The 144,179-nt window shown below is 40.0% G+C and overlaps 1 protein-coding gene and 1 long non-coding RNA gene across 4 annotated transcripts; both read right to left on the minus strand.

Annotated features, from left to right (window-relative positions):
- Positions 1-15,485: 15,485 nt before the first annotated feature.
- SEC61G (SEC61 translocon subunit gamma) lies at positions 15,486-21,794 on the minus strand. The gene is made up of 4 exons (XM_047850602.1): positions 21,715-21,794; positions 19,985-20,083; positions 18,378-18,480; positions 15,486-15,657 (listed from the first exon to the last, which is right to left on the minus strand). Exons 2-4 carry the CDS (start codon positions 20,076-20,078, stop codon positions 15,648-15,650), a joined length of 207 nt encoding a protein of 68 aa, XP_047706558.1. The 5' UTR covers positions 20,079-20,083; positions 21,715-21,794; the 3' UTR covers positions 15,486-15,647.
- A 12,466-nt stretch (positions 21,795-34,260) lies between these two features.
- Positions 34,261-62,141, minus strand: LOC125161027 (uncharacterized). 3 transcript variants are annotated; one of them, XR_007150447.1, is made up of 5 exons: positions 61,889-62,141; positions 57,395-57,457; positions 53,501-53,565; positions 50,995-51,062; positions 34,261-34,318 (listed from the first exon to the last, which is right to left on the minus strand). It is a non-coding gene; the product is annotated as an uncharacterized LOC125161027 (long non-coding RNA). The 3 variants fall into 3 exon arrangements; XR_007150448.1 differs by having other exon boundaries at positions 50,995-51,207; XR_007150446.1 differs by lacking the exon at positions 34,261-34,318 and adding an exon at positions 50,261-50,732 and having other exon boundaries at positions 50,995-51,207.
- Between the last annotated feature and the right edge of the window lie 82,038 nt (positions 62,142-144,179).

Here is a 144,179-nt window from a genome sequence, read left to right on the forward strand (position 1 = left end):
CTTTCAACCTCACAGCATCAATCAGTACCACCCACTGCCCTTCTTAACAGTGTCATCTACAAACTGTTGAGTCAGTCCTCTCTCCCACCCCATTCTGGGAAGACTCTCATTCCTAGCTTGCTGTCACTCTCCATCCCTACTTCTGTTATAATTCTTGGTGATCTTAAAATCCACAAAGGTAATCTTCTCAATACTTTTACTTTCCAGTTTCTTGACGTCTTTACCTCCAAGGATCTGGATTTTCATTCTATCATAGTTGCTGATGATTCCCATGGTCCTTCCAAGTGTTATAAGTAGTCATTACCAGCAACTACAACTTCTCCGTCATTTGAATCCTAGAACTGTCCTTCAACCACAAAGTCCTGTCTTTCTAGCTCACTCCCTGTAGTACCTTCAGCCCATTGGAACGCACAAGCCATTATCACTCACGCAGCTCGTCTTCTAATTCTTACCCAGTTTAAATACCATGACACATCATTATATCACTCTCTGACATGTACCCTCAACCCACTTAACTATTTTTTTCCTTCATTTCTTCACTCGGAAAAATTTCCGTTCTATACCCATATACTTTTTCCTTTTATTAGCAAAAACAAGCCATTCCCACTGCTGGGGGAGTAGATCTGTCTCCTCTCACTCCTGCATTATAAATTTTTCCTTTCTCCCCTGGGCCATTCCTATCTCTATAAAAATACATTGCTATTTCTCTCATCTTAAAAAGAAACCGTCTTTTGACCCCACCACCCCTTTCAACTAGCACCCTTTACAGAAACCTCAAAAGAGTTGTCTGTAGTTCTTTGCTCATATCCCTAGCTCCTCATAGTCTTTGGAACCCACTCTAGTCGGGCCTTTGCCCCAACATTCTACTACTCTCATCAAGGTCACAAATACTTTTTACGTTGCTCAGTAGTCTCTCTCTAGGTAAGCTCTCTCCATCAGTACAAATACTCTCTACATTGTTAACTCTCAATCTTCAGCTTACATAAACTCTCAGCAGCATCTGATTCAGTGAGTCACTTACTCCTGGGAAGCATTTCCTTACATAGCTTCCACGACACCACAATCCCCAGGTTTCTTCCTATCTCACTGGCTTCTCTTTTTCTGTCTTCTTAACATTGCACTTCCCAGGACTTATATCACTGGATTTATTTCTTTTCTTGCTACGCACACCCCTTAGATGGTCTAATCTCATCTCAAGGCTTAAAACATATCTCTACCCTGATGCTTCCCAAGTTTATATATCTAGCCTGAGCATCTCCTGGAAACACCAGCTTGCCTTCTCAACATTTGACTATTTAATAGGTTGCTCAAACTAACATGCCCCAAATCAAAGTCCTGATTATCTAAAAATCCACTCCTATCCAAATCACCCCCATTTTATTAATTGCAACCTTATCAGGACTGTATTTGTCTGTGAGTGATTCTTCAGTTTGTATGTAATTGTTCACAAGGGAGAAACATTTTTATGTGTATTCGCTCATCAGGTTTTTGGGGATTGAAATATAAAGTAAAATAGATTTCTTTTTTAAGTTAACAGGGCATGACTTTCACTTGGAATTAATTCCTGATACATAGAGGAAAGGTCTTGGGTAGATATTGCATTGGGGATTGCCATAAAAAAAGGAGCTGGGTTTCAAAGATTTTTATTGACCTCCACTGCCCTGTACATGGTTGCCTGGGCCGAGCATTTAATTGTCAGCATGATGACCACAGCTATAATTGCAGGAGAAATATTTATATTTAGGTGTGGCTGCCCATGTTACTGAATAGTTACATGAGAGTCATACCTACCGAGTCACACGTTTCATCCACTCCAGAGGTCATGATACAACAATCTGGTGATCTCCAGGTGGGAGCTCAGGCCTTCAGCTAGAAAGATGAGCTGTGTAGACTGAGCAGTGCTTCTCAATCTTTACCAAACTTAATACCATTTATGAGCATCGTTAAAAGGTGTAGAATCCCAGGCCCACCATCTATAGATTCTGATTTGGTAGGTAAAGTGGAGCCCCAGGACCCACATGGTTTACAAATACCTGGATGAGTCTTAGGTTCTACCAAGTTTGGAAAGCAATGGTATTTTTTTAATTTTTTTGTTTTAATCTTTTATTTTTCGGGGGCGGGGGGGGAGGAACAGAGAGAGAGGGAGACACAGAATCAGAAGCAGGCTCCAGGCTCCAAACTGTCAGCACAGAGCCCAACGCGGGGCTCAAACTCATGGACCGCAAGATCATGACCTGAGTGGAGGCCAGACGCCTAACTGACTGAGCCACCCAGGTGCCCCATGGAAAGCATAGGTATTTAAAGATGAGCCTGGGTAATCCTGTAAGAACCCAGCAGTATTAATAACAACAATAAACAAACACAAAAGGTACAAATGTTAAATGAATTGTTGAGGTACACGTTTTCCACTCCCCATCCAAAAGTTCACTTTATGACACTTTGCTTTTATGAAAGATGTACTTTAGTACTTTTTTCACTTAAAAAAAAAAAAAAAAAGAAAAAGAAATCTGAATAGGATTTTAACTTTTATGAAATGATCACTGCTATTTTGCTTTGCTCTACTTCAACTTATGGAAGTAGACTATGCGTAAGAATCCAGGTAGTGGGGGAAACCTGTCCTCAGAGATGTTACTGTTATGAATGTCTTCACCCAAAGATACCATAAAATAAATGAAAATCCCTGCCACAGACAGAAGATATGCATGACAGAGCACCGGCGAACGCAGAGCAGGAAGTCTCCTACCAGAACTGATGGGAGTAGGAGCGCGGACCATCACTCCACAGGTATTTGTGGAGCACGGACAGTACTTTTTACTCTAAGTATTCAACCAAAAGGAATGCTTGCACAAATACACCAGAAGACACGCATAAGCATGTTCTTAGCAGTGTGATTCATCACAGAAAAGAAAAACAAATGAGAAAACTAGAAACACTTCAAATGTCTGTCAACAGTAAAATGAGTACATACACTGTGGAATAATTTTACAATGGAATGGCACACACCAGTGAGAATAAATGGACTATGGCTATTAGAGCTATGTATCAATATGCATGAATCTCAAAAACAGCATTCTGAGTGAAGACAAGTCATAGAAGAATAAAGGCAGTATGGTTCCATTAATACGAAGCTCCCACACTGTCAAGCTGAAAATATATTGTTTATGCGCTCATACCTATAGTATACAACCCAAAAAATGAGAGAAAATCCAGGATAGTTATCTCTTCTATGTGGAAGAAAAAGAGAGAAATACAATTGTGGAGGGCACAGGACACTTCTGGTTCGATTTAATTTTTTCAATTGGGTAGTGAATACACAAGTATTTGTTTTATTATTCTTTTACACTGTTTAGTCACATGGTGTATAATATTTGAATATAAAACTAACATCAATTTAAAATAGAATGGCTATTTACTGAATACTTTCTTCCAAACATGTAGATTCAAAATAATAAACAATATTTATAACAACCTCATATGGCATTTCTTCCTTATTTTACTGATAAGGAAACAACCACAAATTTGCCTGAGTCCCTACGGTTACTAAAAACCAGAGCCTGGATTTGAACCAGTCTAACTCTGAAGTCTTCTGCTTTCCTGCATCTCATATTAATAATGTTAGTTACTGGGGCACCTGGGTGGCTCAGTTAAGCATCCAACTCTTGATTTTGGCTCAGGTCATGATCTCATGGTTCATTGGGCTCTGTGCTTACAGCATGGAGCCTGCTTGGGATTCTCTCTCTTCCTCTCTCTCAGCCCCTTCCCCACTCATGCCCTCACTCTCTCAAAGTAAATAAACTTTAAAAAGAAAAAGAAAAGTAAATGTTAGTCACTATTGTGCCTGGAACTCTTCCAAGCACTTTACATGCAATATTCACAACTTTAGAGATGAGGGAATCGAGGCATGGTGAGAGGATTGATTTATCCAAAATAATACAACTGGTAAGTGGTGAGGCTGCCTCCCCTGTGCCCTACTGCCTGCCAATGCTAACCCCCTCAGCCCCTCCGTAATCCACTTCCTAGTCCTCTCCTTTCCTTCCAAAAGTGTTCTTAATTCAGGATAATCTCATCACTTTTTTAGAACACTAGACTGCAAACTCTTTTCCTTGCTTTCAGTTTTTCTCACGATTATTACTGCAATCAATACATCCTCTGGAGTGCTCTTACTATGGTCTTCCTAAAATAAAATTTGAACTAGTCCCAGCACCAGGTTCATTGACCTCATATGGATATTTCGTACTATAAATACAAAGAAATACTGAATAATATATAAGAAAAACAAATTTAATAAGCACACAAAACGAAGAATGGTGTTGGGAATTAAGAGTCCTCATCCCCTTTCTCACTATACGTAGAGAACATGGCAGACAAGCGTTTATTTCCCAGACAAAAGAATAATAAAATAATGTTACTCCAAATATTAATTAGCCCCAGAAAAACGTTTCCCACCTTGGTGCGTAGACGTCCCCAACCATAATAGTCAGCTACTTGCAAATCACTCGAAAGTAAATTTTGTTAGTTTACAAGCCCCAAAGATATGTGAGTAAGGATCTAGTCAAGAAAAGAGAATATACTCCATGCAGCACAGAGAAAAAATTTAATATTGGGAGCTAGATTCACAGTCATTAAAAAAGTTAAAAAGCAAAGGTGGTGGTGGGAAAACCCCCAAATTAGCAAAATCATGAAATCATGACCATCCTTAGATCCAGAGGAATGATGGGAAAAGGTGGTGCTCCCTGAAGCTTGGTACCAAGGCCTTGGCATGAGAAGAGTTCAGGAGCCTAAAACAGAAGAGATATGCAACCACCAGAGGAAGTGTTACCCAGAAATTAGAGAAAAGGAGAAATGTTTGGGTTCTTCCTCCTCTAGCCAGTGCCTCCCCAGAGCTGAAGCCAGTTTCTAAGAGTTTGGAAATCTAGTTTGAAGGGGTCAGCCACTAGAACAGAGAGGGGGAAAGATAAGGAATGAACCTAAGAGTAAACAGGTAATTGATTAGCCCATAGAACTTTCAATCCTATTTTTGTGCCTCATTCTTAACTATGAACAAAAAAAATTATACAGAAGGAAAGATAATGTAAGAATGGGAAACAAAAATGTTTTAAGCATGAGAGACAAAAAAGCCATTATCTTCTCAAAGAGATTTGAGATGTAATTGCATTCATGAATCAATAGTATGAAACTATTAAAAAATCCAAACCAAAAACAGAGCTCATAGAAATTAAAAATCATTGTTAAAATAAAAAATTAAAGTTGGAAGATGAAACTCTCCCAGAAAATAGAACCCCAAGGTAAGAAATTGAAAAATACGTGGAGAATTGAGAAAGTACATTAGAGTAACTAGAGTTCTAGAAAAAGAAAGGAGAGAAAGGAAATAGAGGAAAGAATATTTGGAAAGATAATTTTCTAGAACTGAAGAATATAAGCCTCCAGATTTAAAAGGCCCAGTAAATGCTCAGCACAAGAAATAAATCACATCTAGGCAATTCTTCATGAAGTTTATCAAGGTAAAGAAAAGACCCTAAAAGCTTTAATAATAATAACAGTCATAATTATTATAACAAAAGTCATTAACAAAGAATGAGAATCACACTGGAAATATATTTATCAGCAGCACTATGTTATCAAAGGCAATTAATTATAAAGATCTTCAAAGTTCTGAGGAAAAATGTTTAAGCTGTTTAGAACCAAGTTTTTCATATGCAATAAAACTATCAATGAAGTGTGAGATTAGACAAAAGATATTTGGATCTCGTACACATTTTACTTAGGAAGTTATTGATGATAAATTACAGCAAAACAAAAGAACAAATCAAGAAAGTGAAAGATTTAGAATCTGGGAAACATTATGCCAGGATGTTGCTGTGCATCAGGTCAAGAAAATAATTCCTCTGGACAGGAGAGGACAGAGGGCTCTAGAGGGAGGTGAAAGGCATGAGGGAAAGAGAAAATTCCATACGTTTGATACTCCTTGAGACACAGGGATTAAGGCAGGCAATGTTAAGGAAACTAGAAATAAAAACATAAACACACAAAATACGTAAAGCTGATCAAAAAAGAAACGTAACCATAATACGTTACTTGGCTGGGAAGTTAGCAATATTTATTTTGTCATAACAATGTAAACATCATTTATTAATTTTTTAACTTTTAAAGTTTATTTATTGGGGGTGTGGGGAGTGAGAGCAGGGGAGGGGCAGGGAGAGAGGGAGAGAGAGAGAATCCCAAGCAGGCTCCACGTTGTCAGCACAGCGCCCGACATGGGGCTCAAACTCATGAATGCTTAACTGAAGGAACCACCCAGGTGCCTGTATTAATTTTTTAACTTTTAGAACCAACCTATTTGCCAAGCAAACAATGACAAGAGTAAAGGGTATCACGTCTGAAAACGTAAAAGTTCAAATGGCAAGAGCCAAGAGGTGATGGAAAGAAGCAGCCAAATAAAAAGAAAAAACAAGCCCACAAATAACCTCATTGTCAAGGTAGGGAGTTAAAAAGAGACTGCCCGCAGTTGTCAGAACAAGAAATAGAGGTGGAAATATACTATTTAAAGACACAAAGGTAGTCAGGGCAGTTAAAGATAGCAATTTATACTCGGAAGATGGAGAAGAGAAAGCAGCAGGCATGTAATAAGCTAACACATCATCTGTCCTAACAGAAAATCAACAGTATATCTAAGTAGGTGAAGCTGGAAAGAATTCGTATGATTTTGAGATTAAGGTAATTCCCAGAAGAAACAGCTAAAATAAAAGTTAGGCTTCTAGACAGTGGGACTGGCAAGTCAAAGGGTTGAAGCCAAAGGTTGATGTTATTATTTACAAGCCTCTGTACAATTTGACTAAAAACCTTGCTCCCTATTAGTTTGATAAAATGTGTGTATGTGAGAGGTGCAAAGGTTTGTAGCCATAGAATATAGCCGGTATGAGTTTTAGACCACAAGGCTGGGATAAGAGAAATTCACATTTTCTTCTTTGACTAATAAAAATTCAACTGTTCCAGGGTGCCTGGGTGGTTTAGTCGGTTAAGTGTCTGACTCTTGATTTCGGCTCAGATCATGATCTCATGGTTCATGGGACTGAGCCCCAAGCTGGGCTCCATGCTGACAGCATGGAGCCTGCTTGGGATTCTCTCTCTCTCCCTCTCTGTCCCTCCCCAACTCATACAGACATGCTCGTGTCCATGCTCTCACTCAAAATAAACTTTAAAAAATAAAAAGTTAAACTGTTCCAAAGCCCATCCTGTAAGTTGTCAGAAATTTAACCTCAGCCCTTTTCAAAGATTCCCCCACCAGGCCCTGGGTCATGCAAAGGCCCTGAAGGTGTACATAGTCTTGAACATTCAAAGAACCTCAGGTCTCCAGTCCGTGCTAGTTGTCAATGATGTGTTCTTTAACCCCTCAGTCCTCTAGAGACAGGAAGCAGTAACCCTCTCTCCCCTCTACCTCATAAGTACAAGTCTTTTTTAAAAAAATAAACAATTAATAGAAAATAAAAAATGCACAGGGTGAGGCTAAGTATTGTTACCTGAAACTTTTGCTTTACGCATATTGTACATGGACTCCAGTGTATTTTTTTTGACCCTAAACATTACCTCTGACTGACATTTTTTCTAAATATCTTCGCTATAGAACATTCAGATATTCAGTCTAGTTTGCAAGTATATAGTTTTACAACTGCTGACTCTCACAATGGCTTAGTCTAGGTCAGGTCATGTCAACATTAAGACCCATAATGTTGGCAGACAGCATTTAGAAAGGGTAGCAGAGCTTCACAGTCTTAACAGCCCTATTTGTGCAGCAACTAATTTGGACAATCCAGGTCAGGTAAAGGAAACAACTGAATACAACACTAAAAAAGAAATACTTAGCAAGTGATGAGTTTTTGGTATTTATTACTTTTGTCTTTAATATAATTTTAAAAGGACAAGTCTGACGAAATGAATGATACACCAGTGGAAAACTGAATCAGTGGACGCATACTGATAATAGATTAGTAAGTTAAATAAGTGAGTACTTACATATGTACAATATACGTAGAGAAAGAAAGCCTACAGTAGAATTCTGAAAGCTGATCAAAAATATGATGAGAGAACTGGAGGGTCCTCATTTGTAAAAGGAGGATACATTTGAGGATCCTGCATGCTTCTTCAAATTCTAACATTGTTTTCCCAAGTTTAGGTGCTCAAGTTTGCCTGTAAACACTCTTATATTAAACACATTATTACTGAACAATAATATAGTAGGCAAAGACTAATGTGTAGTAAATGCTAGGAAGAGTAAACATGTATTTCTCTAAATATACAGTTTATAAATACACTTATACATATACACACACATTCACACACTACACATTCATATATATACTCTTGAGTCTCCCCCACTTTTTTTTTCCATTAAGGTCCCTGTGGTATAAAAAAATAAAAAAAAAAAAGTATGTTTAGTCTTTGTCCCTGGTTCCTGGCACAGAGCTCCTAACACTCTTGGAATTTCCTGTGATAGGGGCATCGTTCTTACTCATAAGGAGGCTCTTTTGATCACACTTGAGTTTATGCGAATGCGGTGACTCTTGGCAAGCGTCCAGGTGGCTTCAAGATGGAGGCTGGTGACTAAAAGCCAAGCAGAATTAGAAGGTTCCTCTGGGACAGAAGAGAGGCTGGAAATTGAATCCAATCGCCACAGCTAATGATTTAATCAACAATACCTACATAATGAAGTCTCAATAAAAACCCCTGCATGATGGGGTTCAGAGAGCATTCCTGTGGGTGACTACATCAATGTGTTAGAAGAGTGGCACACCCAGAGAGGACACGGACGGTCTGCATCCGCCTCCCCACTCACACCTTGCCTTATACATCCCTTCCATATGGCTGTTTCTGCATTATATCTTTCATAATAAAGATGTTGGTAAACCACTCTCCAGAGTTGTGAGTCATTCTAGTGAATTATCACATCTGAGGGGGGCAGATGATGAGAACCCCCACATTTGTAGTCAGCTGGGCAGTAATGTGGGTTTTCTGGGGACCTCACTCGCAACTTGCATCTGAAGTGAGGGCAGTCTTGTGGGACTGAGTCCTTTACTTGTGGGATCTGAGCCTAACCCCAGGTAGACAGTGTCAGAATTGAAATGCAAAGTTGGGACACTCAGTGTCATAGAATTAGAGAATTGGTGTCAAAAAATGACACGTACTTGGTGATCAGAAAAAAAACCCCTGCAGACCCAATGAGTGCCCTTGAACTGAAGGCCAGCTTTGGTGGGGTATGGACATTTTTAGATACCTCAGAGTCCTCTCTGAGGAAACCAGATCACAGAAAAGCACTTTAGAAATTATCTTCCCCAGTTTCTTCAGAGACTAAACAGGTAAAGTGCACAATTTTTATTTTATTATTATTTTTAAGTAATGTCTACACCCAACAGGGAGCTCAAACTCACGACCCTGAGATCAAGGGTCTCATGCTCTGGTGAATGAGCCAGCCAGGCGCCCCAAAGTGCACCATTTTTAAATGTCTTGAGATAGCTCCTTCACAACTGACTACAGTGGCTAACCATGCCATTGTCTACTATCAGCACTGCTTGTACTTTTTCTACCCTAGGGTGCCTAGAGAAGGGGTCAGAACAAATCATTACCAATAGGACTTTTTGCACCCTATTTACACAGCCAGAGTTGAGGTTAAACACTTTCTTCTTGCTTAAGGAAGCACACTTTCTCACGAGTACCCAGCCAAGTTCTTAGCATATAGTAGGGAATCAGTTCACTGAATTCAACTAAAGTTCCCCCCAAGCCTTTGTACTTTGGGTTAGGGAACAGAGGATGTGAGACATTCTTTTAACATGACTCTGAGCAAGCTGTTGGGACAAGACACATGGCTGTATGAAGAGAATCAGAACTCCAGCCTGTACCAACTGGAGGAAGGCCAGCTAAATACAGCTTCAGGGAACCCTGCCTCTGGGGAGATGGAAGGATCAGAGAAAAAACAAGATTTAACGTTAAAATACCTATGTTCTGGGCACCGTTCCCACTTCACTCACATGTAGTACTTTCTTACTTAAAGTAACTCAACACTGAAAGCTGGGCATTAGCATCCCCATTTTTAAGATCAGGAGACTGCAGTTCAAAAGGGTTAAGGAAACTTTACCTAAGGTGACATGTTACATACCACTCTCCCTACATACTGCTGGTGCAACGAACTACTCTTCTTCCCTGAGGGGACAATGATCTTGCTTTGTTACTGGTTCAGTTTATTGTGACAAGTGTCTTGGTTCTACCCTCTTGACCGTCCCCAAACACACAGAAATGACACAATCTCTTTCACATCTATACAGTTTAACTTTCAAAGCCCTTTCACATCTATAAGGGGTAACAGTCTTCTTACGATGGGGAGGGGCAGGGCCTTTTCTGGCCATTACACTTAGAATACCAGAAGAGCTGAAAGAACTGGCTGGTTTTTCTGGTCCTCCCATCTAGATTTTTGTTTGGTTTGGTTCACAAGGCCTCGAAAATATTCTAGAAAAGAGAGTGCTACCCTGGTCAGTTTTACACCCATTTGCTTTCTTTCAAGGCTGGCTAGTCCTCTGTCAAGACTAGAGGTGGCCTCCAGTGTGTTATTGTGGCCTTTAAAGCAGCAGAAAGTACCTTATAAATTGTACTGATGCTGACAAAATGTAATCACATCTGAAAAAAACATAAATTGCATTGCCATATGGAGATACAAGAGAGATTCCTAAATCATTGATGGAGAAGGAAATGATTTTCCATATAGGCCATTGGCAGAGAGGGGAAAGAAGGCACGGCAGGTTAAAAGCCCAGAATGACTACTGTTCCAAGCTGAAAAGCTAAGAAGTGCGCAGATCAAGACCACGATGCAGGCATATAAAGAACACTAATGTGTGTGTGTATTCCGAAATCAAAAACCAATACACGGACATACACATATGTGTGTATTAATTTTGATACTGGGCTACTCTGACCAGAGGAGTTGAGGATTTGCTTTGTGCCCTCTACTAGGCCAGTGATGGAAACGATCCTGTTCTATGTTGCCCTTACAAACAAGAAATTATTAAACCAGCAATGTATACAACACTTCCGTTTCCTTCATGTAACGAGGAGAGTGGCTACTGTAGGCAGGTACTTGGGATTTGGTAATAAACTAGTCAGACAAAATGTCTCCTTCCTGGAACTATTTTAGTGGGGCAGACAGTAAAGAAAAATAGCCAGGTGTGATGGTGTGGTGGCAGTGGAGGGGTGAGGAGTAAGCTGTGGATATGTTTTTGGAGAATACAATATCTACGTTACTTGCCACAGGGCTATTATGAAGATCAACTAAGAAGGAGTAGTTTGAAAACTGTAAGGCCTTATATAAGTATCATCAATCCTACAAAGCTATGTTTCAACCTCCACTAGTGAGTCAACATTTGTGATACTATTCCTTTAGAAATTCAACAAGGGTTTGGTAGGAGGAGAATGCAAATACATTTTTATTAATTTGTAATTAGTGAAGCGACCAATGTCCTTTTGCGATGAACTTTACTAAGTCATGGTATCAAGACATTCTCAGAACCTTCTCAAAAGCCCACAAACAATGCTATAATCAATGTTGACTAAGACAAACAAAAACAACAAGGTCGATTAGGGGCTGGAAGATCATGTGGGAGACAAGCGAACACATGACTGTAAGCATGGCTATGGAATGCGCAAGGGTTGAGGTAGAATGAGCCTCAGAAAATGCGACAACAAAAAGCCTCAGAAAATCGGAAGCATCAGGAAATCTACCCAGAAGAGACTGTCTCTAGCACACAAAATTATGACCAGAGTGTACCATCAGAGGTAGAATTCAGCTCTAATGCTTTCTGGCATAAGGCGCTCCTTCAAACACAAAGCACAGTGATGCCTCCAGCACTCAGGCTAAATCAAATACCACTCTTTCCAAGTAGAACCTTCCTAACAAAATGAGACAAATGGCCCAAGAAGGAAAGATTCTGGAGTAAAACACTCCTTTCCAGCAGTAACAAAGCAACTGGAAAAGGAACCATGCTTTATTTGCTACCCTTCCATCAAGGCTCTGCCATGCTGTCTGGACTATTTATTTCTGTCTCCTCCTTGATGTGTATTTTCCTGTTGACTTTTTGTGGTTAGTCTAGTGGACCAGGTGGCTGAGCACTTGCTTTAAGGCATAGGGGTTCATGAGAATTGCAGAACAACTACAAAAGGGACATTCTTATATTTTGCTATAAGTATTTAAACAACACAAAACCATTAAAAATTCTGGGGGATGGCTGGCTGGCTGGCTGAGTCAGTAGAGCATGTGACCCGATCTCAGAGTCGTAAGCTCAAGCCCCACGTTGGTGTAAAGATTACTTAAAAATAAAATCTCTAGGGGCACCTGGGTGGCTCAGTCAGTTGAGCGCCCGACTTCGGCTCAGGTCATGATCTCATGGTTCGTGAGGCCGAGCCCTGCGTCGGGCTGTGTGCTGACAGCTCGGAGCCTGGAGCCTTCTTTGGATTCTGTGTCTCCCTCTCTCTCTGCCCCTCCCTCACTTGCACTCGGTCTCTCTCTTAAAAATAAATAAATAGGGGCACCTGGGTGGCGCAGTCGGTTAAGCGTCCGACTTCAGCCAGGTCATGATCTCAAGGTCCGTGAGTTCGAGCCCCGCGTCAGGCTCTGGGCTGATGGCTCAGAGCCTGGAGCCTGTTTCCGATTCTGTGTCTCCCTCTCTCTCTGCCCCTCCCCTGTTCATGCTCTGTCTCTCTCTGTCCCAAAAATAAATAAATGTTGAAAAAAAAAAATTTTTTTTAATTAAAATTAAAAAAATAATAATAAATAAATAAATAAAAATAAAATCTTTAAAAAAAAGAAAAATATTAGGAATCTTATTTTATTTTTTTAAATGTTTATTTTTGAGAGAGAGAGTGCAAGTGGGGGAGGTGCAAAGGGGGGGTAGACAGAGGATCTGAAGGGGGGCTTTGCACTGACAGCAGACAGCCCAGCGTGGGGCTCAAACTCACAAACCATGAGATAATGACCTGAGCCAAAGTTGAATCCTCAACTGACTGAGACACCCAGGTACCCAAAAACCACTAAGAACTGTAGAAAACTTGACAAAGTGTGGTCCATGTACCAGCAGCCATCAGCACGGAGACAGAAATGCAAATTCTCAGGCTGAGCCAGACCTACTGAATCAATCTCTAAGGGGAGGACCCAAGGGAACATAATTTTTGTATTTTTTTTTAAATGTTTATTTAGTTTTTAAAGAGAGACAGAGTGTGAGCAGGGGAGGGGCAGAAAGAGAGGGAGTCACAGAATCCGAAATAGGCTCCAGACTCTGAGCTGTCAGCAGAGCCAAATGTGGGGCTAGAATTCAAGAACCATGAGATCATGACCTGAGCAGAAGTCGGATGCTTAACCAACTGAGCCACCCTTTAAAACACAAATGTACCAGCTCTTAGATATACTTACATGGTGAGTAAGAAAAATCTATTTATTTTTCCTATATAAGATTCATTGTTGAGTATGGTTATTCTGTTCTTTCACATTACTGGTCAGCTTTCATTTTACATGTATAAACGTATGTATGTAGTACATTACCTATCCATGTGTCAAGAACCAGCAAGTCAGCAAAATAAAAAGTGAACAGCCAAAATACACACTATAAATAGGGATTCATAATTATATCAAGAATGAATATACTAAGGTCCAGAATTATCTTATCCTAGAAGAAAATATACACATTTGCCAGAAGCAAAGAAAGTCTACGCTTTAGAATTTGTCCATACTTTATATGTATTATGTGCACATGTACATGTATGTGTACAAATATATGCAGGTTTATGTATACATATATACACATATGCATGTGCATATATACATGTATATATGTGCATGTACATACACACACACACACACACACACACACACACACACACAGACTTTTGGTCTTTAAGGAGCGAAGTTATCTGTAAAATGTGGCTATATGGACTCCCGAAGATTATAGATGGCCAAGGCTGTATTTTTATTTCCTTGAGGACAATTCATTCAAAACTGAAATACTTATTGGCATTTCAAATACAGGCAGAAAATATGTTACCATCACTATGAAAAACCTTACTCTCTGCACCATGGATTCCAAAAATGAGGAATATTGCCCAACCTTACCAGTTAGACCCCTGCCTACCTTATTCAAGAAGAATCAGAGGACATGGGATGCTTGGGTGGCTCTGTCGGTTAGGCGCCTGACTCTTGGTTTGGGCTCGGGTCATGATCTCATGGTTTCATGAGTTCAAGCCTTGCTTCAGGCTCTGTGCTGACAGCACTGAGCCTGCTTGGGATTCTCTCTCTCTCTCTCTCTCTCTCTCTCTCTCTCTCTCTCTCTGTCCTTCCCCCATTCGTGCTAGCTCTTGAAATAAACAAACTTAAAAAAAAAAGAAACAAAAGAAGAATCAGAGGACATTTATCAAATATGTGCTGCTAATCAATTAAAAATTTTTAGTTCAGGTATAATTAACATAGTTATGTTTCAGATATACGATATAATGATTCAACAATTCTATACATTTCTCAGTGCTACTAACCAATTTATTAAGAACATATAGAACTTGGGAAATAAAATTCAGTAACTAAACACTGAATGAACAGATTAATAAAACTTCTTCTAAAGCGGGCCCCACTTCAGGCTCCATGCTGACAGCACCGAACCGGCTTGGGATTCTTCTCTCCTCTCTCAAAATAATCTTAAAAAGCAAACAAACATACAAACAAACCTTTTTTAAAAGGGGAATAAACTATCTCACTAGCTTATTACTATTGTGTTTTAAAGGGGAAAGAAAATAGGGCCACTTTTTATCTTACATTCAATTATCAGTGAATTCTTCACAAAACTCAGAACTCCAATGTTTATGACAGTGTGACCAGTTTGTCTGAAGAGGGCCTCTCACACTGAAGTTTCCACCATTATTTTCAGGAAAATATTCCAAGTAGCACCTACACTTCTATTGCTCTACCTGCTTATATTCTGAGTGCTTAAGGACAAAACTCCTACCCTATCCTCGAATTCTTTCACTACCTTTACCATCCTTTACTTTGTTTCTTCTTCCATGATAGGAAAATGTTTATCTGAGAGAGGTGCATTCAGAAATTATGGTACATCACTTTAATTTCTCCTATAAGTCAAAACATGAAGGATGGAAGGAAGGAAAGTAAGAAGGGAGGGAGGGAAAAGAATCCATTATTTCCGGGGCGCCTGGGTGGCTCAGTCGGTTGAGCGTCCGGCTCTTGACACCAGCTCAGGTCATGATCCCAGAGTTGTGGGATCAACCCCCACCTCAGGCTCTGGGAGGACAATATGGAGCCTGATTGGGATTCTCTCTCTCCCTACCTCTCTGCCCCTCCACTGTTTGTGCTTTCTCCTAAAAATAAATAAACTTTAGGAAAAAAAAAAAAAAGAACCCATTATCTCCTATCAAATTTGATAAATATCTATGATGGAAAAAAGGTAAGCCTGTTTTTATTTTGAAATTGTTTTAATTTACAAATACAAAACATCTTGGAAGGCAAAAAAAGAAAGAAAAACACAAAACATATAGACAGATTTTTACTCCATGAGCTTCTCAAATCCTCACTTATTCACCAATCCCCAAGATGAAGAACTCTTCTAAAAAGGTATTCAGCCACCACTGTAAAAGAAAGAAAAATGGTCCATTTAAGTGTATAGAACATTTTAATAACAATAATTATTTGAAATGCAATGTGCTACAATTTTATGGAACTAAAACCAGTTATATGAGAACCCAAAGATAGCACAAAGGAGAAGAAACTGTACTTTAAAATCTTGTAACTAAAAAAGGTCCTTAGAGATGATGTGGCGTTTGAACAGGTTTGTATTAAAAACTCAGAATCCTCTTTTGGGGACAAGTGTTTAACAGTCTGGCATAAAGTCTTTCTGAACAAGATGAAAAATATGAATTACATAACAGGATGGTTAGCTGGTTAGTTTTTCAATTTGATACACAATCAGTTGAAAATAAAGAATGCAAACTAGTTCAACAGTTTCCAACTACTGTATCTTCACACAATCACTAAAAAACAGGGGTTTAATCATAATGAAAACAAAAATCACCTTTTCTACAGAACTTCTAAGTTTCAAAAGCATAAACATTAAAACTGCATGCTAAGATGCACACTTTAGTATTGTTTACTCATTTTTTTGTTTTTTTAAGTAGGCTCCACACTCTATGTGGGGCGTGAACTCATGACCCTGAGATCATGAGTGGCATGCTCTACTGATAAGCCAGTCAGGCGTCCCTAGTATTGTTTAGTAATGTTAAAAAAGGAAAAATAATTGCACTACTCGAAAGAAATATTCTTCAATATTACTTTAATGCCAAGTATTTTTAGTGTTTGTTATTAAACTGTATTGCTGTAACTAAACTATCCATGACTACATAACTCCTTTAAATTATAATACTATGGCTATTACTTGTGACTGCTTTAATTTTATAGAAGAGGACATACATTTATCATAAGGGAAAACAAGTGATAATTTAGCCTAATGAAAGAGGAGCTTGTGGTTGTATTTCACTTGCCATCACCCCAAAATAATTAAAACAGTGACTTATGTTCTTTTCAAGCAGGAAAAAAAGATCTTTGGGTTTTACAGATGTTGAAGAATGTCATGAGAAGAATAAGTTTTGATAGCATTTCTCACAGAATGCTTTATTTGGCCTTCATTTTAATGTAAAAACTCTCTAAAGGTAGATTTCTAACTCCTTCAACTTTGAAACAATTTTGTCACCAGATGACAAGTTTTCTAAGTAACCAGCTGCTGAACCATCTCTGATTGGTAAGATTGATAAAAGATATTGTGTATTTGCCATGGAAAGAATTAAGTGAAAGTGAATTTTTAATACTTGTTTCAAAACCCTGTTAGAACAACCTGACTAAACTCCATCCGAAAAGGGTGCACTAAGGCTGCCCTGTCCTAAACAGAGTGCCTTGTCCTTAGGCTACAACTTAGACAAGGAAATAAAAGCTGTCGTAATACAAAACTAGGATAAATAGGGGCGCCTGGGTGGCTCAGTCAGTTGAGCGCCGACTTCGGCTCAGGTCACAATCTCGCGGTCCGTGAGTTCGAGCCCCGCATCGGGCCCCTGTGCTGACAGCTCAGAGCCCGGAGCCTGTTTCAGATTCTGTGTTTCCCTCTCTCTGACCCTCCCCCGTTCATGCTCTGTCTCTCTCTGTCTCAAAAATAAATAAACGTTAAAAAAAAAAAAAAAAAAAAAACTAGGATAAATAACAATGTTGGACAGATTAAAAATTCAAAAGTCTTCCCTAAGGGCATCCAGGAAAAAGGAATTTAACAAGGAAAATGTTCCATTTTTAGGCTAAAAATAAACCACCCCAACTGTTTAAACCCAGGATAAAGGAAATTTATTGTAGCAGTTAATTGTGAGAAACCTGTCTCAGGATTTTAGCCGTCAGCAAGAAGACATATGTACAGGCATTCAATTCTAAACGCTGGATTTTAAGAGAATGGATGAAATGCAAACTGGAGCATAAAGTGAGGAACAGGACTCAAAATAGGGAACGTTCAACAGAGCCAGCATGAGAGAGGGCTCTCAACAATAGAAATAGAGGCTCCTGAGCCAGTCGGCCTGCGTATGGTACACTGCTCTACCGGTTACCGGCCAAGCAGCCTGAGGAAGTACCTACTCTCCGTGCCACAGTCTCTTCATCCATAAAATGAAAAGAACAGTACTAACCTCACAGAAGTGTCATGAGGATTAAAGGAGTTAACTAAAGCAGTCACAACTTCCATTTCATTGTCTTACCCCAACTGTTTTTTAGGGTTTTACATGACTTAAGCCATTAATCTTTACCATAACCCAAATAAAAGCTATTAGCCTTATGGAATAAAATGGGCACAGAGAAGCTGAGTAAACTGCCTAAGGTCATGACAGCTAATAAGTAACAAAAGAGAGGATTTGAACCTAAAAGATCAGTCTAGAGTCTGAATTCTATCACTGTAGTGACTTTCACAGGGGGAGCATTTCCTCTGTACTTTAAAAACCAACAACTTAATACACAGCATAAAGAAGACTTAAATTTGAATACTGGTTCTGTCACTTGCTTGGTCACAAACTGTTTTTAACTCACTTTCGTGACCCTTTAAAATTGTATTTATAAAAGAAAATTGTACCTATCTCAGAGTTGCTAATAAAGACCGTATAACATATAAAATCACTCTGAATTATCAGGTACTCAATAAATAGCAACAGACTCTAGCAGCATTAAAAAGTCAAAGCACATATCTGTGTATTAATAACATCGCAGGCTGTCAACTCAAATGATTTCAGTTTTTATTCTATACTAGATACTATTTCAAAAGTTTACTTACACAATGATGTTATTAATAGGGATATGGATCAATTTCACAAAAAAGCCAATGAATCCCATTATAGCAAATCCTATTGCTGTTGCCATGGCAATCTTCTGGAATTCTGGATTTAAAAACACAAAATTTAGATAATTTTTTACATTGACATTGCAAATATAGGAGAAAAAATTAGCAGCAATATAAATAAACTTACTGGTGTACATTTCTCCAGAGAGTGAACATATCATTTTAAGTTAAACAAAACATGACATTATTAATAAATATTTGCTTGACAAATTTTTTAATTTTCTTCTTTGATATTTAAGGACACATAGAAATAAAGTGTATGCCCATGCTAGTGATTCCATCAACAATCAGCAAAATAGTCTAACTTCTTATCAAATGACCAGAATATCAAAAAAAAAAAAAAAAGAAAAGAAAAGAAAGAAAAAGAAAAAAGAAACACGGATAACAGAAATATACAGCATCCATCTCAAAATTTGTTACACTGTTAAAAGGATTAATTATAGGAGTGCCTGGGTGGCTCAGTCGATTAAGCCTCCAACTTCAGCTCAGGTCACGATCTCACAGTTCATGGTTTCGAGCCCCGCATCAGGCTCTGTGCTTGACAGCTCAGAGCCTGGAGTCTGCTTCAGATTCTGTGTCTCCCCTCTCTCTCTGCCCCTCCCCTGCGCAAGCGCTCTCTCTCTAATTTAAAAAAAGTATTAATTATAAAAACATAAAACATGATTTTTAATGAACAATAGAGCTGTTGCCTTTGATATCATAATGAAGCCAGGAATAAGGCTTGAGAAATCAAGCTGGGCTGGGCACAATCTGAAAACAGGTTTCAGACCATGGTAATGTTCCATTTAATGTTATTTCCTCAGGGAAGCCCCCATGCCCTCCTGACTTGGTTAGTCCTACTATTATGTGCTGTCCATACTTCTATTTGTCTTTCATGGTAATTACCGCAGAAGTAATTAGAGTTATAATTGCCATTATTGGTTCATGACTATATTCCCTGAAAGATTCTACACTACACAAGAACATGGAGAGGTCTGTATTACATATGTGTATATATTTATTACACTACATATATATTATATTCTGTTATATTCCCAGGTGTTAACTCGGGAAACACTCAAATGAATAAAGGTACACCATTTCTGGTGCACCTTTTTACAGATGAATCATGATAAACGAAGTTTAACTTAGTAGATCGATAACAACTATACTGTTGATTTCATGTTAAGGTTTTGTTTTGGGGGGAGGAAATGGGGGCAGCAACAGAGAAGGGAGGACTCCAAAACATCTTTTGGAGTGGAAATGTGGAAGACACACCTAAAACTCTAAAGTCATTAAATACCACTAAGGCAAACCTAACATGAAACACAAGGCTGTGATAAATTATCTTTCACCATTTGAAAATACATAAAACGGAAAAATCTGTAAAGTGTAAAAAAGTGTACAAAATTTAGAAAATGGCAGTATTAAAATACAATAAAGCAAAATGAATCGCTAAAAATGTTGACAAAATAATGCAACAGCTATTAAGCAGAAAGATACCAAAGAAAAGATTTAGCAATGTAAAGATTTAATCTTTTCTCCCATTTTAAAGCTATTACCTTTTCTATCAGGTTTAGTGCACCTTTTGACCAGCCGAATTGAGTCCTTCACAAACTGCCGACTCGGCTCAACAAACTGCATTACCTGATCCATGATGCCTATTTAAAAAAAACAAAAAAGTAAGATGCTCACTGGTATTGGTTATCATCAAATCAGCACTTCCTCAGTTATATCAAAATATAAAGGAAACTAGTCATGAATTCATGTCTGATACGAGTCAATTCCATCTCATAAAACAAAACAAAACAATAAAGACTCCAAGACAAAACGGATATTATTTTTTCGTTAACTCCGGCATCAGATCAAAGGCTATAAAACAAGCACAGGTCTCACCTCCAGGATTATCACTGACACAGGACACATGCTCCTAACATGACAAGTTAAGCACTTAAAACACATGCATTCCTTTCCCACTCTGCAGTCTTCTCATTGTTCCTGCTACGGAACCAACAATTTGGGGATCCAACAAGTATTTTCCATATTTTATTTTAAACTCTCAGAAACCAGTGTCAAGTGTAGTGAAGGCCAACTGTGACGCTGCAAGAATCTAGCCTAGGGGCAACGTGGACTTCAATCTGATTGTTCTAAACCACAGCCACGTAACACTTTCAGAAAAGAGTATTTTTGTGTGGAACAGATCTATCAAATCTTCAAAACCACAAAGATTGACTAAACCAAGATCCAGACTCTCAGAAGCTATTACCTGAACTCCAGACCTTTAGGTAGGACACACCTTTTAAGAAAACAGCGCTATATACTTCATCAGCTAGATTCTTCTGAGGAATCTACTGCCCAATAGAAATGTCACCCGATCTTAGCTTTGAGAGCTTACTACTTGCATTTTACCCTACCTCCAGCCCTTTGAACAGTGGTCAGGCACATGATACTCAATAAATTTTTGTTACATCAAGGAATGAGTACCATTGGAAGAGCAGGTGGTGGTTCAAATCCCTGTCTAGGAAATACAACCTTCCTAAGCTCCAGTTTCCTCACCCGGAGCGGGCAGCTGGAATAAAATTCTATAAACATTCTAGGCCAAGTACATTGGGTCCCTCCAAAAACACAGCAATGCCTGTTTCCTTAGTACTTCACTTAACTTTCTTCTTCAAATCCAGCGGGCTTAAACTTTATAGATGTCGTGATGAAAGCTAAAAACTTTTCTCCATGAAAAAAAAAAAAAAGGCACAATGCGTAAAACACTGTTCACTTTCAGGGGAAGGGATCCAGTAACTTGCTATGATCTCTCGATCTAGAATCTAGGCCAACCCTCTCACTTTATCCTATAGACGTGGTGGCAGGGCCAGGGCTAAATAGAACTCTTCCAAGGCAGGACACTACACACAAACTCCCAAAGCCTAAGGGAACTCCAGCGGCAGGCCATCATCTCTGACCAGAGCACAGAAGACACCGGCAGCCCCCTAACAGAGTAAAACCTGCACACCGAGGTGGCCCAGGACGAGCAGCCAGAAAGCCGAAGCCTGGGCCAGGACTTTAGGCGCTGAAGGAGCAAGGGCTGTCCAAAGCCACACTCCTTCGGGACCTCGGGAGGCCGCGGCCCCGGGCCTTTACTTCCACAGCAGGCCGTGCGAGGAGGTTCGTGGGCAGCCGGGGGCGCCAGACCGCCCAGAACGGAGAGCCTCCCGGAGAGGGCCGCCGGCTGGCCCACGCCCGTCGCCTCCGCTAGTCACAAAGGATTCATCCCCAAGCCCACCAAGAGATAGATGCTCACCTGCCCGGCAAACTCTCAGACGCCAGCGACACGTAGCACAAAAGCGGACTGACCAAGGACGGCCGGAACCGGAAACCGAGTCTCTGGCCTATGGCCCGCCCACTCCCCCGTTCATTGGTCCTTTACGCAGAAACATCAGTGCGCAGGCGCAGCTCGCCAGGCAGTTTGGACACGCATCCCGGAAGAGGTGCGCTGCGGGGGTAGCTGACGTGAGCGGTTTGGGAGTTTGGCTTTCTTTTCTGCAGTTTGAGTGTGGCGTCTGCCGGGTTTTTCCCTGGCTAACTTCCCTGTTCCCCCAGCAGGCCTATCTCACCCTATTCGCGTTCACAGCAAGAGGCCCCTTCGGCCTTGCGCGGTACCTGTTCTATTACACACGAACTGGGTAAATCTGCTAAATGGATTCCATTTGAGGGGATGATTTCTTTTTTTTTTTTTTCTTTTAATTTTTTTTAACATTTATTTATTTTTGAGACAGAGAGAGACAGAACATGAACGGGGGGGGGGGGGGGGGGGGGAGGGTCAGAGAGAGAGGGAGACACAGAATCCGAAACAGGCTCCAGGCTCTGAGCGCTCAGCACGGAACCTGACGCGGGGCTTGAACTCACGGATGGGACCGCGAGATCATGACCTGAGCCGAAGTCGGACGCTCAACCGACTGAGCCACCCAGGCGCCCCGAGGGGATGATTTCTGATAGAAGTTTCTGTTTTCTGCAGTTCATCTTGGTCGTGTATCTCCTGACTGTCCATACTTTCTGGATGCATTTAATTTTATTGGTCAAAATGAAGCTTATAAACAAAACAATCATATGACCGACCTAGCTCGAAATGGTCTCCAACCCCCAAAGCTGGCTTTCCTCTGGTTATCAGCCTTGGGACTATATCTAGAATTGAATCCATCATTAGGTGTACTCTAGGTTTGATTTGGTTTGGAGAAGTGGTTATAATGTATGTATGGTATCTGACTAGGCTTTTCTGAAAATACTATGAACTCAGATATTTGGTGGTAACAGATGAGCTTGTCAACTTGTGATTTTGTATTTAGAATGAATCATTATTTGGACAGTTATTTGAGCACCTATAAACAATTATTGAGTACTGTGTAATTACTGTGGTCTAGTTAAGGGAATATACAGTGCAAGGAGAAAGACAAGGTATAAGTTAGTATAAATGCTATAAAACAAATAAAGGCGGGGCGATGTTGTAAAGAGAAAAACAGAAAAGATGGTAGGATAAAGACAGAATTCCCTTAGATGGCCACTGTAAGGATACTAAGGAGATGATACATGGGCTGAAATCTTAAGGATGAAGAATTATTCAGACACACCCAGGTCTGTTCAGAATTTAAAAATGACTGTTAGGCTAAGGCAAAGTATCCATATGAACTTTGTCACATGTATGAACCACCTGTAATGCAGTGTATGGAGAAGGTTTTAAATACTTAGGCTTATGACCTGTAACCCATTGAATCAGTATCTGGAGGTTTAGGGATTAAAAATCTGTATTTAAGGGGCATTGGGTGACTCGGTTGGTTAAGTGTCCGACTTCCACTCAGGTCATGATCTCAAGGTTCGTGAGTTCGAGCCACCCCTCAGGCTCTGTGCTGACGGCTCAGAGCCTGGAGCCTTCTTTGGATTCTGTGTCTCCCTCTCTCTGCCCTGCCCCCACTCATGCTCTTTCTCAAAAATAAATAAACATTAAAAAAATTTTTTAATCTATATTTAAAAGAAAAATTATTAGGAGATTTTAGGTACTGAAGTTTCTAGCACTGATAATTTTAGCACCCCTCTGAATTCAATATTCTGTCAGCTGCTCCTGAGTTATAATTATTTCTCAGGCACCAAGGTACCCTTACCCTGCTCCACTGTTAGGATAAGAGAGCTAAGAGGTGGCACAGACCTCGGGGCTCTGAAAACTGTCTTACTCTGCTTCACTTCCAACACATCCTGTAGTCAAATGTCCTATGAAACAAGTATCAACAGACTCCAGTATTTTGCTTTGACATGGGACAAAAATCATAATCATGTATCATCATATTTGGAAAACGTAGGATCTTACCTAGAAGGAAAGTGCCACCCATCACCCGAACAAATGTATATAACAGACCACTGAGCATTGTGGACCACCACATTGAACCATTCGGTTTTTGATATCTACGTGAGTATTATATTTGTATAGCCACACATAAGCAATTAGAGTTTCTCCTTGAATCCAGAACTTATGGACATAGATTTTGGAAGTGCCAAATGTCATACAGTGACAATAGAGCCATGGAAAGTGGTAAACAGAACTCTACTATTGCAATATTCTTACATTTCTCATGAAGTGGTATAGTACTGTGTCAAGAATGAAACCACTAGGGGCGCCTGGGTGGCTCAGTCCATTAAAATGCCAGCTCTTGATTTTGGCTCAAGTCTTAATCTCACAGTTGTCAGATCCATCCCAGAGTCACACCCTGCCTCCACTGCGCTGGACAGAGCCTGCCTAAGAATCTCTCGCTCTCTCTCTTCCCCTTCCCTGCCCTCTCTCTCTCTCAAAATCTCTCTCTCAAAAAACAAACAAACAAACAAACAAACAAAACAAAAAACTGCAACCACTTTAAATAACTGTAAAGTGAGAAAATAAGAGAAAGACAAATATCATGTGACTTGACTCATGTGGAATTTAAGATACAAAACAGATGAACATAAGGGAAGGAAGCAAAAATAATATAAAAACAGGAAGGGGACAAAACGTAAGAGACTTAAGTATAGAGAACAAACAGGATTGCTAGAGGGGTTATGGGTGGGAGCATGGGCTAAATGGGTCAAGGGCATTAAGGAAGACGCTTGCTGGCATAAGCATTGGAGGTTATACATAGGGGATGAATCACTGGAATCTACTCTTGAAATCATTATTGCACTATCTGCTAACTAACTTGGATGTAAATTTAAAAAATTAAAAGAACACAATTTGCCCAAAAGGAGGCAGGAAAAGGTGAACAGGGAACAACAAAAAAGCAAAACAGTCAAAAAAAACAAAACAGAAGAACTAAATATAAGCACATTTATAATTGTATTACATCTAAATGTAATTTCTAGGTTTAAAAATTCCCCTTAAAAAAAAAGTCAAAGTGGGTTTAAAACCCAAAGATTTGGCTGTTATGCTGATTGCATGGATGCACTTTAAATATAAAGGCATAAGTTGCGAGTAAATAGAAGTTGAAAACAATAAAACAATATCGGAATTTGTTACTGGGGTTATTGAGAGCAGATAATATTAGATAATGTAGATTTTAACAACAGGAATTACTGGAGATAAAAAGTAACATTTTGTAATGATTAAAGGTCATTTCATCAGGAAGTTATATTTGTCATAAATTTGTGTGCCCTTAATAACTGAGCTTCAAATGTCATGAAACAAAAAGTAACAAAAAGACAAATCTACAAACAAGTAAGAGATTTTCACAATCTTCTTTCAGCACTTCATGGAATTAGGCAAAAAAGAACAATCAGTGAAGAAATTGAAGATCTGACATTATCAACCACCATGACCTAACTATGAATGGGGCAGTACCCACCCCCCTCCAAAGCTGCAGGTACATTCTCTCCAAGTGCACACGGTACTTCCATATAGAACATATGGGACGGTAAAAGAAGTCTTAAATATAAAAAATATTCGAATCATACATGGGTTTTCTCTGACCACTGTGGAATTAAGTCTGTAACAACCAGATAGCCAGATAAGTCCAAGTACTGAGAAATAGCGTTCTTCTAAATAAATCATGGGTCAAAGAAGAAATCACCAGGGAAATTTGAACATAGCTTGAACTGAATGTTAATGAGAATGTGGTATATGAAATCTCAAGATGCTACTACACAACCACAAGAATGGTTAAAAAGGTTGATAACATCAAATTTGGGCATAAACAGAAATCAATCAGAATTCTTTGTTGGTAGGAGCGTAAAATGATACAATCTTTTTGGAAAACTTTTGGCAGTTTGTTATATAACTAAGCATATGCCACCCTCTTATTTCATAATTCCAATTTTAGGTATTTACTGAAGACATATGAAAATATATTCACCTAAAGACTTGTATAAGAATATAGCAGGTTTATTTGTAATCAGAAGAACTAAAGTGATTCATGGGTCCATCAAAAGGAGAATAGATAGGATATATGGAAGTGTTGAATTACTATATTGTACACCTGAAACTAATATAACACTATGTTAACTAACTGGAATTAAAATAAAAACTTAAAAAGGGGGAGGAGTGGATAAACAAAATGGTGTAATTCCACAATTAAATACTACTACACAATTGAGAGAGAAAAAAAATATATATGCAATAATATTGATGAATATTATGAACATTATGGTGAGTGAAAGAAACCTGTGAGAAAGAGTGCATATTTTGCAATTCTATTGTTAAGTTCTAGGGGGTAGATTTAGTGTATGGTGAAAACTGGGAGAAGGATGAGGAAACTCAGGTGAGAGTATGAAACTTGACCAAGGGTTAGAGTTACACGGGTGTGTTAGTTCAGACTGCATAACAAAATACCACAGACTGGATGGCTTAAACAATACACATCATTTTTCACAGTTCTAGAGGATAGAAACCCCAGATCAGGGCACCAGCACAGTCAGGCTCTTGGTAGAGGGCCTCTTCCTTGTTTGCAGAGGGCTGTCTTTTTCTATCCTCATTTGGCCGGAAGAGTGCTAGTCCTTCCCCTTATATGAGTACTAATTCCATCATTAGGCTCTACCCTCATTACCTTATTACCTCCCAAAGGCCCCACCTCCATCATAGTAGTATGTTTGGGGGTAACACAAACGTTCAGGCCAAGGTAACAGGTGTATGCACTTCTCACAGTTCATCAAATAGCACTCTTAAGGTCTGTGCATTCTACTTTATATAAAATTTGCCTCAAAAAAATAAGGCCCTATAAACAAATATTAAACCCTAGTTAAATGATATAACCACTGACAGGAGTGAAGTATACAATTATCTGCAACTTACTTAGGTAAATGGTGCATTTACAGTTTGATGGAGTAATGGATAGGTAGGGTATAAAGCAAATACAGTAACGTGTTAATTGTGGACTCTTAGTTGTAGTTGTGTGGGTATTCACTGAACAATTTTTACACAGGAAATTTTTTGTAACATGGGGGAAAGTATACACAGATCACTAAAGTTTTTAAATTTTTGTTCTGACAAATAATGATAAATATAAATTGAAAGTATATGTGGTAGAAATTTTAAATTGTCCTTTAATTTAAAGATATCAGTGAAATATTAATGGTGTTATTTGAGATAAGCTGAATTAATGCTCCATTTAGATTCCTGACTCTCTGCCTAAAGCAAGAAAAAGTTAAAAACCCTATAGAAAGGATTTTTTAAAACACCAGACTTAAGTAATAAAGCCTCTGGTTAGGTTAACGAATATTTTTTACCCAGCGTTTTAGTCTTTTGTTCCTTAAAGTAGGAAAATATAACCTTTAATTGAAAATGGGATGTATGATATTTTTTTTACATGTATTTTACTCCCAAGCAAGATCTCTTTATTTGAAGGCGAGTTTTAAAAAAAAAAAAAATTTTTTTAACGTTTATTTATCACTGAGAGAGAGAGAGAGACAGAGCATGAGCATGGGAGGGGCAGAGAGAGGGGGAGACACAGAATCTGAAAGAGGCTCCAGGCTCTGAGCTGTCAGCACAGAGCCTGACTTGGTGGCTCAAACTAACAAACCCAGGAGGATCATGACCTGAACACAGACGCTTAACCAACTGAGCCACCCAAGCGCCCCTGTAGGAGAGTTTAAAATTACATCTCTACATCTTCCTTTTATAGACTTTCAAAATGGGTGTTGAAAACATATCACTAGAGTTCTCCTTGCAGTAATTTAAGAAGTTTTATTTTTTGTTAGCAAAATAATATTGTGTTATGTGATAGGATATATAAATTATGTCTATGTTTAGGAAAAAGCTAATATAGATTTGCTAATGTTCAAATTGTGTTACCGTTGACGGTTCTTACTAGTTTAAATAATCAAACTTTTAAGTTTTGTTTTTTTAAGGTACTAAGATATTTCATAAAGGGATAGTAAAATTCTACTGTATCCTGGGTTTTAGGGACCTTCCCACCTACCAGCAATTCTCTGGGAGGCTATGCTTCACTTTACAAGTAGTGGGAAGAAACCCCTGCTGGTTTGGCCCCGCCCACAGAAACAAGTGTAGTCAGAGCTCACCATCTAGTGCTGGTGTCACAGCAGCCATCCTTGACTTGTGGCGGCTCTGGCGTTCTCTTCCTTGTCCCCTTGCTTCAACTAGGCTTATGTATTTTTGTTCCCTTACCTGTAATTCCTCTGTAACATCCTGCCCCACCTTATTCTCCCAACTCTCCATTTCCTTTTACTAGACTTCCTTCAAATCCCTCTTTGTGGGAATTTATGTTTTATTTCTTCTCTAAGACAAATAGTTTTATACAGTCAGCACCACACAACTAAAATGGCTAGAAGATCGGGAGCAGGATCTGTGAAGAACTAAGGACCCCATAGCACCCATCTTTTTGTTGTGTTTTGGCTTGTCTAAGTATCAGAAACTAGGAAGAACTGCATTTTTTTAAAAGAAGCTGATGGTCAGAAAGTATAATAGATGTACCCTTGGGAGTGATACAGAATCATGAAAGTGTGAGTAGAGCTCCAGAAAAAAATTAAAGATTGGACGTAGAAACAAAGAGTCGTTGGGGCAAAAATATTTTGGAGATAAATATGATCAGGTCAAATATGGTTGGTTTTGTTTTTGTTTTTTTCTTGAGAGAGAGAGAGATAGCACAAGTAGGATAGAGGCAGAGGGAGAGGGAGAGAGAATCTTAAGCTCCATGCTCAGCCCAATGCAGGTTTCAGTCCCACAACCCTGGGATCATAACCTGAGCTGAAATCATGAGTCGGACACTCAACCAACTGAGTCACCCAGCACTCCTAGGCCAAATACACTTTTTTAAGTACTTTAAAGAAATTATTCTGTTTTATTTCTCCATAAACACAAGAACTAGAATAGGGCAATGAAAATGACTTGAGAGATTTAGATGGCACATACTTAATTTTATCAGCGACCCTACACTGTCACTTCTAATAAACAATTCTTGTTAGTTCTCTGCAGCATTTGATGCCATCAACTACTTGCTCTTGAAACTCTCTGCTACCTTTACTTTTAAAAACAAAAACAAAAAAATAAAAAATAAAAAAAAGTAAAAAACAAAAACAACAAAAAAGCACTTTTCTGACCATTTCTGAGTCTCCTTATGAGACTGTTTCCTGCACTGGTCCTGTATGTTCAGGGTAGGCTAACTGTTCTAACACACAACCCAACATCTGCTCTAACACCGTGTTTATTTCTTGCCCAGAACCAGTCTAAAGTGGACTTGAGGTAGGGGTGGGGTCTGTTTTACGTAGTCATTTAGCATCTCAGGCTCCTTCCATTGTACAGTTCTGCCAATTTCTAGGGCCTTGGAGTCTTCTGATGCCTCCTCTGCATCCAGCCAGAAGATGAAGGAAAGAAAGAATGTAGAGGATTGTGTGAGACTTTAGAGTCCTGAAAACAGCATTCATCACTTTCCCCTAACTCCCTTTGACCACAACTCACCTGTAAGGTGTCACTGAACTGTAGAAGTCATAGGAAGTGTAGTTTCATTGTGTGCCAGAGGGCGAAGGAGACATCAATACAACCGAACAATTAGCCGGTCTTTACCATTTTCTTAGATATTTGTGTTCCTAAGTGTTCCATTCTCAAACTATTCTTACAGTTTAGACTCTTCAGTTGATTCTTGAGGTTTTGACTACTATGAATAGATTATTGACAAGTTTATATTTCTGACAAGGTCTTGTTAAATGAAAAAAAAAGAAAATGTCTACAGTATGTTACAACTTATCTAAGAAATTTTAATAGTATTGCACACACACACACATATACATTAATGAAAGGATGAAATTTTAAGATTATATGGCTACCTGTAATGTGGAGAGAATATGGATAGAAGTGAAAACTTTGTATATACCTCATTGAGTAGATTTAATTTTGGAGCTGTGAATATTTTATTTGATTACTTTTGAACTCTTAATCTTTTAAGAGCAAACTTTTGCAATACAGAGTAACTGTTCTAAATTAGTTTAGAACAGCAATCTGTGTGGTATAAGGATAAAATGAAAAGCATAAGAATTTAAGGAATTTTTAGTAATATTTTGGGTAGGACTGTTGGTATTGTTTTTGAGACTGTTATGTGTGATTATGGGATAAAGTAAGTATGTTGGCATCATTGAAAACTAGAATTTTCAGAGTTGCTGAAAGGAGAAACTGGTATTGTTAAATTACAACCCTGTCATCTTTAGTTTGAATTGGGAATGCCATGAATTTATGGAGTATTTTATCTGAAAGCAAATAAATAAAATTTCCTGGTTCTGATCTCTAGAAAGGCCTAGAAACAATGTTCAACAGAGTGGCAATGAGTTCCTAGCCCCCAGATTATGGTCTCTCTATCCTATTTTCTTTTTTTTTTTCCTTTTTAAAGTTTGTTTATTTACTTTGAGAGAGTAGAAGGGTGCCTGGGTGGCTCAGTTGGTTAAGCACCAGACTCTTGATCTCAGCTCAGGTCATGATCTTACAGTTCGTGACTTCGAGCCCCACATTGGGCTCTGCACTGACACTTGGAGCCTGCTTGGGATTCTCTCTCTCACTCTCCCTCTCCCCTATCCCACTTGCATTCTCTCTCTCTCAAATAAATAAATAAACTTAAAAAAAAGAAAACATTGTGAAAAACATCAAGGTTGGAGTTATCGTAAGATGTATATTCTTAAAATGTTTTAATTTTAGGCTGTAACATTGGTGCCTTGCTGTGATGAGAAAATTAACACCCTTCTTCCTTACTCCCCTCCCAATTTCTGTTAGTGTTTTGGAATATTCCCTAAATGAGGGATGATTCTTTTGGTGAGGCAAAGTGTAATTCTTTTAAAACAATAAAGTGAAAAATTCTAAGACCCCCCACACTCCTTACACCATCATATCCTAGCTAATGGCATAAAACAAGAAAAGAGTGGGAGGAAGGCATATAGATTTAGGAAAGAGAAAGAGAATTGTCTTTCTTCACAGCTGACATGATTGACTCTGGAAAACCCCAAAGAATTAAAAAAAAAAAAAAAAGAGTCTGGAACTAAGAAGCAGTTATAGCAAGATTACAGGATACAAAGTTAACTTAATGAAAGTCTATTACTTTACTAGATACCAGCAATGAAAAATTGGAAATAAAAAAATACATCATTTTTATTAGCACCAAAAAGAGAGGGAGGAAAGAAAGGAGGCAAGTTGACTGAGGTATAAATTTAAAATATGTAGAAGATCTATATTAGGCAAGCTATAAAATTAATGAAAGAAATCGGAGAAGATTTAAGTAAATGGAGAGAGATTCTGTGTTCATGGATAGGAAGAATCAATATTTCAAGACGTCAGTTCTTCCCAACTTGGGATTCAACACAATTCCTGTTAAAATCCCAGCAAATTATTTTGGATGTCAACAAACTGATTCTGAAGCTTATGGAAAAACAAAAGACTAGACAACACAATATTGAAGAAAGATGGAAAATTGGCAGTACTAGGCTTTAAGACTTACTGTAAATCTAAAGTAATTAAGATAGTGTGGTATTGGTGAAAGAATAAACAAATACAGCAAAACCTTGGGTTGTGAGTAACTTGTTTTGTGAGTGTTCTGCAAGACAAGCAAACGTTTCTAATAAATTTTAACGTGATAAATGGGCAATGTTTTGCAACATGAGTAGTACATGGCACCGAATGTCACATGATCACAATTGAGTCAATGATTTTCTCTGTCTCTTCCTCTCTCTCGGTGGGATTGTGGGTGATCATCTCCCATGCTTGGATGCTCAGTCTCAGGCTGCGGTGTTTGGCATAAATCAGTGATATTTTTCAGAATGTTGGAAAGTGCCCACAACTGTCACTAGTGTATTTTTTGTCCTTTAAAAGCACCTATGGATACTCCTTTGCCTTTCCTTACAAGAGTGAGCTTAGGAATGCTTTACTTCATTCTAGGTCAGGCTGCCTGCAGATATAGACCCTTTCCTCTGCTGCCGTATTTCCAGTTATATTAAATACAGTATGTGAAAAGAGTTTATTAATACTGTAATCTAAAAAAGATTCCATTGAGCCTATAAATAGCAGTGATTCTGTTAGTGATAGTGAAAAGTTATCCTACACAATAACCCTCCCTTCTTTTGTCTCCCTCACACCAGCCATGAAGGTTTTCAAAGGTAAGTGCAGGTTAATTTATTTTTCTTTATATTTTATATTTTCTTTATTATTTTGTATTATATTACAGTATTGTAATCATTTTTATATGAATATGTTTGGGTTGTAGAACGAACCATCTGAGTTTCCATTATTTCTTATGGGGAAATTCACTTTTATATACAAGCGCTTTGGATTATAAACATGTTTCCAGAACAAATTACGCTTGAAAACAAAGGTTTTACTAGATCAATTGAACAGAACAGAGAACGCAGAGATAGACCCACACAAATACAGTCAACTGAAATTTGCCAAAGGAGCAAAGGCAATTCAGTGGAGCACAGCTAGTCTTTTCAACAGATGTACCAGAGAAACTGGAAATCCGCATGCAAAAAATGAATCTAGACACAGACCTTACATCATTCACAAAAATTAACTCAAAATGGATCATAGACTGAAGTGTAAAATGCAAAACTATGAAAATCTAGAAGATAGAATAAGAGAAAACCCAGGTGACTTTGGGTTTGATATTGAGTTTTTAGATACAACACCAAAAGCATGACCTATGAAAGAAAAATTTAATAAGTGTGATTTCATTAAGGTCAAAACTGCTCTACAAACGACACTGCTAAGAGAATGAAAAGCCACAGACTGGGAGAACATATTTGCAAAATAAAGGACTGTTACTTAAAATATACAAAGAACTTTGAAAACTCAGCAATTAAAAAAAAAAAATGGGCGAATTTGCAACAACATAGATGAAGCCGGAATGTATTAAACTAAATGAAATAAGTAAGAGAAAGACAAATACCAAATGATTTCACTCATGTGGAATTTAAGAAACAAAACAGATGAACATATGAAAGGAAACCACAAGAGACTCTTTAATGACAGAGAACATACTGAGGGTTGATGGAGGCAGGTGGGTAGGGGATGGGCTTGATAGGTGATAGGCATTAAATCGGGCACTTGTGGGGCACCTGGGTGGCTTAGTCAGTTAAAAGTCCAACTTCAGCTCAGGTCATGATCTCACAGTTCATGAGTTCGAGCCCCGCATTGGACTCTCTGCTGTCAGTTCAGAGCCTACCTTAGATCCTCTGTCTCCCTCTCTCTGTGCCCCTCCCTGCTGTCTCTTTTTCTCTTTCAAAAATAAATAAACATTAATAAGAAGAGAGCACTTGTGATAAGCACTGGGTGTTGTATGTAAATGATGAATCACTGAATTCTCCTAAAACCAGTATTGCACTGTATGTTAACTAAATTTTTTAGGTTTATTTATTTTGAGAGAGAGAGTGCATGTGCATGCACGTGCAGGCACAAGTGGGGGAGGGGCATAGAGAGAGGGAGAGGGAGAATCCCAAGCAGGTTCCATGCTGTTAGCATGGATCCCAACTCAGGGTTCCATCTCATGAACCTTGAGATCATGACCTGAGCCAAAATCAAGACTTGGGTGCTTAACCGATTGAGCCACCCAACTAACTAAAGTTGAGGTGCCCCAACTAACTAAAATTTAAATAAAAATTATTTTTTTATTTTTATTCAAGTTTACATAACTAAAAAAATAGGCAAGCGATCTGAACAGATGCCTCAGTAAAGAAGATATATAGATGGCAAATAAGCATATGGAAAGGTGCTCAATATCATGGCATCGGGGAGTTGCAAATTAAAACAATGAGATACTACTAATACCTGTAATGAAAACAGGTAGTGCAGCAATAGACTTTCATTCATTTCTAGCAGGAATGCAAAATGATATGATCACTTTGGAAGACAGCAGGGCAGTTACTTATGACGCTAAACATAATCTTGCAATACCATTCAGCAATCACGCTGTAGTTTTCTGTACTTTCTATTCAGTTTTTCCATAAACTTAAAACTACTCAAAATTTGTCAATTAGTAAAAATTAAAAATGAATTGTAGGATTCCAGGAGATGGATGGAGAACCTGGGTGGCTCAGTTGTTTAAGCGTCTGACTCTTGGTTTCAGCTCAGGTCATGATCTCATGGCTGTGTGGGTTCAAGCCCCACATCGGGCTCTGTGCTGGTAGTGCAGAGCCTGCTTGGGATTCTCTCTCTCCCATGCTACCTGCCCTTTCCCCAACTGTGCTGTCTCTGTCTTTCTCAAAGTAAATAAATAAACATAAAAAAAATTTTAAGACTCCAAGAGATGAAAAGAAACTAGAGTCATTCCATTGTTTTCTTTATGCTGTATCTAAAACCAAGTGAAGCAGCATTGAGACTCTTCCACTCTTTCCGTCTGTCAGTCAGTCTTTGTTTTTGTTGTTGTTGTTGTTGTTGTTGTTTTGTTTTCAAGGTTCTGAGAAGTTCAGCATCTCTGTAAGACAAAGCAGATAGAGATGAGTTTACCACATACCTAGTTATAGCCAACTGAGTCTTTTAAAGAAGGCAAGGAATTGGGGTGCCTGGGTGGCTCAGTCTATTGAGCATCTGACTTCAGCCCAGGTCATAATCTCGTGGTCTGTGAGTTTGAGCCCCGCATTGGGCTCTGTGCTGACAGCTCAGAGCCTGGAGCCTACTTCGGATTCTGTGTCTCCCTCTCTCTCTGCCCCTCCCCCGCTCATGCTCTGTCTCTCTCTCTCTCTCTCTCTCTCTCTCTCTCTCTCTCTCTGTCATAAATAAATATTAAAAAAAAATTTGTTTAAGAAATAAAGAAGGCAAGGAGTTCTGACTCCTTTATTAAATAATGGAACATAATAATGGAACAGAATGACATTCAGTCACACTTCCTTTATAGTGAGACATGGAAAATGTTACTGGCTGTATTGCGTGCCCCCCAAATTCACATGTTGAAGTCCTCAACCCCAATTCCTCAGAATGTGATTGTATTTGGAGATAAGATCTTTATTTTTTAATGTTTATTTATTATCTTGTGTGTGAGAGAGAGGTAAAGAGAGAGAGAGAAAGAGAATCCCAAGCAGGCCCTGCACTGTCAGCACAGAGCCCAATGCAGGGCTTGAACTCACAAATGGTGAGATCATGACCCAAGCCAAAACCAAGAGTCCGAGGCTTAACTGAGCCACCCAGATGCCCCTGGAGATAAGGTCTCTAAAGAATTAATTACATTAAAAGGAGGTCATTAGGATGGGCCCGATTCCAATAAGACTGGTGTTCTTATAAGAAAAGGAAATTTAGGTGTGCCTGAGTGGCTCAGTCAGTTAAAACATCTGACTGTTGATCTCAGCTGAGGTCTTGATCTCAGGGTTGTGAGTTCAGGCACCATATTGGAGTCTGGCTGGGCATGAAGCTTACTTCAAAAAAAAAAAAGAAAAAAGTTATTAAGGAAAGGAAATTTGGACACAGACGAGTGCAGAAGGAAGATGATGTGAAAGATACAGGAAGAAGACTGACATCTACAAGCTATGGAAAGAAGTAAAAAAAAACCAACTTTGCTGGTATCTTGATCTTCGACTTCTAGCCTCCAGAATTGAGAAAATAAATCTCTGTTTAAGTCACCCAGTCTGTGGTACTTGTTTATGGCAGCCCTAGCAAACTAGTACAGAGGGCAATGTTTTATTGCCTATTTTTCCTTCCTGGTTTCCAAAAAGAAATAAAAGTTCAAGTGAGCAAATTTTTGGATATACAGTAATCTCATAGGAATATAAAAATCATGAACTGTTGTTTTCCAGTGTTGCAGTGAAGACATGTAGGGCTTTGTGAAAATGTATACCTGAGAAAAGAATCAGATATATATTTTTTTAATTGAAGTATAGTTGACATACAATATGTTAGTTTCAGATGCACAACATAGTGATTCAACAGTTATACATTATGAAATGCTAATCCACGATTAGTGAAGTTAAGGGGGGGTGTCACAGTTTTTAAACATTGTTTTTAAAATTGTGTCAGTTAATTTTATTGTCAAGTAGCTTTTTAAAAAAATTTCTTATGAACACTATATTTCCTGTGTTCATGCATGTTTAAATATACCTGTCTTTATGTTTAGTGGCTTGGGGTGGGTGGGTATAAAATTGGGTGTCATTTAACTTTTCTTGGAAATTGGACTGAAATTAATTATTCTATTATCTGCTAGCACTAAGCGTTAGAAAGGAGATATTTGACATTAGCTTGAAATGTGTCCTTCTTACTTTGCATCTTCTATGTGATTAAAGAATTCTTTGGGAAACAATGGGAATCCTGAAATCAATGGAAACAAGAGCTGCCTTAATAAAAACCGTATTTTATGTAGCTTTAAAATATTTTTTTAGCATTTATTTATTTTTGAGAGACAGAGAACGAGCGAGCCCAAGTTGGGGAGGGGCAGAGAGAGAGGGAGACACAGAATCCAAAGCAGGCTCCAGGCTCTGAGCTGTCAGCACAGAGCCTGATGCAGGACTGGAACCCACGAACCTCGAGATCATGACCTGAGCCGAAGTCAGAAGCTTAACCGACTGAGCCACCCAGGTGCCCCTTTATATAGTTTTTTACATAAACTAATTCTCAGGGAAGTTTGTGTTCTTACATCTTGTAAAAAGTGTTCTGTTTCATATGTTGGTTTATCTGTTTAAGGAGACTGCCCTTTTATTATTTTTTCTTTGTTCTTTAAATATTATATTTTCTTAATTGTTTTATCTTATTTCTCTATTCACTGTGATTGGCTCAAGCCTTTTTATACCTTATTAATTCCATTTTTAACTCTTCTATTTCTTGCTGTTTCTAATTCATTTTCTGATATTATTTTAATTCTCAAAATTTTTTAGCAGTACAGTTTTTTTTTTTTAATTTCATTCAATTTTTAGGTTATTGGCTGATGAGAAATCCTCTTCTGGAGTTCATGTCCTTATTAATTTTTTTTTTTTTTTTGTCACAGAAAGGACTTGCGGAGAGTTTTCTTCTATTTCTTTTAGATTTCTACTCTTAGGTTCTTTATCTGCCTTCTGTCTGCTGTTGTCATCTCTCTGCAACTTTATTTTTTAGTAGTATGTTTGTATAATTTTGTTTTATGTTTTTATTTAAATCCAAGTTAGTTAATGTGTAGTGTAAATAATGGTTTCAGTGCACGTACATGTAACATTCAGTGCTCATCCCAACAAGTGCCCCCCTTAATGCCCATCACCCATTTAACCCATCCTCCCGCTCACCTCCCCTCCAGCAACCCTCAGTTTGTTCTCTGTATTTCAGAGTCTCTTATGCTTTGTTCCCTCTCTGTTTATCTTATTTTTGCTTCCCTTCCCCTATGTTCCTCTGTTGAGTTTCTCAAATTCCACATACAAGTGACCATATGATATTTGTCCTTCTCTGACTGACTTATTTCACATAGCACAGTACATTCTATTTCTACAACGTTGTTGCAAATGGCAAGATTTCATTCTTTTTGATCACTGAGTAATATTCCATTGTATATATACCACATTTTCTTTATGCATTCATCAGTCAATGGACATTTGGGCCCTTTCCATAATTTGGCTATTGTTGATAGTGCTGCTGTAAACATTGAGGTGAGTGTTCTCCTTTGAATCAGCATTTTTGTACCTTTGGATAAATAACTAGCAGTCTAGTAGTGCAATTGCTGGGTCGTAGGTTAGCTCTGTTTTTTTTTGTTTGTTTGTTTGTTTTGAGGAACCTCCACACTATTCAGAGTGGCTGCACCAGCTTGCATTCCCACCAACAGGGTAAGTGGGTTCCCCTTTCTCTGTATCCTTGCCAACATCTGTTGTTTCCTGAGTTGTTAATTTTAGCCATTCTGACAGGTGTGAGGTGGTATCTGATCACGGTTTTGATATGTATGTCCCGGATCATAGTGATGTTGAGCGTCTTTTCATGTGTCTGTTAGCCATCTGGATGTCTTCTTTGAAAAAGTGTCTATTCATGTCTTCTGCCCATTACTTTCACTGGATTATTTGTTTTTTGGTTGTTGAGTTTGATGAGTTCTTTATAGATTTTAGATACTCACCTTTTAACTGATAATGTCATTTGCAAATACCTTCTTCTGTCAGTTGCCTTTTAGTTTGGTTGATTGTTTCCTTCACTGTACAGAAAGTGTTTATCTTGATAAGGTCCCAATAGTTCATGTTTGCTTTTGCTTCCCTTGCCTCCGGAGACATGTCAAGGAAGAAGTTGCTCCCGCAGAGGTCAAAGAGGTTGCTGCCTGTTTTCTCTGTAGGATTTTTATAGTTTCCTATCTTGCAGTTAGGTCTTTCATCCATTTTGAATTTATTTTTGTGTATGGTGTAAGGAAGTGGTCCAAGCTCATTCATCTCAATGTCACTGTTCAGTTTTCCCAACACCATTTGCTGAAGAGACCAGTCTTTTTCCCATTGGGTATTATTTCCATTTTGTCAAAGATTAGTTAGCCATACTTTGTGGGTCCATTTCTGGGTTCTCTGTAATTTCATTGATCTATGTGTCTGTTTTTATGTCAGTACCATACCTTCTTGATGGTTGCATCTTTGTAGTACAGCTTGAAGTCTGGACTTGTGATACCTCCGCCTTTGGTTTTCTTTTCAACATGACTTTGGCTATTCAGGGTCCTTTCTGGTTCCATACAGGAGACTCATTTTAGACCTAAAGACACCTGCAGACTGAAAGTGAGGGAATGGAGAACTGTCTATCATGCTAATATACATCAAAACAAAGCCATAGTAGCCATACTCATATCAGAAAAGCTAGATCTCAAAGCAAAGACAAGAGATGAAGAAGGGCATTATATCATAATTAAGGGATCTATCCACCAAGAAGATCTAACAATTGTAAATATCTCCCAACTTGGAAGCATCCAAATATATAAATAAATTAATCACAAGCACAAGGAAACTCATTGATAATAATATAATAATAGTAGGGGACTTAAATACCCCACTTACAACAACGGACAGATCATCTAAGCAGAAAATCAACAAGGAAATGGCTTTGAATGACACACTGGACCAGATGGGCTTAGCAGATATACTCAGAACTTTTCATCCTAAAGCAGCAGAATACACATTCTTCTCCAGTGCACATGGAACATTATGCAGAATAGATCACATACTGGGTCACAAATTAGCTCTCAACAAGTACAAAAAGACTGAGACCATACCATGCATATTTTCATGCTCTAATACCTTGAAACTTGGAATCAATCACAGGGAAAAAATTGGAAAGACCACAAATACTTGTAGGTTAAAGAGCATCCTACTAAAGAATGAATGGGTTTACCAAGAAATTAAAGAGGAAATAAAAAGTTACATGGAAGCCAATGAAAGTGAAACACAACAGTCAAAAACCTTTGGGATGCAGCAAATGTGGTCATAAGAGGGAAGTATATAGCAATCCAGGCCTTCCTAAGAAGGAAGAAATGTCCCAAATACATAACCTAACCTTACACCTTAAAGGAGCTGGATAAAGAACATTAAATAAAACTCACAACCAGCAGAAGAATGGAAATAATAAAGATTAGAACAGAAATCAATGATACTGAAATCAAAAAACACTAGAACCAATCAACAAAACCAGCAGCTGTTTCTTTTGAAGAATTAACAAAATTGATAAACCCTAGCCAGAGTTACCAACAAGAAAAAGGAAAGGACCCAAATAAATAAAACCACAAATGAAGGAAGAGAGATCACAACCAACACCGCAGAAATGTATAATTTTAAACAGTCCTTTTTAAAAACATCTTTTATAAAAATTTAAAACACACAATGCACAAAGATAGAGAACAAGACCAAGGTGTCACTTCTTTTTCATCTTGTGTAGAAAGAACGTGGGCTACTCTTAAGTTTAACTTTGCTTTCAGTAGTGCAGTGTCCTCATACTTTGCCGAATCCTGTTTATCTCCTGAGAACCATGGCTTGAAGGCTGTGTTTTGCTTCCGTTTCCTTCTCCATAGCCTGAGGATGTAGGAAAATGGTATAGGCCTAATTCCATCTGTGTTTCCTTCATTTAAGGATGTGGATTCTGTTTTCTCCTCTGAAATGTGACCCAGTATCCTATCCTAAGATTCACTTGATTCAGAGTGTACCCTGTTATTGTGGGGGGAAATCTGTGGTCCCAGACAGGTCTGATACCTCTCCTGCTTCTGCTCACTGTCTTTCTGCAGAGGCTTCTACTCTTAAAAGATTTCTTTTTGAATTTTGCCTGACTATCCTATTAAACCCCTCTGATGGCTTTTCTCCAAAGTAAGAAATATTTATGGAAATTCTCAACATTTCATTCACTCTCTTTCTGGAGCTTAGGGCAAAGGTTAGGGAGGTATGACAAGCCACATCAGAATTGTTTTTTTTCTTTTTTCACAGCTCATTGAAGTTATGGCATGAAGTTGTGTGCTTTTCCTTATTTGGTTCTTGTTCTTGAAATTTTTGCTGATGCTAATAATTACTATTAGATGTTGGAGGAGGTGAATTCTGGGCTCCTGTTTTGCTTGACATTGCTATTTTAATAAGAAGATGGGAGATTAAAATAGGCCCTGTTATCTTGTGATCCTTTTAACCCAGAACTCTTTAATTGGAAATTGAGATCTCTACATTATACAAGAAGCTCTTTGATAGTCCTGTTTTTATCTTCCACTCTCTTTCTTTGAACTGCTTTTAGCACCTACCCTCTGCTAATTGATGCCACAGGAGTAACTTAACCCTTAAGAAGATAATTGTTCTAGTTTACTGATATTATACCAATTAACATGGGATAATGCTAAAAATAGTAGAAAACAGAACAGTAGTACTAATGGCCAAACCAGAATTGTTGTCACAGAGCAGTTAGTTCAGTTGCCTATTTTTACAGACAGAAATGGAAGCAAGTGAGGAAAATAAGTGTAAAGTCCTGGCATTCGAACCAAGCATCCCAACTCCCAAAGCAGAATTGTTTTTTTCCATTTTATCTCTATGTTTCCCTACCATCCCATAGTAACTCCCCAGATGGCTACTTTCCAGCTCTTTTAATAAATGGGAAATTTAATACCTAGCCCTCAGTTTAGTTCATTGTAGCCTAAGGATCAAGTACTTAGGAAAGATATAATGTATTCACTATGCAAGAGGACCGTCTATCTGCAACATCCAGTGCCTGCAGTGATAGTTGATTAAGTGGATTTTAATATGCCGTCCCTTTCTATTGTTCATATTGCATCCCACCTAAGACTGATAGTGCTGTAAGCACACTTAACAACAGGGTTGGGATATCCTAGATGAGGGAAGATCAGTGGTCTGGTCAAGAGTGTTTGAGGACTTCCGCTTCCAGCCATGATGGAAAAACTGGGAAAAGACTTGCCCTCCCAATGTGAGAAAATGACAAAACTGGACACAATAGTTGAAATAACTGTTTTCAGAGACTGGGAAACAGGAGATACAAGGCTGATCCATAAGGAAAGGATAAAATAAGGTGAGTCTTAAAGTCACACCAACACTCTGCCTGAAGGGCACTTTCCAAAGCCAAACCACAAGACAGCAAAAAGGTTCCCATGTAGAGAGTAGTAGTCTTGAGTTTAGGAAGTAATTATTAGAGATCAAGGAATCGGAGATGGCTGGAATTCTTAGGGCAGACTAGCATGGAGTGGGGACTAGGTGGAGAAAGAGGTCTAGAAATCTGCAGAGTTCCCCTGGAGTCTGTTAACGAAGGTTAAGCTGTGCTAATGAATGTAAGGCCAGCTGCCACAAGACTGGGCTAACGATTAGATGGTCTAAGATGAAGAATTCCTGGGGGACACAAGATCTAGAACACATACAAGTTCACTGTCAATCCCATGACATTCAAAGGATAGAACTAGTACAAATTTACGCCATTCAGTTTGATGACTTGGAAGGAATGGACAAATTCTTTGCAATACAAAAATTATTAATAGAAAATCTGAATAGCCCTATAAATATAGTAAAGAAGTTGAGCTCATACTTAAAAACCTTCCTACAAGGAAAATTCCAAGGTCAATGTCTTCACTGATGAATTTCACCAAACATTTTAAGGAACAATAATAGTAGTAGTAATAAGCACAAACTCAAAAAACAGAGAAAAGAGAACCCTTAGCAGCTTGATTTTTGAAGCTAATATCACTGACAACCAAAACCCCATACCAATGTCTCGTGATATTGATGCAAAAATTAACAAGCTATTACAAAAGTGAATCTAGCTATGTATAATAAGCATAATATATTATGTCCAAGTGTAATTTTTCTTAAAAATGCCAGGTTGGCTTAACGTTTGAAAAATAAATAATCATTTAACATTAACAGAATAGAGGAGGAAGAAAACATATTTTCTTGCTTCGGGAAAAGAAGAAAAGATACATTTGACAAAATTTAGTTTATATTTATTACAAAAAAGAACTTATTGAAATAGGAGTAAAAGGGAACTGTTAAAGGACATTTTAAAAATGCACAACTAACATCATACTTTATGGCAAAAGACTGAATTCACTTTCCCTAAAGTCAGGAACAAGACTCCATTCCCATCACCTTTATTCAACATTGAATAAAGTCATTGCCATTTGGGCTAGTAGAAAACAGCAAGACAAGTGAAAGGCACTTTATGTGTTGGGAGCAAAGATGTTAAGATAAAAAGGAGGGAGGCAAACCATAAGAGACTTTTAAATACAGAAACAAACTGAGGGTTGCTGGAGGGAAGATGGGTGGGGGGATGGGCTAAATGGGTGATGGGCATTAAGGAGGGCACTTGTTGGGATGAGCACTGGGTGTTACATATTAAGTGATAAATTACTGTGTTCTACTTCTGAAACTAATACTACACTATATGTTACTAACTTAAATTTAAATAAATCTTTTTAAATGTTAATTTTATTTGCAGATGGCATTACTACTTTTTTTTTTTTTTAACGTTTATTTTTGAGAGGGAGAGAGACAGCGTGAGCAGGGGAGGGGCAGAGAGAGGGAGACACAGAACTGGAAGTGGGCTCCAGGCTCCATGCTGTCAGCACAGAACCTGATGCCAGGCTCAAACCCATGAACTGTGAGATCATGACCTGAGCCAAAGTCGGAGGCTTAATTGACTGAGACACCCAGGTGCCCCTGGCATTCTATGTTTATAGAAATTCCTAAGGAATCTTCAAAAATTATGTTAGAATAAATGAGTGAATTTAAAAGGCCACATGATGCAAAATTAATATGCAAAATCACTTGTATTTCTATATATTAGCAATCAAAAATTAGAAAATGAAAATTTTAAAATATATTAGCATCAAAATCATGAAATATTTAAGATAAATTTGACAAAATATATTCAAAACCTATATACTGAAAACTACAAAAAAAAAAAAAACACAGAAAACAGACAAATGTGTTCATGGATTGGGAAACTCAATATTGTTAAGATGCTAATTCTTCCCAATTTAGTAGATGCACTGTCTTCCCAAAGTCCCAGCTTTGGACACAGTCCCTGTGTTTTGTACAACTTAAGCTGGTCTTAAAATTTATAAGGAAATGTAGGAGGGCCTAGAGTAGCCAAAATAATTTAAAAGCAAGGACAAATGTCAAGGACTTCAAGACTTAATATAGAGCAACAACAAGCAAGAAAATGTCATGTTGTTCTCATGTTTGATAAATACAGAAATGGAACAAAATAGGGACTCCAGAAATAGACCCACACAAATATGGTCAGTTGATTTTCAGAAAAGATACCAAAGTAATTCAATGGTAACAAATGGTGCTGGTACAGCGAAATATCTATATGGGGGGAAAAAACCTCAGTAAAGATCAAAACTATAAAACTTCTAGAAAACAGAAGAAAATTTTTGTGATCTCGGTATAGGCAAAAATTTTAAACAGGTAACAGAAAGCTGTAACCGAAAAATATTGATGAATTAAGCTTTGTCAAAATTAAAAATGTTTGCTCTTCAAAGAACACTTCAGAATATAAAATGGCAAGTCAAAGACTGGGAAAATATACTAACAATACATGTATCTTGCATAAGACTGGTATAGAGCATATATAAAGAACCTTACAATTCAATAAGTAAAAGATAACCCAGGGCACCTGGGTGACTCAGTCAGTTAAGCGTCCAACTTTGGCTCAGGTCATGATCTCACAGTTCTTGGGTTTGAGCTCCACATTGGGCTCTGTGCTGACAAGCTCAGAGCCTGGAGCCTACTTCAGATTCTGTGTCTCCCTCTTTCTCTGCCCTTCTCCCGCTCACACTCTGTCTCTCTCTCTTTCAAAAGTAATAAGTTTTTTTAATTTAGAAAAAATTTGTTTAAAAAGAAGATAACCCAATTTTATATAGCAAGGGAAACTAATTGTTAAACAAAATAACACATATGAATGACCAATAAGCACATGAAAATATACTCATTTTTTAAAATTTTTTTAATGTTTATTTTTGAGAGAGAGAGAGAGAGAGAGAGAGAGAGAGAGAGAGCGAGCAGGGATGGGGCAGAGAGAGAGGGAGACACAGAATCTGAAACAGGCTCCAGTCTCTGAGATGTCAGAGCCTGACCTGGGGCTCAAACTCACAAGCCGTGAGATCATGACTGGAGCCAAAGTTGGGTGCTTAACCAACTGAGCCACCCAGGCATTCCTATATTCATCATTATTAACTGCACACCCACCAGAATAGATTTTTTTTAAGTGGCAGCACCAAATATTAACAAAGATATGGCTCAGCTGGAACTCTCATTGATTGCTCTAGGATTCTAAAATTTTAGAAAATATTTAGCTGTTTTTATAAAACTAAACCCAGCTGTCTACCTCAAAGTATTTACTATGAGAGATGAGAACACCTGTAAATGCTTATATACATGTATATTCAGCAGTCTTATTCATAAGTTTAAAAACTGGGAACAACCCAAATGTCCATCAATAAGAAAATGTGTACATAAATTTGGGTGTATTTATACAAAGGAATAGTACTCAGGAGCAAAAATAAATGAGCTTCTGATAACATGAAATAACATGAATAGATGTCAAAAAGGGTATATTTTAACAAAAAAAAAACTTCAATACAGGCATGAAAGAGTACATACTGTATAATTCTGTTTATATGAAATTCTAAAAAGTCAAAACTGGCCTATACTGAAGAGAATAGAACAATGGTTGCCTGAGGTAAGGGATTATCTGTAAATAGACACAAGTGTACTCTTCAGCAGTAATTAAAATTTCTTGATGGTGCTGGTGGCTGCCTGGGTGTATACATTGTCAAAGCTCATTGAGCTGATACACTTTAAAAGGGTGCATTTTATTAAGTAAGTGTAAGCCTCCCTCAGTACGGTTTTTAAAAACTTCCTGTTCTGTATTTAAAAATGGCATGTCCAATAAAGGCTTAATATCCAAAATATCACCAACAGACACATGAAAGGATGCTCAACATCACTCACCATCAGGGGAAATGCAAATCAAAACCATAATGACCTGTCACCTCACAACTTTTAGAATGGCTAAAATCAAAAACGCAAGAAACAACAAGTGTTGGCAAGGATGTAGAGAAAAAGGAACCCTCTTGCACTGTTGATGGGAATGCAAACTGGTGCAGCCAGTGTGAAAAACACTACAGAGATTCCTCAAAAAATTAAAAATAGAACATATGTCCCAATAATTGCACTACTGGGTGTTTACCGAAAGAATATGAAAACACTAATTGGAAGGGTATATACACCCCTGTGTTTATTACAGCATTATCTACAATAGCCAAGACACGGAGAGAGCCCAAATGTCCATCAATAGATGAGTGGATAAAGGAGATGTAGTGTGTGTGTGTATACACACACACACACCAGAATATTATTCATCCACAAAAAGAATGAAATCTCACCATTTGCAACAACATGGGTGGATCTAGAAGTTATAATGCAAAGCAAATAAGCCAATCAGAGAGACAAATACTATATGACTTCATTCATGTTATAATTTAAGAAACAAAACAATCAAAGGGGGAAAAAAAGAGACAAACCAAACAAACAAACTAAAAACCACTCTTACCTATATAGAACAGATGGTTGCCAGAAGGGAGGTTGCTGGGAGGACGGGTGAAATAGGTGATGGGGATTAAGAGTATACTTACCTTTTTTGTTTGTTTTTGATTCAAGTTAGTTAACATACAATGTAGTCTTGGCTTCAGTAGTAGAACCCGGTGATTCATCCCAAAAAGTGTCCTTTTTAATGCCCGTTGCCCATTTAGTCCATCCCCACAGGCACCCTGCCTCCAGCAACCCTCAGTTTGTTCTCTGTACTTGAGTCTGTTATGGTTTGCTTCCCTCTGTTTTTATCTAATTTTTCCTTCCCTTCCCCTATGTTCATCTGTTGAGTTTCTCAAATTCCACATGAGTGAAATCGTATGTCTTTTTCTGACTGACTTATTTCTCTTAGCATAATATGTTCTAGTTCCATCCACATTTCTGCAAATGGCAAGATTTAATTATTTTTGATCGCCAAGTAATATTCCTGTGTGTGTGTGTGTGTGTGTGTGTGTGTGTGTGTGTGTGTGTTTATATGTACACACCACATCCTCTGTATCCATTCATCAGTCAATGGACATTTGCGCTCTTTCCATAATTTGGCTATTATTGACAGTGCTACTGTAAACATTGGGGTGCATGTGCCCCTTCGAATCAGCATTTTTGTATCCTTTGGATAAATAGCTAGGAGTGCAATTGCTGGGTCATACGGTAGCTCTATTTTTATATTTTTGAGGAACCTCCCTACTGTTCTCCAGAGTGGCTGCACAAATTTGCATTCCCACCAACAGTGCAAAAGGGTTCCCCTTTCTCTGCATCCTCACCACCATCTGTTATTTCCTGAGTTGTTAATTTTAGCCATTCTGACAGGTGTGAGGTGATATCTCATTACGGTTTTGATTTGTATTTCCCTGATGTTCAGTGATGTTGAGCATCTGTCATACACCTGTTAGCCATCTGCATGTTTTCTTTGGAAAAGTGTCTATCCATGTCTTCTGCCCATTTTTTCACTTGATTATTTGTTTTTTGGGTGTTGAGTTTGATAAGTTCTTTATAGGTTTTGGATACCAACCCTTTGTCAGATATGTCATTTGCAAATATCTTCTCCCATTCCATCAGTTTCCTTTTAGTTTTGTTGATTGTTTCCTTGGCTGTGCAGGTTTTTATCTTGATGAGGTCCTTCAAGTTTGCTTTTGTTTCCCTTGCCTCCAGAGACGTGTCAAGTAAGAAGTTGCTGGGGCCAAGGTCAAAGAGGTTGCTACCTGTGTTCTCCTGTAAGGATTTTGATGGTTTCCTGTCTCACATTTAGGTCTTTCAGCCACTTTGAATTTATTTTTGTGAAGAGTACACTTATCTTGATAAGCAATGACTAATACATGGAATTCTTAAATCACTATACTGTACACCTGAAAAGAATATAAAATTGTATGTTAGCTACACTGGAATTGAGATAAAATGAAATAAATTCATGTTCTCCTATTTGCACCTTGAAGCAGATTTTCAAGTTTCTTTTATTAGAGGACATTTTTTAAACAAAGGTTTGCATATTTTTGTCACAAGTATCTCAGAAAGACACAAGGTGGCGGTGTTACTTCAAGAAAGTCTATGTGTGCAGTCTCCAAGTCAAGCCCGGTTCACCTGACAGGTCTTTAGTCCTCAGAACAAGTTATTGTCCTCAGTACTTTCTTATCCAGTACTTATCTAATATACTTATTATTAATTAATTATATACTTAATTATTGTCTTCATTCAATAGCCATGCCACAGATCTTTTTTAAACATCTGAAGAGCTTTTTAAGAATCTTTTTCTGTTGTTGTTTTTCTACTGCAGTTAATAATAGTCAAGGTGGTACATAGTTCACAGCGAGTAAGGTATTTTGTTACTGGGGAGACATATGTCCACTACAATTTGTTACTCACCTAGTGAACTGACCTCTACAAAGAGTACATTTCCTAACGGTACTTCCCACTTGTAGTTCAGACATTCAGCCATTAGAGGGCAATCCAGAAGCATAATTAAGATCATTCATGAATGACGCGGGGAAAAGCTGAGGGAAGTCTTTGGTGGTTGGTCTGGGAGAATTGTTTTTAGTGTAGCAAACAAGTAGATCTACAAAAGGAGACTATAACCAGATAATTAATAAGCACCAGTAAACATTCATTCTATCAAAAGTAAAGAGTGTAAAGAAAGTGAACACATTTCTAGAAACCATCTATTTGATTCAGAATTCTTTTGTTTAAAACATTATTTCTCGGTAGTAAAGTAGTTCCTATTAATGAACCCTCCTGAGGAGAACTATAATCTCTGGACTCAGAACTACAGGAAGCCACACGAAGGAAAAGAAATCAGGTAGGTTCTGGAGGGGAAAAGACACTCAGGAGAAAAGAAGGCACCTAGCAAATTTCAACTTTTTTGACTTTTATAACAACGACAGACCCCAGTTCGTGCCGTGTTTTTGGTGGACGCTCAGATAGTAGATCTCATTTTACTGGCTAGAGGAAGCACAAGACAGAAGTACCAGAGTAACTGGAACATGAAAAGGAGGTGGCAAGAAAAAGAGACCCAGAGAACGTCGACCTACTAGCTCACCCCTCAACCATGCTCACATGAGGCAACTTCAGGTGGCTAAGGCTGAACACTAGTGCATCCCCGTGTTTCCCTACTACTTGACGGTGGCTCTCTGTGCCGTGGGGAGACGAGTGTCCTGGGCCACCGTGATCCGGATCCTGACCGCTGTCCGTAATGCCTTGAGCTTATACATAAACCTCTCGCAGCTTCAGTTCCTCCAGGTAATAAAGGAAACTCTGCCTTTCTCACAAGGTTATTTTTGAGGACGAAGAGAGGAAACCTGTGTGAAGTTCCTAGCACGTAGGAGTTGAAGAAGTGATTAATTTTCTTCCCACCTCTTTTTCTGCTTTACGTGAGTTCTTGTGACCGATTCTCAATTTCTGAGGTAAACTCTACTGGCAGACGTCCAAATCAGCTTGAGACTCTGGTCCTGAACTTTCATAAAAGACTGTGAGCTCACTTCTCACAAGCCTTTGGCATCTGTCCCCCTTTTGAAATCCAGGTTTGAAGAATAAGCTGTCACATTTTTGCAGTGAGCACTGGCTTGCTAGGCTCCCCAAGAGAAGCCCCAGGTGGCCACTGCCCCCTGACAAACTGAGCGGTCAACTTCCCGAGCATATTTCAGCACCACTGGCCCAATCTCAAACATTGGCCTTTCTGACTTGCTATTTACACTAGATCTCTAGTCTTTATTAATCTTCATTTTCCACCGCCTCCTATTTTTTTTCTCAGTGGTTACATGTACATGATTTTGAGTGACCATGTGCACCAGTTATGGAAAGGCCTACCGTCTCTCAGTGTCATGGCATCAGTCCTCTATGGTTTTTCTTTCCTACATCCTCCATCTAGTCAGTGCTCGTGTGCGGGTCCTGTAGACTAACCAGAATGTGCTCATCTGCCCTTACCTCTCACCTGGATCATGCACTAGCCTTCTACCTGGTTTCCTGGCTTCCATTCATGTGCCCTCTATGCCATTCTCCTCCAAACCCAGGAGTTAAACCTTTAAATACATTTATCAGTTTATATTATAATCTTTCTCTTTAAATTCTCCTATGGCTTCTTATTGTAGTTAGAGAAAAAAAATCTAATCTCCTTACAGGTCCTCTGATTACTTGTCTGATGTCACTTTAAAATTTTTTTTAATGTTTACTTATTTTTGAGAGAGAGACAGAGTACGAATGGGGAAGGGGCAGAGAGAGAGACACACAGAATCCGAAGCAGGCTCCAGGCTCCAAGCTGTCAGCACAGAGCCCGACACAGGGCTCAAACTTGTGAACCATGAGATCATGACCTGAGCCAAAGTCGGACACTTAACCGACTGAACCACCCAGGCACCCCTTTCTGATATCACTTTTAATACTCATCACTTCAGTCACTGTGGTCCTGGCTTTCTGTCTCACAAACATTTCAAACTTATGCTTATCCAATCTGCTGTGATTGTTGTTTCCTGTGCTTGAATGTTCTTTCTTTGCTTGGCTACCTGCCTTTTATTATTACTGCTTTGCTTCTATTACTGTCTCCTTAAAAAGACCTTCCTGGCCGTCCTAACTATAGTAGGCCTTACCTAGGATCAGACCCCCCCTGTCCCATTGCACGGTTTTGTTTCCTTCATAGCACTTATCACTGTCAAAACTCATCTTAAAAATGGGCACCTGGGTGGCTCAGTCTGTTAAGCCTCCAACTTCGACTCAGGTCATGATTTCACAGTTCTTGAGTGTGAGCCCCACATCTGGCTTAACGCTGACAGTGCAGAGCCTGCTTGGGATCCTCTCTCTCTGCCTCTCTCCCTGCCCCTTCCCCACTTATGCTCTAAATAAATAAATAAATAAATAAATAAACTTAAAAAAATTGGTCTTAAAAAGAAATGGATTGTATCTGTTTATCTGTTGCAACACCATCCAATTCAGATATAGAGTTTATTGGAGAAAAACATTCAGAGAAGTAATAGAACATATACATTGTCTCTAACTCTTGTTACTTGTTAGGTCTTATACCGGGTGCAGGTGGTCTGCATGTCCCATGGCCAAGGTTCCAATAAAGGAGGACATTCCCTGGGGATGTTCTGTGTATTTGTGGTGTGCCTTTTGAGAAGAGGGGCAAGGTCGGAAAGCATCCATGAGACGACACAAGTTCCCTGGTCAGGGACGTGGCCTTGGAAGGGATACTCCAGAACATGGCGACTTGTCATTAGCCTGATACACTAGTAATTAGCCTGTTCAACTAACTCAGATCTCCTTTCCAAGCTCTCTGCTGTGCTGCCAAAAGTGGGGAGGACATGAGCATCCAGGGCCGTTGGCTCCATCTCCTCATTAAAATACAACCATCATAGAGGTGGTTGTCTGTCTTGTTTGCCACTAAAATAGTACCAGAAACATAGAAAGGTGGTCACCATATTTGTGGAGCAAATGAAAGAAAAATGGCATGAGTAGCAATGGAGTAAATGATGAAAGGGAACTGAAATATAGCAGGAAAGGCCATACTTGAAATTGTGTCTTGGTGGTGGACGGGGTACTGCTGGGTAGACAGGTGTCTAAATTTATTGCAGCATAAGGGACAGTAGAAGCCGCTGGTCAAATGAGTGCAGATAGGGGTTTTTCCATTGTTTTACATACATACCTGTGACAACTTCATTTATGGAGTTCTATCAACGTGACACATGCTCTCTCTTAAATTGGTGGTGTACCCTGGCATCGGAACGAAAATTTTATTATTTTTTTTTAAGAGTATCAGATTAGGATTCTGTGAGAGACTGGTTCCAAGTGTCTTTCTTTTTTTCATTCTCATATTGTTTTGTTCATCTCAGACCAAGATCACAATCTGTCCTGGATTCTGTTTGGCATCGAGTGATAATGAGGTCATTTCCACTATAATAAGGTCAACATTAGTAATGCTAACTGCATCCCAATCGATTTTTGGAATGCTTACCAAAGTAAGAAAAAAAACTTAATAAAGGAAAAGTATATGATGAGCTAAATCCTGAGAAGTCTGACTAATACTACAATGTAAAATTCTCAGCAGGCACTCAATCAAATTAATCTCTTGAGGATTTCTCATTATAAGAACCACCCCCCCCCCCCACCCTGGGATTTAAGTCAGCATTCGAGTTTTACTTATTTCATAAATATAAATCCTTGGGGTGGATATTATTGACTTGTAAAATTAATAAGATTTATTTCTGTAATCTCAATCAAAACTATAAAGTAGGCAAAACAAATTTTTTTAGCACTCTCTTCCATGACCCATCCTGGAATCATTTTTCTCTACCAGTGTAATATCTGTTTTTCAAGGCTCTTAGGGACTGAAGAATGACACATAATGGAGAAATTACACAAATTAGTTCACTCTGAATTTCTACAAGTCAAGTCATCTGTTGCAATAATTTTAAGGCAATTTCTTTCATGATTAGTTTAAGACAATCTTAAGCTCTCTGAAATTTTATACCTTTGGTTACTTTTTCCTAAAAATGTCCTTCAACATTTTCCCCCATTTTCGTTCTACTTTCTCCCTGTTTCTTCTTGGGCCATTTAGTGACGTTTTTTCCTCCCTTTGATCACCTCCTAACCATCAGTGCAACTCCTGTCAATCCCTCCACCTTCTCATGCTTCACGGTTTGTTTCCACCTTGTCTAAGCTTTCACTTAACTGTAGGCTTCAAACCAAACTTTGAATAAACGTTGCGGCCACATGTAAAGTTGGACGTGTCCATTTAACTGCCCTACACATTCCTCACAATCCATTCTGTCCCCACCACCAAGCACTTTCTGTTTTCTTGATCCCAGTGTTAGGATGAACATCATCCACCTTCCAGTCTGTGAGCAGAGGAGTCCATTTCCACTGCTTTCCATATTCAGCCATTGAGTCTAGTACTACGTCTTTCCCTAAAGTCTTCCCTATCTTTTCATTTCTCTGCATCTTCATTCAGGGCAGAATAACTATAACTTCATGGGTGGCCTCTCTGAAGCTTATCAGTCACCCCACGTTCACAGCAGCTTGGGAAGAAGCAGTCCTGAACCATCAGGCCTCTTTAGGATTTACCTCAAGGTCACCCTGAGCGTCTTGTATGAAATGTGGCCTCTTCACTATTAATAAGGTTCTAAATTGATTATACTGAAATTATAGGGAGTATATGGATGCACTCAAATGATGCTAGTCAATATTTCTTATATATAAAGAATGTGTGAGTCTTTGGAAATAAAAACTACAGAAGTGAAAGATATGCACCTGACCTTCAGAAGGACAGGGGAATGAGTAGAAAAGCAAAGTTGAAGTGCCCTAGGTTCAGATTTCAACTCCACCCTTGGTTTAACTGTGGGCAAGATACTTCTATGATTTTAGCTTCGGTTTCCTTACCTGTAAAATGGAGATATCTCATTTCTCATTCAAAGGGGCTTTTTGACAGTTAAATAATGTTTTAGAAGTTTCCATTTTGAAATTTACCCAACGGCACATTCTTACCAAATCAAATACTGTTAATACTTAGGAGTGTAGGACTTACATACTTTAACAGTTCAAGGAGATAACAATAGAAATATTATTGGGGCACCGGCTCAGTCGGTTAAGCATCCGGCTCTTGATTTCTGCTCAGGTCAGATTCTCCCCACATTAGGCTATGTGCTGACCATAGCATGTGGTTCTGTGTGTTCATGGAGCCTGCTTGGGATTCTCTGTCTCCCTCTCTCTGTGTGGCCTCCCCTGTTCATGATCTCTCTCTTTCTCTCTCCTCTCTTTCTCTCTCTCTCTCAAAAATAAATAAACATTATAAAAAACACTGGCTTCATAAAGAAATACACAGTAGCTGCCAAAGATTAGTGCTGACAGCCATTCTTTTTTTAAAAAGTTTATTTATTCATGTTGAGAGAGGATATATGCGTGCATAAGTGGAGGAGGGGCAGAGAGACAGGGAGAGAGAGAATCCCAAGCAGGCTCCATGCTTTCAGTACAGCACCCAAACCAGGGCTCAAACCCACCAACCATGAGATCATGACCTGAGCCCAAATCAAGAGTCGGAGGTTCAACTGCCCGAGTTTCAACTGACTGAGCCACCCAGGCGCCCCTCTGGCAGCCATTCTTGAAGGCCCCAGGATATCTAGAATGGACAGAGATTATAGGCAGGTAACCCTTACCTTAGACAGAGCAGGATCGCACACAAAATGTTGTTTGACTCCTTAGCTTCTGAAAAAAGATTTTGCTGCACAGAGCAAGAAAAGGTTTATAGATTTTTATGGTCTTTAAATAAAATCAGGCTAGACTCACTTCTCACCTCTGCCTAGCAACGTCCAAATTTGAAAGCATTTTCCAGCCGCTATCAATTATTTAACAGAGGCATTGGGGGAACTATAGATGAATAAACCTTCTCTCCAGATGCCATTCTTGGACCAACAGACTTACCCAGCTGTGGGCTAGGTGACCAGAGGGTGAGGATGATTGGAAACTGTCATTTGTGTCTGCTACACACAACGACAAGAGAGGTTTTCACTTGGTTTGGGGTTGTTGGGATCATTTAGCGCAGTGTTCCATTTACTGGAGAAAAAAACCCAAGCTGAGACCGGCTGAGTTGGACAGTCACGCAGCTATGGAGTGGCAGAGCCAGGCCTGGAGCCCAGATCCTAGTCCAAAACTCTTTTTCCACCGCCCCACAGCTGCTGCTTTACAGTATTGAGGTTTTGGAATTTCACTCATTCAAATGCAAATGTTCTGTGTGCTTCTTTAACGGGACATTTTTTTTGTCTTACTTTGCTAACTAAGGTTTGCTGTATTGAGCAAATGAGTGTAGATCTAGAGGTGTTAAAATCATCAACCTCTTTTAAAGCCTCATTATTTTTCCTTTGCTTCTCTTTATGATGTGGAACACTGGCTTCTTTTTTTTCTTTCCAGCCCGAATTGGAGGCAGCAGTACATATAACTTGACTTACTTGTTCTACTGGCTGAGTAGTGAGAACGAGATTAATGAAATCAATGTAGCCCACAGGAAAGTCCTGCCCATCCATCTCCACCCCAACCCCTCCTGTGGGAATTCTTCCAGGGGACTTGTTTGGGGAATGAGTTGCTATGAAACAGTGCTGCAGCTGGGCTCTGTGGGGGGTCTGGATGGTCTCATAAAAGCTAACGGTATCTGGACTTTGAGAAGGTTAGAGATGTTCTGTGCCATCCAATATTACACACCGGCATAAGTCATGACCAACATAAACCTTTAAAAAAGTCTCCCATTCATCCATCCATTATTTATTGAAGCCATACTATATGCCAGATATTCTGTTTGGTTCTGGAGATGTGCTTTGATGGAATCACACCTTTTGAGAGAGGGCAAAGAAAGAACACAAAAGGCTGCAGCTACCTAGTGGAAGGGAAAAGACAGGAGAAAGGACGAAGGGTGAAAATCAGTATCATTATGTCTATAGAGACAAGTGAACAAGTAATTATAATGCAATGTGATAGGGGTAAGATGAAGTTCAGCTGTTGACACACCAGAGTGGCCTACCCCCATCTTCCACGGTCATGAAGGATTTTTGGACGATGTGATATTTAAGCACAAATCTAAAGAATAAAAGAGGTTGTACAGGTGAAAAGTAGAACAGAGGATGTTCTTGGAAGAGGAAATTGTATGTGGAAAGATTCTGAGGCATCACAGAACACAGGGAAGCACAGGTGAACACTGGGTCTGGGGCACAAATGAACAAGGGTAGGACCAGTGAAGGGGGAGGTGTGAGAATATAGAGGAGTCGTTTGAAGGACCTTGAAAGCCATGCGGTGGCTCTTCCCGTCTTTGCCCCAGGACTTTGCCTGTGATAATTGCACCTCTGGAAGAGCAGTGTGACACCACTTATCCCCATAAGCCTGGCCTAATCTTTGGGATTTGTGGAAACAATATAAAAGGAATAGTGCAGGTGAGGTCAGAGGACGGGGCATGTATCTGGCCACTCAGAAGTCATTGAGTGGAGGGACATAGCTTGCGACTGAGTCATGTCCTGTATCTTAGAGCTAGAGCAAGTTGGAAACCCAGGTAGGACTAGCTTCAGCTAATGGAAATAGATTGCAAGTAACAATAGGTAAAGCACAATAGAAGTGTATTTTCCTCTCCTGTGGCAGTAGTCTGCTTAGGGGCGGTCTAGGGCTGGTGTGGCAGCTCTGCGATGTCATCTACATCCTACCTCCTTTGCTTCTGAAGCTCCCCTTCCAATGTGTGGTTTCCATACTGTGGCTACCGAAGCTAGAGCCGCCACGTCTGCTTTCTCGTGTAACAGTGAGCGGAGCAACTGACAGTCCCTTCCACAAGGGCCAGTGCTTCTTCCTGTTTCTCCCCAGGTCAGTCAAGTTCTTGGATTTTGGAGCAGTTTCTGTGTGCTTCTTATTGGACTTCTCAGCCTTGCTCTATGGCACTATGGAAATTTCTATCACTACCACCTTCATTAAGTAACTATTCTGGGCTTAGCAGTTGCCTACTATTTTTCCGAATGCTATTATAGGTTTTGATCTTTTAAAAAATTATTTTTTAGCTTTTAATGTTTAAGTAATTTTAGACTTCAAAAAAGTTGGTAAAAATATTACAAAGAGTTCGCATATTCTTTTCTCCCAGCTTCCTAAAATGTCGATGTCACGCATAACCATAGTATAATGATTCAAATCAAGAACTCAAATTGGCAGAATACTATTAATATCTCTATACACCATATTCAAATGTCAGATTCCCACTGAGGTTCCTCTTGGTTCAGGATCCAGCCCAGACTGCACAATGCATTTGGTTGTCATGTTCCCTCAGTCTCCTCTAACGTCACTTTTGTGCTTTCTAAATGCACGGCATCAGAAGACATATGATAATCTGTATTTCCCCATACCGGTGATTTTAACTTTGATCTTTTGGCTAAGGTAGTCTCCCAAATGTCTCCATATAAAGTCACTATTTTCCCTCTGTAATTATTAAGTATCTTCTGGGGAGATAAACTGACCCATGCAAATATCCTCTTTCTCATCACATTCACCTCCCCCCGCCACCCCCCACCCCCCCACCCCCCCACCTCCCCACCCCCCCACCCCCGGTTTTAGCCCTTACTGATGACTTTGGCCTAAAGCTATTACCACTGTGTATTTGTCAAAGGGTCATTTTTGTTTTTAACTTTACAAGTGCCATATGAGTACGCAATCTGCAGTGGGACTTGAGCAAATCAAGGAGTTAATTCTCCTCAAACCATTAAACCCTTAGGTGGTCTTGGATGCTTTGCCCACTATAGATCACTCCCTGGCTGTCGTATGAAAGCCAGTCACTGGACACAGTACCTAGTAGTCCAGGTAGTGACTACCTGCTTATCTCTGATCTTCTGTTTGTTGGTTTGCTTGTTTGTTTTTCCTTCTCTTCCTCTTTTGATTCTAGATTCCAACCTTTATTACTAGAGTAAATCTGTATCTGAAGTCCCAGGCTTTCCATCGTTTTGGCTGAGTACTCCATTGTCTCTCTTTGGTTTGTTAAACTTGACCTCCTTCTTAACTTTCAACTCTGTTCAGTCCTCTGAATTTGGAGTCCAAATTCACCATCATAGCCTTCACCACGCATTCCTTCTTCTAAGTCCAGCTCTGTGAATCCCCACACATTTGCTGAGGTGTTTCCTAATGCTTTGCCTCCGGGGGAGTAACAGCCTACATTAGACAGATTGTTTAACTGCTTGGGAATTTACTGGACATAGTCAAATTGGATAAGTAACAATTGTGTCGTTAAAAAACTATGCTATAGTTCACTGATTATCATCAAGAGGAATAATAGGGAGTTAGGGTAGTAGAGGCAAGTCCCACTAAAAATCTCCTTGGAGAGTTGGGCATAATATTTTTATGTTTATCAAAAGTTCATGAATTAAAAAAAAAGAGTTGAGAAGCAGTGTCTTAGCACAAACTAAGCTATTTTCAAAATTTGGATATGAGTATAAACGAGAAATAGGATTGGTGTTAGGGAGTCAAGCTAGTCTCAGCAGCTGCATAGAGGAAAGGAAGGAAAATGACAATAAGAGTACTTTTAAAAACTGAGCACTTACTATGCACCAGGCACCATGCTGGCTTCTTCGCAAACACCAACTCCTTTAATTTCCACAACAGCCCTGTGAATTAACAACAGTTAATGTCCCCATTTTAGATTGATGGTTTAGAGTGGTGACGTAAGCAAGAAGCACTCAGGCAGTCAGTGGAAGACGCAATACACTGTCCCAGACCTTGTGCTCAGAGCCCACGTCTGGATCATTACCAACCGTGCCAGGCCGGGTGTGAAATCAGAGAAAGGTTTGGGCTGACACTTGGGCTGCCTGCCTGGCATGTACCATGTTGAGAAATGTAAGCAATGGGCTTCCTTTGTCAGTGCTGCCGGGCTGGAATTGATGAAGACCAAGTGCTGACGATCCAGGTTCATGGTGGTTACAAGGGTGTTCCTACTGATCACCTGAACTCATGCATCTGTCGTAGAATCGCTTCTCCACGTGAACACTGTTCTTCCACCATGGGCACTCTCTGTCTTCCTGCCAATAACCCACCTTGGCTCCCATGGCGATGGAGGTATCACAGGGATGCCACATAGCTTCCTTCTCATCCCATGAGTAAGTCTACCTTTACGATCCTGGTCACTCACACACAGATTCACTCAGGACATGAAGCACAAGGAGTAACTTACAGAGTGAGGGAGGATCACCCCACGTTAGCAAAGGCAAGGAAAGGACAAAAAAGGCTACAGCTACCAAGGGGAAGAGAGGAGAGGAAGGCTGATAATCAGTACCAACATGGTCATACTTTTTCTTAAAATGTTGAAATATTTTCAACTGGTTGGCGAACGGTCACTGCTTCAAGCCCAGCCCCCTTCACAACGCCCCCATCAATCCCACCACCTCCTCTTTCCAGCAAAAGAAAGTTAATGTCTGTTTAGGGTTTTCTTTGTTTTGTGTGTGTGTGTGTGTGTGTGTGTGTGTGTGTGTGTGTGTGTGTGGTTTTTTTTTTGTTTTGTATTTTTAGAGAGAGAGAGTGTGTGTGTGAGTAGGGGAAAAAGAAGGAGGCAGAGGGAGAGAGGGAGAGAGAATCTTAAGCAGGCTCCAAACTCAGCACAGAGCCCACTGCAGGGCTCAATCTCAGGACTCAAGGATCATGACGAGCCAAAATCAAGAATCAGACACTCAACTCACTGAGCCACCCAGGCACCCAAATGTCTATTTGGCTTTAATGATTGGTATCTATACCCTAGGCAGTGGATAAATATTTTAAATATTAGCCCTTAAAAGAACTAATAGTGAAAATGTGGCATAAGTACAGATCTGTTTCACTGTTTTACTCCAGAGAAGAATTTCCATGAGGCACTATCTCTCTCTCTATGGAAATACTGTTTTGGTATCTTTTATCATTTAGCTCTGATACTGAAGATTCTGCTTTCTCTTTCCCTCCTTGGCCGAAACACCCAACAGAGAGAACTGTCAATGCAAATTCCCCTTAGCCATTCAACAGGGCTTTCTCTTGAGGAACTTCATCCTCTCAGGATAAGAAGCACTGAAGAGCCCAAGGCCTCTTCTCCAGAGTGGCATTACAATGTCCTAGGAGTGGGTGGCTGGGTGGCTCAGTTGGTTAAGCATCAGACTTCGGCTCAGGTCATGATCTCATGGCTCTGGGTTCGAGCCTCTAGTCGGGTTCTGTGCTGACAGCTTGGAGCCTGCTTCAGGTTCTGTCTTGGTATCTCTCTCTCTCTCTCTCTCTCTCTCTCTCTCTCTCTAATATAAAAACAAACATAAAAAATAATTTTAAAAAAAGATCTAGAATGTCTTGGTATTTATCCAATGGAAGAGGAGGAAGAGGCTTATAAATTCTTAGTTCCTGTGTGGCTCCTTTTCTGATATTAACAGCTTGTGTATAAAAAGCACAGTTTGCCACCAAACTGATTGAAAAGGCATTCCAATGCATCTTGCAAAGGACATTAAATGATAGGCCCAAAATTCAGACCACTACTTCTCTAAAGTCCCTTCATCCAATACCCAATGTCTTTGTGCCCTAGAGCTGCTCTCCTGTGACAAACTCCACCAGCCCCTGAAGCCCCTCAAACCCCCTACTTTCTCTTCTCATTCCATGGCCTTATTTTGTAGTGCCCCTCCCCCCTCTTAGTTCCCCCTTCGTCTCAGGTCTACTTTCTCCTCATTTCTCCCTTTTTTTGGCCATTCATCATCAAAAAAGATTCACAAATTGTGTGATAGAGGCACTGTATTACAATGAAGAACACACACATGCACAGAAATCATGCTCTGTCTGGTTTCACAGAAAGGGACATACCAACAGAGTCAGTCCTTATGGGTCCCTGTTGCTTTGAGAAGATTCAGGAAGCTTTCTTAAAAGTCAAAACTTCTAAAATATCTGTTTTTATGCATTGAAGAAGCTTCAAGTTGAGTGTCCTGAATTATTATTGCCTAGAAAATGTCGGTGGTGTGTAGTTACTAGGAGGGGCAATGGATAAGGGAGGAGGCACAGCTGGTGTCATTAAGTAAGTCATCCAAGCAAACGTACTTCCTGTGAGTAACACAAATTAACTCTAGTGTTGGGTAGAGAATTAAGGTGATAAGGAAATGGTCTTAGAAATGGTCTCAGACCCAACCTACAACTTTTGCAGTCTGTGCCCTTCGCTTGGGTGACTTACCATTCTAGTTTCAGCAACACCTGGATCCTTGCTCACGGACTCTTTCGTGTACCTGTCTTCTGTTTGAATTTTCCATACAATATTTTAACTCTTAAATGAAATTTAAAAAAGAAAAGAAAAGAGAAAAGAAAAGAAAAGAAAAGAAAAGAAAAGAAAAGAAAAGAAAAGAAAAGAAAAGAAAATCACCTGTAATCTTAGCTCACTAAAAGAACTGTGTTAACTTTTCAGGGTCCTTAACTTTTTATGGACAGACACTAAGATTTTTTAGTATTTGTCCATAATCATATAAACAATTGTAGCCACAGGCTTCCAATATTATCTCAAATATTTTTCATGGTATTACATTGTCTTTCAAATTATCATTTTAATAACTAAGTATGACATTGTGCTACTATGTCCCAATTTCCTTAACCATCTCCCTATTGTTGAATATTTGACTTGTTTTCATTATTTTACAGTAGCGGATAGTCTTGCAATTAATACTTACATGGACCTAGATTTTTCTCCTTTCTACGATTTCCTAAGGATAAATTTCTAGACACTAGAATACTGGTCTAAATTATATGAATGTGCTCACAGCCACTTAACTTCCCATTAGGTGCCAATTTATACCATTTGCTTTATTATACATATGCATTCTACTTGTATATGTTACCAAATCTTCTATTGCATGTCTATTTTAATCTTACTTTTGCTTTAAAAAATTTTACATTTTTATTTAATTGAATCTGTTACTTTTTTCTCTCAATGCTTCATATATATTATCACTTCAAGCTCTAACAAGTTCTGCCTCTTTGGTAACTCATCTATGTCTTCCCTAATATTTTGTTCTTTGATGTATCCAGAGATTATTTAAACATGGTTATATTTTAGGGTTTTTCTTCCAAAACACTGTCTAATTTTAACCTAATATCATTGAGTTTTTTGCTGTTTCCCACTCATTATCCAACATGGTTTTAATCCCACACTAACCCAGCTAAATTTCTAGGCTTTCTATACTTTTCCACTCCTAAGTTTTCCTTTTCTCATCCATATTTCCTTGCGTTAAACATGAAATGTTATGGTATGTTTTGATATCTGGCATAGGTACTTATTTCTTGTTATATTTTTTCGTGAAATATTCACTCCCATGCCACTTAGGCAATTTCTTCTTTTCATCACACCCTAAGCAAGACCAGCACTGTGATTATCCCACCACTGAAATAAACGCAAATCCCATTCTTCCTCTTTACCCTCTTTTTTTATTCCAAGTAGCACTGATCTTTGTATCATTGGGAGTACTTATCCTAGTTTCTCAGTCATCTTGGCTGCGCAAAATGATTGGTCATTTTATAATAGTACCATCAACTTTTCGTTTTTCTTACTCGCTTGTCTTTCCACTAACGCCTGTGCTGCCAACTCAACTCTAGAGGAACCCGTCTGTCCTCAGTTTCTCCTCCTCTGCTGCCTGCTGCAGCTAGGTTGAAATCAAGTGACTGCTGATTGACACGACAAATTGGTGTTGAGTGTTTGGGATTTGTGTAGGGGTGATAGCAGATTGGAGTTGGCAGATGTAGGTGAAGCTTTGACAAAGAAAATATGATGCATTCTCACATCTACAACTTTCTTTTAGTCAGTGTTAAAAATTCTAGATCCAATTATCAGAGGCATGTCAGTCACCAACTAGGAGATTGCAGGCCTTGGGAACAGGGCATGTAAGAACAAATTTGCTTTTTGAAAGTAAAATTAGTTAACATAGGAAACAGGAAACTACAGAAGGAAAAAGAGAGAGGGGGAGGGAGAAAGAATGGGGCAGAGACAGAAAGAGAGAGAGACTTGAGGATTCTTATCCCCCCCCCCTCCCCCCCAAAAGAAACCAATCTGCTAGAGTTCTTACATTTTCTTTTTCAAGCTTGGCAGAAATCCTTCACAGAAGTAATGACCTGAACTTGCAGAAGAGGGAGCTAAAGCTCAGAGAAGTTAAACAAACTCAAGAGAATGTTATCAGTGGTGGAAGCAGGATCCCAGCCCAGATCTGTGCAGCCTGTAGCCGTGGAAATTCAGATCTTATTGAATGAATGTCTGCTGGTTCCAGTTCCTCGTGCCTGATGTCCAAACCCATGAATCTACCTACCTACCACCCCACCAGCCTGTGAGTGTCATATAGGCACCTCAAACTTTATAGACGTGCCCCGGACTTCTCCTTCTGGTCCAGGGTCTGCTCTCTCAGTGAATGTTCCACCATCCACCCAATTGTTAGGATCTTGGACCTCAGTTCTTCCTCCCAGGGGCACTGCTGCTGCCATCATGGCCATCTGGACTCTCCATCTCTCCTCTTACCTTCCTCCTGTCCGTTCTCTTCAAAAAGCTCATTTTAGGGGCGCCTGGGTGGCGCAGTCGGTTAAGCGTCCGACTTCAGCCAGGTCACGATCTCGCGGTCCGTGAGTTCGAGCCCCGCGTCGGGCTCTGGGCTGATGGCTCAGAGCCTGGAGCCTGTTTCTGATTCTGTGTCTCCCTCTCTCTCTGCCCCTCCCCCGTTCATGCTCTCTCTCTCTCTGTCCCAAAAATAAATAAACGTTGAAAAAAAAAATTAAAAAAAAAAAAAAAAAAAAAAAAAAAAAAAAAAAAAAGCTCATTTTATCTTCTGTTTAAAATAATGGAATGCCTTTCTATTTGAGAGGGAAAAGATGGCATAAAGTTAAAAATCCTTCCACAGCCTACACATCCCAGCATGATCTGGCCCCTTACCGTCCCTGCAGCCCCATCTCTCATGTTCCTGGCTCTGCACACATGTCCATCACAGACGGCCTTTTCACACTACCTCAAATCTGCCCTATTCCTTCCAGCCTCAGATTCAGGGCATTTGAGTAATTAAAGACCAACCCCCCCCCCCTCCCCGTTTTGGTTTTCCCCAGGCACTCAGCGTCTTCTCACCTATTTTAGAACTCATTTATGACATCATTACTTATTGTCTCTCTCCCTATACTAGAATATAGTAGCTCCACTGAGCAAAGGCTAACATCCATTTCATTGGCTGGTACCCAAAGCAATGTCTCGTACATACCACTTAACACATTGCTGTTGAATAAATTGTTTCATCCACTTTTATGTGTGGCATTTACATGAATAAAGTACCTAGCCACTAGATTTCTGGATACCACATATCCATGTACCTACAAGAGAACGGGCATATGTTGGGTGATAGAATCAAGGTCAGCAGCTATCAGACTAATAAGCAGTGAATTTAATAAGGACTGAATAAAAAGCCTGCCTTTGGGTGCAAAAAGTAGTGGAAAATCAAGATTATAGGGTGAAATGACATGATAGAAGGGATTATGAAAAATAGGATTTGTTTGAAGGTTGCTGTTGTCGTTGTTTCTATTTTGTGTTTGTTAACATCCAGCTTTGGTGTGGTACATCTGTTAAAAATCAATGAACACAGTGTTGATACGTTATTATTTTTTAATTTTTAATCTTTGTTTATTTTGAGAGAGAGAAAGAGAGATAGTACTAGCTGAGGAGGGGAAGAGAGAGGGGGAGACAGGTGATCCCAAGCAGGTTCCATGCTGTGAGCACAGAGCCCGATGGGTGGTTCGAACCCATGAACTGTGAGATCATGACCTAAGTTGAGATCAAAAGTCAGCTGCTTAACCGACTAAGCCACCCAGGTGCCCCAATACATTATTATTAATTGACATCTGTACTTTACATTAGGGTTCACTCTGTGTTGCACAGTTTTTTTCGGTTTTGACAACGCACAATGCATGTGCCCACCATCATAGTATCATACAGAATAGTTTCACTGCCCTAAAAACTCCCTGTGCTTCACCTATTCTACCTTCCTCCTTCCCCCCAGCTCCTGGCAACCACTGATCTTTTTACTGTTTCTATAGTTTTTTCCAAAATGGCATGTAGTTAGAATCATATAGTATGGAGTCTTTTCAAATTGGTGGCTTTTCCTCTTAATTGAGACATAATTGACATATAACCTTGTATTTGTTTTATATGTATAATACAGTTATTTGATATATGTGAAATGATCACCAAAATAAGTTTAGTTAACATCCATCATCACTTATAGTTACACTTTTTTTTTCTTGTGATGAGAACTTTAAGATCTCTCAGCAACTTTCAAGTATACAACACAGTGTTAACTATATAGTCAGCATGCTGTACATGACATCCCCAGGACTACTGTTCTTTTTGGCTACATTCACCCATTTTTGCCTATTCCCCAGCCCCTGCTTCTGGTAACCACCCAAATTGGCTTCTTTTATATAATAATGTGCACTTAAGATTTCTCCATATCTTTTTGTAGCTTGATAGCTCTTTTTTATATTATTATTACTGAATAAATTTCCATTGTATTGAAAGTACCACCATTTGTTTATCCATTTACCTACTGAAGGGTATCTTGGTTCCTTCCAATTTGGGACAGTTGAAGAATTAGGTTTATTTTTGGTTAATAAAAAACGCATGAGGATCAATCACATGGCTGTTAATACAGCTCTGTAAGTGCTAGCCCATCATAGACTACCAGTAGAGGTGCCTGCACACAGAGGTTCTGCTCTTCTCTGCAGAATTCAGCCCTGCTATTTGATGCTTTCCATCACTGTTTATCAAGGAATGAATGTGTTAAATCCTGAGCCAATATTTCTTGATAAACTAGCACATTCAGGGAAAAAGCAGTGAAGACAATTGAAGGATTCAAAGTCCTTTGAGGAAACACTGAGGGTACTGAGGATATTTTCACTGAACAAGAGAGAACTCAGAGACGCTGACAAGCATCCTCAGTAATGCCAAAGGCAGTCATAGGGAAGAGTGGGTAATCTTGTTGTGTAGGACCAAGAGAAATAGACCTAGGAGCAAAGGGTAAAATTAGCATTGGGGTGGGTTCCAGGGTTTGAGAGAATGCTGAGTATTCCCACCCATTTTATTGTAGACCTCCCCTAGCTCTTACCATCAAGGAGCAAGCAGAGTGGCCATCTGACAATCTAGTCTCAAAGTATCCCATCCCTGATAAATCTTTAACTATACCTCACATGAAATTTATTCCAAAACTAGTCAATCAAGAAATCTTCTGACCAGACACTTTCTGAAACAATCTTGAAATGGAGTCCAATAACCTGTATATTCTATATCCCGAATGTTACAAGATAGCCTTGAAAGTGATTGAAGTTAATTTTTTTTTAAATTGATGTTTTAAAACCCTTAAACAAGAACATCCACTATCCCATGGGTTACTATCTTACCCGTGAGAAGGCAGACATTGCTTTTCTCTGGTGCTTACCTGTTTTGCTCTTCAGTGCATTGTCTGTGCCCTTTCGACCTTGGTTCAAACCTCTTCCTATGGCTTTCATCTGAAGCAGCACCCTTGGGTGGCCTCCAGTGCTTTTTATTAAGTGATAAGAGAACCCAGGTACTTTCACTTTGGAGGCCAAAGGTCTCACACAGCAGTGCTCTCATGGCCAAGTGAGTCACTTCTTCAAGTTGACTTTGGTGCCAAGTTGACTCTTGGCCTGGGGCCCAGTGGTTATAACTCCTGACAAAGATTCCCAGTTCTTTTTAGAGACTAAGTTGCTCAGGGCCTTAATTTTATGCCTGAATCTTTCTTCATTTTCAGAGACCCAAGTTATGTGGTATTTTTCCTAATTGATATTCTTTTTTTTAATGCATATATTTAAAATTTTTTATTTTAGAGAGTGCATGAGCAGTGGGGATGGAGGTATAGAGAGAAAGAGAGAGAGGGGGAGAGAGAGAAACTTGAGCAGACTGCATGCCCAGCCCAGAGCCCGATAAAGGATTCGATCTCACCACCCTGAGATCATGACCTGAGCTGAAATCACGAGTCGGATGCTCAACCAACTGAGCCACCCAGGAGCCCCTCCCTAACTAACATTCTTAAACTTGTCTTACTTTATTGCCTCCCTCTCTCTTTCTCTATTATGTTTATAGAAATAAACATCCAAGCACTAAAAAAAAAAGACCTGAAAGTCCTGGGGATGAATGCTCTCATTTGAAGATGCCAGTGCCCAGTCTTCATTTTCTGATGCCCAGTATAATCTCATTGTGGCCGACATTGGGCTCTGGATAAGGAAATGGTTTTCCATTTCCATATTTAAGAGCAGCGCCCTCGGGACATGCCTCAACTCTATGAACCCTGCCTGGGCTCCTCGTATGAGAGTCGTAAAAGCAATTTTGACTCAAACTTATATTTCTTTTGGCTTTACGGGAGAACTATATAAACTTTAATTTGGCTGTGCAGGTCGGGAAAGTAAATGTCATTGCAAGCCCCCAGTTTAGATCAGACTTCACATTTGACACCGTCTGGCAGAGTGAAGTCCATAGAAATAAGAAGCCATGCTTATAGTACGATCAGTTTAATTAGGTTCTACATACTAATAAAGTATCAAACGCTGGCAGTCACTATCTTCTGACTTACATCCCGTTAACATGAATGCATTACAGTGTTACTCTCCGGTTTTATGTTAAAACATTATTACATCATCCCACACTCCAAAATCCTTTATTTGTGCAGTCTGCTGCCAAAATAATCAAGAGAGAGGAGCAGACTGTAAACACAATGCTGGCCTTTGTGTTAAAATGGGATCAATGGCCATTTTAATCCAGCACCATTCCTGTATTTTCTTGAATCACCCTAAATGGTAGATTAGGGAGCCTGAGAAAATGTTCCTGTGGTAAGGAACTGGAAGAGACAGGAAATTCTAGAATTTGTCCTGAATGTGACAAGTCAAATCACACATTGTGTAGGGAAGAAGTGAGGGCAGAGGAGAGGTGTTGGATTAATTCAGTTTTATAAGTATTATCTGGCCACAATTACAGAAATGATGTGGAATTCCGGGACACAGTGAGAAGTTAAGAGGGTAGGCCTGCCGGGGAGCTTAGGGACTCCTTCTGGAGCCCAGCACACAGACATCCCACCACAAGGCATTTAAATGCCATGACACCTGCAGGGCACAGAAGTGCTCTGTGAGCAGAGAGGAAGGAGCTCTTCGTGTGTCTGGTGGCCCTGGGGTGCGTTTCCTGGGAAAAGTCACACTCACGGTTGTGGGAGATCCTTCCAACCTCAGCAAAGAAGATATAGATTTAGGAGGTAATGATGTTGGCAGAAGGAAATCCAACACTTAGAGCACTGTCAACAAAATTCCCTGAGGCAGTGGCTTCAGAGTCATCTTTGAGACTGATCCTCCACACCCCCCTCCCCGGCCCCTGCACTTACGAAGATGCTACAGTTTGTAAACTACGTCTGGATTTCAAGACCTTTGAAAAGACCCTGTCTTAAGCACCTACGTTTGTATTCACAGGCCACCTGTTGGGCACCTAGTGATGCCTCGCCTCTGCATTCAAGGAACCAGAGTTTGTGCTTTGCTGATGAAGATGCTTTACTCTGTGAGTAGCTTCTTCACAACTTAGGAAGGTGTTTGTTACCACTGAAAGCTACATTAATAAAAACCCAATTAAAAAAGGATTAAGGGCACTTTAATACCAGAGGAACCCAAGAGATTAACTCCTCTGGCCTCTTTTCCTCCTCAGGCCGACTCTCCCCTTCTCCAAACCATGGCAGGAAGATGTGCATTTTCGTCTTGAAGATATTCTAAGCCAAGAAGGCAAGGCTCCTATATTTCTTCAGATGCTTTTATTTTTTATTTTTAATTTATTTTTAATTTTTTTTTAACGTTTATTTATTTTTGAGACAGAGAGAGACAGAGCATGAACGGGGGAGGGTCAGAGAGAGGGAGACACAGAATCCGAAACAGGCTCCGGGCTCTGAGCTGTCAGCACAGAGCCCGACGTGGGGCTTGAACTCACGGACCGCAAGATCATGACCTGAGCCGAAGTCGGCCACTTAATCGACTGAGCCATCCAGGCGCCCCCAGATGCTTTTATTAAATGAAACATTTTCTGTTGTATTTGAAGCCACTTGTTCTGCTTCAGTGTTCTCTAAACGCTGAGGAATATTGATTAGGATTTCTCTGAGAAATGTATTTGTCCATTTGTCAATGGACTCTTGTGTGTGTTTTGTGGATAAAGACTAGAGTAGCAACAATAATCATCTTGTCAACACTCTGTCATAGGGGTAAATCATGTTTCCCAACAGCAGTGCACACAAGAGGTCAGGGCGTGACTGACTCTGGCCTCTATGCCTATTCTTCAGACTCATTTAGCCAACCCAACTCCACCTTGCATTCATATTTCTGAGATTTTTACTGTGAAGGACATGTCCCCTGCACATGCCCTTCACAAATGTTATAGCGTACTTTCTAATACTGTAATTATCATTTTCCACATTCGTGGAAACATTGATTTATATCTTTAAAGCAGTAGCACACCTAATTCTTGGATGTTTGTTTTGAAAATGTAAGTTGGTTTTATTAATCGATCTGCAAATGTGTTTGGAGATTCTGCTATATACAAGGCTTCATGTTTTTGAAATAACAAAATATTGAAAAATGTTTGGAAATAGTGAAAAAGTTGTGATGCAAAAATCCACTGTTTAAGGTCAATGCTTGGATGATCTTGGGAAAGACATGGTTAAAAAATAATGCCCAGGGCTACTTCTGTGGAGCTCTTTACCCGAGATGGGAGGTTACGTACTGGTGTAACTCGAAGCTCCCCAGGGCACTGAGAAAGCAGAGGGTGTATTTTCAGCTCTGTCTCCAAGCAGAAAATTACTTTTCATACCAGTATTGGATTAAGTAGCTTATGGTGCCATCCCTTTGGGACACTAAACCATTAGTGAGAAATAACACATCACTGGAAAGCAGGCAAAATGTTTGTTTAGTGTGATTATCAGAAGCCTCTTAGGATAGTTCTCATGTGTTTGGAAGGAATACTTTGATAGGCCAGTGCCGAGGAATCTCAATGAGGGACATGCTCGAGTACCAGCAGGTCACTAATCTGCCTCTGGAGAGGCAGGTTTGGTACCCCGGTGGGGGCAGGGAGGGGATGGGGTTCAACCCGTGCCCATTCTTCCCCAAGCAGCACTTAGCCTCCTCCCCTAGGAGAGCACCAGACAAAGACAATACTCATTTCAAGGAACTCCAGATTCTCAGTGTGCCCCATGTTAGACATGTGCTGAGCACAGTGTCTGTTTCATTGTCAGTGGTGTCTGGGTGAGGTGCTCCCCAGTGTCCAGAGAGGGCAGAACTGAGGAAGCTGTGTCCTCTGCAGGGTTCCGTCTCTACGAGGCTACACTGAGCCTGAGTGTGACACCTTTCATTTATGTCTCTGGAAAAGTCCTGTGTTTGAAGTAAATTTTCCTACCAAAGAAGTGCTGTAATATTAAGGTATTTATTTGGTCAGTGGCATCATACCAAATAATTTTAGTAGACTTGCAAATAAATTACATTCATTCGCTCAAGGGTGTAAAGCCATACCTCAAATAGTCTTCATAAACAAGGTTGTGTTATTAAGGAAACATGCCAGAACACTGTTTAAGAAAGTTTTTTTTTTTTTCCAGAATTATGCAAGCCAGAGTCAGGGGCATTCCAAAACCTGTATTTTCCCATTTTTCATCACTGTATTATTTAAAAAAAAAAAAAAAAGAAGCTGCTATTGAACTCCCTATACCCCAACAGAGCAGATGCCTGCCTCTTACCATTTCTACTCAGTATCTTGAGCACCAAGGAAGTAGAGTTTACAACAGCGTCAGACTATGTTAGACTTCCCCCTTTTCTACTTACTAACTTCCTTGCCTCAGTCACTGCACTTACACCCCTCGCCCCCACCCACCAAGCATCTGTGCTGGAGCATTAGTAAAGATATCAGCTCCCTCCTCCCTCCTCCGGAATTACCAGACTGCATTGTCAAATGCAGATAGGGATCAATTGTCACTACCATCCTTGCTTCCTAAAAGACTGATGGCTTCCAAAGCAGGACCATTGCCTGTGTATCTTCTCATCCCTCAGGCCTTGCATGGTGCTTGGCACAAGGCTGGCATTCAGTTAATTTTTTCAAAATGAATGAATGAATGAATGAGCTATTTTCCAGGACAGGATCTAGATAATTCACCTCATCTGGGTTTGTGTGTCTCTGCCAAGGTGGCCAGGGCGAGCACCATACTTTGGGGAAAGCCAATCTAAAGGCTGCTAACAGAAAAAAACAGCCAGCCCTGGGTGCACATCATGGCAGCAAGGCACGACCTGCTCCAGGGTGATACTAACCACTGAAATCTGAGTCAAGACACAAGTACTAAGCCAAAAGCTCGGTAAGGTTGCCCAAGTGGGAAGGGAAGAAAGTATTAGGAATATAGAAGCATTAAGGGCAGTGGCACAGTATTTTACAGTTTTGCCCAGTCTTGTTGCCAGTAGGACGAAGCCTGATGTGCAGAGTTCCTTGTCCCGTGTGAAGTTAGGGACTCATGGCAGAGAGTTTGGGAACACTTCACAAGCTGGGCAGGCCACTGAGGCCATTGGGCACTAACAAGCTCAATGCCATTTTAGTTCTGACAATTCAGTTTTGTTCTCTCCTAGGTCCAAGATCACTTTTAAAAACCAACAGATCGTGGGCCTATGCTGACAGAAAAATGATACAGTCCCACGTTAAGTTGCACATGCTTTATGACGTGTGCCAACCGGGCCCTGAAGGCAGCATTACAAATTATAGAATTTACCCCCACCTGCTCTCTGCACCCTTCTCCCACTTCTCCGTCACCTCCCTGCCCCCACAGAAGGGATGGTTCCTTTCCAGGACCTCAGCCCCACCTCAGCCAAGTCTGGCCCCTTGGTGTGTCACCGAGGAAAGGCTACTTTTCTACCCGGTATCACATCCTCTCTGAGCTCATGGATCAACCACCTGCTAGGAAGAAAGAAAGCTGACATTTCTAACTGATTCATTCACACTGAAGTAGAAATAACCGGCAGGTTTAAACTCACTGACAAGATATTCACATTTAGAAAGCGTCCACCCTTTAGTGGATTCCTGAATTAGTGTGAGGAGTCGAGGGGGTATATTTGGGGGAGAACATTTGCCAGGCCCGTGCCTCTTCTCACATGCAAGGGCAGAGACCCGCACCATAGAATGGAGTCTGAAAAGCTATTCATTTTGTTTGTTCGTTTGATGGTGAAAACTTCAACTTTATCTTTTAAGTTTTATTTAAATTCCAGTTACACAGTGTAATGTTAGTTTCAGGTGTACCATATAGTAATTCAACAGTTCCACACAACAGCTGGTGCTCATCATAACAAGTGTTCTCCTTAATCCCCATCACCTGTTTCCCCCCCTCCCCCCCTCCCGCCCCCCCCTGCCCCGGGACCTCCCCTCTGGTGACCATGAGTTCATTCTCTAAACTTAAGAGTCTGTTTCTCGGTTTGCCCCCCTTGCTCTCTCTTTTCTCCCTCCCTTTTGAAAAACTGTTCATTTATGTCTGGAATCTGAAGTCTCTAGAAACCAGAATGTTTTCTCAGTCACTCTTTGAGCTTTGAACTTGCTTTGCCCCCTTCCCTCGTGACTGCTCTTCTGAACTTTCCTCAGACTTTGATTTAGGAATGAGACGCAAGAGGAATTGCTGACCTCAAGGAAAGTGTCTTCAATTTCTTTCATAGGATGAGTTAAGCCAAGTAGACTGTTACGTTTTGTGTAATCATAGCCGGTACAACATGAAATGGCTTGAATTAGATTACAATAATATAGGATAAATTATGTTCTGTCAGGTAGAACACTTCATCACTTCTTCAGAACATTTTTGGTGGGTAAGATAGAATGGAATTGTTTTTATGTATCAGGCAACTTGATGTTTGGGAGATAACCCAGATAAAAGAAAAATAATCATAGATAAAAGTAATGAAATAACTATTAGCAACTTTTTCAGCTATGAATCAACTGTGGGAAAAGTGCATAGGTTGAGTCTTGAAGTCAAATATGAATGAAGGAAACATTTCCAGTAAACTCAGCCCATTAAAAAGAATACCATTGAAAGGAATAAGGCAAGAGCCTCTTGATTCTAATCCTTCCACACCCTATCACGCGTCTGCCTCCTTCCGCCTAATACATAAACACTGCCAACCAAATACTTTGAAGTAACTGAAGATATAAGGCAGATCTTAACCTCCAAACTATTTTCTGTGTTTGCACTGCTTTTTAAAATAATTTTGTTTCCATACATTCTTTTCCATTATCCTAAGGGAAAGTTTCTATTTAGAACCCCATTAGCCAATTTCAAAGTACTGGTTTGTGCCCTGGATTTTGCTGTTTTTTGTACTTTCCTGTGAAATAACTACTCTAACCTTCAGTCTGCTCACCTTGTACGACCATGACCCTTTTCTGATAGTAGTGGAGGAATTCTTTACCAAGGTGAGCACTTGGCTGAACCACTTTACCTACTTCTTATCCACTTCTTCAGTCTTTTCTGAACTGGTTACTGATAAGAACTCTTTTCTGAACTGGTTACTGATAAGAACTTCTTCCCCTGGACACCTGTTTCCTAATCAGTACCCTCATTTTTTTTCTTGGGCGACGGTCATTTATTGTCTCTCTGCCCTAATTCCAGTGGAGTTTATCACTTGGGCCCCTAAAGAGTACCCGTGTTGCCATTTCTCCATCTATCTTGCCACATCCTAGTTTAAATGCAACGCTCTGACTCCCCTACCCAGAACACTTCATTCCTTGCCAGCTCTGGCCACAGCTCTCCTATTCAAACAGAAGCCCTAAGTTCTAGGGCTTCCTAGCACAGCTTCCCGTGTAGGTTCCTCTTGGGAAAGGAGCAAAGGCATCATGCTGACTGGTCTCGGGTTCTCAGATATGCCATCTGGCTCTTCTTGAGCAATTGATGTAATGCCTGCTCATGTTCAAAGCCGGACGCTAATTTCCGGGGATTCTTCAAGGCAATGAGAATCACAAGTTTCAGGGGCTTGTCTAATTCTAGTAGGCTTCCTCTTTTCTTGCAATACATTTTTACTGTAGTGGCATTGAGTGGAGAGTAGAGTATTGTATTCTGGAGACTGTGGGCTCTGATGAGGTCACACCAGATCTAGAACCCAATCTACTGGAAAAGAATGGTCTGATACCAACAGCCCCAGTTCTTCTTGACCTGTGTCTGAACTTGCCCAGTAACTCCCTCCTTATCCATGGGCATGGCCATAGGCCTCTCTAAAAGGGGTACTGGTCAAGAGAAACTCTCCTGGACCCCCAAATCACTGATTCCAATTTTGCTTTCCTTTGCTTAAAATTCCTTTTTCAGTCTATCCTTGTTTGGACTTGATGCTCTACATTGTGTTTATAGATCCTCAGCCTTCCATTATCTGGCTCTTTACTGGCTAGCCCTTTTCCACCCCGAGTGTTGAATAGTTGAATCTGGAGCCCTGGGATTCTTGCTTTCAAGGAAGCGTAAGGACCTTCAGCCTCGAAGAGCTCCTGCTTGTGCCTCATCACTTGTAGAGAAAGTCTCCTTCCATGGGCCTCCCCACTTTTCACACCAAAGCGGTTCTAAATCAATTCTGTTTAAAATATTGGGTCCATACTTCACATTTCTTGTCTCCTTGTTAATGTAAGCCTGTGTTCACCTTTTCTATCCTGTACTCTCCTTAGTGCTTTTTGTTAATAGATTCATTCATTCATCCTGCAGATACTCATTCAGTGCCTACTATGTGTCTGGTATTTTTTTCAGCACTAGGATAAAATAAAAATTCAGGCCCTCTACTCTTAAGAGTATAAAGATGGAGAGAAAGTTTGTTAAACAGGCAATTAGAAATTTTCAGTGTGCCTTCTGGAACCACAATTGTGGTCAACAAACTCCTCTGCATCAAGAAACTCTTTGTGGAACTGACACCCTCTGGCTTTAATTCAAACCTGCCTCTGTCCTGAAGGTGACGAGTCCCTCGCAGCCAATTTCAGTAGAGGCTACTCATTCTCCCACACTCAGAGCCAAAAGGTGAGGTCAGCATTCTCTGTTATCCCCAATGTCACCATAAGGTCACTTATTGCCCATTCTCATGGACACTTCTGTTCCTTTGAGGATGTTGACCATCATAAGCAAATCATTTGCTTCTCATTTTTTATCACTTACCAAATTCCTCGTAATTCGGTTGCATTTATAGAAAATTTGGTATCTGGCTCAAAGTCTTTTTTTTTTTTCCTTCCATCATTCTGGGTGTCAAGATCCATCACTCCTCAGATGGATCACCATCTGAATCCTAGCCTCAGAGTGCCTTGAACTCCCTATTGACACTCCAAGAAGACAAAGCATTCATCCCTTCTCTGCATGGTTTCTAAACAATAAGGATCTAAACTATCTTGGCTCCATTACTTATAGTAGACTAAAGTTATACTTTGGCTTCTGATTTCCAACACAAGTGAAGATCTTGGAATAGCATGATCCTGACATAGTCACCCAAACACAGATGCTGTCGTGTGTGATGCCAGAGAGCAGGTACCATGAGAGAGCAGAGAATATGGACCAGTGTTGCCCACATTTCAAGGCAGCAAGGCTACTACTGTAAACGACCAATGAACTTGGCTTCCATTGATATCAGAGATCTAATAAGACCCTCCTCCTCCCAAAGAGAAGAGCAAGTAAGGAAAAAGAGGAAAGTGACCAGAATGTTCCTCTTAATTGTGTTCCCTACTGGGGAGTAAAGCAAAAGTCCTCTCGTTTTAAGTGAGCAAAAGGATGAAGAAAATAAGCATTTTCTTCTAAACAGTTCTCAACTCCAGTAACCATTATCTCCTTTTTTCTTTACTTTTGTGGCCATATACTTGAATTTATCACCCAGAACTACTCAACCTCTAAAATACTAGTTATTATCTTTTCACTTTCCAGGGATCCAACATCATAGAGATGTCTTGTGCCTTAAATCTCTATTTTCCAAGAGTCTATTAGGCCTGGCCTGGTCTCTTTTTCTTCTTTTTCACACTGGACCCAATAGCATTCTTGGTTTCCTGTCACTCCTTGGACACACATGTCCAATAGAATTCAACCACATATCCATGGTCAAATCTGCCAACTCTATTCCAAATCTGAGTAGGTGAGTGCTGATGTGGGGAACAATAATTACATAGCATTGTAGAACAATGCCACTAAAAATCCATAATCTCAAAATCCAGCTGGCCTCACATTTCATTTAATTCTTCTTGTCTTTGGTTAGGTTTTTAAAAAATTCTCCTTAAGCCTTCTGCTCAACACCCCTCATCATTTTTAGCAGGTTACCTTGCATCCCACTTATTTTTTGAAGCTTATTAATTTTACTTTGAGAGAGATAATGTGTGTGCACACACGCGCAAGCATGGGGAGGGGCAGAGAAAGAGGGAGAGATAGAATGCCAGGCATGCTCCAGATGGGGCGGGGGGGGGGGGGTGCTCAAACTCGTGAACTGTGAGATCATGACCTGAGCCCAGATCAAGAGTCAGATGCTTAACTGACTGAGCCACCCAGGCACACCCCTTGCATCCTACTTCTTAAAGGAAATTGACAACATCTGGCATACCTGGCCCTAACTTTAACTGGATCTACACCTCTGCATATTTTCACATTGTCTTTGAGATCAGTAAAGCCTGCCCTTAGCTATTTCCCTCCCCACATTATCTATAGGACCTTCTTTCCCAGTCAACTTCTCATCCTGTGGTTTACTCTCTCTTCCGGATATTCTTTACTCTTGCTTCTCTCATTTAAAGATGGGTTCTTGTTCTGCCTCAGACCCTAAGTTCTTGGCCCTCTGCTCACCTCTGCACACCTAACTGATGTCATGAACACTTCTTGGATCCAATACCACCCATTTATGAAGACTGTCAGATCTTCTTCATCTCTAGTTCGACCTGTCCCCAGGCTTCAGTGATAAATACCTAATTATGTGTGTGTTCTGAACATCATCACCGCTTGTTTATTTGGTGTCACAAATGAAATCATCTTCTACCTCTTTAACCCATGTCACCTGTGTATCCTATGCAGCCCGGGGAGGGGGTGGACAGTGCTACCTAACACCAATTATCAGAGCTCAAAACCAAGAAGCTCTATCTTTCCCATCTTTTTTTATAGCCACATCAGGTCACTATAATAAGTCTTACAATTTTACTTTATAAGTATTTCTCCAACCTGCTCCTCTTTTCCGTATCTACTCCCACTATGCTGATCCAGACCTTTATTAAATGTTACCTAGACCATTCAACAGCCTCCCAAATAATTCTGGATCTCAAGTCTGCCTTTTGAAGTCTGCCCTTCACATTGGTGTCTGAGCATTCACCTTAAAATGAAAATGTCACAGACTTAAAACCTCTAATGCCTTGCTGCAGAAGAAAGTCCAAACATCACCAGACCATCCAGGGCTCACAAGGCTGCTCCTCTCCAGCCTGTCATGAGCCCCTCTGCCCTGCATTTTGTGATCCAGCAAAACAGAACTTTTTGTGGTCCCCAACTTTCCAGGCCACTTCTAACCACTTTTCTTTTCTTTTTTTTTTTTTTTTTTATCTTGCCACTCTGACTATCCCTTCTCACTTCTCTGGCCAACTCCTACTTTAAGACTCAACAAAAATATCCCTCCCCACAGAACATTCTCCCCAGTCCTACAGACTGTGGGAGGTCCCCCTCTATATTCCAGTGATGCTTTTTGTATATAAATTTCTTTTTTTTTTATTGTCAAGTTACTTAACATACAGTGAAGTCTTGGCTTCAGGAGTAGATTCCCATGATTCATCACTTACATACAATAACCTGTGCTCATCCCAACAAGTGCCCTCCTCAATGCCCATCACCCAGTTTCCCCACCTCCAGACCCCCCCACCCCATCAACCCTCAGTTTGTTCTCTGTATTTAAGATTCTCTTATGGTTTGCCTCCCTCCCTGTTTGTATCCTTTTTTCCTTTCCTCCCCCTATGGTCTTCTGTTAAGTTTTTCAAATTCCACATATATCTTGCCATTTGCAACAGTGTGGATGGAACTGGAGGGTATTATGCTAAGTGAAATAAGTCAGTCAGAGAAAGACAGATCGCATATGATTTCACTTATAGGTATATAAATTTCTTAAAGCCCCTCCTGTTATTATTTTCCTTCTAAATCTATACATCTATAGTAGCTAAATAATTAATTTTCTCCATGTCTAATTACCTGGCTACTAGACTACTTTACAGTTGCCTAAGATACCCTTTCTGTATGTGAAAACAATGCATGTTATGTAAATATGCCTTGTACTCTGTCATTGTGTGCACACCTTATCATTGCACTCACTAAGCTGTACTGTAATAATACAGATCATATTGTAATAATCCTTTTAAGTGTCTCCCGATGCAGTCTCTAAATCCTTTGTGAAGAATAAATGTGTTTCTTTGATTTACGTAACTCTAGCATCTGGTAGAGTGTCACAAAAACAGGTGCTCCACAATAATTTGTTGAATTATTCTCCAACACAGGAGGATGTGCCGAGGCAAAGTCTTTTGTGGCCATCTCTTTTACACCTGGGTTGGTTCTTTTCTGCTTCAGTCCCTTACCACGTCTTTCCCTTGCTACCTAAACAAAACTCCTTCCCCTTCCCCCCCACCCCCAGAATAAACTTGAACCATCGTATCAGACATTACTCAGGATGTAAAGATTTCTACCGGAAATAAAATGACCTAAATAATTAACCTAATTTTTCTTGCAATTGGCTCTGAATTATAACTCGGTGCTTCTATGCCCTTCACTCAGTCTAACCTGTGCACCTCTCTTGTTCAGATAATTATTCTATACCTTCTGGGTCTTCAGGCCCAGGGTCCTTCTTGATGTCGTAAAGTCTGTAAATCCATTTTATTCACTCACTTGTATTGGCTGCAACTTTCCTCTGAGTGTTGGCTTTGAAATTGAGGTCTGTCTGACTAGAAAAATGGTGAGCCAAGTGGGGCAACTCCTACATGTGCTCTTGTGTCCAAATTTTCGCTCCGTGTCAAGCCCATCCCTGCACGGAGCGGTGTGGGATGTTAGGGCCTTAACACCCTGCAGGTGAGTCAGAAGAAGCATATTTCTGTCCTTCACTGACTCACATCTCAGCTGGGAAGCTACTGACTGGCTGTTCTTTCAGTAAATACCTAAGCTGGCCTTCCCGTATGTTCAGTCAGTGCCCCCCTGCTCCTTGCTGAGTCTGAGCTGGGAGGAAGTGACTAGGACTTGCTTCAGGGTTGCTGACAGACTTTCTCTAAACCAGCAGCTTTCTTGGCTGCTGCTTTTCTCTTCCTCTGTTAGGTGTAGACTTTGTAAGCACATTAAGGATGCAGAGAAAGTTTTTCTGAAATAATGGGAAACCAAACGTTGGTGACTTAAACCTCACGCTGAAATTATTCCTATAATTTGGAAATAATATCCTATAAAATATGCAGAATGTGAAATTTTCATAATCCAGTTTATAATCCAATCTAATAATCCAGTTTTAACTGTTAAATTTCTTTCTTTCTTTCTTTCTTTCTTTCTTTCTTTCTTTTTTTTTTTTTTTTGAGGGAGAGACAGAGAGACAGAGAGAGCAGGGGAGGAGAGAGGGGGGAACAGGGGATCTGAAGCAGGCTCTGTGCTGACAGCAGACAGCCAGCCTGATGTGGGGTCGTACTCAAGAACCGTGAGATCAGGACCTGAGCTGAAGTTGGACGCTTAACTGACTGAACCACCCAGGTGCCCCTTGACTGTTAGATCTGAATCCTCACATCCGTAGACTTGAAAACGTTACTAAGCACCTTTCCAAAATTCTCATGGTATTTTGTTGTGAGTTGGATAAGCTGAGGGTGTCAGGTTTGATGTGTTCCCTTTCTCCTACTCCCCTGAGAAGTGCGATCATCCTGTAATAATTCTCTAACTTTTGCATTTCTTTTTCTAAAGACTGGTGCTGAAGTGTAAGTGGGCTTTTTATTTTTAATTTTTTTCCTTATAAGTGATTTATAATCATTAAATGAAAATATGCTATTTTAAAGAGGGTGGTTGTTAGACCGGTTATCATAAAGTATTGTGGAAATAAAGACTAGTAGAATAAATCTAGTCTTACATATTGAGGGAAAAAAAAAACAAACTGTGTACTTTTAGGTCTTGAAGCAACCAGATGAAAAGCAAGCTACCTCTTCCATACCCAAATTGTTTCCAATTTGGAAACAATGTTCCAATGTTCGATTCATTACAATCCATTTCTTTCTAAGGGAGAAAGATGGCGGAGTCACTGCTAAGATATTAGTTCAGATGAAAACTTGAGCTTTTTGAATTAAAACAACAACAACAACAACTCTGATTTGTAGCATTTACTCATTTCCGTGGTATGAATATTACAGCCACAGCTGTTATTAAGCTATAGGCAGTTTAACTACTGGCTCACAAAATTCCTGTGTGCCTAACAATTGGTGCTTGCCTGAGCCTGTGTGAATGTATAAGCTGACTCCAGTAAACCCTGGGTGTGGCATTGACCCCAGATGTCCATGATTCTCTGTTAAGTGTACCCAGATAAGGGTTCCCCAGTGTACATGGTCATTCCAGAGCCAAACCAGTCTCAGCAGTGAGCATTTCTTTTTTATTTTATTTTTTTTAATGTTTATTTATTTCTGAGAGAGAGAGAGAGAGAGAGAGAGAGCGAGCAAGCAGGGGAGGTGCAGAGAGAGAGGGAGACACAGAATCTGAAGCGGGCTCCAGGCTCTGAGCTGTCAGCAGAGCTCTCAGAAGTGAGCATTTCTAATAAACTCCTTTCTATGATGTGACTACCATAGCGTGTCACACATAAATAGGCTTTCTCCATTATGCAACGGGCTTTGTTTCTTGTATCATTTTCCACCTTCTTAAAATTGATGCAAAGTACACACCTTCCACAAACTTCCATAATAAAGACCTGTTTTGCTTATCTCAGCACCTTTCATTTTGATGCTGCACGGAGCATTCCGCTTTAATTAAAATGTGTGTTGCTTAACACTGTGCTACAATGTGCAGCACATCCAGGCTACATAATTTTGCAAAGACCGTATCCTTTAAGGTGTGCTGGTCATCTGGCATTGCCTGATCAGATCTCCCAAGCTAGAGTTCCAAGAGTTGGGAGAATCCTGCCAGTCCAGACAGATATAGAACCTGGGAGGTCAGTTTGTTTCAATTCTAGACTTACTGGAGAAAACTGAAAAATTTTGTAACTATTTCTAGAAAGTCCTTAGTGTTTGCATATGTGCTTCCTCAAAAAGCCATTTAGAGTACCATTTGTCAGCGATACTAGCAGGAAGGCTCTGTGTTCCTACAAAATTCGTCTCTCTGTTTTTCCCACTAGCTGGGTGGGTCTGTGTTTTGCTGTAGTGAAGTCTGTATCTGTAATCTAGAGCATATATTTCATGATCTTAATCTTTTCCATCACACTGTTGGGATGTGTGTGTGTCTGGAGGGGTGGGGATTTTGATCTCCTTTGAGTAAACCTGATTTTGAAATAAATTTCTCAAAACAAGATTTCGATAATACTTCCTGGACAGTGAAATTAAATTCTCCCCAACTGATAGCAGTAATTTGGAGGTAATACTGTTTAATAGTTTCACTCCCAATTCCCTTTGCACCACATACTTTCAATATATAAAATGCTTGTGTGGGAGAGATATAAAAGTAAAAAAGCCACGTCTTTCTCCTCAACCCAACTCTGGATTCCAGGAGAGAGACACAGCAGTTCATAAATTCAGAGCAATGCACCTTCCTAAAGTAAGCCAATTAAATAAGGTGGGAGAGAGGAGGTTGGATCCCAACCAACCATGGGCATGGGAAGAGAATGTGTGCCTGAGTAGAAGAGGGTCCTGAGTAGAAGAGACTGGAGATCCTAGGGGGAGTGGACTTGAGTGTTCTGTCTTGTGCACCTGCTACCCTCCTGTTTGCCTACAGGGATCCTCTTCCAGGAGAGACTCCTTGGAAATGGAAGGTTGAGGCCCAGTCAGAGCTGGACAGCACTCGGTCCTGTGTACTGACAAATTTGCCAGGGTTTTTGGCTGACGTGGAACTTGAGGTGTTCACGTCCTACAGGATAGGGGTCTTGGTACGCACACATACACACACTCCAAAAATTAGGAGCACAAATCTATCATCCCAAACCCAAATCGCTGGACTCTTACCCTTTATATAAGAGAATGCTAAGGTTCTCCAGTTATTCTGAGAAAAGACATAAATAGTGACAATCTTGAAAGAGTGGGAGGGGAAATAAAACCATAAGTCTGAAAAAGTCAGATGTAAATATAAGAAGAATAAGAATGTATAACTTTTATGGGTAGCAAAGAAAGTTTCATCAATTCAAAGATTAGAAAGGAGGCAAAAAGAAATAGAAGAGCGGGGGGGGGGGGCTGTTAAGATGGCAGAGGAGTTGGGAGACCCCAAGCTTGTCTCATCCCTCAAACACAGCTAGATAGTTATCAGATCATTCTGAACACCTAGGAAATCAGTAGGAGGTCTGAGAGAACAAAACTGCAAGTCTGTAAGTAGGAAAGTGGCCACCTTCTGGAAGGTAAGAGGTGCAGAGAGTTGACTTGGGGGAGATACAGCTGAGGGCACAGCAGCGAGGAGGGAGCCTGATTACGGAGACTACCTCAAAGTATTAGAAGCAGCAAAAGGGGTGCCTGGGTGGCTCAGTCAGTTAGGCTTCCCACTTCGGCTCAGGTCGTGATGTCACGGTTTGTGGTTCGAGCCCTGCGTTGGGCTCTGTGCTGACAGCTCAGAGCCTAGAGCCTTTTTTTGGATTCTCAGTCTCCCTCTCTCTGCCTCTGCTCTCTGCCTCATGCTCTGTTTCTCTGTCTCTCAAGAATGAATAAACATTAATTTTTTTTTCTTAAATAAAAAGTATTAGAAGCAGCAGAGAGCAAGATCTGAACTTTTAGAAGTCCACTACAGTGGGGGGTGTGCCTGACCTAAAGGTGCACAGGTGGTGAAGTGAGGTGGAATCCCAGGAGTGACAGCGGGGTCGGAGGATCCCCTGCGTCACAAGAAGGATGTGTGGCACCAACATGTTGCACTGTTTCCAGGCATATGAGCAGGATCTTGGGCTGAGGGCAGCAAGCAGGGATGCTGGCTTTCTGTTCTGTTTTGACATAAGCTCTGAACTCAGCATGGTCATGTGACCACTCTCCTTGCACAGGCAGGCAAAAACTGACAAGACCCTCCCCCAGAGGAACAGAGCGGGTCCACAATGCAGGAGTCCCTAAAATTTGGAGTTCTGAAACTCAGTCGGGCACCTGAGATAAAAGAGTTAGGACATAGGCAGGGTGAATGCAGGGTTCTGACAGAAACCAGGAACATAAGAGGGGTGACTGGTTGCTCCTCTGTGAGGGTTCCCTGAAGAGTGTGAAGGGGGGCAATCTTTCAGCTCTGGGGCTAGAGAAGTTCTCGCCACCATATTCATCCACCCATCAGCACTGAAAACCTTCAGGGAGCAAATCAGTGTCACCTAGTGGAGGCTGGAGCCACTTATACAAAGCCCTACCCCACCAGGCACCCTGGAGGCGCATTTCCACTGAAGGAAGTTGGCCTGAGAATCAACCAACCAAGCCCCTCCCCCCAAAAGGCCAGCAAAAAGAACTTTCTTCTGCCAAGTCTACTGGCCATAGGTGCTACAAAGCTTCAATTCTAGGGGAAATAGGATCTACCTTCCTGTTTACATTTATTCTTTATTTTTTATTTTTATTTTTTCCATTTATTTCCTTGTTTTTTCAATTTCCTTTTTATTTTTAATGTTGGTTTTTATTTTTAATTTATATATATTTATCTCTATATTTTTTCATTTTTTGTTTATTTTTATTTTATTTTATTTTTCTTTATTTGTTTTTTTGGATCTAGATTCTTTTAACAAGCAGACCAAAACACACCTACGATCTAGCTTTTGTTTTTTTGTGGTTCTTTTGGGGTTTTGTTTTGTTTTGTTGCTTTGGGGGGTTTTTTTGTTTGTTTTTTGGGGCTTTTATTCTTTCTTCCTGTCTTTTCTGGACAAAATGATGAGATGGAGAAATTCATCTCAAAAGAAAAAATAGGAAGTAGAACTCACAGCCAGGGAGTTAATCAATATAGATATAGTATGTCTGAACTAGAATTGGAAACAACGATTAGAAGGATACTAGCTGGGCCTGAAAAAGCATAGATGATACCAGAGATAAAAGAACTAAAATCTAGTCAGACCGAAATTAAAAATGTTATAACCAAAATGCAAATTCAAATGAATGCCATGACAGTGAGGATGGACAAAGTAGAGGAGTGAGTTAGTGATATAGTAGATAAAATTATGGAAAATAATGAGGATAAAAAGAAGAGAGAAACAAAGGTCATGGATCACAAAGTCCAGACTGAGGGAACTCAGTGACTTATTAAACATAATAACATTCACATCTTAGGAGTTCCAGAAGATGAAGAGAGAGGAAAAGGGGCAGAAGGTTTATTCTAACAAATTATAGCTGAAAACTTCCCTAATTTGGGGAAGAATACAGTCATCAAGATCCAAAAAGCACAGAGAACTCCCATTTAATTCAACATAAGCTAACCATTGCCAAGGTATATCATAGTCAAATTCACAAAATACATATGCAAGGAAAGAATCCTGAAAACAGCAAGGGGAAAAAAAAGTCCTTAACCTACCAGGGAAGACAGATCAGGTTCACAGAAAATCTGTCCACAGAAACTTGGCAGACCAGAAAAGAGTGGCAGGGTATATTCAGCATGCTGAATAAAAATATGCATCCAAGAGTTCTTTATCCAGCAAGGCTGTCATTCAGAATAGAAGGAGAGATAAAGAGTTTCCCAGACAAACAAAAACTACAGGAGATTGTGACCACTAAACCAGCCCTGTAAGAAATATTAAGAATGACTCTTTAAGTGGAGAAAAAGAAAATAAAAAAACCAAAAACAACAAAGACTGGAAAGGACCAGAGGACATCACCAGAAACACCAACTCTACAGGTGACACAATGGCACTAAATTTGTATCTTCCAATAATCATTCAGAATGTAAATGGACTAAATGCTCCAATCAAAAGACATAAGGTAGCAGAATGGATTTAAAAAAAAAAAAAAGATACATCTCTATGCTGTCTACAAGAGACTCATTTTAGACCCAAAGACATGTACAGATTGCAAGTGAGGGGATGGAGAACTAACTATCATGCTAATGGATGTCAAAAGAAAGCTGGAGTAGCCATACTTATATCAGACAAATTAGACTTTAAAACAATGACTGTAATAAAAGACGAAGGACATTAGATCATAATTAAGTGGTCTATCCATCAAGCAGTGGTAACAATTGTAGATATTTATGCCCCCAACTTGCGGTGCCCAAATATATAAATCAATTAATAACAAACATAAGGAAACCCATTGATAATAATACAATGTCGTAGGGGACTTAACACTCCACTTACAGCAATAGAAAGATCATATAAGCAGAAGATCAACAAGGAAAGAATGGCTTTACACTGGACAAGATGCACTTAACAGACATATTCACAACATGTCATCCTGAAGCAGCAGTATTCACATTCTTTTCAAGTGCACATGGAACATTCTCCAGAATAGATGACAAACTGGGTCACAAATCAGACCTCAACAAGTACAAAGAGATCGAGATCAGACCATGCATACTTACATACCACAACACTATAAAACTTGAAGAAGTCAATCACAAGATAAAATTTTGTAAAGCTCTCAAGTACGTGGAGGTTAAAGAACATCCTACTAAAGAATGAAGGCTTAACTGGGAAATTAAAAAAGAAATAAGAAAAAAAAATACATGAGAGCAAATGAAAATGAAAACATGATAGTTCAAACCCTTTGGGATGCAGCAAAGGCGGTCCCAAAAGGAAAATACATTGCAATTCAGGCCTATCTCAAGAAGCAAGAAAGGCCTCAAATACACAACTTAACCTTACAACCAAAGGAGATAGAAAAATCACAGCAAATAAAGCCTAAAGCCTGAAGAAGAAGGGAAATAATAAAGATTAGAGAAGAAATAAATGATATAGAAACAAACAACAACAACAATAGAACAGCTCAACAAAACTAAGAGCTGTTTCTTTGAAAGAATTAATAAAATTGACTTATCAAAAAGAAAAAAGACCCAAATAGATAAAATCACAAGTGAAAAAGGAGAGATCACAACCAATGCCACAGAAATAAAGTCAATTATAGGAGAATACTATGAAAAATTATATGCCAAGAGACTGGGCAATCTGGAAGAAATGGACACATTCCCTAGAAACTCACAAACTACCCAAACTGAAACAGGAAGAAATAGAAATTTGAACAGACCCACAACAGCAAAGAAATTGAATCAGTAATCAAATATCTCCCAACAAATGCGTCCTGGGCCAGATAGCTTTACAGGGGAATTCTACCAGACATTTAAAGAAGAGTTAATACTTATTCTTCTCAAGCTGTTCCAAAAAATAGAAATGTAAGGAAAGCTTCCAAACTCATTCTATGAAGCAGCATTACCTTGATTCCAAAACCAGACAAAGACCCCACTTTTAAGGAGAATTACAGGCCAATATCCCTGGGGAAACTGGATGCAAAAATTCTCAACAAGATCCTAGAAAATCAAATTCAACAGTACATTGAAAGAATTATTCACCATGATCAAGTGGGATTTATTCCTGGGCTGCAGGCCTAGTTCAATATTCACAAATCAATCAACTTGATACACCACATTAATAAAAGAAAGGGTAAGAACCATATGATCCTGTCAATAGATGCAGCAAAAGCATTTTGACAAAATACATCATCCATTCTTGATAAAAAACCCTCAACAAAGTAGGGATAGATGGAACATACCTCATAAAGGCCATATATGAAAGACCCACAGCTAATATTATCCTCAATGGGGAAAAACTGGGAATGTTTCCCCTATAGTCAGGAAGAAGACAAGGATGTCTTCTGTCACCATTACTATATAACATAGTACTGGAAATCTTAACTTCAAGCAATCAGACAACTAAAAGAAATGAAGGGTGTCCAAATCAGCAATGAAGACGTAAAACTACCACTATTTGCAGAGGATGTGATACTCTACGTAGAAAACCTGAAAGACTTGACCAAAAATTGCTGGAACTAATACATGAATTCATCAAAGTCGAAGGATATAAGCTCAATGAGCAGATATCTGTTGCATTTCTATACACCAAAAATGAAGCATGAGAAAAAGAAAACAAGGTATTGATCCCACTTGCAATTGCACCAAAAACAATAAGACACCTAGGAATAAACCTAATCAAAGAGGTAAAAGTCTGTACTCTGAAAACTATAGAACACTAATGAAAGAAGCTGAAGAGGACCCAAAGAAATGGAAAAACGTCCCACTCACATGGATTGGAAGAACAAGCATTGTTAAAATGTCTATACTACCCAAAGCAATCTACACATTCAATGCAGTCCATGTCAAAATCCCCCCAGCATTTTTTCAGAGCTGGGATAAACAATCATAAAATTTGTATGGAACTACGGAAGACCCTGAGTAACCAAAGCAATCCTGAAAAAGAAAAACAAAACCGGAGGCATTATGATCCCAGAGTTCAAGCTATATTACAAAGCTGTAGTCATCAAGACAGTATGGTACTGGCACAAAAACAGACACACAGATCAATGGAACAGAATAGAAATCCTGAAATGGACCCACAACCATATGGTCAACTAATCTTTGACAAAGCAGGAAAGAATATCCACTGGATATCCACTGGAAAAAAGACAGTCTCTTCAACAAATGATGCTAGGAAAGCTGGACAGTGACATGCAGAAAAATGAACCTGGACCACTTTCTTATACCATACACAAAAATAAACACAAAATGGTTGAAAGACCTAAATGTGAGACAGGAAACCAAAATCCTAGAGGAGAACACAGGCTGCAGCAACTTCTTACTAGACACATCCCCAAAGGCAAGGGAAACCAAAGAACACATGAATTATTGGGATTTCATCAAGATAAAAACCTTTTGCAGAGCAAAGGAAACAATCAACAAAACTAAAAGGCAGCCTATGGAATGGGAGAAGATATTTACAGACATATCTAATAAAGGGTTAGTATCCAAAATATATAAAGAACTTATCAAACTCAACACCCCAAAAAAAACAAGTAGCCAGTTAAGTAATGGACAGAAGACATGAATAGACACTTTTCAAAGATGGCTAACAGACACATGAAAAGATGCTCAACACCACTCATCATCAAGGCAATTCAAAGCAAAACCACAAGAATATACCATCTCACACCTGTCAGAATAGCTAAAATTAACAACACAAGAAACAATAGGTGTTGGTGAGGATGCAGAGAAAGGGGAACCCTCTTGCACTGTTGGTGGGAATGAAAGCTGGTACAGCCACTCTAGAGAACAATATGGAGGTTCCTCAAGAAACTAGAAATAGAACTACCCTATGATCCAGCCATTACACTATTAGGTATTTACCCAAAGGATACCAAAATACAGATTCAAAGGGGTACAGGTGCCCCAATGTTTATAGCAGCATTATCAACAATAGCCAAACTATGGAGAGAGCCCAAATGTTTATTGATTGATGAATGGATAAAAAAGATGTGATGTCTCCTGGGTGGCTCAGTTGGTTGAGTGTCCAACTTCGGCTCAGGTCATGATCTTGTGGCTGGTGGGTTCGAGCCCTGCATTGGGCTCTCTCTACTGACAGCAAAGAGCCTGCTTCGGATCCTCTGTCTCCCCCTCTGTCTCTCTGCACTTCCCCCACTCACGTGCACTCTCTCTCCCTCTCTCAAAAATAAATAAACATTTTTTTAAAGATTTGGTACATATAATCATGGAATGTCACTCAGCCATCAAAAAAAATAAAATCTGGCCATTTGCAATGACATGGATGGAGTTAGAATATTATGCTAAGCAAAATAAGTGAGTCAGAGAAAGATAAATACCATAAGATTTCACTCATGTGGAATTTTAGAAACAAAACAGTTGAACATATGGGAAGTGGGTGAGGACAGAACAGAGAGGGAAATAAACCACAGGAGGCTCTAAAGGATAGAAAACAAACTATGTGTTTGTTGATGGAGGTAGGTGGGTGGTAGATGGGCTAGATGGATGATGGGCATTAAGCAGGGTACTTGTGATGAGCACTGGGTGTTGTTATGTAAGCAATGAATCACTGAATTCTACTCCTAAAACCAGTATTGCTCTGCATGTTAACTAACTGAAGTTTAAATTAAGAAAAGGAAATAGAAATAAAGTCTAGTAAACAGAATGTATGAAATAAGGTGAGAGAACCAACCTTTACATAATGAATATAATGTAGGGAAGACCATGCAGTCAGTGTGCATTCCCGGGACACAGCTGTTTGGAGGAAGTGTGGGTGGAGCTTGCATATGTCACTATGTGTGCATAGGGAACCAGGGTGGGAAGGGTTGCTGGTCGTGGGTCAGGGCGGTCCCTCCTGATGACACATTCTATCACGGATATTCCTTGGGTCCCAGAATTCTATAGATACTGGCCTCCCACCTCATTCAGAAGATATATTTGTTAAACAGGGGGAGAGAATTTTTTTACTTAATGGTTTGTTAATTTCACTTGCAACTTTTAAATATTTAGACTTGTGTGTGTGAGCCTCTCCTGCACATTGTGGGTGGCCTGGTGGTTTGTAAAGAGCTGAGCAGTGGGCAGACTCTGGACATACCTCAGAAGCAGAGCCAACAGACCCTGATGGTGAGTTGACATGGATGTGAAAGAGCGAGCACAGTCCACAGACTGGGCAATGGAGAGGGCTGCTGTCACCTGAAACGAGAAGGCTGTGGTGGAGTGGGTTTGGGGAGGGGTGTTCAGGATTTCAGTTTTGGAAATATTGATTGGTAGATATCCAAATGGAACTATTAAATAGGCAGTTAATATGTGATATCAAAGTCAGAAAAGATGTGGGCAGACTCACTAGGTAGATAGTAGCAGACAGAGAAATGGTATTTAAGTCCAACACAGGACAGCCATCACCAAATTTGTGACTATAGACAAAAACAAGAAGGGGGTGAGGTCTGAGCTCCAGAGTCTCCCAACATAAAACAGCAACTAACTTATTCAACACATGAGCACATTCCGGTAATTTGTTTGTTTGTTTAAGTTTATTTATTTTTGGAAGAGAAAGAGAGCATGAGCAGGGGAGGGGCAGAGAGAGAGGGAAAGAGAGAATCCCAAGCAGGCTCCACACTGTCAGTGCAAAACCGGATGCGGGGCTCGATCCCATGAACCATGAGATCATGACCTGAGCCGAAATCAAGATTGGACACTTAACTTACTGAGCCACCCAGGCACCCTTCATTCTCATATTTGAGGTGTATTTTTAATGAGGTTTTTACTAAGATGCTGGAGAAAATCTAGTTCTATTCAAAGCTAACAAAAATCTGCAATTTTTTGAAAACTTTTGAAGTGAAATTCTTCTATGTCCTATGACATGGAATCACAACTTCAAAAAAGTATTCTTGATATTTAAATAAATTTCAAAGTTTTTTGCACAAATAAAATGACCTGTCTGTGTGTGCCCTTCTGACTCCCTTTTATGCAGGTGCAATGGACAGATTGTTCAGGCCCCTGGATTCTTCTAATATACTGTCAACTCTGGGGTCACATTGTCTGTGTTGTTGTTTTTGTTTGTTTGTTAAAAATTGCACTGGCCAGGGGCACCTGGGTGGCTCAGCCAGCTGAGCATCTGACTTCGGCTCAGGTCATGATCTCGTGATTCTTAAGTTCGAGCCCCACGTCAGGCTCCGTGCTGACAGCTCAGACCTGGAGCCTGCTTCAGATTCTGTGTCTCCCTCTCTCTCTCTCTGCCCCTCCCTGGCTCATACTCTGTCTCTCTCTGTCTCTCAAAAGTGAATAAACATTAAACACATTTTTTTGATTAAAAAAACATTGGACTGGCCAGAGAGTTCCTAATAACTCTTCTTTTCTGAGGCAGACACTACACCACATCCCATCAGGCATGGCCCCACCTTACATTTACACCAGTGTCTCTCTGCCAAGCTTCTGTGGGGCTTTCTCTGAGGAGGCTACTCACAGAATCCCAGAGATGGACACAGAGCCTGCCCAGGACAGTCCAACCCCTGGGGACAGGAGTCAGTGGCTTCGTCTGGTAAGACATGATCTGCGTGAATGGGCTTGACAGGACTGAGCTTCACTTGTGCACGTTGTATAACCAATGTGTTAATGCACACAGTACTGACTTTTCTCTCTTCTCTGTCTTGCTTTTCTAGCCACATCACACTTGTATCCTTGGTACCACATCTTAGGAAATTATCTGCTCAGAAAGCCGAGAACAACCAATACCGCTCACCCTATACCACTTCTCTTGTAACTTTTGTCCATAACACGAATGACCATCTGACATCCAATATATTTTACTTTTTGTTGGTTAGTCATCTCCGTCTCTCTACAAAAATCCAAGAGCACCAGAGTTTTACCTGTTTTTACACTGATGTGGCCTCCTTTGCCTACAGTAGCACTCAGTACAAATAGGCACTCAAATATTTGTTGAGTGCCACGTGTATGTGGCAATATTCTTCTAAAGGATGTGGCCAAGAATATGCTTTTTGTCTGCAAGGTTTTTTTAAACCATGCAATGAGCATTATAAATGTATTGTCCTATTTTTTGTCTTGGATAAATTCAACACTCAATTCAAGTAATTTTGTTATTCTTTGGTTAAGCATTCAATAAATGCTAGTTAACATCTCCATTGACAAAGATTTTCAAGAAAGTAGGTAATACCTAAGCAGAGAAGAAATCAACCCAAATGAAACAGGTAACATTGTAATCACTATTCTATTACCTTTTAGAGAGGCTTAAAAAAGAGTCAAATTAGCCCAAAGCCTGGTGCCCAGATAAGCACCTTCAGCATGCCCTGGGAGTTGGTTAGAGATGCAGATTCTTAGGTTCCACCTCACAACTACTGAATCCGAAAGTCTAAGGGGCCCAGTGATCTATGTTTTCTCAAATCTTCCAAGCAATTCTGATGCACAGTGAAGTTTGAGAACCATCAAATTACATAAAACAATAAGATTTTAATGAAAGAGACTATATCAAAATTATTTTTCCCCTACATGTTAAATAGATTTTTGTCTCAGTTTCAGTGGTCTTTGGTGGAACACCAGGGATAGATGTGAAAACTTCATGAAGTAAAATCACTGCTCGATATACTTTCTCCAAACTTATGGGTAAACTCTAAAGTCCCAGCAATTGTAAGGAGTATGTCCGTTCACATTACTACTATAATATCTGTATTTTAGGGGCGCCTGGGTAGCTCAGTAGGTTAAGCGTCCGACTTTGGCTCAGGTCATGATCTCATGGGCCGTGAGTTCGAGCCCCGTGTCGGGCTCTGTGCTGACAGCTCAGAGCCTGGCGCCTGCTTCAGATTCTGTGTGTCTCTCTCTCTCTCTGACCCTCCCCCGTTCATGCTCTGTCTCTCTGTCTCAAAAATAAGTAAACATTAAAAAAAATTTTTTTTAATTTGTATTTTAAAATAAAGATATTCTTAGGGACACAAAAAAAATTCCACCATTCTCTGAAGTTAGATTATCATGCAAATGCTACCAATCATTGCTGCTACTGTTGAATGTTCTACCGAGGGGGACAGACAGTTTGGAGCGTGAGGTATTTCCTCAGAGGTGATGTAGGAATCCTGCCTGCCACCGCTTACCAAGAACAGACTGCCATTTTGACTCAGATTGGGATACATGTCTCAGAAGACTGTTTCACTTCCTTACGCATGCCTAATGGGTATTTCCAAATTTGGGGAAATGTTTCATTCTTCCTAAGAAAATGAATTCTTATCCATCTTAAATATTTTCTTACCAATTCAAAGCAAGCCTACCAAAACAACGGAATGAATCATTGGAGAAATGTTCCTAGCAGACAGGAAAGCGCCTATAATTCTTGTTGATCAGAGTTCTTTTTCAGAGGAAGTCCCAGAATACATGTTAGTCTAAAGAGTATTCTTAAGGTCTTCTAAAAAGCTATTAATAAAATACATAAACAAAATAAAGTTACCGTAATTTGTTTCATGGTTCATTTGTTTATCAGTATCCTTTCACTGATATACTTATGTAAGTATGTTTTACTATTTATCATTACTATTATGATTAGTATCAGTTTACTTATAATATCTCATTAGATTTTTCCTCTTTACACATACACACACACAAAGATTTTGCTGCACTGTTAATTTTTTGTGTTGACAAAAGCATTTCACAGAAAAGAAACATACACACACAGAGAGAGATACACACACAGATATTGTGCCTTCATCGGAAATATGCAGAATAACTAGAAATCACATTTTCTGTACGTACAGAGACCGATGGAACCATAATGAAAGTTAAAAACAGCGAGCATTTATTTTTGCTGCAAAAAAGTGATTCCCGTCCTATGAGGTCTTCACACAGTCATTTGATTTTCTTTCAAATAAAATAATGTGTGTGCTTAATGCCATTCTACTGTTTTCCTATTTCTCTTTGTAGAGTTCTCTTCTATCATCAGATACGGTTGTTCACAGATTTCGACTGTGTGGTTTTGTGGGAATAAAATTCTTAACCACGTAAGCAAAGACAATTCTCAGTAGTATTTGCTGACTCCACGCTGTTACACACGTGCATATCGATCAGTAATTCTGCTCTGAGAAACTGAAGTGCCTCTCATCTCTTTGTCACCCTAAACTCATTTCCTGCTAGGCAAAACTCTTGAAATAGTTCAAGCAAAAATAATTCTAAGAATATAACAAATTATGTGCTGATCTCATAAGGGGAGCATTAAGTCCGTGGTTTGCCAAGAGTTCATTTCCAAGTAATGCTGATACACTAGTTGCCAAAAAAAAAATGCCATTTAATGTTTCAGTGAAGAAGTGATTTATTGTCAAAAATGTTTCCAGATGTTCGAATTCACCTTCCCTTTAAAAAGCCACATTTTTGAAAGTGAACGACCTTGACTTGCAGCCACCCCGTCACATGATTCATTGTTGTTTAATATGTTGAAAGGAATGAAAGGAAGATGCCTATTTATTTTGCCTCCCTGTGTTCTTAGCCCAGGAAATCCCCACTGCAAATGCACCACGAGTCAGCGGCGAAAGAGGTTCGCAGGAGCTGCGTGGGGAAGCTTGTGCCCCATCTGGTTCGAGTCTTTTGAACTCCGGGGAGGATTGCCATAAGTCTGCTGCTCGTGAGAACTTCGGCTCTTGCTGCCTCCCATTACCAAAGAAAGGAGGAGGCCGGACTTCTGGGCGACCTCTGTCATTCCATACAACGCTCTATGTAAACATGTTTCTGGGGATGTCATTATCAGAGTGGTATACCTTTACTGCAGTGTACTGACCGAGTGAGAATGTGTATATATTCCGTGGGCTGGAGTTTTAAATTTTGGCTCTCACTAATCCATGAAGTGGCTATACGTGGTGTGCTTACCAGTTGTCTACTTGTTCCGTGTAAGTAGGGAAAAGCCATTTACACGGGACTGGAAAACCATATTTAGTTTATTTACACCGAATACAAAGAAAATTCTACCATCCTTCTGAATTACAGATTAATTGAACCTACTGCTTGGTAGCTGCTTAATGTATTTTAACATTAGATGTAGATTCCTAGGGGGGAAAAAGTGTATTTAAGAAAAAAATAAAACCTAGGGGCACCTGGGTGGCTCGGTCGGTTAAGCATCTCACTTTGGCTCAGGTCATGATCTCATGGTTGGTGAGTTCCGGCCCCGTCTGGCTCTGTGCTGACGGCGTGGAGCCTGGAGCCTGCTTCGGGTTCTCTCTCTCTCTCTCTCTGTCTCTATCTGTCTCTCTGTCTCTCTCTCCCCCTCCCACACTCACGCTCTGTCTCTCTCTCTCCAAGATAAATAAAAAAACCTTATGAAATGATCTCTGCAGAAAGCCAGCTAGCAATGGGTATGCACTGGGTTAATTATTGTAAATAATATTCTAATTTATTGCCATAAAGTACCCATTGCTTTTGGAGTTATGTCCCAACAGGAACAATCTCCCAGGGAGCAATCCTCTTCACAGTGCCCTTTAATGCCTGCCTCACAGATCACCTGAATTATCCTGCAGGCCAATGTATTTATTGGGTGCCCCGGGAATCCTTCAGATTGCAGACTCTAAGAAGCTTCTGTTTGGATGCTTGTCGGAGCTAAGAACTCCTCTGGAAGTTTGCCATGATGATTAATACCATGGCCTTCAGATTGGCCAGACATGGACTCCAACCAGTTCTACCGTTCACTGGCTGGGCAAACTCAAGTTACTCATTTGTAAAATGGAGATACTGTCCTGTCACCATCACTGTGAAAGATGGGATAATGAAATAGGGTGCTTAAGGTATTTGGCACAGAATAAACGCTCAATATTATTATTTTTATCAAAAGTGTAACTATTATTACAAAATTGATTTTATTATTACGTATCTTACTTATCTTACATATCTTACTTATATGTCTTACTTATCTGCTATGGGATTCTAAAGCAGGGTTTCTTGAATGGGAATGACTTACAGAAAAAAAAAAAAACAAAAACAAAGCCAGTATTCTTGTCTCAAACCATACCTTTTATTCAGCCAGTCATTTTTGTAATGTCCTCTTCACCTGAATTATCCTAACAGCATACTTTTTCTGTTTTATTTATGGATCATTTTCATCAGAGAACTTCCTCCCGAGAGACTTTTCCATCTTTCATGGAGCAGCAGGAAGTTGGAGAGTTTGGGGCTCCTGCTGAGCGCAGAGCCTTCTGGAAGCAGCTGAACAGTGTGCCTCACAGCCTTGCTCTGTGTTTTGTCCCTGTGTCCGTGGCTCTACGTTTCACCTATTCCAGTGCGTGTCTAAACCACAGATTCTTGGACCTGAAATTGGAAAGCTCACACCCCGGACCTCTGTGGCCAGGGGATGTGTAGCTTCATTTAAAGGAAGTGAAATGACCTTGAACAATGGAGTGTCCACTTTCAGCTCTGATGCCAAGCAGGAAGCAGCCCTTCCTGCCAAAGAGGCTTAAAACTTCCAACTCCCTTTTCATATCTGCCTTCAGTTTGGCCCTTATGCTCCTGTTTTGTATTCATTTCATGGATGTTACATTTTCCTGCATCTTTCTGAAAACTCCAAGCAGGTACGTTCCAGAATTCTCTTCTTCCTCTTCAAAGATGAGTTTTCCTAGATCGGATCATCATTTGTAAGCCTTCCCTTTCCCTTGGTTTTCTGTCTTTCTGATGGGTCCAGATTGGCTTATTTCTGTTACAGATTTTGAACTGAGGGAGATCCATCAGGCACGGTCTCTGTAGGGTGACTGTTTGTCCTGCTGTGCAGACAGCACCACCTGTTCCCACATAATTAATAAGAGTATCCCCTTTCACTTGCAAAGTATCCAAGTTTAGAAAATAAGCTGTATGGTCCCCCTGAGTCTCAGCCCTGAGTCTTCGATAGGGTGGGCACAACGTCTCCAATTGTACTACTGTTCAGAGGCTCTTTCCCTCCTACCAACGCCAGGAAGAATAGGCTGGTTTGCATCTCCCTGGTTCCATTTGTGTTGGTCGGTTTGTTTCTTTCCCCAGCTGGAGTGTGCTGCAATGCAGTGGGATCTTGGCCAGCCCCCCACTCTTTTCCAAGTCCCTAACTGTGCTACCAATTTCAAGGCAGTCGGCAGTTCTTTGACAGGGGTGGGAAGTGAAAGCCTGCATTGCCCACCCAGCACATAGTGTTTCCTGGCCTTGTCCACAATTGCAGTTCCCAGCTATGCATTCTTGGGCAGGAATACACCCTTCCCCCCTCCCACCCCCGCTCTCTGCCAACCCATCTACTTGAATACTGACGGTAGTATTCCCAGTGGGGTGGCATGAATAGAAAAAGTCACCACTATGGCCAACTCTGAGGACTGCTCTGAGGAGTAGGGGATGCTGAATGCTTACTTTTCTGTTCAGTGGATATTTCAGCCTGCAGGGAAATACTAACATTTTTCCCTATCAACCTTGCCGGCCTCCACATTGAGCTGGTTCAGAGAGTCCAGTGCATAACTCCCAAAATGTATTTTTTCTATATATCCCCATTGATGATTCAGTTACTAATTTTTTCTCCTGATTTTGACATATGATAGTCTCCAATTTCTAGTTGCGAATTCTAAGAATGTTGCTAATTCTTCTCTTGTGAATGTTCATGGCATACATCTTTCTGTGGGACTTTAATAGAAGATAAATTAGGCAACAAGAAATTGACACCAAGTTAACCCCAGATTCATAATTCAATTAATACTTGGTTGAGTTACATTCTTTGCTGTTTCATTGGAGATTTTTTTATCCTGCATTTGGATGTGAGGTTGTGCTATGATTTTTTTTTTAATCAATGCTGTTTACACGGTAAGTAATGAAAACTGACAATGGTTTAAGAAAAAGGGGAATTTGTAGAAAAGATACTGGAATATCTCACAGAACCCATGGAAGAACTTGATAACCAAAGCTTGAAGAAAGGGAAGCCCTAAGGTCTTTGGCATCAGTAGTTTAAGACTTTCTCTCTAGAGTGCTTCCATTAATTAAGCATTGGGCCAACAAACTCCCCTGTGTACCTTAATAAGTCTCTAGATTCTCTGCCCCAAACTACATATTCCTGCATTAGCTGTGACTTGGGCCAGTTTGAGTCAAATATCCACTGACTGTGACATGGTGGTAGGGTCATTTAACACAGACATGACTGTTGACAGTAGCCACTGTGCAGTAGGATAGTTTTCAGAGAAGGGAGAATTGCAATGGGGCAACCACCCTAAGGGGTGTCAATTCCAGTTTTCTATGTATGCTACTCAGTTACATTTTGGTGACACAGCTATTTTTGAAATAAATATTCCGTACTTCCCTTGGCTGTCTACCATATACATGCATGCAGGCCATCTGCACTCTTTGCCTAAGGAAAGCCATACGATATCAAAAAAGATGAAAAAAAATTATTTTAGGAGGAGAGTTCCTATGAGATGGTAAGGAAATTATTAACAGCAAGCCTTTTCCACAAAGATTATAAAAATGACTCCCTGCATTAGGGAAAAGTATAGTGTTGAAAGGGAAACTATGAGAAAGAAAATACCAGTAGATATCAGAAAGAGTGTTTCCCAGCCTATGAGACCAGAAGGGCTGGTGGGAACACCTGAAACAGTGTGGCCCAGTGGAACTCCAGTCAAGGGGCAGGCAAAGAGAGTGATTGCCCCCAGAGCAAAGCCAGTACTGAGTGTGGAGAGTTTCCCTCCTGTACACAGTCAAAAGGATTCATTCATAGCCAAGACAGAGGGTAGCTTCCAGCCACTCCCAACTGGAGGAGGCTGTTTGTGACATTAAGAGCAGCCTGAAGTGACCCCTACCCTTCCTCACTGGGCAAGGAAACCACTGTGGCTGCTGGCTCCATCTGACCAGAAGAGGTGGCCAGAACACTTAGAATCTGTTCTGCCCAGCAGTGCCCCAGACAAGAGAAAGGCAGGTAGAGCCACTAGTTGCAAAGCAAAACCAGTGGACCTATTTGTCCAGGGAATTTGGGGTGCAAGTTGGCTTAAGTTAAGATAACAAGGAGTTTTACCAGCTTTAGAGCTGCTTCTTCCTCTGTCCCTGGGCAAGGAAACTATTTCATAGGTCCACTCATGCCAAATATAGCCTTCCAACTGCTTGACCAGGAAACCTACCCAAGAGCACATGGCAAGCTACGCAGCCCATCCAATAGCCCTGCTTACAGTGGCAAAGAGCACAATCCATAGCTTCTCCATCTGCAAAGCAAAACTGATGGCCTCACCTGACCAGGAAGTTCAGTGTACATTCTTACCTGATACAGATTCCCAGACAATGAACCATACAGACCCTGGGTCTCATCTCATCCTACTGCCCTGCCAGTGCAGGGAAGCTAATTCACAGTCCTGTCTACTACTAAATATTGTATCCAGTCCCAACCATCTAGTGAGCCTGACCAGAGAATCCAGGCAACCATAGAGCCCATCCTACAGTTTCATGTGGGCAGGGAACCCAAGCTAGCAGTCCTATCCAGATACTCTCAGCAAGTGGCACCCCTCCCCCACCCCATACCCAACGTGAGAGCTTAAACATTTGGCTTGACCAAAAATAGATATAGGCATCTCTGCCCAAAGGCATTTTCAGCAGACATGCCCAGAAGCACAGTAATAAAAACTTAAGTAATAAAAGCTTATGCCTTATGGAACTAGAAAGAGAAGACCAAATTGAGTCCAAAGTTAGAAGAAGAAAGGAAATAATAAATATTAATGTAATAATAACAGAGAACAGAAAACAATAGAAAAGATGAACCAAACTAAGAGTTTCTTCTTTGAAAATATAAACAAAATTAAAAAACCTTTAGCTAGACTAACCAAGGAAGAAAGAGAGAGGATCCGAATCACCAAAATTATAAATAAAATAGGAGACATTTCCACTGACACCACAAAAATTCGAAAGATAATAAGAGGCTACTATGAACAACAATATGACAATGAAATGAAGAGCCTAAAAGAAACAGAAAAATTCTTAGAAACTTACAACCTACCAGGACTGAATCTAGAAATAATAGAAAATCTGAATAGATCAATTACTAGTAAGAAGATTAAATCAGTGATTAAAAATCTCCCAACAACAATACACGAGTACTAGATGTCTTCACTGGCGAATTTTACCAAACATTTAAAAATTAACACCAATCCTTCTCAAACCATTCCAAAAGTCAAAGTGGAGGGAATACTCCCAAACTCATTTTATGAGACCACCATTATCTGTATGTCAAAACTCAGAAAAGGACACTATTGGGGCGCCTGGGTGGCGCAGTTGGTTAAGCGTCCGACTTCAGCCAGGTCACGATCTCGCGGTCCGTGAGTTCGAGCCCCGCGTCAGGCTCTGGGCTTATGGCTCAGAGCCTGGAGCCTGTTTCCGATTCTGTGTCTCCCTCTCTCTCTGCCCCTCCCCCATTCATGCTCTGTCTCTCTCTGTCCCAAAAATAAGTAAACGTTGAAAAAAAAAATTTAAAAAAAAAAAAAAAGAAAAGGACACTATTGGAAAAGAAAACTATAAGCTGATATATCTGATAAGTATAGATGTAAAATTCTCAATAAACCAAATTCAGCTGCACATTAAAAGGATCATTCACCATAATTAAGTGAGGTTTATCCACAGGATGGTTCAACATATGCAAATTAATCAATGTGATATATCACATGAAGAGAATGAAAGAAGAATCATATGATCATCTTAGTAGGTGCGAGAAATGTTTTTGACAATATTCAAGTCCATTCATGATAAAAACTGTTTACAAATTAAACATAGAAGAAATATATCTAAACAAAATAAAGACTATAGATGACAAACCCACAGCTAGCATTATATTCAATGGCGAAATGTTGAAAGTGATTCCTTTAAGATCAGAACAAGACAAGGGTGCCCATTCTTATCACTCCTATTCAACACAGTACGGGAAATCTTAGCTACAACAATCAGGCAAGAAAAAGAAATAAAGGGTATTAGAATTGGAAAGGAAAAAGTAAGACTGTCTCTTTCTGCAGATGACAGGATTTTATATAGAGAAAATCCTAAAGACTCAATCAAAAAGCTGTTTGATCTAATCAATGAATTCCATAAAATTGCAAGATACAAAATTGATATGCAAAAATTAGTAGCATTTTTATACACTAAGGATGAATTTTCTAAAAAAGAAATAAATTGATCTCATTTATAATAACATTATAAACAATAAAATACTTAGGGATAAATTTAGCCAAGGAGGTGCAATATCTCTCTACTCTGAAAACTACAAGACATTGATGAAAGAAAGAGAAGAACACACAAATAAATGGAAAGGTATCTTGTGTTCATGGACTAGAAGAATTAATATCGTTAAAATGTCAAGCCATCGATAGAGTCAATGTAATTCCTATCAAGATTCCAGTGGCATTTTATACAGAAGTAGAACACTCCTAAAATCTATATGGAACCACAAAAGACCCCAAATAGCCAATGAAATACCAAGAAGAAGAAAACAGGAGGCATCACACCTCCTGATTTCAGGCTATAGTAATCAAAATAGTATGGCACTATTTTTAAGAGTATGGCATAAAAGCATACAAATAGACTAATGAAACAGAATTGAAAGCCTTGAAATAAACCCACACATATAGTCAACTAATATTTGATAAGGGAATACTTATCAAGAATACTCAGTGGAGAAAGGATAGTCTCTTCAATAAAAGGTGCTGAGATAATTGTATATTTACATGTAAAAGAATGAAACTGGACTCCTTTCATACAACACTCATAAACATTAAGCTGAAATGGATTAAAGACTTAAATGTAAGACTTGAAACCATGGAGCTCCTAGGAGAAAATATAGCAATAAAGCTCCTTGGCAAGGGTCTTGGGAATGATTGCTTGGATATGACACCTAAAGTACAAACAACAAAATCATAAATAAACAAGTGAGTTTACATCAAACTGTAAGGCTTCTGTACAGCAAAAGAAACCATCAGCAAGTGAAAAGACAACCTATGGAATGGGAAAAAAAATATTTGCAAAGCATATATCTGATAAGGGATTAATTTCTAACACATAAAGAACTCATACAACTAAATCACAGAAAAATTAATAATCAAATTAAAAATGGGCAAAAGACTTGAATAGACATTTTTCCAAAGAATATATATGAAAAGCCAACAGGTACATTAAAAGATGCTCAACATCATTCATCATCAGGGAAATGCAAAATAAAACCACAATGAGATATCACCTCACATCTGTTAGAATGGCCATCATCAAAAAGACCAGAAATAACAAATACTGGTGAGGGGGTAGAGAAAAGAGAGGAACGCTTGTGCATTCTTGGTGGGATTGTGAATTGGTATAGCCACTATGGAAAATGGTATGGAGAATCCTCAAAAACTTTAAAAGAGAAATACCATATGATCCAGCTAATTCACCCCTGGGAATATATCCACAGGAAATGAAAACACTAACTCAAAAAGATATATGCACCCTCATGTTTATAGTAGTATTATCTACAGTAGCCAAGACATGGAAACAGCCTAAGTGTCCATTGATTTATAAATGGATAAAGAAGTTGTGGTAATAATATATAATGAAGTATCATTCATCCATATAAAGTAAGAAAATCCGATCATTTGCAACAACATGGGTGGACCTTGAAGGCATTATGCAGAGTGAAGTAAGTCAGACAGAGACAATGTATCCTCTCACTTATAAGTGAAATCTAAAAAAAAATAAATTAAAAAAAAAAAAGAACTCATAGAAAAACAGATCAGACTTGTGGTTACCAGAGGTAGAGGGGAGAGGAAGGGGATACTGGAGGAAGGTGGTCAATAGACACAAATTTCCAGTTATAAGATAAATAAGGGGGGGGGGGGTAATGGAGAATGATGATGTAATTACAACGTAATGTGCAACAACAATGGCTATAATGAACACCACTGTACAATATACAGGAAAGTTGTTAAGAGAATTAATTCTTCGACTCCTAGTCATAAGGAGAAAATTTTCTATTTTTTTGTTCTTTTTTTTTTTTGTCATTTTATCTATATGAGATGATGGATGTTACCCAAACTTACTCTGTTGATCATTTCACAATATATGTAAATCAAACCATCATGATGCACACTTTAAATTTATACAGTGATGTACACCAGCTATTTCTCAGTATAAGTAGGAGGGAGGGTAAAAAAGATAAGTAATGTATATAATTGATACCTTTTATTGAATGTTTGGAGTATTTATTCCCTTTTTTTGTGTGTGACAGATACCCTTATACATAAAATCATTATGGGTATCTAATTACTTCGGTGAGAAAACTCTAGAAGTAGAATTACTGGATAATTTTTTAAGGGCATTTGAAAGCCTTTGATTCATCTTAGCAACTAGTCCTGCAGAAAATTCACACAAAATTACAACACCTTTTCCCCCTACTCTTGTCCACAATCAAAATTATTAAAAAGTTATCTGTGTATTTTATATTTCATTTTTATTTTAACTTTTTTCTTTGGCTGCCAGTGTTGTTTTTTTTTTCTTCATATTTTGATGCTTACTTTCCCACCCTTTTTTAAATGTTTATTTATTTTTGAGAGAGAGAGAGAGAGAGAGAGAGAGAAGCAGCCTCCAGGCTCCGAGCTATCAGCACAGAGCCTGATGCAGGGCTCAAATTCACAAACCGCGAGATCATGACCTGAGACGAAGTCGGACACTTAACCGACTGAGCCACCCAGGCACCCCTCCTCCCTTTTTTTAAACACATGATTTCACGTTTTTACCCATTAAAATTGTTCCATTTCTTCGTATTTATTATAGCTTTTATAAGTTTATTATCCCTTTGTGGATTACAGTTTTCTCTAGTTTGTCATTTGTCTTTTAAATTTGCTTTTGCTTGTTTTTTTTATTTTAAATATTTAATTATTAATTTCTAATTTTGTTGCATTTTGATCTTTGCATAAAATATTACACCAGTAATGATTGCTAATATTGGTATACTCATGTGTATGTCTCCTAGTTTTTTTAAGTATTTATTTTTTTAAAAACATTTGTTTAATGCTCATTTATTTTTGAGAGAGAGAGAGAAAGAGCGCCAGTGGGGGAGGGGCAGAGAGAGAAGGAGACACAGAATCTCAAGCAGGCTCCAGGCTGTGAGTTGTCAGCACAGAGCCCTATGCGAAGCTCCAAGCTCCAAACCCACAGACCACAAGATCATGACCTGAGCTGAAGTGGGACACTTAGCCGAGTGAGCCACTTAACCGAGTGAGCCGCCCAGGCACCCCAAGTGTTTGTTTATTTTTGAGAGAGTGCAAGTGGGGGAGGGGCAGAAAGAGGGGGACAGAGGGTCCAAAACCAGCTGTGCACCAATAACTGCGAGCTTGATGGGGGGCTCAAGCTCAGGAACCTTGAGATCATGACTTGAGTCGAAGTTCGATGCTCACCCCACTAAGCCACCCAGGTGCCCCTGTGTCCCCTGGTTTTAATTCAACTTATCTTTTTGTGTTCCTCTCCCTTTTGTCTTGAGAAAGGCATGCTTGGCTTAGTTCTCTGGTGGTGTTCTTCCCCGTTCTTATTAATTCCACAAAAGCCCTAGCATTTTACTCATTTTCTGACCCTTTTGCTCTCCTACTTATTCTCAAGGAAATAGTTTGGTAGCAGTTTGATGTGTCTTAATACAATATTCAAAGTCTCTTATAGACTAACAAAGTATAACTAAACCTAGAATGTCATGGTCCTTAGAGTTGAGGATATTTTAGTTTCAGTTTTGTATGAATCTTTAACCTGGTGTCGGATATTTATATAATATATGTGTCATATTTACATACATGCACACACACATACATACATATCTCAGAATGAGTATGTCAGACTATAAATTATGAATGTCCGAGCAAGTAAAATCAAATTGTTGTTTATAGAATAAATGCAAGAGTACCTGAGATCCAGTTCCCTGGCAGATGAGTGATGAAGGGAATCTTGATATAATACTGTAACAAGTAAATAGTTAGCAATCAATAAATTAAAGGGAAAATATGTATTTTTAAATAACTTCAAATTTTTGCAATTTCATTTTCTTCTGCAATTAGCCTCTCTTCTGACTCATCTACTTCCCTCTCTGTCTCTCTCCTAGATTACTCCGCGTCTACAAACATGGACTGGTATCTCCAATCTTAAAATGAACAACACCCACAAAACAGATTAAAAGTAAATTAACCTTCCCTTGATTCCACATGAGCTTTTGCTTTATTGTACGCAGGCCGTCCCTGCAGACGCCTGGCTAGTACTGTTGAGAACTGATATTTTTACTCTGCCTTTCATATTTCCTCTGTAAGCGTCTTCAGTCGGGCTACTGTCCCACGTCACACTGTGGTAACTCTCCTCAAGGCTCCCAGTGTGCCCCAGTTTGTTATGTCCCATGGTCACTTTGGTTTTCTTGTTCGCTTGTTCTTGCAGCAATAATAGACCAAGAAGACCACTGCTTCCCCCTCAAAACACTCTCTTCTCTTGGCTTCAATGACATTATTCTCTCCTGGATTTCCCCCTACCTCACAGGCTGCTCCCATCTAGACTCATTTCTTAGACCTTTTTCTCCTTGACATGACAATACTGGAGGACTCTAGACTTAATATTGGGCTCGTTTTCTTCTTTATCTTGCTAATCTCCCTTTAAGAATCTGTCTTATCCTGTGGACTAAAATTCCATCTAAAGCTTTTTTATATCTGGCTTCTTTCACTCAGGAAATATTTTTGAAATTCATCCATGGGCTTGCATATACTAAAAGGTTTTTTTTTTTCCATCTTTATCGGTGGTTAGTATTGTATTGTATGAATGTACTACAATTTATTTATTCACCTGTTGGTGGACATTCAGGTTGTGTTCAGTTTGGGGCTATTATACATAAAACTACTATGAACATTTAACTTAAGTCTTTATGGGGACAGAGGATTCATTAGGGGGATGTGGCTGGTAAGTATTTTGGCAAGGAATGGGTGGGACTTTTGTTCAGTGTATGTTACACTTAACAGAATTGACCAACTGCCTTCCAAAGTGGTTGTGCCATTTTACATTCCCACCGGCCATGGGTGAAGTTCTCCTTGCTTCAATCCTATCAGTTGTTATTATCAGATTTTAAAAATTAGCCATTACAGTTGGTAAATAATGATTTTAAGTTGCATTTTTCTGATGAGTAATGATGTTGAGCATCTTTTCATGTACTTATTAGTTAAACATTTGCCCATTTTTATTGGGTTATTTGTCTTCCCATTACAGAATTATAGAAAGTCTTTGTAGATTCTAGATACATATCCTTTGTCAGATATACGTGATGAGAATATTTTCCCCAGTTTATATCTGGCTGTGTCCCTCTAACTAAGGTCATTGCTTCTTTGAAAATGGTCACCTTTACAGGACCCTGCTCCTTTCTAGATTCAAGTAATCCATGCTTACCCCTACAGACCTACATATGGTAAGAACTGGACTGTCTCCAGCCCTGGGTTACTGCATTAACAACTACAGTTTCTCTCACACATACTTTTGCAAACATTTCCTTTGAAAATAAGTCCTCCTTGAGTCATGTATCTCCTTTAGGCTCATTTCTCCTCTTTATCTGTCTCTCTGTTTAGAAACTATCATTGTCTTCTCCAACTAGAATATAGACTTCATGAAGGTGACTAATGTGTCTTAGCTACCATTGTATCTTTAAAAAATGCCTTGCTAATAAATACTTGTTTAATAAATAGATGAAAAAAATAGCAACACTTTGCCTGGGCAGAAATTCTGACTTGGTCTAGACTAAAAAATGGTTTTAGCAAATCTTAAGAAATTTAGAAAACTAGAGTTTCTTGGTCTACAAAACAAACAAGCAAACAAACAACAGCAACAACAAAAACAGTCTCCAAGGACAGCTTCAGCAGGATATTGTCAACATGATACTCTGGGTAGCTGAACATACCTCCTTTGGAAAAATGTAAGCATCTAGAATTGTGTACCACGCTTTTAAAAATATAGGGGGGCGCCTGGGTGGCGCAGTCGGTTAAGCGTCCGACTTCAGCCAGGTCATGATCTCGCGGTCCGTGAGTTCAAGCCCCGCGTCGGGCTCCGGGCTGATGGCTCGGAGCCTGGAGCCTGTTTCCGATTCTGTGTCTCCCTCTCTCTCTGCCCCTCCCCCGTTCATGCTCTGTCTCTCTCTGTCCCAAAAATAAATAAAAAACGTTGAAAAAAAAATTAAAAAAAAAATAAAAATATAGGTTCCCAGGATCCATCCAAGACCCATCAAGACAGGATCTCTGTGAATAGTTACTTTAAAAATCTCTCTGGGTGATTTTAACACAGCTCGTCACCCCAAGCTGACATTTTGAAGCTTCTTCTCTGGGTTATATCTCTCAAAACGGTCTCTGCCTCCCTCCCCTCACATCATACCACCATAAACTACACATTTCTCTTCAAGTCAAAATTAAAGATCTGTATAAGCATAACGAGGCACAGTTTTAAAATAAAAGAAAAAACACACTGTATGTTTATGAAAGAATTCTAATGGTGTTTAGATAAGTGCTCTTTCAGTCATGGTCCTTGAAAAACAAATAGGAATCTATCATTGTATCCAAAGGCAGAATTTGGTCTTAAGTTTTGGCAAGAAGTTCAAAACTTAACAACATTCTGTTGTAATCTAAATAATGAACTAAACAATGAATCCTAGTGTTTCTGAAGCAAAATGAATGTGTGTGTGTGTGTGTGTGTGTGTGTTATCATAGTTCTGCTTAAGAAATGTTATAAAGGATTCTATTACGGTGCAAAATGCTCCTTTAAACTCCAAAATAAAATCCTTATAAACCAGCCTGCTTTGAAGGAGCAAGTTCCAGGCTCCATACATGCTTGTGCCACCATAAAGCATGAATCAACATACCAACACAGCTTTTTTTTTTTTTTTTTTTTTTTTTTTGTCTAAGAAAAACTGAATGTCAAGTAGTAACATGGTTAATTGGCAGGCCTTCTCAATTCATCTCTGCATGACCATAACAGGCTCTCCAATTTGTTCTTTCTTTCCCCGTCCTTGCTTATATCCTAACTAACCTGGATTATTCCAGGAAACTTCTTATCCCTGTGAGTGATTCCATTGTCTCTTACACCTCAAACTGTCCCTGCTATAAACTGAATCTTCCCAAAGTACAGCTCCATTCACGACCCCCTCAAAGTGTAAGGTTCTCAGCCTACTTTACCAATGCCACCATCCTCCAATGGCATGTTCCAAATTCCAACCTCGGTACCTTTTTTTTTTTAAGTATTCCTACTTGTCCACTAGAAGTTGCAAAATTTCTGTAAAGGAGGGACAGCCATCTGATTCAAAGAGCTGAGGGCTTTTTCAAGCTACAGTTGCAAAGAGAACACAATGGTTTTATGAGATTGTAGCTCCATTTTTTGGGACTTGGGTGTGGAGGTAATTTACAGATATGATGATTATGGAGTATAGGGTTGCAGATGCTAAATTTTATTATAGATTGTCCTATGGTGTGGCTACCGAGTTTTATCTTCCCAAATGCACTCAATGCTATTACCTGTCTGATGCCTACTCATTTTTTTTTAAATTTTTTTTCAACGTTTATTTATTTTTGGGACAGAGAGAGACAGAGCATGAACGGGGGAGGGGCAGAGAGAGAGGGAGACACAGAATCGGAAACAGGCTCCAGGCTCTGAGCCATCAGCCCAGAGCCCGACGCGGGGCTCGAACTCCCGGACTGCGAGATCATGACCTGGCTGAAGTCGGACACTTAACCGACTTCGCCACCCAGGCGCTCCTGATGCCTACTCATTTTATAAAGCCTACCTCAAGTCTTAACTCCTTACAAATAACTCTTGAAAATCTTTAGTAATTTCCTTAATGCTCCTTGTTAATCATGTTTGGAAAGCCTTAATGCCTCACATTATTAACCATGTTTGGAAATACATACGGTGTCTCAGCTAGACAACAAATAGGTTAAGCAGGTGGAGTCTATCTTATACCAAACTCTCTACACGGTATTTAAGATGGTTCTCTTAAGGTAGCAGACATTTGACCTTTGCTTTGTCCATTCACTTAAATAACTAAAATTCTAATGGAAAGAACAAAACCTTAAGTGTGTGCAAGAAAGTAACTATAAACCTGAGAACATCCAGATGCCTACAACTTTGATCAGAAGACCTGAGCTGCGACTTTTGCTGAGTCGGTGAACCACATGCAGCTTCCTGCGAATGGGAAGGGCTGACTTTTTCAGTCTGGAGTGAGGATCAAGGGAGAAAATGAATGGGAAGGACTTTGTAAACTGTGAAAGTTTACACAAATGATTCTTCACAAAACAGACTGGACCATCTTTTTACATTTTTTTAAGTTTATTTATTTTATTTCTTTTTGAGAAAGAGAGAGAGAGTATGAGCAGGGGAGGGGCAGAGAGAGAGGGAATCCCAATCCATACTGGTGGTGCAGAGCCTGATGTGGGACTGCATCCCACATCCCTGAGATCATGACCTGAGCCAAAATCAAGAGTCGGTGGGAGGCTTAACTGACTGAGCCACCCAAGCGCCCCTGGACTATCTTTAAATATAATAATCATGTTGTATCATTCTCTTTTTAAAAATACTGTATCACTCTTAAGCTTAAAACTCTTAAAACATTTTACCTGGAATAATAGGCTTTCTTTGCCCCTGTTTCTACAGTGACTCACTATTTATTTCCTCAATTGAATCAAGCCCTTTCCCCACCTTCTATATATAGCCCTTCCCACCCCCCCACCCCCCCCACCCCCCCCCACCCCCACCCCGCCCGCCCCTCCAGCCCCGCCCTCCCCCGTCCCAACCAGGGTCCTGCTCCTTCTCCTTTTAGGTCCTCTTGCTTTGGGTCTGTTATAAATGTGTTTTCTTGGCTACAATGATGGGGGGGGGGGGCTGCCCAGCACCTTGAAGGCTTTGGCTCAGGGGCTGCGCAGAAGGAGGTGTTGCGCTGACCCCATCTCCCCAGAAGCTAGTGCGGCCTCCGGCAGAAGCCTCACCCATCTAGGGAGCCACCGCCTCTGCCATGAGCCTCTGGGCTTGTCTGTTCCCAATAAACTGTTCACAGGTTGCAGGAATCAGGATTATTCACCTTGCCCTGTGGGGTACAAGAAGGCTAAAGGGGAACCAATGAGCAAGCAGCCTTTGGGGGTTGGATGCTGGGAGGCTTGGGAGTGGAAACAAAGGTTATTATAGAAAAGGAAAAGCTACATATGAATAATCTGCAAGTGGCCTGTGGAATAAATGTGGATCCACATACACAAAACAAACAAACAAACCAAAACCTCATTCACACCAGCCCACTCTGGTCTCCCTTTAATTCTTGTGATATTTCAAGTCTCTTCTGTGGCTGAGTCTTTCCTAACCTTCAGTTCTTCGTTCAAATGCCACCTCTACAGAGATCTTTCCAGACCATCCTATCTAAACAACCTTCACTCATCCCTTGCCAGGTTCTCTGTCCCATCATCTTGTTCCTTTACCTCCTGATACTGACCAGTGTTTGAAGTCACCTTGCCCATTTTTTTGGTTATTTATTCATGATCTTCCCCCACCTCAGGATTGAGGACTTCTCTCCTCTGTCTCCAGACTGAACGGACACTCAGTAAGTTTCATGAAAGTCAAGTGAATGAGTGATTAGAATAATGATCAAAACCCGGAATAACAGGGCCAGGAGAATAATGAGAAGAAAGTTCAGGAGGTATTAGCCATAATAGACATGAAGCTGACAGATATAAGCCAGTAAGTGGGCAGAGAATAAAGTATAGAAATGGGAAAGATATGGAAAATTATAAAATAAAAAGATTAAGAAAGAAAGGACATTCTTCTGGGGAAGTCATTAAGTTATTAATTTTAGGAAGTAATATTTTAGGTAGAAAAGTAATGTTCAGTATGTCATTTGAGAGAATATTATATTATTGATATGCTTGAACTTCCTGTATTTATGGGCAGCACATTTCCAATCTGGTTGCAACCTACCGAGTGTGGGAAAGATCAGAATTTATTTTTGATCTGAGACTTCTGGGAAAGCAGATTGACTCTTTGAGCACACAAATCCAGTGGGACATATTTGGACCCTGCTTCTAAGGACAATTATACTCTCCTATTGTAAATTTTGTCCCCCAAAATGCCAAATTTCTTTCCAAGTTATCATTTTTCAGCAGAGTCCCGTTGCTCATGTAGTGATTTGCCTGAGGTCCTTGGCAAAGTCTTTCTTATTTTGTCATAAAAAAAGGCTAACTTTCAGAATTAACTTAGATCTGTATCTGATGCCAACCTTTAGCCATAGGATGAACAGCTAAATAGCGACCTGAAACACTTTGAATATTGCAACCATTGAATTTCTGTCTCCTCTTTTATTTTATTTTAGGTATTCTTGTCTTCTGATTTACTATTTTCTCTCCCATAACCTCTTGTTCATGGAATAGATCTAGCCCATGGTAAAATTATCAAATAATGAAATAAATGAGGTTTCTTTCTCACTCATTCCCGGGCTCACTATATTCAACTTCTCCTAAAAGAAAGTCAAACCTTTGCTTTACACGCTCTGGTCCCCCACCTACATTCCCCATGCCCCTAAAATCATGCTTTTCTCTTCCAGCTTACTCAGCACAGCCCATATTCAAGGCAAGATTCAGGCATTAATCATTTCTACTTCTGTGTGAATTAAATCCGTGGTGTCAAGGTTTTAAAAGTATTTAACTCAAAGAAGTAGGTTTCAACTCTGGCTGCTCATTGGAATCATGCTAGAATCATTTAAAATGTACCTATATCTGAGCCTTCCACCCTTAAATATTCTGACTTAGTTTGTCTAAGATGGGGCTCAGCATCAATATTTTAAAAAATATTCTAGGTGATTTTTATGTACAGGATTGAGAGTCATTGACCTACAGCCTAATCTCTCATCTTGCAAGGACAGAATTCTGTCTCCTGTCAACGTAATTTCTAACCAAACTAAGAAGAAGCTATTCCATCAGCCAAGGTTCTACAAAGGGAGGTTGATCCACTATGTGTATTAAGGACAAGAGATTTATTACAAGATATAAGACTTCACATATTGTGAGAGGAGCTGGCTAAGTCAAGTTCAGAAATGGAAACTGTAGCGTCAGAGAGAAGTAACTACCAGCCCTCCTGAAGACCTGTCATGGGCAGTCAAGCTGGAGTTTGCAGGGAAATCTGGGGATCGAGGCCCTCTTGGCTGCAGACCGAGGCTGTGGAGGTGAGAAGGCAGAGAAATCTGTACCTGGGGCGGGTCTGGTCGCTGTTGCTCAGGAGGGGCCCCAGTGGGGAAGATGGGGTGCAGGGAGAGGGCTGCCAAGCTGGAACAACCACGCCATTCTCTCTCTCTCTCTCTCTCTCTCTCTCTCTCAGGTAGCTAACTAACCACATTCCTTTCACCCTCCAGATCTCACCCAAATTTCTCTTTTGACCAATTCTAACCTGGAGCAAAACAGAGAAGGGGAGGCTACAAAGACACTTATTATGGAGCCTAGTTGATACTTGCAGGTGTCAAGAGGAAAACACCGTAGGTTTGGGGATTTAGACACCAGCCCCCAGATAGCTATCTACATTCTGCTTACTTCATCAACACATAAGGCTCGTCTTGCCCAAAAAAACATCTTCTAATCACCTCACACCCATTAAGACAGCAATTACTAAAAAAAGACATAAACAAACAGAAAATAATAATTGTTGGCAAGGATGTGGAGAAATGAAAGCCCTTATGCTTGGTGGGAAAGTAAAATGGCACTGATACTATGGAAAATAGTATGGCATTTCCTCCAAAACTTAAATATAGGATTATCACGTGGCCCAGTAATTTCACTTCTGGGGATATACCCAATAGAAGTGAAAGCAGGTGTTCAGACAGATATTTATACACCAATGTTCATAACAGCCTTATTCACAATGGCCAAGAAATGCAAGCAACCCAGTGTCCATTGCTGGATGAATGGATAAATAAATGTGCCTTATTAAAAACAATGGAATATTATTCAGTCTTAAAAAGGAAGGGAAGTGGGGCATCTGGGTGGTTCAGTCGGTTAAGCATCCAGCTTCAACTCAGGTCATGATCTCACGGCTTGTGAGTTTGAGCCCCGCGTCGGGCTTGTGCTGACAGCTCAGAGCCTGGAGCCTGCTTCGGATTCTGTGTGTCCCGCTGTCTCTGCCCCTCCCCCTCTCGCACCCTGTCTTTCTCAAAAATAAATAAACATTGGGGCGCCTGGGTGGCGCAGTCGGTTCAGCGTCCGGCTTCAGCCAGGTCACGATCTCGTGGTTGGCGAGTTCGAGCCCTGCGTCGGGCTCTGGGCTGATGGCTCAGAGCCTGGAGCCTGTTTCCGATTCTGTGTCTCCCTCTCTCTCTGCCCCTCCCCCATTCATGCTCTGTCTCTCTCTGTCCCAAAAATAAATAAACGTTGAAAAAAAAATTTTTTTTAAAAATAAATAAACATTAAAAAATTTTTTTTAAAGAAAGAGAAGTCCGACATATACTAGAACATGGATAATCCTTGGAGACATCATGATAAATGAAATAAGTCAGTCACAAAAGGACAGTGTCTGATTCCACTTATATAAAGCATTTAAAGTACTCATTCACAAAGACAGAAAGCAGAGTGGTGGGTGCAGGCGCTGGGGGAAAGGAGAATGGGCAGTTACTGTTTCATGGAGACAGAGTTTCACCTTTGCAAGACAAAAAAAAGTCCTGGAGGTGGATAGTGATGTTGGTGGCAAACAAGGTGAATGCAGTTAATGCCACTAAATTGTACACTTAATGGTTAAGACGGCAAATTTTATGTTATGTATATTTTACCACAATTTAAAAAAAAAAAAAGAGAGAGAGAGAAAGAAAAAAATCATGGAAGAGGGGAGCCTGAATGATAAGTCTGTTTAAAAGGCTGAAGCATCTCATGCCCATATTAACTCCCTGTGCTCTTTGTTCTTTTGATTGAAGGCAATAAAAGTCACAGATAACTCAGAAAACTAAAAAAGGTGGCAAGAATGAGCTGTCAGGAAGAAGGGGAAGAGGAAGCAGAAACAGAGGAGACCACTCAGAATACAAATTTGGAGAAAAGCCTACATCAATGGCCACAACTCAATTGATTTATAGGAAGGTGGAATATACTAAAGAAAAAAGGAAACCACTTAACCAGCAAACAATCCAAGAGGGAAAACAAGCAAACTATGGAAGCTATTTGATTAATAAATACATATCTGTAAAAATAAAAAATCCACTCTACATCCATCAAAATACATAACACAATTCTCAGAGTCAAAAAATAACAAAAGGTATAAAGGAGAAAAGATGTTAGAAGTCACCGGTGAGTACTTTTGCAAAACTGTATTTAAAAGATTACAGCAGATGGAATCACGTACAGCAATTAAACACTATGAATAAAAGTTTAAACCATTATTGTTTTATTTATTTTTTTAATGCTTATTTACTTTTGAGAGGGAGAGGGAGAGAGAGAGAGAGAGAGAGAGAGAGAGAGAGAATCCGAGGCAGGCGCCAGGCTCGGAGCTGTCAGCACAGAGCCCGACGCGGGACTCGAGCTCACGAATTGCAAGATCATGACCTGAGCCAAAGTCCCACGCCCAACCGACTGAGCCACCCAGGCGCCCCCATCATTGCTTTTAAAGCACATCTGTGTGTGTCCGCCTGAAAGGAAACACGCGCGTGGTCAGAAATTATCTTCAGAAGTTTACGCGGTCCGTGAGTTCGAGCCCCACGTCAGGCTCTGGGCTGATGGCTCAGAGCCTGGAACCTGTTTCCGATTCTGTGTCTCCCTCTCTCTCTGCCCCTCCCCCGTTCATGCTCTGTCTCTCTCTGTCCCAAAAAATAAATAAACGTTGAAAAAAAAAAAAAAGAAGTTGAGAGTTACAGAAATTATTGTGTCTTTATATATGCATTTGAGTTTCTAAGCAAGCAAAATGTATTAACTTCTATAATCGGAAAAGCGGTAGTGCTATTCCGAACGAAACAGAAAAAGCTCCCCACTTCGAGCGCCTGTCTTTCCTAGGAATGCGGTGGAGCAAGGTGATCCTTACACCCGCCCGCTTGGCGGGGTTGCAACTCTGCCTGGCGGGGCAGGGGAATCATTGCAGCGCCGGGAGGGAATTCCGAGAACATCCGGGGCCTTTCCTGCGGCGGCGCTTGGACCTTGACGCTCCGTGGCGGCTGCAGGTTTAGAAACGGGGGCGTCCAGGCGCGCGGAGACTCTGACTCATCCCTAGTACAGGAGTGAGTCCGCGGCTGCCGACCCGGGTCATAGCGCTCTCATGCGGATCAGTTGCCGTGACCCGACGGCTGGGGGTGGAGGAGGGAGGACACTGCAGCGGAGGAGGAGGATCTTGGGCCAGTGGGAGGAGGGAGGACTCTGCGGCAGCGGCAGGGGTGTCCTGGGGCGGGGGAAGCAGCCAGACGGCGCGGGGTGACTGCTGGAGGCTGCTTCCTCAGCCTGGATGAGTGAGGGGAGCGATTCTCTTCCAGAAAAACGACATAAATCTCACCTGAAGTGGGCACCACGCAGCCGACACAGCGTGGGTCGGTGGCCGGAGACCTGGCTCTGGTCACAGCTAAATGTCTATCAGTATAAGCCGCTGGTTTCAGCCATTTGCAGCTCTGCGAGGAGACTGAGGCTACCAGCCACCCAGAGCAGACGCGTAATGCTTGTTTTCTGGCAGCTCCTGGCTGGGTGGTGCAGGCCGAAAACCCCTTTGCTCCGCCAGGTGGATTCTTCATCTCTCCTCTGGGTTTGAGCCCGTGTGGACTTCTGGGCATCCAGGCCGGGACGAGGGAGCGTCAGGCAGTTATTTCTAAGCAGTTGATTCAAAACACGCCCAGGGAATCTCTCCCTAGAGTACCATTTATTGTGGCTAAAGCAGCCTGCTGACCTGGTTCCTGAATGACCACCTTCTGGGTGGTTCTCAGCCCGGGGCTACAGACTGAGTTCCAGCCTGGGAGTCTGGTTCTAGGCTGGAGGTGGTCGGGCACTGGGGTTTTCCAAAGCTCCCCAGGATTCTAATGTGCAGCTAAGGCCGAGAAGCGCGGTCTGATGAATGGCCTGTCAGCCTCAAGGATCTGGGCCCTTGGGGTTGAATTCTCCTGGGCAGCACGGAGCATCCTGAGTCCGCCCTCGGGGAGCTGGGGTCAGGCCTCCCAGGTTAGTGGGCTGAGATTTCTGAGAGACCGCAGTGCGGTCCCTTCCGGGAAGACTGACCCCAAAAGCTGTTTCTTGGGCACAGCGTCATTGCAAGGGTGTCACAAGGGAACCACTGCACCCAGTCCCTTCTGCCCACCTCCTGCCTCCCAGGTTTCTGTCTCTAGTGCCCCCTAGTGGCACAACCTAGAAGAACCAACCCGCAAAGTAGAAAGTGAGTTTGCACATAGCCCACAAAGATGACAAAAGCAGTGTAGACCGGGGGGGGGGGGGCCCAAAGATAATGGTTTACCAGACAGAACTTGATTTATCTGTAGTCGGTTCAGAACCGAAATCTATACACCGCACCCATCCCTGCTCCCTTCCCAAACGTTTGGATTAAATTTGAAACTTCCAGGGAGCCCCATCCTCGCGCTCCCTGCTGGCTCTGCGTGCAAGACACACAGGCTTGCGTTCCGTCCTCAGGCTCACTGCTGCCAAAGGGAGATGCCGAAGTCCAGAGTCCAAAACTCAACCGACTGAGCCACCCAGGCGCCCCTAAAAATATGTTTTTTAAAAGGGGTCACAGAGTTTCTAGTTAACTGTAACCCATTCCTCCATGAGGGCAAAGGATCTTCTCTTCTTTTTTTCACTGACGAAACCCACGTGCCTACAGCCGTGGCTCCCATAGAGTCGATGCGCACAGACAGGCCTCTTCCCTGGGGGTAACTGACTCATCAAACCTGCCTGGGAAGGCTGATTTGACAAGGGAAACTGTATTAGTGATAACACAGTGTATGTCTGCCAAATTAGGTAAACGTATGGCTTCAGAGGATATTTTTAGGACTTTGGTTTTTACTCCAACCAAGATGGGAAGCTCCTAGAGGATTCTAAATGGAGGAATAGCACACAGTGCAACTTTGTTGCTTTTGGTCTGCTGTTCTGAGCCCTTCCTTGGCCTGAGTTGTCTCTTCCTTAAAAAAGATAATGTTAGCAGGGCGCCGGGGTGGCTCAGTAGGTTAAGCGTGGGACTTTTGATTTCCGCTCAGGTCATGATCTCATAGTTTGTGAGTTTGGCCAGGCCTCTGGCTCTACACTGGCAGTGTGGAGCCTGCTTAAGATTCTCTCCCCTTCTCTCTGCCCCTCTGCTGCTTGCTCTCTGTATCTTTCTCAAAAATAAAAATAAATTAAACAAAACAACGTTAGTTAATATGGTTGTGTGCCTTTCCTTTGCCAGGGCGATTATGTCCATTGTCACACTTAATCTTGGTGATGGATTTTATGATCGCAATTTTACTCTAGAGGCTAACAAGAATAAGCAACCAGCCCAGAGTCATGTAGATAGTAATTAACTGGCCTAGAGTTGAACCAACCTATTATATTCCAAAGGCCAGGACCAGCCTAATAACCACCCTGCCTTTCACAAAATAAACGAACCTTTCAAAAGAGCCTGTGGTCCAGTCATGGGGTCATAGGTACCCAAAATCTAGCCACGGAAGCCCCAGTAAAAATAATAGTGTATATAATTTACAAGAACATTTACATCCATTATATCATTTGATAAACATCCCAGTAAGAAAAACAGTACCTTAACTTAGAGAAGTGACTTATTAAAATAGAGAATGCACAAGTCAGATTATCAGTATTCTTTATTGTCCACAACCTTTACCGTGCTTAGTGCTAAAAAACTAAGGGCCAAGTAAAGGACTCAGTAACAGAGAACAGGGACAGAACATTATGACAAAACCCTGCTCTGATATTATCTGCAAATTTAAGAATTAGAAATACAAATTCTGCAGCTGGGTTTATGAGCCTTATAAAGTGATCCCTCAGGGGGAAACTCTGGCAGGTCTGACTTGGGTCCAATGCATCCTTCCATCATTGCTGTGCTTTGCTTGATTAGTTGACATCTACATCACATTTGATTTCCTCTTAACTCCTCATCCTTCATTCAGACCTCTGCTTCTCCTGGTCCACCCACACCCTGTGTCCCCAATCTGACCCAGTGTCCATGTGCAATTCAGGCTCTACCCTGGGGATCACCTCCCTCTCTAAGCTACATCTGCACTTGGCCTGGAACATCCTTGGCCAGAGACTGCTGGGTGTTTCCTTTCCTGCTCTGTGGCCCTTTGCTTCCCTCTGGTGGCACAGTGGTCTGGGCTTGTCCAGGGCCCCAAGCCGACCTGCTGGATCATACTCTTTAGGGCCTAAGGTGGGTCAGAATCACCCGCGGGGCTTGTTAAAATGCAGATTACCAGGCTTCACCCCCAGGTTTTGATTCACTCTGGGGTGCGGTGTGAGCATAGGCAACTCTAACAAGTTCCAAGGTGATGATCATACTTCTGGGTGGGGGCCATCCTGTGAAAATCTCTCCTCCAGACTCACCAGTTGACAGAATGGGGTTGCACTGTGTGACTATTCAAAGTCTGCTAAGGCAGAGACCAAAGCCTGATAAATTGATTAAGTAGCTTGGGATTCTCTACATGTGAAGTTAAAGGCATCCGTTTATTTAACAGGCATTTATTATGTATGCGATGTTAGGTGCAACCCAGTGGGGACCAAGAATCATGACCAGCCTTACAGCCAACCGCATCGGTTACATTAAGTCATTAAGTAGACAATTACAGTGAACTGAATTATGCTTCTGTTAGGAAGCTATAAGGCCACAGCGAGGCCACAAGATCCAAACTTCAGGAGTCAGTGATGCTTTTCTTCAGGAAGTATTTCTAAGTTAAGATCTGAAGCAAGGAATTGTCCAAGTGCCCCCATAAGGTTGGGATTGTGGTGACTCTAAATTTCGATTTTAGAATACATAGAGTTCCAGACAGTATGCAATGCGACACAATATAGAGTTGTTAACTAAAGAAATAATGTTGCCTACAAAAGCACTTAAAAAAAGAACTTGTCTTCCAAAAATAAAAGACAAAAGAACAAGTGTAAGCAGAATCAGAACTCCAAGGCCCAGGACACTATTTCTGAGAGATTGGTTCCCTCCAGGATTAAATTGTGTTTCATTGGGACAATATACTCTTCCCAGTCCTCCACAAAAATGCTTCAGGAATTTAAAAAGAATAATCCTTGTCCTGGCTGACATTTTCAGGCTACTAACCATGTTCCAGTTACTTTCAACATATTGATTCATTTATCCCACACACCAACCTATGATGAGAGTGGATCTATTATTTTCACTCATTTTACAGATGTTAAAACTGAGATACTGAAGGGTTAAGTAACTTGCCCAAGATCACACAGGGAGGAAGTAGGGAAGACAGGGTTCAAACCTTAGAAATCTGGGCTTCACAGCCCATCCACACAAGGATTATGATATATTTAAACACTCAGATATGGCTTTCTGTTATAAAAATAATATAAACAATATGAAAAAAACAGTTCCTAAAAGTTCAACCATATCCCTACCACAGAGAGAGCTGCTATTTATCTTTTGGAATATGGTGTGGTACCCAACTGAGATACATAAAATTTTTATAATACATGTTTTATACACTGATGCCTAGAAATGCAATCTATATGTGATTATACAAGATGCATGCTCATTGGGAAAAAAACTGAAAGAAAACTAGAAAGAAAAAATAAAAATTATTCAGGGCTTCGAGATTATCACTTCATACTCCAAGAGATTATGGGAATTGCATTTAGGAATATCTGTGTTGATGCAAGATAAAAGGAAGAATATGTATCCATATTGACAATCTCTGAATTCTTCATTATACTTTTTTACACACACACACACACACACACACACATATATATATACACATATATATGTATACATATATACACACATGTATATACACACATATGTGTATATATACACACGTGTGTATATACATATACATATATATACATGTATGTGTGTATATATATGTATATATATATATTGGCTTTGGTTATCATGTGGAGGTAACATCAGATATTTTACTTAGTATTTTATTGGATTTAGTGTCATGGAAACACCTCGGGTAGCTCAATCTCCCATCAGCCAATAATATTGTACTTTTCATCTTACTTCAGAGCAAAAAGATACAAAGAGTTTGTGATATTAGAGGAAGGATTTAATATAAAACTGGTAGACATATGGATTACATTTTCTAGAGGTCATGGAGGAAAGAGATATTTTAACTGAGTTCTTTACTCAATGCTTTGTTATACATCTTGCTTTGGCTATTTCACTTGGAGATTTTGTCTAATTTCTTGAAAGATTAATTTAGAGACACACGTTTGCATCGGTATTCATTTGCGTTAAGGTCACATCTTCTGATAACAGTGTTTTCCAAAGAATATTTCTTGGAATTAATCTTTCATGAAGCTCCACAAAAGAAGGACTCTGTGGTTTTGGAGAAACACCAAAAATTCTCCTCTGGATATTTGCAATATCTAAGAATGTCTACAGAGGATAAAATGGAGTCACTAGTATAATAATTTATGACCATTTTGAATATCTCAATTAGTTGTCATTCCATTTAAAGATAGTTTTTATATCCAGTATATGCATGCTATGCATTTTGGGGATTTTAAATTATAGTCGTCGCAAATCAGTCATAACACTGAAATGTGTACATCATACGTGCCGAAGGGCTGCAGGACCAAGTCTAGTGAGTCATTGGTCTTTGTTTGCCATGGACTTAACTGAAACGCTTTAATCTCTCTTCGGTCCACTTCTTAAGTGTACCGGGGAGCAAATCGGGATGTCTGCCAAAACTTAAGGAAGCCAGAAGGGTCTCCAAAACTACAGGCTTCCCTGCATCCAGAGAAAATGGTTATTCTTGGAAAGGAGACTTACTTTTTCAAAGAATGAGCACCTAGGCAAAAGTAAATATTACTTGAGTTTCCCTGCATCAGACTGCTAGTCATTCCCAAGGAGAAGAGCTTGGCTGGGACAAATGAACTAAGCTGACCGCGAGGCTCAGACACAAAAGTCTGGCTGCAGCAACCAAGTTGACTTAGATTTTACTGCATTTTAAAATGCAAATCCATTCGGTAAGGGGGCCTAATCATCTGAGAGACAAAGTGATGTGAAGATACGGCGTGTTGTATCTGACTGATTCGCGAAAGCATCGGGTTACTGAAGTCAGCCAGCACTCAGGAAAAATACTTTCCCTCTGCTCCCCATTTCCTGCAAGTCAGTATAAAATCATTCCCACAGTACAAAATATGCCTTCAAAATCCCATACCCTGCATGAGACCAAATTCTTTGGCTTTTGAAGGGCTTTCTCCAGAGCCTGAAATTGATTCCCAACAGCAGTTCCTCTGTGGCTTTGTTCAAACAAACTTGGAATCTTTTGGCTCATGGCACCAACAGTAATTGAAAGAAGATATCCACCCGTGATGTTCTGTATTAGCAGGTCTCCCCAAGATGGATGTGTTTTCTTTCCCCATCACGATTTCCCTATGCTGCAATTTTTCTTGGTCCCATGTGGGAGCATGTTAATCATTCATAATCATCATTTTTGGTTTTGTTTAGCTATTTTACTTTTTCAGTTTTCAAAGGTAATTTCAAAAATATTGCCACATACTTAATGACATATAAAAACATGTCAACATAATGTATATATTATGTCATATCTGGGTATTTATAGTGGAAACATATACAAAGTCATGAATACATCATAAATATATCATATACATAGTCATAAATATATTAGGAAGTTCTAGGGAATTTTAAATTTTCAAACACATGTGTGGCCTCATTAAGAGTTTTCTCTATTGTTTTGCATGAACAATATTTACGCAACCAGGGGGAAAAACTTTTAAAAATTGCGATTCTAATATGAAGAAGAATCTGTTTTTGCTTTATGAAGATACATTTTCTCTGGAAACATTGCTCTGAGCCAACAAAGTTGGCGGGAAAAATATTTCCAAAGAGAAGGCAAATGTGTAACTAGGTAGAAAAGAATGATAGGAAATTATGTGGCATCTGCAAGTTTTCCTGTATGTTTTTCTATTAACCAGTCTCTATAAAGGGTTTTGTCTTCTTCAATGGAAGGAATACTTGACTTGACATTCACTATAGTTATTACTGGAATAGTACTTTTTCTCCAATATAGGTATGAAATAGTCTCAGTGACAGGCAATTTTTTCAGAAATCAATAGATCCATTGTATGAGTCAAAATATTCTTTTCCTTGCCTTGCATAAGGTGCTGCTGGGCTGCCTTGCCAGAAGTCTGTTGGCTTTGGAACTAATAATAATTGAGAGAAGAAGTAATCTGCACTAATAATACATTGTGCATTAAGGAAGATGCTTTTCTGGAAATACTCAGTGTGGCCTTGTTATACCAACAGCACTTTCTGGGGGGTTACTATGTGACATGCTCTGTGCCAAACATGGTACAAAAATAAGTTTGCTGAACCTCAGGGAAGGCAGAGTTAGTAGTACAAGTAGCATCTCCCTTTCTCAAAGGAAGAAATCAGGACAGAGGTTAAAGAACTTGCTGGAAGTCATAACTAGTACGAATGGTGTAAGGATTCAAATCCTGGTGGTTGAACTCCTGGGATTCTAAACATGATCTTTAACACTATGGGTCCTTTCTTCAAGTGAAAATGCTCATTAAATTAATCCAAAGATATATGGGGCTTTCCTTTGAAAACATTCAGAGAAAAGACAAACAATTAAATCATGTATTTATTTACTTGCCTTTGACTTTGAGCTATGGACCTTTCTCCAGATGGCACTAAAAGTTGTACTTAGATTTGAGCAGATGCAAGAATTGCTGATAAATCAATTTAAAGTCCTAGGAAAAGTCCTTTGAGATTAAAGTGTTTCCCAAATCAGTCTCCAATCACTGAGTCATTTACCATCTAGCTCAGTTGCCCTAAGCCACATATTCATCTTAATCCACGAATACTGTAGAGGTTACTTGTTGGCCACTATTTACCGTTTCCTATCATTTGTCACAAGCAATTAATTACTCTATGATACCTGAGTTGCCATTTGGTGAAACTTGGTGCCGTGGCTCCTACCTTTTTTTAATATGTATCCCATTTTCAGGCATTTCTCACCACTTCTTGAAGTCAAACCCTGGCTTTGAATTTGAATCCTGATCCAAACCACTATCGTGCCTCATCTGGATTTCAGCAATGGCCTCCCACAACGTCTCTTGGACTGCTACCTTGTCTGTTAGTTTCAGCATGGCAGCAGAATGATCCTTAGAAAATGTCATCTTTAGAAAATGTAATTAATGTCATTCCCTTTCTCAAAATTCTATTCTTACTTCGCTCAAAGGACTTACTATGGGCTGTAGGGCAGTGGGATTTCTGGTTCCCAGTGACATCTCTGACTTGATCTCCTGCCGTGTTCCACCTTACGCCGTTCCAAGCCTACGGCCTTCTCATTGTTCCTAAAATATGGCATGGCTACCTCACCAATCTACTGCCCCCACACAAAAAAATTTCCTTTAGCTTGCTGTGTTATTTCCATAGAATTTTTAGCCTTCAACATCCTATAATACATCTGTTTTATTGTTTCTTGTTTATTCTATATTATCTGTTGCACCTAATTATCGTCTGAGATTACTGTCTGCTTTTTTTGAACAAAACAGAATTGCACTGGACAAAGTGTAGGCACTCAATAAATGCTTACTGAATGAACAAAAGGCTGAATAAATTATGTAATGCTAATCACCGGACCATACATCTATGGTTGAAGATGAGCATTCAATTCAATCAATATTTGTGCAAGGCATCAGTCTAAAGGCAAGTGATGACCGTGAATAATAAGCTGGCCTTAAGAATCAGCATTTTTGCTTTAAAGAAGGGAAGATACCAAAGTAGAAATGGGCCCTGGCTATGAGGTTAACCAAACCTTAGCTACAATCCCTGTCCCACCACTTACCAGCCAGGTGACTTTGGTCAAGGCACTAGAGGTTTCCAAACACATGGGAAGTAGTAAAAGCTGTGACGCCCACTTCATAGGGTGATCATGGAGTTATAATGAGTTCATATATGTAAAATGCTTAATATAAAGCATAAATGCTCAATGAATATTAGTGGCAGTAAGAACAAATTGAATCTTGTAGGATATAGGAGTATATATATATATATGATATAGGAATATATATATATACACATATAGGATATAGGAATATATATGTAGGATATAAGAATATATATATATAGGATATAGGAAGATACATACATATCGATAGATAGATAGACAGATAGATAGATATAGACAGATAGATACCCTGTATCTTATAGGATGTATTTTATTTGCAGTATAGTTGCCACACAATGTTACATTAGTTTCAGGTATACAACACAGTGATTGAATAGGTCCATATGCTCTGCTCTGCTCACAGGTATAGCTATCGTCTGACACTGTACAACACTATTGTATCACTGATTCTACTCCCTGTATTTTACCCTTCATCCCTGTGACTTCTTTACTCCATAACTGGAAGCCTGTACCTTCCACTCCTCTTCACCCATTTTGCCTCTGACCCCAGCTTCCTCTTTGGCAGCCAGTGGTTTCAACACAATAATTTTTTATTATGAAAGAGCTTCGAGGCTCTGAAGGGAAAACATGCCCCTCTTAGTTATTAAACAGTTTGAATCAATGATGCCTGATGGAATGTTAAATTTTCCAAACATGGGCAATGATTGACCTTTGCTCTTTTAGAATATCATGGATGGAAGTTGCATTACTATTATTATTTATTTAGGTAATTAGTTACTATTATTTAGTTAATACTATTATTATTATTATTTAGTTAATTACTTATTATTTAGTTAATACTAAGAGCTTTTGGTCAGTGGTTCTCAAACCTTATGGTCTTAGGACTCTTTTACAATCTTAAAAATTATTGAGGACTCCACAGAGACTATATTTACGTGGGTTATATCTATCGGTATTTTCTATATTCAAAATAAAAATAGGACTTTATAAAATTAATTCATTACAAATACCAATAATAAACCCATTACACGTTAAAATAAAAAACACTCTATTTTAAAAATTATAAATTTTTCCTTTTTTTCTTTTTAACTGAAGTATAGTTAGCATAAAATATTATATTAGTTTCAGGTGTACAATTATGCATGTTATGAAATGCTCACCACGATGTGTAGTTATCATCTGTTGCCATACAAACTTATTAAAATATTATTGACTATATCCTCTCTACTGTACTTTTAATTCTTAAGACTTCTTTATTTTATAACTGAAACTTTGTACCTCTTAATCCCCTTCCCCTACTTAGCCCATTACCCCACCATCCTCTCATCTGGCAACCACCAGTTTCTTCTCTGTATTTATGAGTCTGTTTTTGTGCCTGCGTGGCTCACTCGGTTAAGCATCTAACTCTTGACTTCGGCTCATGTCATGATCTCACCGTTGGAGCCCGATGTCGGGTTCTGCGTGCAGAGCCTACTTAGGATTCTCTGTCTCCTTGTTCTCTGCCCCTCCCCCACTGGTGCTGCCTCAAAAATAAATAAATAAATAAATAAACAAACCTTTAAAAAGAGGAATATATGAGTCTGTTTCTGTTTCTTTTTGTTTGTAAAAAAAACTATTTCTTGACAAAAAATTTGGGAAGAGTAGTACTGTTTCACAATTTTGCAAGTCTCTTTAATGTCTTGCTTAACAGAGGGCAGCTGGATTCTTTTATCTGCTTTTGTATTAATTTGTTGTGATATCACACATCATGCAGGCTTTGAAGAGCTCCATCATATATTTATGAGAAAAATGAGAATGAAAAAGACAAACAACATCTTCACGTCATTATGAAAAATACTTTTGCTTTGTGGACTCTCTGAAGGGGTTTTCAGAGGCTATTCCCCACCACCCCCCAATTTCCCTGCAACTAGACTGCAGTCGGGCCTTCTTCTTCTTGAGGATTAATAAAAAAATAATATTACGAAACATTTTTCAAGTATCTTTTCTAATTTTTTGCTGCTTTGGCTGACAGTCTGATAAAAACACTTAAAAACTTGAATTCATTCCCTTCACCCCATTCTTTTTGCTCTTTACTTGAGGAAACTGAGTCTGACAACAGAAGTGAAATCTGGATCTCCTGATATAGTGGGAAGTCTGTCCAAGCACACCTCAGCTGCCCAGGATTCAATCCTTGCTTTCGAATAATTTGTAATATAATTTTTATGAAACACTGAGAGTGCACATTTGGAGGAAAAAAACAAATTCAAAGCAGTAGATTTGTTTCTTAGTTGTTGCAAAAATAAACAAATAAATCCTAGAAAACAAAACTAAAACTTGTCACTCAATGTCCTTTCAAATACCCATGACAACAAATAGGAAAAAGTTTGCAGCAATATTGGAAACTGAGGAAAATAGTAGTCAACATATACTGAAAACTGAAGGCCATTTTATCAAATAAATCACCAGTTGGGCCAAATTTACAAACACAATTAATGGACAACATGTGCTTTCCTTCTTGGGCCAACAGAAATAAGAGAAGCCCTGACTGACCCCACTGCTCCCCATCCCCAGTTCCTGTCTGGGAAGCAGGCAACCTGGGCTTACAAAGGGCCTATTCCATGGCCCTTGGGGCTTCTTTTTGTCTCTGCAAGCTAGTGATATGAAAAGCTTGCTGTCAGTATGGATGTAGAAGTTTTTAAATTTATGGAGCTCCCTTAAACACAAGAGCTGAGGAAATCTGAGGACTAGGCGGTGGGTCTAAGGAAAGACCCAAGATTCGATTATTGGAGCTGAACTAACTCGGAAATTGGACAGAGGGTGTGGGAGGTAGGTGGGTGTGAGGAGGGGGGAAGATCCAGGGAAATCCTGTAAAGCTCACCGTTGCCTTTGTGAATCTGGGTGCTGGTGTGGGGGTGGCGGAGGTTAGGCTCTTGTTATCTAACCAGGATGTAGCCTGGATAACATGTTTCCCAGCCTTTTGTATCTCTGAACCATAGCCCGACTGCAGTGAACTCCCTCATTTCTCTGCTTAGACCTGAGTGGACTTGTCTGCAAGCCTTAAGGAATCCTTTGACATTTGATTAACACTTGCCAGGGCTTGCCACACCCAAGTGGTCTGTGAGGGAGCGAAGGAAACTCAGTGTATGGTTGACTCTTAAAACAAAACAAACAAAATTGTTCAGGAAGAGTTTCTCTTCGTTCTAGGATAAATAAACCTCAACAATCCACATGCATGTCTAGACCAGACTGGTATTCCTAATTGCTCCCTTCCTGCCCATGCCAAGGCTGCCAGCCCTGTATGAAAAGTCACTGTTGACAAACTCCTTGGCTCAGGAGAACTCTCCAGACTGCCTCCCACTGTGTTGCTCTTTCCTCTGGTTTCTCTGGTTTCTGCCCCATAGGCTCATAATCAGATACTCTTCCCTCCTCACCCGTGGTATAAGGGACTGTTTCATTATTTGACTTCTCACATATTTCCTCCCAGATGGCTTCCTTTGCCTTCATGAACTACAGTCTGGAACAAGAGGGGCTTCATCTTAGAGACGCCCCCAGACTGCCTGCCTTCAGCCTCCGTCCAAAGTGGGGCTCAATTTCTGGGAAGGCAGGGGTAGGGCAATACAGAGCAAGTCAACGAAGAAAAGTCTGCGACACAAGAGAAGGGAGAAAGTGCTTAAGGACTTGAAGGGAAATTTTTTCCTAAAATAGATTTGCTGTAGGAAATGGAAGAATATTTTAAAATATATTTGTTCCCTCCTCTTAAAAAAAGACAAATTTGAGCTGAGGCAGGGAGAGACTGCATGGAAACCAAAATCACAAGAGCCACGTTGAAATGTTTGTTGGAGAGAAAGACTGATAAACTAGATACTGCAGATTGTCAGACTGTTGATACAGGGAAGACATTTGAGAAGTAATCCAGAATATGGAACAAAGGAATAGAAATGACAGAGAACGATATTAGGGAGGGAGTGAGTTCATACAAACCCGCATTGTGATTATCAGTCTTCCTAAACTTCCTGAGCAAAAGGAACCAAATAAATAATCCAAAGGAATATAAAGGAAAGTAACTGTGTACAAGAGGAATCTTTCCCTAATATTAAAAAACGATCTGACTCTGGAGATTTAAGAAGTAGAATTTTCTTGTTATGCCTGAATGGAAGAAGACATCAATCTGGGATTCCCTATCCGATGCCTCTTCCTCCTCCCACCACCACCCCTGGCAAAACCATGTCACAAAGCCCAATTCAACTCCAACCTCTGCCGAGAAGCGATTTCCTGATTTGCTTAACCGTTACATCTCTCTCTTAAATTCCCAAAGAAGTTTTATTCTCTTGGCCTGTATAAACTATAATAATGAAAGCCCCATATGTTACTTTGGGTCCTCTAAGAAGCAGATGCTAAGAAGGAACTAAATGTGCAAGAGTTTTATTGTGGGGCAACACCTGTGACAGAAATGAAGGAGGGGACCGGGCAGGTGGGGAGTGTGAGCAGATCACGATGCAAGTCTTACGCGGAGGGTAGAAGGGGTTGGAATCACCCTAAAATGCTGGGCAGTCTTTGCAAGTTTGTGTAAGGTCTTTGGGGAGTCCTAGAACCAACAGCGGTTGGCCTACACCTCCCAGGAGCCAGCCTGCCTTAGTATCCTTTCTGTACTAAGTCATTGGCTGGGGACAGCGTATGGCAGGTATGCCTCCGTGTAAACTCAGCAATGAATTTCAGATCACAACCACTAAAGTCCTTGGGTCAATTATGCGTTCTGCAGTGGGTCTGTCAGACACATTCTCATGGCCATCACGGGGTCCAGTAAATACGAATTCAATGATTCATTACTGAGCAACGAGATACCACGTACAGGGTCAGTGTGCAAGAAAGTCCTCATGCTTAGAATGCAAAAATGGTAAGGGCTGCCCTCATACATTTGCCAAGCTCAAAATCTAATGGGGAAGGAAAACATGGAAATATGCACGCAACATACATGGGTTAGTGCGGCATGTCCCAAATGCTCCAGGAACATGGAGGAATGAATCTACTGGCAGAGTCCGTAGAAGTGAAGTGAAGGTGAAGATATCCCATAAGGAGTGCCTCGGGATGCACCAGGCAGAGATTCCAGTCAGAATGAAATCACCAATGAGTGACAGGCTATTATGACTTATCTCAAATACTTTCTGCCCCTCCCTAGCTCATCAACATTAGACTTGACCACATGGAATGTGAACAGAAATGGCACGCAGCACTTCTGGGGGAAGCTTTTGCAGCCAGCCTGTGGTTTGCGATGCTTTCTATTTTCTCGGACCAGAAAGGCAATTCCATTAGCCTGCCTTCCAGAGTGAGGCTGACATAAATCAGAGCAGCAGCTGACCCATGAGGAACACGTAGCATGAGTGAGAAATACGCCTTTGTTTTTATAACCCATTGAGATTTGTGACCACAGCAGAACCTAGCACTCCAGCCTACTCTGACTAACACGCCAGGCCGACAGAAGGCATAGACATGACAGAGTGTCAGGTTTTCAGGGAATTCCCTACCCCACCCCTACGGCTGGAGGGTAGGCTCTTGGATGGGAACTGATGGAGACAGAGTAGAATCATATAGTAACAGAGGGTTTTTTTACATGTTAAACATACAGTAAATAGTCCACAGAAAATGGAGTCCCATTGAGGGTTTTTAACTATGGAAGAGACATGAGTAAATCTGGTTTATAAAGGATGGTTAAGAAGCCTATATAAATACTTTCCAGTCATCCAGAAAAGAGTCTCTGCAGGCTAGTTCCATGAGGCACAGTGGATAGAGGAGGGGGATGGCCTCTTGTGACCTCTCTCAGGTAAAGTGCAGGCAGGAAAGGAGGAGCTGCAAATGAGGGAAGGGGCATCCCAATGCATGAAAGGGAGAGCAGCTCTCAAGACAGGAAATGATGTGTTTGACTTTGGGAACATTGAATTTGAAATTCCTTCAGGACATCCATGTGACGACATCCAGTAGGTTCTTGGGAATACACGTTTGGAATCAGACAGCACTGAATTGAATCTTAAACACTTTTGATCTCCTCCTCCCACTTCCCCAAATCTGGCCTCATTTATGAACTTTTTGCTAGCTTTTTCTTGAATTAATACAGATGTGAAGAGATGATTTAACCTCACCATGAGGATCAATCCTTGAAAGTCCTCTTCTGTATTTCTGAAAATTTCTTTTGTGTACATTCTCCCCTGCTAGCTGCTAGTTGCCCACAATCATTCCAACTTGTTTAACGTATACATTTTTATTTGTATGTATTCTCACAGAATATGCATGGAGGGCCAGGGGCCCATGATTTTTTGTTTTGGGAAGCAGTATTGTGTTATATTTCACTGTGATTCACACTTGACTCTCCCTGGCCGCAGTTCTCTTGTCTACATTTGGTGGTGTTATCCAGGTTGACTGCTATTTCTTGCCATCACAGTGATGCTGCGGTGAACATTGCCACAATTTACCTTATTCTCTTCTGCAGCAATTTTTTGGAATGTATACGTAGAAGCATATAGTAGGTAATATGCATATTCTTCATCTTAACAGTTGGCTTCAGAATGGCTGCACCAGTCCAGCTGCCAATCACTGATGCAGGACCATTTGTAATCCCCACATCTCTGAATACTGGTATTATGAAGGTTCTAATTTCTGACAATCTAGAAAGCTTATACTAATGTCTCAATTTTTAAAAAAAATTTAATTCCAGTGTAGTTAACACACAGTGCTATATTTGTTTCAGGTGTACAATATAGTGATTCAACAATTCCACACATTACTCAGTGTTCATCAAGATAAGTCTATTCTCAATCCCCATCATCTATTTCAACCCCCAACACCCACCTCCCCTCTGGTAAACATCTGTTTGTTCAATATTTCCATAGGAATTGCACTGAATCTGTAGATGACTTTGGATAGTACTGACATTCTGACAAAGTTCTTCCAATCCCATGAGCACAGAATGTCTTTCCACTTGTTTTTTGTTGTCTTCAATTTCTTTCATCAGTATTTTATGGTTTTCAGGGTACAGGTCTTTCACTTCCTTGCTTAAGTTTAGTCCTAAATATTTTATTATTTTTGGTGCAATTGTAAATGGCATTGTTTTCTTAATTTCTCTGCTACTGTTCATATTAGCATATAAAAATGCAAGATTTCTGTAGGTTGATTTTGTATGCTACAACTTTACTGAATTCGTTCTAGTAGCTTTGTGGTGGAGTCTTATATAGTATCGTGTCATTTGCAAATAGTAAAAGTTTTACTTCTTCCTTGCCAGTTTATATGCCTTTATTCCTTTTTTGTATCTAATTTCTGTGACTAGAACTTCTAGTACTATGTTGAGTAAGAGTGATGAGAGTGGACATCCTTGACTTGTTCCTGACCTTAGGGGAAAAGTTCTCAGTTTTTTCCACTGTGTATGATGTTTGCTGGGGGTTTTTCACATAAAGCCTTTTTATGTTAAGGAATGTTCCCCCTAAACCTATTTTTTAGAGGTTTTATCATAAATAGACGTTGTACTTTGTCAAATGCTTTTTCTACATCTATTGAAATGATTGTATGGTTTTTATCTTTTCTCTTATTGGTGTGATGCATCATGATGATTGATTTGTGAATATTGAACCGTCCTTATAAGCTGGGAATAAATCCCACTTGATCACAGAGAATGACTTTTTTAATATATTGTGAATTCAGTTTGTTAATATCTTGTTGAGGATTTTTGCATATATGTTCATCAGAGATACTGACCTGTAGTTCTCTTTTTTTGTGTCTCTTTATATGCTTTTGGAATCAAGGTAATGCTGCCCTCGTAGAATGAATGTGGAAGTTTTCCTTCCTTTTATATTTTTTTTTTTTTGGAAAAGTTTGAGAATAGGTATTGACTCATCTTTTTTTTTCAATATATGAAATTTATTGTCAAATTGGTTTCCATACAACACCCAGTGCTCATCCCAAAAGGTGCCCTCCTCAATACTCATCACCCACCCTCCCCTCCCTCCCACCCCCCATCAACCCTCAGTTTGCTCTCAGTTTTTAACAGTCTCTTATGCTTTGGCTCTCTCCCACTCTAACCTCTTTTTTTTTTTTCCTTCCCCTCCTCCATGGGTTTCTGTTAAGTTTCTCACGATCCACATAAGAGTGAAAACATATGGTATCTGTCTTTCTCTGTATGGCTTATTTCACTTAGCATCACACTCTCCAGTTCCATACACGTTGCTACAAAAGGCCATATTTCGTTCTTTCTCATTGCCATGTAGTATTCCATTGTGTATATAAACCACAATTTCTTTATCCATTCATCAGTTGATGGACATTTAGGCTCTTTCCATGATTTGGCTATTGTTGAGAGTGCTGCTATAAACATTGGGGTACAAGTGCCCCTATGCATCAGTACTCCTGTATCCCTTGGGTAAATTCCTAGCAGTGCTATTGCTGGGTCATAGGGTAGGTCTATTTTTAATTTTCTGAGGAACCTCCACACTGCTTTCCAGAGTGGCTGCACCAATTTGCATTCCCACCAACAGTGCAAGAGGGTTCCTGTTTCTCCACATCCTCGCCAGCATCTATAGTCTCCTGATTTGTTCATTTTGGCCACTCTGACTGGCGTGAGGTGATATCTGAGTGTGGTTTTGATTTGTATTTCCCTGATAAGGAGCGACGTTGAGCATCTTTTCATGTGCCTGTTGGCCATCCGGATGTCTTCTTTAGAGAAGTGTCTATTCATGTTTTCTGCCCATTTCTTCACTGGGTTATTTGTTTTTTGGGTGTGGAGTTTGGTGAGCTCTTTATAGATTTTGGATACTAGCCCTTTGTCTGATATGTCATTTGCAAATATCTTTTCCCATGCTGTTGGTTGCCTTTTAGTTTTGTTGGTTGTTTCCTTTGCTGTGCAGAAGCTTTTTATCTTCATAAGGTCCCAGTAGTTCATTTTTGCTTTTAATTACCTTGCCTTTGGGGATGTGTCGAGTACGAGATTGCTACGGCTAAGGTCAGAAAGGTCTTTTCCTGCTTTCTCCTCTAGGGTTTTGATGGTTTCCTGTCTCACATTCAGGTCCTTTATCCATTTTGGGTTTATTTTTGTGAATGGTGTGAGAAAGTGGTCTAGTTTCAACCTTCTGCATGTTGCTGTCCAGTTCTCCCAGCACCATTTGTTAAAGAGACTGTCTTTTTTCCATTGGATGTTCTTTCCTGCTTTGTCAAAGATGAGTTGGCCATACATTTGTGGGTCTAGTTCTGGTGTTTCTATTCTATTCCATTGGTCTATGTGTCTGTTTTTGTGCCAATACCATGCTGTTTTGATGATGACAGCTTTGTAGTAGAGGCTAAAGTCTGGGATTGTGATGCCTCCTGCTTTGGTCTTCTTCTTCAAAATTACTTTGGCTATTCGGGGCATTTTGTGGTTCCATATGAATTTTAGGATTGCTTGTTCTAGTTTCGAGAAGAATGCTGGTGCAATTTTGATTGGGATTGCATTGAATGTGTAGATAGCTTTGGGTAGTATTGACATTTTGACAATATTTATTCTTCCAATCCATGAGCAGGGAATGTCTTTCCATTTCTTTATATCTTCTTCAATTACCTTCATAAGCTTTCTATAGTTTTCAGCATACAGGTCTTTTACATCTTTGGTTAGATTTATTCCTAGGTATTTTATGCTTCTTGGTGCAATTGTGAATGGGATCAGTTTCTTTATTTGTCTTTCTGTTGCTTCATTGTTAGTGTATAAGAATGCAACTGATTTCTGTACATTGATTTTGTATCCTGCGACTTTGCTGAATTCATGTATCAGTTCTAGCAGACTTTTGGTGCAGTCTATCGGATTTTCCATGTATAATATCATGTCATCTGCAAAAAGTGAAAGCTTGACTTCATCTTTGCCAATTTTGATGCCTTTGATTTCCTTTTGTTGTCTGATTGCTGATGCTAGAACTTCCAACACTATGTTAAACAACAGCAGTGAGAGTGGGCATCCCTGTCGTGTTCCTGATCTCAGGGAAAAAGCTCTCAGTTTTTCCCCATTGAGGATGATGTTAGCTGTGGGCTTTTCATAAATGGCTTTTATGAACTTTAAGTATGTTCCTTCTATCCCGACTTTCTCAAGGGTTTTTATTAAGAAAGGTGCTGGATTTTGTCAAAGGCCTTTTCTGCATCGATTGACAGGATCATATGGTTCTTCTCTTTTCTTTTATTAATGTGATGTATCACGTGGATTGATTTGCGAATGTTGAACCAGCCCTGCATCCCAGGAATGAATCCCACTTGATCATGGTGAATAATTCTTTTTATATGCCGTTGAATTCGATTTGCTACTATCTTATTGAGAATTTTTGCATCCATATTCATCAGGGATATTGGCCTGTAGTTCTCTTTTTTTACTGGGTCTCTGTCTGGTTTAGGAATCAAAGTAATACTGGCTTCATAGAATGAGACTGGAACTTTTCCTTCCCCTTCTATTTCTTGGAATAGCTTGAGAAGGATAGGTATTATCTCTGCTTTAAACGTCTGGTAGAACTCCCCTGGGAAGCCATCTGGTCCTGGACTCTTATTTGTTGGGAGATTTTTGATAACTGATTCAATTTCTTCACTGGTTATGGGTCTGTTCAAGTTTTCTCTTTCCACCTGATTGAGTTTTGGAAGAGTGTGGGTGTTTAGGAATTTGTCCATTTCTTCCAGGTTGTCCAATTTGTTGGCATATAATTTTTCATAGTATTCCCTGATAATTGTTTGTATCTCTGAGGGATTGGTTGTAATAATTCCATTTTCATTCATGATTTTATCTATTTGGGTCATCTCCCTTTTCTTTTTGAGAAGCCTGGCTAGAGGTTTGTCCATTTTGTTTATTTTTTCAAAAAACCAACTCTTGGTTTCGTTGATCTGCTCTACAGTTTTTTTAGATTCTATATTGTTTATTTCTGCTCTGATCTTTATTATTTCTCTTCTTCTGCTGGGTTTAGGCTGCCTTTGCTGTTCTGCTTCTATTTCCTTTAGGTGTGCTGTTAGATTTTGTATTTGGGATTTTTCTTGTTTCTTGAGATAGGCCTGGATTGCGATGTATTTTCCTCTCAGGACTGCCTTTGCTGCATCCCAAAGCGTTTGGATTGTTGTATTTTCATTTTCGTTTGTTTCCATATATTTTTTAATTTCTTCTCTAATTGCCTGGTTGACCCACTCATTCGTTAGTAGGGTGTTCTTTAACCTCCATGCTTTTGGAGGTTTTCCAGACTTTTTCCTGTGGTTGATTTCAAGCTTCATAGAATTGTGGTCTGAAAGTATGCATGGTATAATTTCAATTCTCGTATACTTATGAAGGGCTGTTTTGTGACCCAGTGTGTGATCTATCTTGGAGAATGTTCCATGTGCACTCGAGAAGAAAGTATATTCTGTTGCTTTGGGATGCAGAGTTCTAAATAGATCTGCCAAGTCCATCTGATCCAATGTCTCATTCAGGGCCCTTGTTTCTTTATTGACCGTGTGTCTAGATGATCTATCCATTTCTGTAAGTGGAGTGTTAAAGTCTCCTGCAATTACCACATTCTTATCAATAAGGTTGCTTATGTTTATGAGTAATTGTTTTATATATTTGGGGGCTCCAGTATTCGGCGCATAGACATTTATAATTGTTAGCTCTTCCTGGTGGATAGACCCTGTAATTATTATATAATGCCCTTCTTCATCTCTTGTTACAGCCTTTAATTTAAAGTCTAGTTTGTCTGATATAAGTATGGCTACTCCAGCTTTCTTTTGGCTTCCAGTAGCATGATAAATATTTCTCCATCCCCTCACTCTCAATCTAAAGGTGTCCTCAGATCTAAAATGAGTCTCTTGTAGACAGCAAATAGATAGGTCTTGTTTTTTTTGTCCATTCTTATACCCTATGTCTTTTGGTTGGTGCATTTAATCCATTTACATTCAGTGTTATTATAGAAAGATACAGGTTTAGAGTCATTGTGATGTCTGTATGATTTATGCTTGTAGTGGTGTCTCTGGTACTTTGTCTCACAGGATCCCCCTTATGATCTCTTGTAGGGCTGATTTAGTGGTGACAAATTCCTTCAGTTTTTGTTTGTTTGGGAAGACCTTTATCTCTCCTTCTATTGTAAATGACAGACTTGCTGGATAAAGGATTCTCGGCTGCATATTTTTCCTGTTCAGCACATTAAAGATCTTGTGCCAATCCTTTTTGGCCTGCCAAGTTTCAAAAGAGAGAGAGATCAGTCATGAGTCTTATAGGTCTCCCTTTATATGTTAGGGCACGTTTACCACTTGCTGCTTTCAGAATTTTCTCTTTATCCTTGTATTTTGCTAGTTTCACTATGATATGTCGTGCAGAAGATCAATTCAAGTTACTTCTGAAGGGAGTTCTCTGTGCCTCTTGGATTTCAATGCCTTTTTCCTTCCCCAGTTCAGGGAAGTTCTCAGCTATTATTTCTTCAAGTACCCCTTCAGCACCTTTCCCTCTCTCTTCCTCCTCTGGGATACCAATTATGCGTATATTATTTCTTTTTAGTGTATCATTTACTTCTCTAATTTTGCCCTCATACTCCTGGATTTTTTTATCTCTCTTTGTCTCAGCTTCCTCTTTTTCCATAACTTTATCTTCTAGTTCACCTATTCTCTCCTCTGCCTCTTCAATCTGAGCCGTCGTCGTTTCCATTTTGTTTTGGATTTCATTTAAAGCGTTTTTCAGCTCCTCCTGACTGTTCCTTATTCCCTTGATCTCTGTAGCAAGAGATTCTCTGCTGTCCTCTATACTGTTTTCAAGCCCAGCGTTTAATTTTATGACTATTATTCTAAATTCACTTTCTGTTATATTATTTAAATCCTTTTTGATCAGTTCATTAGCTGTTGTTATTTCCTGGAGATTCTTCTGAGGGGAATTCTTCCGTTTGGTCATTTTGGATAGTCCCTGGAGTGGTGCGGACCTGCAGGGCACTTCCCCTGTGCTGTGGTGTATAACTAGAGTTGGTGGGCGGAGCCGCAGTCAGACCTGATGTCTGCCCCCAGCCCACCGCTGGAGCCACAGTCAGACTGGTGTGTGCCTTCTCTTCCCTTCTCCTAGGGGCAGGATTCACTGTGGGGTGGCGTGGCCCGTCTGGGCTACTTGCACACTGCCAGGCTTGTGGTGCTGGGGATCTGGCGTATTAGCTGGGGTGGGTAGGCAAGGTGCACGGGGGCAGGAGGGCCAGGCTTAGCTCGCTTCTCCTTAGGTGATCCACTTCAGGAGGGGCCCTGTGGCAGCCGGAGGGAGTCAGACCCGCTGTCGGAGGGGTGGCTCCGCAGAAGCACCGCGTTGGGTATTTGCCCGAGCGAGCAAGTTCCCTGGCAGGAACTGGTTCCCTTTGGGATTTTGGCTGGGGGATGGGCGAGGGAGATGGCGCTGGCGAACGCCTTTGTTCCCCGCCAAGCTGAGCTCTGTCCTCCAGGGCTCAGCAACTCTCCCTCCCTTTGTCCTCCAGCCTTCCCGCTTTCCAAGCAGAGTTGTTAACTTATGACCTCCCGGATGCTAAGTCGCGCTTGCTGTGGGAACACAGTCTGTCAGGCCCCTCCGCATTTGCCAGCCAGACTTGCTGGCTCTGCTTGGCCGGTGAGCCGCCCCTCCGCCCCGGCTCCCTCCCGCCAGTCCGTGGAGCGCACACCGCCTCGCCGCCCTTCCTACCCTCTTCCGTGGGCCTCTCGTCTGCGCTGGGCTCGGGATACTCCGTTCTGCTAGTCTTCTGGTGGTTTTCTGGGTTAGTTAGGCAGGTGTAGGTGGAATCTAAGTGATCAGCAGGACGCGCGGTGAGCCCAGCGTCCTCCTACGCCACCATCTTCCTAAATTCTATTGACTCATCTTTAAATGTTTAGTAGAAGTCACCTGTGAAGCTGTCTGGTCCTGGACTTTTGTTTGTTGGGAGTTTTTGATTCCTGACTCAATTTCTTTGCTGGTAATTGGTCTGTTCTAATTTTCTATTTCTTCCTGTTTCAGTTTTGATAGGTTATATGTTCCTAAGAATTTATCTATTTCTTCTGGGTTGTCCAGTTTGATGGCATATAATTTTTCATAATATTCTTTTACAATCCTTTGTATTTATGTGGTGTTGGTTGTTGTTTCTCCTCTTTCATTTCTGCTCATTTGTCTGAGCCCGCTCTTTCATTCTTTCTCTCTTTGATGAGTCAGGTTAGAGATTTATCAATTTTGTTGATCTTTTCAAAGAACCAGCTCTTGATTTCACTGATCTCTTCTATTGTTCTTGTTGCTGCTGCTGGTGCTGCTGTTGTTGTTGTTGTTGTTTCTGTATCATTTATTTCTGCTCCAATCTTTATTATATCCTTTCTTCTGCTAGTTTGCGATTTTGTTTGTTTTTTTTCTCGCTTCTTTAGGTATAAGGTTACATTGTTTATTTGAGATTTTTCTTCTTGAGGTAGACCTGTATTGCTTCCCTCCTAGAACCACATTTGCTGCATCCCAAAGATTTTGGACCATTTTATTTTTATTTTTATTTGTCTCCATGTATTATTTTTCATATTTTCTCTTTGATTTCTTGGCTAGTCCTTTTTTCGTTGTAGTTGTTATTTTGTAGCATTTTATTTAACCTCTATGTATTTGTCTCCTTCCAGATTTTTTCTTGTGGTTGATATCCAGTTTTATTGCATTGTGGTCAGAAAAGATGCATAGTATGACTTTCATCTTTTTGAAATTGTTGAGACTTCTTTTGTGGCCTAATATGCGATCTATTCTGGAGAATGTTCCACTTACACTTAAAAAGAATGTGTATTCTGCTGTTTTAAGATGGAATGTTCTGAATATATCTATTAAATCCATCTGGTCCAGTGTATCATTAAAAGCCATGGATGCATTGTTGATTTTCTGTTTGGATGATCTGTCTATTGATGTAAGTGAGTTGTTAACATCCCCTACTATTATTGTATCACTATTAATTAGTTCTTATATATTTGTTATTATGTTTTATATATTTGAGTGCTCCCATATTGGATGAGTACATATTTACAATTCATATATCTTCTTGTTGGACTGTCCTCTTAATGATTATATAGTCTCCTTCCTTGTCTCTTGTTACTGTCTTTATTTTAGAGTCAATTTTGTCTAATAAGTATTGCTACCTGAGCTTTCTTTTCACATCTATTTGCATGATAAATGTTTCTCTATTCCCTCACTTTCAATCATGTGTCTTCAGGTCTGAAATGCATCTCTTGTAGGCAGCACAGAGATAGGTCTTGCTTTTTTATCCATTCTGTCACCCTATGTCCTTTGATTAGAGATTTAGTCCATTTACATTCAAAATAATCATTAGTGGATATGTATTTATTGCCATTTGGTTATTTGTTTTCTGTTTGGTTTTGTGGATTTTCTCTGTTACTTTCTTTTCTTGCACTCCTCTCTCACCCTAAATTGGCTTTCTTTAGTGATATAATTGGATTTGTTTCTGTTTATTTTTTGCATTTCTATTACTGGTGTTTGACTTGCAGTTACCATTAGGTTTGTTTATAACATCTTCTGTATATGTCAGTCTATCTGAAGTTAATGGTCATTGAAGTTTGAACCCAGTCTTTACTTCTCCCCCTCCCCATGTTTTAAGTATATAGTATTGCATTTTACTTCCTTTTATTATGTGAGTCCCTTGACAGATTTCTACAGATATACTTATTTTTACTGCTTTTGTGCTTCTTATCTTTCTTACTCTTATTTATGGTCTTTCCTTCCCACTAAAAAAGCCCCCTTTATCATTTTTGTATGGCTGGTTTAGTGGTCATGAACTCCTTTAACTTTTGTTTGGGAATCTCTTCATTTCTCCTTCTGCTCTGAATGATAGCCTTGCTGGATAGAGCATTCTTAAGGGTAGATTTTTTTTTTCCTTTCAGCACTTTGAATATATCATGCCACTCTTTTCTGGCTTAGAAATTTCTGCTGAAAAATCTGTTGATAGCCTTATGGAGGTTTTCTTGTACATAATTGTTTCCTTTTCTCTTGTTGCTTTTAAAATTCTTTCTTTGGGATGCCTGGGGGGCTCAATTGGTTAAACATCTGACTCTTGATTTCAGCTTTGTCATGATTTCATGGTTTGTGAGTTTGAGCCCCACATTCAGCTCTGCACTATCACAGCTTGGGATTCTCTCTCTCTTTCTCTGTCTCTCTGCCCCTCCCTCACTCACACTGTCCCTCTCAAAATAAATACATTTCAAAAAAATTAAAAATATTAGTAGAATTCTTTCTTTATCATGCTTTTTTGCCATTTTAATTACTATGTGTCTTGATGTGGACCTCCTTAGGTTGATTTTGTTGAGGGATCTCTGTGCCTCATGGATTTGAATTTCTGTTTCTTTCCCCAAATTCAAGAAGTTTTCAGCTATTATTTATTCAAATACATTTTCTGACCCCTCCCCCTTTTCTCCCTTCTTCTTCTGGGATCCCTATAATGTAATTGTTATTATATCTGATGGAGTCATTGAGTCTCTCAGTCTATTCTCAATTTGCATAATTTTTTCTCTCAACTATTTAGCTTGATAACCTTCCATTACTTTGTCCTCCAGGTCACTGATTTGTTCTTTTTCTTCTAGCCTGCTATTTCTTCCATCTAGTGTATTTTTTTAATGTTTATTTCTTTTTGAGAGAGAGAAGCAGAGTGAGTGGAGGAGAGCACAGATAGAGCGAGACACAAAATCCAAAGCAGTCTCTAGGCTCCGAGCCATCAGCACAGAGCCTGACGCAGGGCTCAAACTCACTGAACCAAAGTCGGACGCTCAATCGACTGAGCCATCCAGGCGCCTCCCCATCAAGTGTGTTTTTTATCTCAATTATTGTCTTCTTCATCTCGGATTATTTTTTTATCTCTATGTTAAGGGCCTCACTGATGTCCTCCATTCTTTTTTCACATCAAGTGAATATCTTTATGATAATTACTTTAAATTCTCTGCCAAGCATATTACTCACCTCCATTTTGCTTAGGTCCCTCTCTCTCTCTTTTCTTTTAATATATACATTTTTTTTTATTTTTAAGTAATCTCTCCACCCAACATAGGGCTTGAACTCACAACCCTGAGATCAAGAGCTGCATGCCCTTCTGACTGAGGCAGCCAAGTGTCCTTTGCTTAGGTCTCTTGCTGTGATTTTGTCCTATTCTTTCATTTGGGACATACTCTTCTGTCTCTTCACGTTGCTTAACTCTTTGTGTATGTTCCTGTGTGCTAGGAAAGTCAGCTATGCCTCTTGCTCTTGAAAGCAGTGTGCAGGGCATGCACTTATAACAAGGTGGCTTTTGTCCTCTGCCACAGGTAATGTGCAGTCACTGCAGAGAAGAGAGCATACAGAGCCACTCCACAAAGTGCATGCAGGTGAGTGTGTGGTGCCTGCAAACTGTGAGCACCAGGCTGCTTCTACTGGGGATGCATGGCCACTGTGGCGACCAGGGTAACCAGGGCCACTCCACAAGGCAAGCTTGGGCAGGGGATGCAGTTTTAACAAGGTGCATGTGTCTTTTGCAATAGTTGACAGCATCCACCCCTGGACTGAAGCCCTGCAAAATGAGCACTTGTGAGATGGAGTGTTGGCAAGGTTTGCACCAGTGTTCTGGGAGAGAGGCCCTGCAGTGCCAGGACTGAGGCAAGGCCAGTGGGAGGGGGCAGGGTGTGGTGTTAGTACATTAGGTAGTGACTGCCTGCACTGTGCTGGTTCCTGCAGGTGGGCCGTGTGTTTATGCTGATGGGAAGGGGAGAGAAATGGCAACTCCCAGCTCCATTGTTCTTGGAAAAGTCCCTCAAGAAACTCTGAGATTAGTAACTACCTCTCTCTCCTGTAAGCCCCAAGCAGTTTTCAAACCGCCACTTCTTTTTTTTTTAATTTTTTTTTAACGTTTATTTATTTTTGAGACAGAGACAGACAGAGCATGAATGGGGAAGGGTCAGAGAAAGGGAGACACAGAATCTAAAACAGGCTCCAGGCTCTGAGCTGTCAGCACAGAGCCCAACGCGGGGCTCGAACTCACGGACCACGAGATCATGACGTGAGCCAAAGTCGGCCGCTTGACTGAGCCACCCAGGTGCCCCTCAAACCACCACTTCTAAGCTGTGCCTTCCATAGGGTTTGTTATGCGTTCTCTTTAAGGGCAGGGACTCAGCTTCCTATCACCCTCTCAGCTCTCCCAGAGCAGAGTCCACTGACTTTTAAAGTTCAAGGCTTTAAGTCGCAGGCTGTAAGAACTCTTGAAATTTTGTTCCTCTGACTTTCAAAGCCAAGTGCTGCGGGGATTCATCTTCCCTGTGCAGTCTCCCTGGCTTGATAGTTTTTCTCACGCCTCTGTGTCTGTGGCTCCCTCCCTCTGGTGGCCATATGCACATATGGGGTTTAGCTTCCCACTGTGTCTTCACCCTTCCTACCTTGTTGATGTGGCCTTTTCTCTACATATAGTTGTAGTCTTTGGGTAATTTTCCAGGTTACTTACATTGATGTGAACCTATATAGTTGTATCCACGATGCAAGGTGAGTTTAGGGTCTTCCTGCTCCTCTTTCTCACTCATTCCCAATGTCTCCATTTTTTAAATTTATATTTTAGTGATTACTACTGAGGTTTGAACATCTCTTTGTGTACTTAATTGGTTTTGTTTTCTTCTTCCTCCATTTCCAGTTCCTATGGTTTCTTGAACATAGAGATTCGTATTTTGTTATTATTGTTGTTTTTACTAATTGACAGGATTTTCTTTTGTATTCTGGATAACAGTTGTGTGTCACTTTTACACATTCTGTAATTTGCCCATGGTTATCTTGGATATTCTGTTCTGTGTGTGTGTGTGTGTGTGTGTGTGTGTCAGTCTCTCTGTTTTTCAGTTGGGGAAATTTCCATTGCACTGATACTTTCCTCAGATATGTGGAGTCTATTGATGAGCCCACAAAAGACACTTTTTAATTTCTGGTACACTGTTTTTGATTCCAATATAGTTTTAATCCTTTCTAAACATTTCCATCTCTCTACTTATAAAATTCACCCATTTGTGCATGTAGACAATTTTTTTTTCCTTTAGAGCTCTTACCATATTGATTATAAGTATTTTAAATTCTCATGAAAGAAATTTTAGATGATGCAAAAAATGTAAATATTATCCCATGCTCAGGGATTGAAAGAATTAATATTATCAAAATGTCCATATTGCCCAAAACAATCTAGGGATTCAATGCAATCCCTATCAAAACACCAACAGCATTTTTCACAAAACTAGAAAAAAATAATACCAAAATTTGTAGAAGACCCTGAATAGCCAAAGAAGTTCTGGGAAACAAAATCAAAGCTGGAGGTATCACAAATCCAGATTTCAAGATATAGTACAAAACTGTAATAATCAAACAGTATAGTACTGACATAAAAATAGACACATATATCAAAAGAACAGAATAGAAAGTCTAAACCCACAATTATACGGTCAATCAAAGAAAGCAAAAATATACAATGGGAAAAAGACAGTCTTTAAATATATGGTATTAGAAAAACTGGACAGTTACACGTAAAAGAATGAAACTGGACCACTTTCTAACACTATACACAAAAATAAACTCAAAATGGATTAAAGACCTAAATACAACACTTGAAACCATAAAAATCCTAGGAGAGAATACAAGCAATAATTTCTCTGACATTGGCTATAGCAACATTTTCTAACTATGTCTAACTAAGTCAAGAGAAACAAAAGCAAAAAAATAAACCATTGGGACTACATCAAAGTAAAAAGCTTTTGCACAGCAAAGGAAATCATCAAGGAAACAAAAAGACAACCTACTGAATGGAAGAAGATACTGGCAAATTATGTATCTGTTAAGGGATTAATATCCAAAATATATAAAGAACTGACACAACTCAACACGAAAAAACACACACTATCTGATTAAAAAATGAGCAGAGGACCTGAATAGACAATTTTCCAAAGAAGATCTGCAGATTGCCAGAAGATACATGAAAAGATGATCAACATAAAAAATCCTCAGGAGGGGCGCCTGGGTGGCGCAGTCGGTTAAGCGTCCGACTTCAGCCAGGTCACGATCTCGCGGTCCGTGAGTTCGAGCCCCGCGTCGGGCTCTGGGCTGATGGCTCAGAGCCTGGAGCCTGTTTCCGATTCTGTGTCTCCCTCTCTCTCTGCCCCTCCCCCGTTCATGCTCTGTCTCTCTCTGTCCCAAAAATAAATAAACGTTGAAAAAAAAAATCCTCAGGAAATACAAATCAAAACTACAATCAGAATGGGTAAAATAAAAAACACAAGAAACAACAAGTGTTGATGAGGATATAGAGAAAAAGGAACCCTCGTGTACTCTTGGTGGGAAACTAAATTGATACAGCCACTGTGGAAAACAGCATGATGGTTCCTCAAAAAATTTTTAAAAGCTAGAAATACCATATGATCCAATAATTCCATTATTGGGTATTTACCCAAGGAAAATGCAAACATTAATTCAAAAAGATATATGTATCCCTATGTTTATTGCAACATTACTTATTAATTTTTTAACATTTATTTATTTTTGAGAGACAAAGAAAGACAAAATGCAATGGGGAGGGGCAGAGAGAAAGGGAGACACAGAATCTGAAAGAGCCTCCAGGCTCTCTGAGCTGTCAGCACAGAGCCCAATGCAGGGCTTGAACTCATGAACCATAAGATTATGACCTGAGCTAAAGTTGGACGCTTAACTGACTGAACAACCCAAGCTCCCCTGCAGCATTATTTACGGTAATCAAGACATGTAAGCAACCTACATGTCCATCAGTAGACAAATGGATAAGAAAAATATGGTGTATATATATTTAATGGGATATCACACAGCCATAAAAAGGATGAGATTGTGCCATTTGAGACAACATGGATGGATCTAGAGGACATTTTGCTGAATGAAATAAGTCAGACTGAGAAAGACAAATACCATATGAGTCCACTCATAGATGGAACCTAAAAAGAATGAATAAACGAACAAAAAGCAGAATCAGAACTAAAGATACAGAGAACAAATTGATTGTTGCTGGGTAAGGAGAGGTGGTTGAGTAAAACGGATGAAAGGGAGATACAAGTCTCCAGATATGGAATAAGTGAGCCATGAGAATAAAAAGCAGAGCGTAAGAAATACCAGTCAAAGCTACTGAGATAGCAATGTAATGATACAGATGGTACCTCTATTTGTGGTGAACATAGCATCATGTATAAACTTGTCGAATTGCTAAGTTGTACACCTGAAACTAATATAACATTGTGTCTCAACTATACTCAAATAAGATATACAAAATAATGAACAAATAAATTCTCAGTCTGATAATTCTAAACTCCCTGCCATACCTGAGTCTGGTTCAGATGCTTACTTTGTCTCTTTGGACTGTGTTTTTTGCCTTTTAGCATGCTGTGTGATTTTTTTGTTGTTGTTGAAAGCTGTACATAAAGAAAGCTGGGTAAAAGGAACTAAGGTATATAGGCCTGCAGGGTGAAGTTTTATATTTGTCTAGGAGTTGTGCTGTGTTTATTTTGCTATAGCTGTAGAAGCTAGAGGCTCCAACGTGTTTGCTTTTGTCTCCCCCTTTTGTCTTTGGGTTTTCCTAGAGATTCCTTCTTAAATGGAATTGGAGTCTTGTGGTTGTTTCAGGAATCCCATTTTTATTATGCAGGAGTCCTTTATGGTAGCATGGTGTGGAGAGAAGAGAAGCATTCTATAACTGTATTATATTTTCATCTTTTAATAAACCTGTGCTCCTGAGCTGTGTCTTTCCCCAATGTTTCTCAGTTTCTCTCCCCCTACTGCCCTTAAGACCTTAC

Source organism: Prionailurus viverrinus, chromosome A2, assembly GCF_022837055.1.
Source record: "Prionailurus viverrinus isolate Anna chromosome A2, UM_Priviv_1.0, whole genome shotgun sequence".
Lineage (NCBI taxonomy): Eukaryota > Metazoa > Chordata > Mammalia > Carnivora > Felidae > Prionailurus > Prionailurus viverrinus.

What these genes read in the sequence shown, in the direction of transcription:
- SEC61G (XM_047850602.1), bottom strand. Translation starts at nt 20,078, where the DNA reads ATGGATCAGGTAATGCAGTTTGTTGAGCCGAGTCGGCAGTTTGTGAAG. An exon ending in CACTAAACCTGATAGAAAAG is followed by an intron (nt 18,481 to 19,984) that starts GTAATAGCTTTA and finishes TTTTAAATCCAG; the next exon opens with AATTCCAGAAGATTGCCATG.